Source organism: Marmota monax, unplaced genomic scaffold, assembly GCF_021218885.2.
Source record: "Marmota monax isolate L192 unplaced genomic scaffold, Marmota_monax_Labrador192_F-V1.1 WCK01_AAM20220418_F8-fsc00008, whole genome shotgun sequence".
Classification (NCBI taxonomy): Eukaryota; Metazoa; Chordata; class Mammalia; order Rodentia; family Sciuridae; genus Marmota; species Marmota monax.
In genome coordinates this window covers 4254959-4380000 of record NW_026694432.1, presented here as the reverse complement: position 1 = coordinate 4380000, position 125042 = coordinate 4254959, and the positions used below count along the sequence as shown (strand labels likewise).

At 41.5% G+C, this 125042-nt stretch overlaps 4 protein-coding genes and 1 pseudogene across 7 annotated transcripts; 4 read left to right on the top strand and 1 right to left on the bottom strand.

Annotated features, from left to right (window-relative positions):
• The first annotated feature begins 9292 nt into the window (after window positions 1–9292).
• Window positions 9293–42602, top strand: Rad54l (RAD54 like). The gene is made up of 18 exons (XM_046468429.2): window positions 9293–9913; window positions 9999–10085; window positions 11859–11978; window positions 21045–21105; window positions 21801–21936; window positions 22403–22472; window positions 22588–22876; window positions 23509–23633; window positions 28468–28618; window positions 33051–33177; window positions 34350–34424; window positions 34745–34875; window positions 35438–35548; window positions 35817–35940; window positions 36305–36383; window positions 36894–37073; window positions 41938–42101; window positions 42194–42602. The coding sequence occupies exons 1-18, from the start codon at window positions 9911–9913 to the stop codon at window positions 42402–42404; spliced, it is 2244 nt and encodes a 747-aa protein (XP_046324385.1). The 5' UTR covers window positions 9293–9910; the 3' UTR covers window positions 42405–42602.
• Lrrc41 (leucine rich repeat containing 41) lies at window positions 42521–65217 on the bottom strand. 2 transcript variants are annotated; one of them, XM_046468427.2, is made up of 10 exons: window positions 64973–65217; window positions 60860–60946; window positions 60147–60217; window positions 48808–49945; window positions 45211–45471; window positions 44498–44662; window positions 44305–44403; window positions 43616–43738; window positions 43306–43381; window positions 42521–43212 (listed from the first exon to the last, which is right to left on the bottom strand). In XM_046468427.2, the coding sequence occupies exons 1-10, from the start codon at window positions 65169–65171 to the stop codon at window positions 42993–42995; spliced, it is 2439 nt and encodes an 812-aa protein (XP_046324383.1). In that variant the 5' UTR covers window positions 65172–65217; the 3' UTR covers window positions 42521–42992. The 2 variants fall into 2 exon arrangements, with proteins under 2 accessions (XP_046324383.1, XP_046324384.1); XM_046468428.2 differs by lacking the exon at window positions 64973–65217 and adding an exon at window positions 64600–64873.
• Window positions 65218–65510: 293 nt separating this feature from the next.
• On the top strand, window positions 65511–72742 carry LOC124109740 (cytochrome b-c1 complex subunit 6, mitochondrial). Of its 2 annotated transcripts, XM_046468431.2 has the most exons (5): window positions 65543–65665; window positions 68391–68417; window positions 68807–68954; window positions 69081–69242; window positions 72526–72742. In XM_046468431.2, exons 3-5 carry the CDS (start codon window positions 68892–68894, stop codon window positions 72556–72558), a joined length of 258 nt encoding a protein of 85 aa, XP_046324387.1. In that variant the 5' UTR covers window positions 65543–65665; window positions 68391–68417; window positions 68807–68891; the 3' UTR covers window positions 72559–72742. The 2 variants fall into 2 exon arrangements, with proteins under 2 accessions (XP_046324386.1, XP_046324387.1); XM_046468430.2 differs by lacking the exon at window positions 68807–68954 and having other exon boundaries at window positions 65511–65665.
• Window positions 72743–81400: 8658 nt separating this feature from the next.
• On the top strand, window positions 81401–108668 carry Nsun4 (NOP2/Sun RNA methyltransferase 4). 2 transcript variants are annotated; one of them, XM_046468426.2, is made up of 6 exons: window positions 81401–81558; window positions 85629–85963; window positions 89916–90070; window positions 94320–94480; window positions 106352–106476; window positions 108057–108668. In XM_046468426.2, the coding sequence occupies exons 1-6, from the start codon at window positions 81466–81468 to the stop codon at window positions 108331–108333; spliced, it is 1146 nt and encodes a 381-aa protein (XP_046324382.1). In that variant the 5' UTR covers window positions 81401–81465; the 3' UTR covers window positions 108334–108668. The 2 variants fall into 2 exon arrangements, with proteins under 2 accessions (XP_046324382.1, XP_058426769.1); XM_058570786.1 differs by having other exon boundaries at window positions 81536–81554.
• Window positions 108669–108803: 135 nt separating this feature from the next.
• LOC131423194 (hydroxymethylglutaryl-CoA synthase, cytoplasmic-like) lies at window positions 108804–120035 on the top strand (annotated as a pseudogene).
• The last annotated feature ends 5007 nt before the right edge of the window (window positions 120036–125042 follow it).

Below are 125042 nucleotides of genomic sequence, written 5' to 3'. Positions count from 1 at the left end.
ATCTTTTCCACATTCTTTTATCTCATGCAGCAATTTGGAAGGAGAGAGGTCTCCTGAACTCAAAGGGCACCTCTATAACCAATTCCACATATGTCACCCAGCTACTACAAGCTTCCCAGCTTCCTAAAAAACTTGGAGTTGTCCATTGCAGATCACACCAAAATGACTCCTCCCCCGTCACACAGGGCAATTCAAAAGCAGATCAGGCAGCCAGGTCAGCTGCTCTTTCAGACCCCACCAGATCTCTCATTGCCATGTGCTCTCCATCATTACCCAATAATGGAGACCCACCTACGCATGCCCTCTTTACTTACCTCCACTCCAATTTCCACACCAGTCCGCAGATTCTCAAAGCCTTTTTCCACTCTTTCTTTACTCTGACTCCCCAGGATAAAGAAGTGATAACAGCAAATCACAGCCTCATGCCAGATACGCAAAAGAGTGAATTCCAATACATCTTTAAAACCTGGAACCTTCCCTTTTCATCAGGCTAGGGGCCATATTCCCGGGGCAGATTGGCAAATCGACTTTACCAACATGCCCAGAGTAAAAAACTTCAAATACATACTAGTTTTAATAGACACATTCTTGGGTTGGGTAGAGGCCTTCCCCACCTCAAGTAAGCTGGCTACCACAGTTGCTAACATCTTCTTAACTGAAGTAATCCCTCAGTTTGGGATGCCCGCTTCAATCCAATCTGACAAGGGGCCTGAGTTTGTCTCTCAAGTAACCCAGAATGTGGCAAAGACATTGTCCATCTCATGGCACTTTCATTGTCCCTATCGTCCCCAAGCCTCAGGTAAGGTTGAGTGAGCCAACTGCACATGAAAGACATCATAACGAAACTATCTTTAGAGACTCATTTAGATTGGGTTAAACTCCTCTCTCTTGCCCTACTATGCCTGAGGGCTTTATCAAAAAAGTCATTCCTTGCCTTCCCCTTTGAGATAATGTATGGTCGTCCCCTTCTCCCCTCAGAATCTCACCAGAGCCTTGACTCCTTGACAAATATGCTCTTCCCCTCCTCTTCCTTATATGCTCTGAGCTATGGAAGCAACAAGATATGTTGCTTCCGGATCCAGAGAACTCAGCTGCCTCCTTTCCGCTCAAACCAGGAGAATGGGTCTACTTTTCTTCCCCAGGGGAAAGATCCCCCCTAACCCCAAAATGGGAAGGGCCATTACAGGTAGTCCTGTGTACACCCAATGCTGCAAAACTCCAACAGGAAGGAAAGAAACTAACCCCCTGGATTCATATTTCTAGGTTAAAACCAGCGGCAAGCCCTCCAGAGGACAATCCCACCACAGCTCCCAACCTTGCAGGACCCCCACAATCACCCAGATTTACCTGTGAGATATCCCCAGATAACCCTCTCAAGGTCCATTTTTCATAGTCACTCACTACTCTTCATCCCATTCTGGAGAAGGACGTACATAAGAATGGCCTCCTGATAGGATCTAGGAACCCACAGCAACACAGTATACCCGCACCCTTTATAGAAATCAGCAATTGGCACAACAGTCCTATTGGGACCTCTTCACAAACCCCATCAGCTGCTGAATTCTCCCGATCCTGGGACCTCTAGTTGGTCTTTTTATTCTGTGCCTTCCTTCCTTGCATTTTAAAAATTCCTTCAAGGACAAATTAACAAAATCTCTAACCAAACTTTCAATCAGCTCCTCTTCAGGGATTACCAGCTACTTGCCAATGAGCCAGATGACATGCACATCCAGTCATCCCAAGAAACTTCCACCATGTGCTGAACGATGAAGATACTGAATGACAACTCCACCGTACATAGGGCCATCTCTACCCCACCATGCCAAAAAAAAATAAGCCCTTGGTTTTCAGCTTTATATGTTTTAATCTGCTTTCTCCTGGGCATAGGCTTTTTCTACCAGACCTACAGACTGGACAACATGCCAGAAATTAATGCTGTTTCTTTTCATAGTTGCAGGGCACGTTCATGGACTTCTCCCCGGAGAAAATCCATGCCTTCAGTGCATGGATATGGAGCCTTCTGGCCCTTCTTTCCAACCAACTGACCTCCTTCCCTCTCTCTAAACGATGCCCCTACTCAGCAGGAAGTAGCCAGATGGAATACTACGCCCCCAAACCAAAACAAAAAAGGGAGGAATGTTGGTAAAGATGGCGTCCGGAGCACTTCTCTTCCGGGAGCTCAGGTCCATGACGCACTGAATGGCGCATGAACTGTCACCTCCAATCCCTGTGAATGGCGTGAACTTTGAATGGCGCACCTCCAATCCCTGAAGTGGCGCGAACTCTTGGCCAATGAAGAAGTAACAGCTCACTTGCCTTGCTCCTCCTCATCCTGTGTTAAGCCCATAAATATCAATACCCTGTTTGTGTTCTCTTACTCTTACTCTCTCTTACTCTCTTACTCTCCCTCTCTCTCTTACTCTCCCCTCTCTCTCTCTTCCCCCTCTCCTCTCTCCCCCCCTCTCCCTCTCTCTCTCTCTCTCTCTCCCCCCCTCTCCCTCTCTCCCCCCTTCTCTTCTGCGACTGACCACTATGGTCCTGCTAATAAAATCTCGGACAGGTAAACGGTTGTTTTGGCTTGTTGAGTTTATGGAGCTTTTTCCACCGTGTTCTTTACATTATCAACCACCATAAACTACTTGGAGGTCATCTGGCATTCCAGGTATTTTCCCTGTCTCATGCTGATTGGAGGTTGCTAGGGGGGTTGCTATGGGTCCTCACCTAGCCTAACTGAGTCAGGGACACCTGGCGCCACAGACCTCTCCTGTTATTTACAGACAAATAACTCAGCAGGGTGGGTATGTGCTTAGGAGTGCTCTGTGGGTTTTTCCAAGGACAAGGGTCATGCCCCCTTCCTTAGGACAGGCCTTGAGGTAGAAGCTGCTGTTATTTATTCATTTTTAAAAATGGAGTCACATTAGTTTTTTAAACACAACTGTGTTTCCTGTTTTTTGTTAGTGTGTCCCACTAGCTTGTGTTTTGGGGTTGTGGAGATACCTTGTTGCTGATTTATGCTGCAAATGTTGTCTTTTTATTTTATTTGTTTTGTTTTGGTAGTGGGAATTGAATCCAGGGACATTTAATCATTGAACCATATCTCCAGCCCTTATTTAAATTTTGAGATGGGATCTTCTAAGTTGCTTAGGGCCTCACTAAATTACTGAAGCTGACCTTGAACTTTCAATTCTCCTGCCTCAGCCTAGAATTGCTGGGATTACAGGTGTGCACCACTGTGCCTGGAGTCTTTTTTTTTTTTTTTAATTTACTCTTCAGTTACTCTCCGTTTCTATGTAGGGAGCTGCCACCATAGCCATCATCTTCCCAAAATTACTACCATTATTATTATTATTATTATTATTATTATTATTATTATTTGTTGGTAAAGATGGCACCTGGAGCGCTTCTCTTCTGGGAGCTCAGGTCCATGATGCATTGAATGGCAGCGCGCGAAGGGTCACCTCCAATCCCTGAAGTGGTGCCAACTCTCGGCCAATGAAGAAGTAACAGCTTACTTGCCTTGCTCCTCCTTATCCTGCGTTGAGCCCATAAATATCAACATACTGTTCGTGCACCCTCTCTCACTTTCCCCCTCTCCTCCCTCTCTCCCTCTCTCCCCCCTCTCTCTCCTCCTCTCCTCCTCCTCCTCCTCCCCCTCCTCTTCTTCTTCTTTTTCTTCTCTCTCTCTCTCTCTTCCCCCTTCTCTTCTGCGACTGGCCACCAGGGTCCTGCTAATAAAATCTTGGACAGGTAAATGGTTGTTTTGGCTTGTTGAGTTTACGGAGCTTTTCCGCCCTTCCTTTATTATTATTATTATTTGTGATAGAGTCTGCCTGTCCCCTAGGATTGGCCTCAAACTTGCAATCTTCCTGCCTCAGCCTTACAGAAAGCTGGGATTACAGATGTGCATCCCCATGCTTGGCCCTTCCCTTTCTCCTAGATATCTATAGGATATCAAGTGCTTCTTCATTTTGTCCTTTATCAGTCTTGCTAAGAATTTGTTAATCTTTTTTTTTTTTAACCCCGGGTACCAGGGATTGAACCCAGGGGCGCTCAATCACTGAGCGCCCACATCCCCAGACTTTTTTTTTTAATGGTTTTAGTTATAGATGGACACAATACCTTTATTTTATTTATTTATCCTTTCTTTTATGTGGTGTTGAGGATTGAACCCAGTGCCTCACATATGCTAGACAAGCACTGTACCACTGAGCCACAACCCCAGCCCTTCCCCAGCCCTTTTTAATATTTTATTTAGAGACAGCGTCTCCCTGAGTAGCTTAGGGCCTTGCTAAATTGCTGAGGCTGGCTTTGAACTTTTGATCCTCCTGCCTCAGCCTCCCTAGCTGCTGCTATTACTGGTGTGTACCACCATGGCTAGTTGAATATTTTTAAAAATATTTTCCCCTTGGGCTGGGGATGTGGCTCAAGATGTGGCTCGCCTGGCATGCGCAGGGCGCTGGGTTGGATCCTCAGCACCACATAAAAATAAAATAAAGATGTTGTGTCCACCGAAAACTAAAAAATATTTAAAAAATTCTCAAAAAAAATTTTCCCCAGATTTTATGATCATTACTTATAGGAGGGATTAGTCTGATTAACCTTACTTACCTGCCATTATCTGAAACCAGAACCAAAAAATACTTAATTTCCACGTGGCAACAACATCTACATTTTCCAAGTACCTGAAATCCCTTTCATCTGCTCCCATGGAACCTCTACCCCTTCTGAAGACTTGATTCTAACTTTTGACCCCCTTGAGCTACTGTGGCAGCTCCTTTTTCCTTCCTATTTTTCATTGGGTACATGACCATCTAGAATAAAGACTATTATTTACCAGCTTCTCTTGTAGATACACATAGTTGAATTAATGAAGTGTGGTTGTTTCAAGTTGAATTCTCCGGAGTCAAAAGTGAAGATGGAATTTGGAGTACAAGATATTTATTAGGAATCAATACCTGTGAAAAGAAGGGTGCCTACCTGGGGCAGGAGAAGTGCAACTGTAAGCCCTTGGCCACCCCAGTGGGAGCTTACCATCACCTGTTGCCTGCCAAAATATACTTCATACAGCCAATATGGCTGGGCCTTTATTGCCTCACTGTCTTAGCCAACAGATAACAAACCACTCTGGGCATACATGACTCAGAAAAGTGGCTCTGTGTAACCTGAAGGAGCCAAAAACCAGAAGCGAACCACATTCCCTACAGCTGGGCAGTGTATTTATTAGGATTCTCCAGAAAAACAGAGCCAATAGTAGATAGATGGATTTAAATATAAATATATTTTAAGTATAAAGAATTGGCAGTCAAGTGTGGTGGCTTGTACCTACAATCCCAGCTAATGGGAAGCTGAAGCAGGAGGATTTCAAGTTTGAGGTTAATCTGGGCAACTTGACAAGACCCTGTCCCAAAATTTAAAATTAAAAAAATAAATCTGGGGGGCTGGGGCTGTGGCTCAGTGGTAGGGCACCCGCTGTGCACGTGTGAGGCCCTGGGTTTGCTCTTCAGCACCACATAAAAAAAAATAAAGATAAAAAAAATCTGGGGATGTAGCTAGTGATAGAGTATTTGCTTTGCAGGAAGCAGTACAAGGCCCTGGGTTCAACCTCAAGTGCCAAAAAGAAAAAAAAAAAAAAGCTGGATGTAGTGGTGAATACCTTTAATTCCAGTGATTCTGGAGATTGAGGAAGGAGGGTCAGGAGGATCACAAGTTCCAGGCCAGCCTCTGCAACTTAGTGAGACTCTGCCTCAAAATAAAAAGTAAAAACAAAAAGGGTCTGGGGATGTGGCTCAGTGGTTAAGCACTCCTGGGTACAAAAAAAAAAAAAAAAAGAAAAAAGAAAAAAAATTATCTGGTTTCAGATAATGGCATGCATGGTTATGGAAGCAGACAAACTCAAGATCTGCATCTGCAGGGTGAGTCTACAAGTTGGCTGATCCAGGAGAGCCAATGATGGAGTTGTAATCAGATTCAAAGGTCTAAGAACCAGGAAAACTGATGGTATAGTTTCAGTCTGAAGGCTTGTCCCAGGAAAAATGGATGTTTTGGTTAGAGTGTAAAACAGAAAAAAAAATGTCAAAAAGCAGACAGGAAGAATTCTCTTAATTTAATGAGGGTTTGCTTTAAAAAAATTTTTTTTAATGATACTGGGGCTGGGCATGGTGGTACACAACTGTAATCAGAACAGCTTGGAAGGCTGGGGCAGGAGTATTGCAAGTTCAAAGCCACTTCATAAACTTAGTGAGACCCTGTCTTAAAAAAAAAGGGCTAGGAATGTAGGGATGTGTCTTCATTGTTAAGTGACCCTGGGTTCAATCCTTGGTACCAAAAAAAAAAAAAAAAGATACTGGAGATTGAACTTAGGGCCTGTTGCATACTAGACAATTGCTCTACCTCTGAACTACCTCCCTAGCACCTCCCCTGTTTTCTTTTCTTGTGGTATTAAGGATTGTACTCAGAGGTGCTCTATCACTGACCTACATCCCCAGCCCTTTTTTATTTTATTTTTTGAGATAGTGTCTGGTTGGCCTTGAGCTTATGATCCTCTTGCTTCAGTCTCTTGAGTAGCTGGGATTAGGGTCAGCCTTTTGCTTTATTTAGGTCTTCGACTTATTGCCTGAGACCCAACCACATTAGGGAGTACAATCTGCTTTACTCCAGTCATTCAATTTAGTTCAGACATCTAATTTATTAATTTCATAAACAACCTCTCAGAGAATCATCCAGAATAATGGCTAATATCTGTGCACCCTGTGGTATAGTCAAATTGATACATAAAATTGACATATATCCATTGGGGATGTAACTCAGTGGTAAAGTGCTTACCTAACAAGTTCAATCCTTGGCATCACACGCACGCGCGCGCGCACACACACACACACACACAAAGGGACTAACAGTGGCAGAATCTTGTATCATCCCTGTGTCTACTTTATGGATAATATCCATAATCCATAAAGAGTGGAGTGTGTAGTCCTTTGTCCCTTCACAGAATATCTGGAACTTGAGCAGCTATTTCCGACTGAAAGGTGGAAGTCACATGCTGAATATGCAGGAACAAGAAGTTGCTGGGCTGCTAACTTTGTGAAACCACACTACTGGCCTTGAATTTCCTATTTCTGATTTTGTGCCCAGCTCCAGTTACATTTTGACAACTCAGTTGAACATTCATAAGCAAAACAAAGACTCCAACCTAAACATTACACATTATACAAAAAGTACTTCAAGATGGATCACAGATTTAAATGTAAAAGTATGAAGTTTTTTTTTTTTTTTTGTATGTTTGTTCTGGTGGTACCAGGAGCTCTTTACCACTGAGCTACATCTCAGTCCTTTCTATTTTTAAGACATTGTCTAAGTTGCCAAGACTGGTTTCAAAATTGCAAGATCTTTTGCTTGGGTTTTCAAGTAGCTTGGATTACAGGCCTGGGCCACTCACCACTTTTGGCAAAAAGTTTTTAGGTAAAAAAATGGAGAAAATTTTGGGGATGGAGTGCCAAGCAAAATGTTGAGGGCTAGGGATGTAGGTCAGTGGTAAAACACTTGCCTAGTACGTGGAGGTCCTGGGTTCAATCCTCAAGAGGATGGGGGGCCTTTGATTCGACATCAAAATCCTAATCCATAAAAAGGAAAAATTGATGAATTGTACTTTATCAAAATTATGTGTTGGCCAGGCACCTGTAATCCCAGTGGCTCTAGAAGCTAAAGCAGGAGGATAGCAAATTCAAAGCCAGCCTTAGCAAAGCAAGGCACTAGGCAACTCATGGTACTGGGGCTGGGCATGGTGGTTCAGTGGTCAAGTGCCCTTGAGTTCAACCCCAGTATCCGCCCCCCCCCCAAAAAAAAATGTTTATTCTGTGAAAGAGACTGTTAAGAAAATATTTGCAAACTACATAACTGACTGGTATCGAATATATAAAGAATGAACAAAACAATAAAAAAAGACTACTTCAACTAAAAATTGCAAAAAGAGACATTTTTTTTGAGAATCTACAGATATCAAATAAGCCTATGTAAAGATGTTCGGTGTCATTAGAAATTAGGGAAATGGGGCTAGGATTGTAGCTCAGTGGTAGAGGGCTTGCCTAGCTTGTGTGAGGCCCTGGGTTTGATCCTCAGCACCAACTAAAGGTAAATAAATAAAGGTATTGTATCCATCTAAACTAACTAACTAACTAAATAAATAAAATATATATAAATAAATAAATTAGGGAAATGCAAATTAAATCACAATAACAATTAGATATCACTTTTCATTTACCAGAATAGCTAAAGTAAGAAAGTAACACTAAATCCATGAGGATGCAGAGACACTGGATCGCACAAACATTGTTGACAGGAACGTAGAGTGGTACATTCTGAAATACAATTTGTCCAGTTTCTTAAAAACAAACAAAAAATGGGGCTGGGGTTGTGGCTCAGCGGTAGAGCGCAGTGGCCCACGACCTTATGTCACAGACACTAGACGCTGGGGCAGGAAAGTGGCAAATTTGAGGCTAGCCTCAGCAATTTAGGAAGACACTGTCTCAAACAAGGGCTGGGGATGTTGCTTAGAGGTAAAGCGCCGCTGGGTTCAATGCTCAAGTGCCGCAAAAACAATAATAATAAAAAACCCCAAACAAAACAAAACAAAACAAAACACCCCAAAACCAAAACATGAAACTACCATGCAATCCAGCAATTGCACTACTGGGTTCTATTACTATAATACCATTTCAAATATGAAGAAACTTAAGTTTTGAGAAATTGGGTGATTAAAGACGCTTCCATTCTAGGAGAAGGCAGCTTCTTTCAAGACACTCACACGTGAGATGGTCACATCCCACAGCTCCAGCCCGTCACATAGAGCCCAGGCTGAACACTCCATGCTAGATAAGCCAACAAGACTTCAAACCCAGGCCTCCTTTCGGGTCCGGCAGTTGGAGGTTGCTATCAGTTCCTGAACCCGACCCCAACTCGCCTTTCCTAAACCTTAGGCGTCTACCCTAGGTGGTAATTCCTCCGCGGCCCAGTACATCGCAAATCGTCCTTTAAGTTGTAGCACAGCCAGTTCAATGGTAGAACAAAACGCCAGGGGCCAACGTCGAAGGTCAGCAAGTAGGCTGAGCCGGGGGCGTTCGCTTCACCTAGCCCCACCTCCCAGGTGGTTGGTTGAGCCTCCAGTGCAGCTGAGCTTCTACCACATCACTAGCCCCGCCCCTTCCTTGGGGGGAGAGTGCCGAACACATCGAACGCAGCCAATGAGTGAAGGAGCGGCTGCATGGCGGGAGGTTCGATTGACCCAGCCTGGCGGCTGTTAACGCGCGCTTGGGGAAGAGGAAGGTTAATGGGGAACTGCGTGTCCCGGAATCCATCTCTGCCTCTCTTTTCAGCCCCTTCTGGGATTCCGTTCCCAGTTTGGGTTTTTATTGGGCCTTCTTGGATCCTTGCTCGACCTCCCTCGATCCAGTACGCTATCCGCACTCCAGCCCCGGGAAATCCCCCTCTTCCGGATGCAGGCTCCTCGCCCTTCCTAGGCCTCGAACTTTAACCCCAGCTTCTTTCTTCTGGACCTTGGTTACCGCCCCCACCTCTCATCGATCTCCTCTCTTAACCGAGACCATTATCCTGACTCCACTCTGCCCATTCTGGGACCCCCCTGTATCCTCCCCATCCTAGATTTATACCCTACTCTGCCTTGACACTTCCTCTTTGGTCTACTCTCTGGACTCTGCTAACTGACGATCAACATTCTCGCATTTTGGACTCAAACTCCTACTCCTGGCTGGGTCCCCTCCATCCATGCCCCCTTTTTAATTAGTCCACATTCTGAATAATATAGCAGTTCCACCTACATCAACCCCTCGTCCTGCATTCTCTGCTGCTGAGTGCCTTTCACCTTTGGCTGATGGATACTTGACGTTTGGGCCCCAGGATGGTAAGTGTGAACCTAGGGGAGACAGGAATTCTGTCTAGGTTTAATGGGCTCAGGCTGAGGATCCATTTCCATTCTCCCCTTACAGAGGAGGAGCTTAGCTCCCAGTCAGCTGGCCAGAAGGAAACTGGAAGGCAGATCTGATGATGATGAAGACTGGCAGCCTGAGGCAGTGGTGAGTGCCCAAGGAGATAGGGAAGGTGGGAATTCAGGTTGTTTGGGCAGAAAGGAAGCCTGGACTTGGTTTCTGGGTTTACATAGTCACCTCCCAAAGTCATATGTTCAGTAGTGTAATTGATGCTCCCCCTCTGTGCCAGGCATTGAACAGATTAATAAGATTTTGTAGCTTCACTAGAAGCTAATATAACCTTAGTTTTCCTGTTGGGAGGGGTACACCAAAGCCAAGAAACAGCTCAGGTTGATCCTTTGACTCTTATGGGGGAGAGGGAGGGGATAAAGGCCTTTACAATAGTAACTAGCAGCCTCCTATTTGTCCCTTGCCCCATGTCACAGAATAGTAGAATATTCTGGACCTACCTTAAAATCCTGAGCTTAATTTGGCCTTTCAGTCTTGCTCATACTCAAGTGCAATATGTTCTACTTTGGACTGAGATCTGTGCTTTGCTTCATGCCTTGGAGGCTTGCTGGTTGTGGACAAGACCTATATAAAAGTAAACAGAGTCATGCAATAACTACTTTAAAGGGAAAGAGAGCAATTTAAGAATCAAGGGTTTGGCTAATGGAGCTTTGGAGAAAAGGATCAGCTAAGGAAGGAAGGCACTTTTTTGTAGGACAGTTTGTAAGTAAAGGCATGTAAAGGGTGGAATGAGGCCTGGTGTTTGCTTCAGATGTGTCTTAAGAATCACTGAAGGGCTGGGGATGTGGCTCAAGTAGTAGTGCGCTCGCCTAGCATGCATGAGGCACTGGGTTCGTTTCTCAGCACCACATAAAAATAAAAAAATAAAGATACTGTGTCCACCTAAAACTAAAAAAAAAAAAAAAAAAAAAAAATCATTGGAGCTTCAAATAACTTGACAAGCTGGTACAAGAGGGGTTCATTCCTGATTGCCTATTGGGGCCTTCTCTTTAGTTGCATCGCTGGTGGGGATTTTTCCACCTGCTAAGGGAGGCACATTAACTGTCCCTTGTATGTCTTACACTTGAACTTGTGGCATCATTCTCTGCAGGTGGATCGGGGATGGAGCTGTGTGTTGCTCCTGAAATGCGTAGTGCTAGTGTCTTCACTGCTGTGTGGTGGACTGAATTGGGGGTGATGTGAGAGTTGGGTACAGCTGTACTCTTGTCCACCCTTTGGGAAACTCAGGAAGGGAAACACTTGGTTGGGTCTGCTATGATTCCATACTGCTGGTGGGCTTGCTTTTCCCAGGCTTACTTCATTTACCTCTTCCATTGTTTTTTCTTCATTTGAGGCAAGTTACTTGATCTCATTAAGCTCCAGTTTTTCTAGAATTAAAAAAGGATATCCTACTAAAGAAGGATAATAAACAGGATTGCTGTGATAATACATGTGAAGACGTTAGCACTTCATCTGGCACTTAATATGTACTACTTCTTTTTTTTTTTTTTTTTAAATAAGATGGAGCTATACTGTGTTGCCTAGGCTGGTCTTAAATTCATGGGCTCAAATTGATCCTCCAGCCTTGGCCTCTCAAGTAGCTGGGACTACAGGTGTGTGCTACCACACCTGGCTCTAATAAATCACTTTAAGGGCTGGGGTTGTGGCTCAGTGGTAGAGTGCTTGCCTAACACGTGTGAGGCCCTGGGTTTGATCCTTAGCACACATAAAAATAAATAAATAAAGGTATTATGTGAATTTTCAACTAAAAAAAACAAATAAATAAATATTTTAAAAAATCACTTTAAGTGTTCGTTTCCATTAGGGTGATTTCTGGTCTTTCAGACCTCAGCTTGCCATTTCTTTTCTTAGACACAGAAGAAACAGAAATCCAGTAATGAGACCCAGATCCAAGAGTGTTTCTTGTCCCCTTATCGGAAACCTTTAACTCAGCTAACAAATCGACCCCCCTGTCTGGATAGCAGTCAACATGTAAGTCAAAACTGCAACTTACCTATGTATATGTATGTCCAGTCCTTTTGCCTTAGTAGATTCCTACAGTAGAGACTCTATCTTCGACATTGTAGCCAGCCTGTCTATAGCTGTTGTGGCCTGTTGAGACAAGGGTGCCTGAGTGAGAGTTTATTTTTACTATGTTTACTATGTTTATTATTACTATGTGGGCACCAGATCTCAGGTGGTTCAGATTCCTAAAAAAATGAAAATAGAGGAGAGGGAAGGCTATGATGGGGTGTTAGACCCAGGATCCTTATGGTACCTTGGTCTCTAGCTCTATTTATGGCTTTGTGGACTACAAGAGTCCCATCCATACCTTTTTGTGTTTCCTCTAATAAAGTCAAATCACCATCATGGGTTCTGTGTGTTATCTCCCTGACTCCAAAGCTTCCTGAGAAATGTTTTAAAGGAAAAATAGGAACATGTAATTAAGGTTATTCATTTGTGCGTTTGGCAAGTAATTTTATATAATTATTTTCAATAATTATAAAAAATTGTGTAACATGTCATAAAATAAACACCTCCAAGCCTACTTCCTAGGACTAGAACTTGGCCAAATTTATATTGCCTTTCCACATCCCTAGTGGTACCACTACTCTGAACTGGTTGACTAAATACTTTTTTTTGCAGAGGGTAATACTGGGGATTGAACACAGGAGTTCATGCATGCTAGGCAAGTGCTCTACCACTGTACTATATCCCTAGCCCATTTATTGTATTTTGAGGTAGGGTCTAGCTAATTTGCTCAGGCTGGCCTTGCTTGAACTTCCAATCCTTTTGCCTCAGTACTTAAGATTACAAACATGTACTACCATGCCTGGCTAAATAATTTTTTCTTTTTTTTTTTTTTTAAACTAGGGATTGAACTCAGGGGAACTTTACCACTGAGCTACATTCCCAGCCCCAACCTGCCCCCCAGCCCTGCCCTGGCCTTTTTTAAAATTTGAAATGGGGTTTAGGACCTTGCTAATTTGATAAGACGAGCTTTGAACTTGTGATCCACCTGCCTCAGCCACCTGAGTTGCTGTGAAAATGCATTTAAAAATTTTTAAAAAATATTTATTTTTTAATTGTAGGTGGACACAATAACTTTATTTTATTTTTATGTGGTATGGAGGATCAAACCCAGTGCCTCATGCATGGTAGGTGAGTGTTCTACCACTGAACCACAATCCCAGCCCTAAAAAAATTAAAAAAAAATATTTTTAATTGTAGATGGACACAATATCTTTATTTTTTTATGTAGTTCTGGGAATCAAACCTAGCTAGGTAAGTGCTTTTACCACTGAGCCATAAACCTAGCCCCTTAAATTTTTTTGATGTATATTTTTAGTTGTTGAAGGACCTTTATTTTATTCATTTATTTACATGGGATGCTGAGAATCTAACCTAGTGCCTCACACATGGTTAGGCAAGTGCTCCACCACTGAGCCACAACCCCAGCCCTAAATAATGCATTTATTTTTTTTAAAAAGATATTAAGAACTTTATTTATTTATTATTTTTTTATTGGTGCTGAGGATTGAACCCAGTGCCTTACACATGCTAGGCAAGTGCTGTACATCTGAGCTACAATCACAGCCCCCTAAATAATGCATTTTTAATTGTTATTTTGAGCTTTAAAAAAATAGTTTTAGCAGACCCGGTGGCATGTGCCTGGAATCCCAGCAACTTGGGAGTCTGAGGTAGCCTGGGCACCTTAGTGAGCTCTGTCTCTAAAAAATAAAAGGGGTGAGGGATGTAGCTGTAGCTCCAGTGGTAGTGCCCCTATCTCAAAACACACACATAAAGGTGTTAAAGTGGTCTGTAGCCCTGTGAGATTGTTTTCATTTAGAATTTGTTCAGGTTGTCCCATGGAATTATGTGATATAACTTGTGATATAACTTGCCTGAGGCCCTGGGTTCAATCCCCTAACAGTCTAAAGACTGGGAAGACAAGAATCTGCAGAATAGTCTGATTAAGAGTTGAAGGGAGGGGCTGGGGTTGTAGCTCAGTGGTAGAGTGCTTGTCTAGCATGTGTGAGGTACTGGGTTCAGTCCTCAGCACCACATAGAGATAAATAAAGGTATTTTGTTCGTCCATAACTTTAAAAAAAAAAAAAAAAAGAGTTGAAGGGAATGGATGGTTAGCTAGGTAAAAGGGATAAGAATCCTTTAGAAAGAGCAACAGCCTGTGAAAGGCTGGGAGCTAGAGAGTAAGGGAGGCCCTGAAAAGGATTTAGTAGGGTTGGATCAGTTGTCAGTGTGGGAATTTGGGAAATGGTGCTGAGAGATAAGATTTGAAAAACTGTGCAGAAACCGAGTGGAAGGCCTTTTGTAAGCATGGCTTATTAAACTATTGAAACAGTTTAAAATAGTTTATTTATTTATTTATTTTTTAACATTTTTTGGTACTGGGAATTGATTCCAGGGTGCTTTACTACTAAGCTATATATATCCCCAGTCTTTCTTAATTTTTATATTGAGATAGGGTCTTGCTAAAGTTGCTGAGGCTGGCCTTGAATTTGTGGTCTCCTTTTTCAGCCTTTCAACTTACTTGGATTACGGTTGTGCACCACCCAAAATAGTTTGATATTTTTAATAGCAAACTTATAGGAATTTGACAGAAGACAGACAACATTAAAACCATACAGTTGCTGGGTGCATGGTACATGTCTGAAATTCCTGTAACTTGGTAGGCCATGTCCGGAGAATCACTAGAGCCTACAAGTTTGAGGCCAGCCTGGGCAACAAAGCAAGACACCATCTCAAAAAAATAAACATTAAAAAAACAAACAAAAACAGCAACAAAAAACCCAGAACACAAAATGATGGCCTTGTCCAGAAAAATTTAACTGATTTGTTTATTGTTGTTATAAAGTTGAACTCCTGAAACTTGTTTGCTGAAATGTTTTGACATGCATTAATGCTTTATATTCCTGAATTTGTATTAAAAATTTACCCACCAATAAACATGAAAAACTGCCAATACCTCACTCCTATACCCTGCTTTTCCTTTTATAATTGCATATTTAGGTACCTTTTGACTCCTGAGGGAAAATATCTAGCATTTAGAACTATTAATAACAGAAAGATTTGATTTATTATTTTATATGTTTGAGAAATGTTTCCCATGGTAGTGGAGTCTTTGGCATGTTCTTAACTTATGTGGCCACTGATGTGTTTTGACATCATTGTTACACATTTTCTGGGGATAGTGCAAAGATTGGTGTTTTTTTGGGGAGTGGGTACCAGAGATTGAACTCAGGGGCATTTAACCTCTGACCCACATCCCCAACTGTATTTAGTATTTTATTTAGAGAAAGGGTCTCACTGAGTTGCTTAGTGCCTCACTTTTGATGAGGCTGGCTTTGAACTTATGATCCTCTTGCCTCAGACTCCTGAGCTACTGGGATTACAGGCTTGTGCCACCACACCCGGCTCCAGGTTGGTGTTTTCAACAAGGTCAACTACATAGGCCTTACTTGTCTTCTGCAAAGCACCAGTAGCTGTACTCTGAGGTGCAGTTCTGTTTGGAAATTCTCACACCTGATCACATACTGGAAGGAAAACTTGCTGGACTTTTGATGACATTTAATTTCAAGTGCCACAATACTAGACCTACCATGGTGAAGTTTCTTCACCCCTCCAATATAGGTTGCACTCTTTTGTGTGTTTGGTACTAGAGATTGAACCTGGAGTTGTTTACCCATTGAGATACATCCTCAGCCCTTTTTATTTTTCATTTTGAGACAGGGTCTTGCTAAATTGCTTAGGATTTTGCTACATTGCTGAGACTGACTTTGAACTTGCAATCCTCCTGACTCAACTCCTGAGCTCCTGGGATTACAGGCATGTGCCACCATGCCCAGCTAGGGTGCACTCTTTTTTTTTTTTTTTAACAATTTTTTTTTTTAGAGAGAGAGAGAGAGAGAGAACTTCAATATTTATTCTTCAGTTTTCGGTGGACACAATATCTTTGTATGTGGTGCTGAGGATCGAACCCGGGCCGCACGCATGCCAGGCGAGCGCACTACCGCTTGAGCCACATCCCCAGCCCTAGGGTGCACTCTTATAAGTTGTTTTTGTAGTCATTTTCTTCTTGGCTGCTTTCCTACTAATTTATTTGCAGACAGTCAGACAGTCTTTTTTTTTTTTTTTTTTTTTTTTTTGCACCAGGGATTGAACTCAGAGGTGCTTAACCACTGGATTTTATTTAGAGACAGGGTCTTGTTGAGTTGCTTAGGACCTCTCTGAATTGCTGAAGCTGGCTTTGAACTCATGATCCGCCTCCCCAGCTGCTGGAATTACAGGCATGCACCACCAAGCTAGGCGACTATCTGCTTTGTACTAGCCATGATTTAGAGACCCCCGCTACTTATCTTCCTTAACCAGTAGCATCCTTTAATTCCTTTTAAAATCAGAAGGTGAAAGAGTATAGTAATGAATCTAGCCTGGATTGTATTTGTCTTTATACCAATGCAGTCATAGAATGAAAATATGTGAGATATATATGTGTGTGTGTGTGTGTGTGTGTGTGCGCGCGCGCACGCGCGTGTGTGTATATGTATTTAAGTATATATATTATATAAATCAATGTTATTTTTTATTAAACACTAACACCAGATGTTATTAATTAAAAAATATTAAGCATATATAAATAATATATATATTTTTAATGGTGGAAGAGGCTTTAGAGACAAAGTTCCTAGGGCCCACAAAAGTCATGATGAGCTTAGATAAGAAGTCTTTAACCTTAGACGTGATGAGTTTGAAAGGCCTGTAGGATATCTAAGATTGGAAGCTGTTGTAAATGTGGATGTGGAGCCTAGGAATGAGGTAGGGACTAGAAATAGATTTGAAGGTCAGTAGCATAAAGAAATTTGATACCTTGGAAGCACATTGGAGTGTCATTTGGAGGAGTTGAGGCCTTAAATCCTAAGCCTAAGGGACACCAACTTTTAAGGGGGTTAGGTAGAGGAAGAAGCACCCATTAAGAGACTAAGTATAAAAGTTCCTTCCAGAAAGATGGAAGAGTGGTAAAATTGGTGTCATGAAAATCAAGGGTGAAGTGTATTTAAGAAGGAATGACCAGCTCTATCAAGTAAGATAAGAAGAAATCATGTTCATTGGAATTGGGGTCATGTATGCCATTGGTGACCTTGGGCAGAGGAGTGTAAAGGTGGCAAGACAGGAGTGGGAGGTAAGGAAGGGGGACCAAATAGGGCTTTCTAGAAGTTTGCCTGTGGAAGAGAAGAGATAAGAGATAAAGGAATTTTTGTTTTGTTTTGGTGCTGGGGGATTGAATCCAGGATCTCACCCATGCTTAGTATATGCTTTACTACTGAGCTACGTTCCCTGCCCCAGAATTTTTGTTAAGGTAGGAGAGAGTTAAGCATTCTGGTCAGATACTAGCAGAGAGGGAGATGTTGAAATGTAGGACATAACTGACAGACTAAATCTATGCAGAAGGTGAAGCTTTAGCCTTGGTGGGGAAAGAGGGGGGATGCTCTCCCTCTTTTATCAGAAGGGCAGAATGGCATGAGTTATCAGCAAGTAAGTGAACAAAGAATGAGAGCATGCTGTCCCATCTACCTCTGCCAGATTCTGGTGTTATCACCAGATCCCTGGAAGCTGGCCATTTGAAGTCTTGCAGGGTGTGGCCATCAGGCATTTTTGGCTAGGGTTCTTAACATTTTCCTTACCAATTACTAAACCTGTTGCTTTCCCTGCAGAATTTTTGGCTCCTGGGTTCTATTAAAAGCCTGTTTTTAAATTTGGAGCATAAATTCTTGGCTACTGAGAACTTTAAACCTAGCCTCTATTACTGACAATCTTGAAAATATATCAGTTTTAGAATTAATATCAAATAATAAAGGAAATTTTTCCTCTTGTTTGACTTAAGGGTAACTTTTTGTTAGCATCTGTCACAATGATTATCATTGCTATGAATAATTGTAACATGTTAGTTAGGAATGTCAATAAAAGTTTTATTCAGATTGCAAAGAAATGTGCAAATAAGGGCTGGGTCTGTAGCTCAGTGGCAGCATCCGTGAGGCCCTGGGTTCGATCCTCAGCACCACATAAAAGTAAACGAATTGGGGCTGGGATTATGGCTCAGAGGTAGAGCGCTTGCCTAGCATGATGTGGCAGTGGGTTTGATTCTCAGCACCTCAAAAAATAAAGATATGTGTTCACCTATAACTAAAAAATAAATATTAAAAAAAAAGAAATTTGCAAATAAACAAGATTTGGGGTGACTATTTAAAAAATCACTTGAGCTGGGTGTGGTGGCACACACCTATAATCCTAGTGTCTCCAGAGGCTGAGGCAGAAGGATTGCAGATTCAAAGCCAGCCTCAGCAATTTAGCGAGGCCCCAAGCAACTTAATGAGACCTGTGTCAAAATAAAAAGGACTGGGGATGTGGCTCAGTGGTTAAGCGCCCCTAGGTTCAGTCCCTGGTCCGCCCCCCACACCATAAAAAAAGAAAGAAACAAAAAGCACTCAAAATATTCAGGTTTACATGTTGTCTCTGGGAGTTGCCATACCTCAGGGTTCAAAGTGTATTCTGTAGATTAGTAACATACTGATTACTGATATGTAATTGCAATTATGTAGCAAAAATGATTCAAGAAGAAAACATAGTGCCTATTTACCTTTGTATAAGCAATTGTTACCTTGCTTTCAACATTTGTAACTTATTTTAAATTATTATGTATGTAGGTATGTATAGGAATGTCATAGATGCAGCTAGCGCAGGCACAAAGTATTGATTATTTTGTGAAAGAAAAAAAAAAAAGATTTGGTTGATAGTGACCTAAAATTCTCCATATTTCTTTACTGACCATAAGTAATATTTATTACATTTTTCCCATTTCTTTTTTTTTTAATATTTATTTTTTTTAGTTGTAGTTGGACCTGATATCTTTATTATTTTGTTTATTTTTTATGTGGTGCTGAAGATTGAACTTGGGGCCTTGCACGTGCTAGGCAAGCCCTCTACCTCTGAGCCATGATCCCAGCCCACATTTTTCCCATTTCAAAGACATTGAGCTGGGCTGGGTGTGGTCGTGTATACTGGTAGTCCCAGAGGCTTAGTAGGCTGAGGCAGGAGTATCTCAAGTTCAAGGCCAGCCTCAGCAACTTAATGAGGTCCTGCAATAAAAAGTACAGGGGATGTAGCTCAGCGTATGGTACCCAAGTTCAATCTCTAGTACCAAAACAAAACAAAACAATAAAAAGGAAAATTTCAGGGCAAGAGAGGGTCCTCTCTATTGTTACTTTTGCTAAAAGGGAGGGTTTTTGTTTTTCCATTACTGCTTTTTCTTATAACACATTCCCAGTTTAGCTACCTTTAGGATCTCTGTTGTTAGAGTCTAGGTTCACAGATTATTTTAATTTCCCAAAGGACTTAGGTGCATATGGACCAAACTTCCCTAGGAGTTAGTTGTCAGCTCCATATTAACTTCCCTGCTGCCTCACCACCATAGCCTATGGTTTAGTGCTGATTCCAGGCTGAAGTGCTGGTGCAGAGGCTTCTTGCAGGCTTTTAGATGAAGGCACTAAGGTTTTGTCTCTAGGATCTGCATGTGTCTGTTTCCTCTCACCCATGTCCCACTTGCTTTTTCTTGGCAAGGGCTTGCCCTCCCTCTCACGTGTTCTTTCTCTTGTGTTTTCCATGGCAGGAAGCTGTTGGCTCTTGGCTGTCAGTATGCCTATATGTAATATGTTGGTAGGAGGCCATACTGCCCACTGATTAGGGGCCCAGAATTAGGAAAATCTTGGATCAATCTTGGCTGTGTGACTTGAAAAAGTGATATAATTGCTCTGAGCCTCAGTTTGCTTATTTTTAAATGGAATACCAGTAATACAGTAATCTCATAGGTATTAGGATTAAATATTGACATGAATGTAAGAGGCTTAGTTCCACATCTAGCATACATTGTTAGCCATCATTATTGTTCATTTTTGTTGTTGCTACTATTATTTTACTAATACTTCTGTTCTTATCACTCCTAGTACTCTTTTTTTTTTTTTTTTCTTTTTTTCTGTACTGGCTATTGAATCTTGGACCTAGTACATGTTAGGCAAGTTCTCTATAACTGAACTACATCCCCAGCTCTTTTTAATTTTATTTTGAGGAAGGGTTTTGCTCAGTTTCCCAGGCTGGCCTCAAATTTATAATCCTCCTGCCTCAGTCTCTTTAAGTAGTTGGGATTATAGGTGTGTACCACCATGCCTGACTACTACTACTCTTTGTTGGGCTGTTTAGTTCCTAAGGAGGCTGATGTAGATATTAATGTGAGAATTAGATGCAGTAGGCAAAATGATGTAGCAACAACAACAACAACAACACACAACAACAACAAAAACTTGTAGAGCTGGATGTGATAGTGCATGCTTATAATGCCAGTGGCTTGGGAGGCTGAGGCAGGAGGATCACAAGTTTAAGGCTAGCCTCAGCAACTTAGTGAGGCCTTAAGCAACTTAGTGAGGTCCTATCTCAAAATAAAAATAAAAAAATAAGCAGCCCTGGGTTCAATCCCCAGTACCAAACAAACAAAATTTGTGGGTTGGGGGTCTAATTAAGTGGTAGAACATGTAGTTAATATGTACAATGACCTAAGTTCAATCCCTAGCACCCCCATCCCCCCATTAAAAAGGAAAAAAAAAAAAGGTATTCCGGGAAGATATAGCTCTACAGGACAGAGGTTAAACCCATATATTAGGACTGTCTATTAGTATTGTACAGGTAAGTATAGAATGCTTGCTTCTTAAGGTGCGGCACCCTAGAGAAGAGCCAGGTGTCTTCATTGGCATGGTCTTACATGAACAAGTGAATTCTGAGCCTCATGGTTGATTGAATTATGGCACTTCTGCTGTTCCTAGGTATTGTAAAACCTTACATGAAATCTCAAAGATGGAAGGAAGCTGTTGTACAAAACCTAATGTGGAGCATATCATAATAATATTGTCCCATAACAACTCATTAATAAGTCCTGAATCCCTGATTTTCTCTTTCTCTCTTCCTCCCTCTCTGCACCACCCCCCTCTCTTTTAGGAAGCATTTATTCGAAGCATTTTGTCAAAGCCTTTCAAAGTCCCCATTCCAAATTATCAAGGTAAAATGGAGACTTCAGTTTTTTTAATTAGTCATGTATGAATGTGCCTGAATAGATTAAAAACCTTTGCTTAGATGGGAAATGAAGATGTCAGTCCTGCTTTGACTGTATTTAGGATGACCCTGTGTGAAAGTTGTATTAGCTTCAGCAAGGACTGTCAAGACTGACTGCCCTTCATTTTCTTTGTGGGGATATGCCAATGTTCAGAAAGCTCCTGGTAGGCCAAAGTAGCTAATGGACCTGGGTTTCCTTCAGTCTAAATGTATCCAGTGGCATCTCCTTTATGAGGCTGTGTGGGAATCCTCATTTCTACAAAGTTTCCCCCTGTTCTATTTAGGGCATTGCATTGTGCTAAAACAGGCTGGGGAGGGAGGATGCCAGCCCTCAAGAGCTCTCAGACCTGAAAAGCCTCTTTAAGGTTTCAGACCTTCCCAGGACTGACTCAAGATGAACAAGTTCCAGCCCTCCAGGAGTTTGGAGTTGAATGGGAGAAATAAAATGGGAATAGCTCTGATCTGAGGCTGAGGAAATAATGGTTAGGTAGAGGTGTCCAAACCAGGTTTGGAGGAGTTTGGGGAAAGAATGGATCATATGAAAGCTCAGGAAAGGTTATGTGAAGGATGTGCATTCAAGCTGGACCTGCTGGAGCTCCTGAACATAAAGTCTTAGTTGACAGATGGATTGCTGATTTCTAGGTCCTCTGGGCTCTCGGGCATTGGGTCTGAAAAGGACTGGGGTCCGCCGGGCTCTTCATGATCCCCTGGAAGAAGGTGCCTTGATTCTGTACGAGCCTCCCCCACTGAGTGCCCATGATCAGCTGAAGCTTGACAAGTATGTGCATTGATATTCCTTCAGCAGTTGTAGTCTTCTCTAAGAGTATACCTGGATGGGCAGAGGATTATTTTGGTATGACTTTTCTGTGGGACTGGAATAGATTATCATGGAGCTGTTTTAGTTATTTAATCATCCAGAAACTGGTGGTCAGGGGAGGGGAGACCCTGAGGAAGAGCTTGTGGTCATGTCCAGTTAGTAGGGTTCCTCACTCCTCCTACCATGTTCAATCATGAGAGGACTAATTAAAGTGAAGACATGGGAAATCCATCTTTCTTTCCTAACTTTTAGAGCAGGAACTTGGACTAGGCCAGAAAGGTACTTTCTTAGCTGTGTCTGTGGTTCTGGATTGGCAGAACACAACTTCCTGAGGGCATAACACAACTTCTGAACTTCTGAGGGTGTGCCCCTGCCCCTGTCTGAGCACCATGTTTTTGTTTTTTTTTTTTTTGCTGTGTTTTCTCAGGGAAAAACTTCCTGTCCATGTGGTTGTTGATCCTATTCTTGGTAAGGTTTTGCGGCCTCATCAGAGAGAGGTAAATGAGGGTGAGAAGAATGAGGTATGGGTGGGGAATTGAGCCTGGGAGACTACTTTCTCTGGGGCGTTGGTTTTATAGATGCCAAAGTGGACTGAATGCTGTTATTCCCCAGGGAGTGAAGTTCCTGTGGGAATGTGTCACCAGTAGGCGCATACCTGGCAGCCATGGCTGCATCATGGCTGATGAAATGGGCCTGGGAAAGACACTGCAGTGCATCACGTTGATGTGGACACTTTTGCGCCAAAGTCCAGAGTGCAAGCCAGAAATTGATAAAGCAGTGGTGGTGTCGCCCTCCAGTCTGGTGAAGAACTGGTATAATGAGGTTGGGAAATGGCTTGGAGGAAGGATCCAACCTTTGGCCATCGATGGAGGATCTAAAGATGAGATAGATCAAAAGCTGGGTATGATTTAATCTACCTATCCTCTATTTATTTATTTATTTTGTGGTACTGGGGATTGAACCCATGGGTGCTCTGTGACTGAACTACATCCCCAGTCCTTTTTATTTCTTATTTTGAGGTAATAGTCTGACTTCAAAGTTGTGGTCCTCTTGCCTCACCCTCCCAAAGTGTTGGGATTATAGGTGTGTGCCACCATACCCTGCTCTGCTGCTTGCTTTCTTATGTGTATGCTTACTTGTGGCCAGAGTTGAGGGCAATGCAGGAATAGAATTTTCATTGAAAATAGCTGAAATAATCATTTCTAGGCTACATTAACAGCCATTGCTTGGTGTGGTAGTGTGCACCTGTAATCCTAGCTACTCAAGAGGCCAAGGGAGGAGGATCACCGGTTCAAGGTCAGTCTGTGTTATTTAGTGAGACCCTGTCTTAAAATAAAGAACAAAAAGGGGTTGGGGATGTAGCTCAGTGGTAAAGTGCTTGCCTAGCTTGCCTGAGGCCCTGGGTTCAATCCCCAATAACATGCGTGCACACAAAGGAAGGAAGGAGGGAGGGAGGGAGGGAGGGAGGGAGAAAGAATAATTTTTTTCTTTAATATGTTCTGATTTGGTTCTTTGAAAACTTTTCTGTTGTAGAAGGATTCATGAACCAGCGTGGAGCCAGAGTGCCTTCTCCTATCCTCATCATTTCCTATGAGACTTTCCGCCTTCATGTTGGAGTTCTTCAGAAAGGAAGTGTTGGACTGGTCATATGTGATGAGGTATTTGATGCTCAACAGTCTGGGTATACAAGATCCACGAAAGTCTCCTAACCTGAGTACTGCCACCATCTCAGAGCTTCACTAATCACTTAGAGTGCTGAGGACAGATGAAGCTGTCTTGGAGAAGATAAGGGAGAAGTAGAGCTTGTAACACCAATCTGCCAAAGAGATTAAACAGTGCTCAGAACTCTAAGGGGAGTGAGTTGCTATGGGCCGATTGGTTTTGTTGTTTCTAGACAGTATTCCTAGACCAAAGAAGAACCTTGAACGATGGGGGGTAGGGGAGGGGTTTGGATTGGTAGAGAGACATGGCACAGTGTTTCAGATAATAAGATCTAGAGTCAGAGATATTTATTTATATCCTTGCTTTGCCACTTCTCAGTAGTGTGACTATGGATTTTTTACTTAACTACCTGAGCCTTTGTTTCTGCATCAAGAAAATGGGGTGATAGTACCTGTCTCATAGAATTATTATTATTATTGGTATTGGGGATTGAACCCAGGGATGATGCTTAACCACTGATCCATATCCCCAGGCCTTTTACTTTTTTTTTTTTTTGAGACAGGTTGCTTAAGGCTTTAGCTGGGATCATAGGTGTGCGCCACTGCACCTGGCCTCATAGGATTATTATAGTATGCAGGAATTGTGGTAAAGATGCTAGTATTCAGAAAATAGTGAGGGTGGCTGGGTACTTTTACTTTATTTATTTATTTTTTTAAAGAGAGAGAATTTTAATATTTATTTTTTAGTTTTTCGGTGGACACAACATCTTTGTTTGTATGTGGTGCTGAGAATCGAACCCAGGCCGCACGCATGCCAGGCGAGCGCGCTACCGCTTCAGCCACATCTCCAGCCTGGTACTTTTACTTTAGAGAGCCTTCCTGGACTCTAGTGAACTTGGCTACCCTGAGGCTGCTGCTCTGTTTGTACCTTATGGGGAGCTGCTGCTCTGTTTGTACCTTAAGGACTAGAGTCCTTTTCATATTTCTGGGACACTAGTAGAGAGTTGGTTGAAAGACTTGGCCCCACCTGCTATCTGATTGGCATGCTTGGCTGGGCTCTGGGGCTTCTAGAACAGCCTAGTATCTGAGGAGTGTAGGGATGGGACAGAGGACAAAAACTTACTTTTGGATATTGTGCTTGCAAATTGTGAACTATTTCCTACCTGGGCCTTTGAATTTAGGAAAAGTCAGTCATTGTCTGCAAATTGCTGATACCCTAATGGACTGTTCTCTAGGGAGTGGTAAAGGGTTTAGGAGCTTGAGGGTATGCATGTGACTGCCCTCTGCTTGGGTCCTGGCATCTGTTTCATGATAATGGAGGGGGGTTGCCAGATGCTATGATACATGCCTGTAACCCCAGCAACTTAGGAAGTTGAGGCAGGAGTATTGCAAGTTCAAGACTAGTCTGAGTAATTAGTGAGGCCCTAAGCAACTTAGCCAGACCCTGTCTCAAAAAAAGGGGGCGGGGGCGCTGGGAATGTAGCTTAACAGCAAAGCTCCACCAGAGTTCAATAGCTAGTACCAAAAAAACAATGGAGGGGACTATGCCAGGAACCTGGTCCAGGCCACGGCATTGTGGAAGAGAAGGGTATTGAACTATTGAGTCCTTGAGACTTGGAATCATTTTGATTTTTTTTTTCCCCCCAGTACTGAGAATTGAACTGAGTGGGATCTTCACCACCAAGCTACCTCCCAAGCCCTTTTTAATTTTTTGCTTTTAAGGCAGGTTCCATTAAGTTGCTGAGGCTGGCCTCGAACTTCTGCCTCAGTCTCCTGAGTCACTGGGATTATAGTTGTGTGACACTATACCTGGCTCATCTTAATTTTTTCTATTCTTTTTTTTTTTAGTTGTAGATGGACACAATAACTTTATTTTGTTTATTTAATTTTATGTGGTGCTGAGGATCAAATCTAGTGCTTCACACATGCTAGGCAATCGTTGTAATAACCCCAGCCCATTTTTTTTCCATTCTTTATTGTTCTCTTTCTTCATCACTCTGTCCTGTTTTAAGAGCTGTCTGCAGAGTACAAGAGACCATATTTCCTCTTGCCACACTGCAGTCCTTATTCATTTACCTTTTTGTCCGCTTTTGTCAAATTATCAGATACTTAAGGAAGCCAAAGTCCTAAAAAATGGTCATCTTGTTCCAGGAGACAGTTTTTCCTTTTAGACCCTGGAAAGGGAAGGGTTGATATCCCATGCTTTCATGTTCCCAATGTGCACAGTGGCTTCCTTCTAGCTGACACTTCTCTAGTATACTTGGTTCTTTTTTTGTTAAAAAAAAAAAAAAAAAAAAAAAAAAGAATCCTGATCCTCAGTCAGAAGCCATGGAATCAATCAAAAGCTTGGCTCAGGTATGGATGGGCTGTCCCTTTGTGCCTCATTCAGATCCATTTACTTTACTCACACAGAGCCAGCCAGGTTAAAGATGCTGGGGAAACACATAAAATACATGGATGATACTTAATAGGAGTCATATTTCAAAGAGATAGAAGTGGTAATATTTAATCTAGGTAAATTTTTTGCTTTTAGAAAAGAAGAATCAAACTGGGCATTGTAGTGCCTGCCTATAACCCCAGCAATTTGGGAGGCTGAAGCAGGAGGAACTGCAATCTAGCAAGGCTCTAAGCAACTTAGCAAGGTCCTGTCTCAAGGGGCTAGGGCTGTAGCTGAGTGGCAGAGTGCTTGCCTAGCATGTGTGAGGCACTGGTTTGATCCTCAGCACCATATAAAAAATAAATTAATAAACAAAGATTGTATGTTCATCTACAACTTAAAATATTAAAAAAAAAAAAAGACCCTGTCTCAAAATAAAAAATTAAAAAGGACTGGGAATATAGCTCAGTGGTAAAGTGCCCTTAGGTTCAATTCCCAGTGCCTCCAAAAGAGAAAATATAGGTAAAGTTCTTAAAGACAGTGCCTGGCACATTAAAAGTTTCACTAAATAGTAGCGTCAATGTGTATATAGTTCCATAGGAACACAAAGATGGGAGAAACCAGTAGTCTTGGGTCATTGAAGAAGGCTTTGCATAGGAGTTGACATTTGAGGAATGTGTCTTTTGGGGAAAGCTCTAGGCAGAGAAGTGGCATTGACAAAGATCTAGGGAAATACAGCAAGGGTGTGCTGAGGAGGCAAGTCTTCCTGGACTATGACAAGTTGTGGAGATTGTCAAAGAATTTAGCTGGAGCCTAATTAATAATTAGGGCTTTGAATGTTGAACTAATGAGCCTAAAGATCTTGGACTTGACCCTATAATTGGGAATCAGTGGAGGATGTACATTCAATTGCATTGTCAAAGGATGACCAGAGGTGTTTGTGCATTTTTTCACTAGTCATTGAGTTATGTGTGATTTGCTTAGCATGGAGTGGGAGCTGAACATAGAAAAGGCACAGACCCCGGGCTGGGGATGTGGCTCAAGTGGTAGCGCGCTCGCCTGGCGTGCGTGCGGCCCGGGTTCGATCCTCAGCACCACATGCAAACAAAGATGTTGTGTCCGCCAAATACTAAAAAATAAATATTAAAAAATTCTCTCTCTCTACCTCTATCTCTCGCACTCTCTCTTTAAAAAAAAAAAAAGAAAGAAAAGGCACAGACCTGATCTTGCCCATATGTTTCTTGGAGAAGAAGGGAAGGTAGTCGGTTTCTTTATCATTTTCTAGAAGTGGCTCTTTAGATATACTAGCTATGTAGATTCTGGTAGAAGTCAATGAGGCACAAAGGGACAGCCCATCCATACTTGAGCCTGTATTTATTTCTGTTGGGCAAGTATGCATTTCTTTGGAGTTGTGGCTTAGTGATAGAGCACTTGCCTGGCATGTGTGAGGCCCTGGATCTGATGCTCAGTGCTGCACATAAAGGAATGAATGAATGAATGAGTAAATAAATCCTCAGTGCTACACATAAATAAATAAATAGGGGCTGGGGTTGTGGTTCAGCAGTAGAGTGCTTGCCTAGCGCATGTGAGGCTCTGGGTTCGATCCTCAGCATCACATAAAAATAAACAAATAAAATAAAGGTATTGTGGACTGGGAATATAGCTCAGTGGCAGAGCGCTTGCCTAGCATGCGTGAGGCACTGGGTTCCATCCTCAGCACCACATAAAAATAAACAAATAAAATAAAGGCATTCTATCCATCTACAGCTACCCCCCCAAAAAAAATTAAAAATAAATAAAGGTATTGTCCAACTACAACTAAAAAATAAATATTTAAATAAATAAATAAAATAAAATAAAAGATCCATTGACAACTGAAAAAAAAAAAAGGCCTAAAATAGAAGTTAAGTGTGTGTGTGGCTAGGGTACAGGGAGAATGAGAGCTAGGGAAGAGATGTGAAGGGAGGCTCTTTAGATATACTAGCTATGTAGATTCTGGTAGAAGGAGTCTAGTCAAGTTCCTTTAGCACTGATGGTCCAGTCAAGGCCAGGAGGCTAATACAGAAGATATTTGGCTCAGAAGATTCTGAGTTTGTTGGACTGTTAGGGAATGAGGAATTCCAGAAAGCAAGGATCTATAATGTGGCCACATGATCTCTAAAGTGGGTAGGTGAGCTGCCAAGACTGGAGATTGGGTAGGGAAAGGGTTGGGAGGGAACAGAGGGAATCCTTGTTTTATGGGTGTAGCACTGGTCTGGAAACTAAAGGTCTCTCTCTTGAGTTTGATATTTTTCCCCAAGCAAGTGGTTGAACCAACTCTTGCGCTATTCTCTGCCTAGTTCCCAAGGTCTCAGGACCTGTCATGTTTGTGACTCCTATTTTCCTGTTTACATAAGACTTTTATACCATTTAGGGATGCAACATTATATACCCTGAGTGAAAATTCTCTTTCAGGGACACAGACTCAAGAACTCTGAAAATCAGACTTACCAGGCTCTGAATAGCTTGAACACCAGTCGACGGGTGCTCATCTCTGGGACCCCCATCCAGAATGATCTGCTTGAATATTTCAGCTTGGTACATTTTGTTAATTCGGGCATCCTGGGTAAGAATCCAGCCTTGTGTCATAATGGAGAGGAGCTTTTTCTTGTCCTGGGAGTGTAACTCAAATTAAGGAGAGAATGCTAGTTAGTTAGACTAGGGAATCTTAGAGGAAGTCAGGAAGCAGCAAAGCCACTGGGAGGTCTTGGCTCTGCTAGACAACCCAGCAAGACCCACTTTGGCCATTTCTTTCTCTGTAAAAGCAGCAGGGATGATATATAGGGCATTTTTGCTCCTCACACCCTACCTTCCTTATAATTAGACCTTTGACCTCAGCAAACTACTCTGTCTTGAATAGTTTCTTCTTTTTTTAAAAATCATTTTTAAATGTATAGTTCAGTGTTATTAAGTAAATTTGCATTGTTTTACAACATTCATCACTGTTCTTCTTTAGAATTTGTTCATTTTACAAAACTGACATTCTAGCCTTTAAATAATAACTCTTCAATCATTCCTTCCCCCCAGTCCCTGGCCAATATTATTTGGGCAATTCTTGCATATAGATATTTGTGGAAAGGTTACTGCGTCTCCATCTTGCCAGTCCTCTGGAGAGGCCCTTTATGTGGAGAATTGCTGAGTAGCAAGATTGCCATAATGTGAACATATTTGTGTAACCATTACCTGATCAGTTACTACCATACCAGCCCCCTTATTCTAGTCATTATCTTCTTTCACCTAGAAGTAAATACTTTCTGACACTATGGATTAGATTTGCTCCCCTCCCCCGCCCCCATACTGGGGATTGAATCCAGGGCATTTTACCAGTGAGCTAAATCCCCAGCCCCCTGCCCCATTTTTTGTGGGGGTGGGGAGATGTACTGGGGATTAAACTAAGGGCCACTGAGCCACATCCCCAGCCCTATTTTCTATTTTTTTTTTTTAGATACAGGGTCTCACTGAATTGCTTAGCGCCTCATTTTTGCTGAGGCTGGCTTTGAACTCACAATCCTCCTGCCTCAGTCTCTGAGCCACTGGGATTTTAGGTGTGCGCCATGGTGCCCAGTGGTTTCTAGGTTTTTATTCTTTTAAATAGTGATGCTGTGGACATTCTTGTACATGTCTGTACTTCAGCCTGGTATTTATTTCTGTTGGGCAAGTATGTATTTCTTTGTCCTAAGAGTGGAATCACTAGGTTGTATATTCTGCTCATCTATATACTCCAGTTTTCCTGATTGTAACAGTTGTATATGAAAATTCCATTGTGTCTACATCAGGGGTCAATAAACTTTGTCTTCATTGACTAGATAGAATTTTAGATTCATAAGTCATCTTTCTCTGTCATAGGTACTTAACTCTTTTGTTGTAGTATAGAAGCATCTATAAATAATATGTAAATGAATGGTCATGACTATATTTAATGAAACTTTATAGAAATAGATGGTCAATGGCTAGCTGTGGTTATAGTTTGCTAATCTTTTTTTTTTTTTTTTAATATTGTTTAGTTGTCAATGGATCTTTATTTATTTATATGTGGTGCTGAGACTCAAACCCAGTGCCTCACACATACTAGGCAAGTGCTCTACCACTGTGCCACAACCCCAGCCCACCAGTTTGCCAATCTTATATCACCAATATTACCAATATTTATTACTTTAAAATTTTAGTTACTCTGATGGGTCCTAGCTCATTGCATTTGTCTAATCAAGAAAGTCACTTCTTTCAATATGTTCATTGATCATTTAGAGACCATTCTCTCTTTTTTTTAAAAAAACATTACTGAGCCTTGAACCTCAGACGTACTCTACCAATGAGCTACAATTCTGCCTCTTTTAAAAATTTAGTATTTTGAGGCAGTATCTCATTAAGTTGCCAAGGTTGGCCTTGAATTTAGGATCCTCCTGCCTTAGCCTCCTTAGTCACTGGGATTATAGGCCTGTATCACTGCCCCTGAGATCATCCCTGTTTTGTGAAGTAAACACTTTTTATAAAAAAAAGTTTTGTGACTTTTTTTTTAATGTTTTTTTTTTTTTTTTTTTAGTTGTTGATGGACCTCTATTTTATTTATTTATATGTGGTGTGCTGATAATTGAACCCAATGCCTCACACATGCTAGGCAAATGCTCTACTACTGAGCCACAACCCTAACCCATGGCTGATTCCCCCCCCCCCCCTATTTTTAAACATTTTGTTTATTTGATCATCAGTTGATAGACATTTGTGTTGTTTCTACCTTTCCACCTTTTGGCTGTTGTAAACAATGCTACTATAGACATTCATTTACAAATTTCTACTTGGATATATTTTCACTTCTTTAAGTGTTTACCTAGGAGTGAAATTGCTATATCCCAAGATTTACTCTGTTTTAATGAAGATGTCTATTATTAGATTGAGGAAGTTAGCTTCTATTCCTAGTTTGTTGAATATTTTTTATGAAAAGGTGTTGGAAGATGTTTTATTATTTTACCTTACATTAAAGTCTATAATTTATCTTAAATTAGTTTATTAATTTTTTTTAGTCATCAATAGACTTTATTGATTTATATGTGGTGCTGAGAATCGAACCCACATATGCTAGGCAAGTGCTCTATCACTGAGCCACAACCCAGCCCCTTAAATTAGTTTTTATATGTAATATAATGTGAGAATTAAGATTAATCTTTTTCCATAAGGATATTTAGTTAGCCCAGCACCATTGAAAAGACTGTTCTTTATGCATTGCATTACAGTACTACCTTCTTCATAAATCAGATGTCCATCTGTGTTAATCTATTTGTGAACTTTATTTTGTTACATTAGTCTGCTTCTGTTAGTATTTTTCTGCTTTAATTACTATTGCTTAATATGTCTGGATTAATGTGAGTTTTAATGTATGTTTTCCAGCTATATTGGGGATTGAACCCAGGGCTACTTTTACTTCTAATTATATCCCCATACCTTTTTGTGTTCAATTTTGAGAAAGAATCTCACTGAGTTGTGCAGGCTGGCCTTAAACTTGTAATCTTCTAGCCTCATCCTCCCAAGAAGTTGGGATTATAGGTGTGCTCCCACACCTGGCCCAGCATAATTTTTTTTGGATTTCTCTACATACAAAATCATGTCATCTGCAAATAATAATTTATGTCTTTTATCCTAATTCTTTGGCTTTTCATTTCCGTTTTATGCATTAATTACAGCTTTTATTCTTTCTTTTTTTTTAATGCGGTGCTAAGAATTAAACCCAGTACCCAACACATATTTGGCAAGTGTTTTACCACTGAGCCACAACCCCAGCCCTTCACATGTACAATGCTGGATAGAAGTACTGTTAGAAAATCTCATTCCTGATCTAGGGGGAAAAAGAAAGCCTGTCTGCTAGCCTGTGTCTTTCCTCTTTCTCTTCCTTGCTCCCTCCATCCTCTCCCTCCCTTCCTTGCTGCCTTCTGATTAAGGACTTTTTTTCCCTATTATTAATTTCCTAGGAGTTTTTTGTTTTGTTTTGTTTTGTTTTTTTAATCACAAATGAGTGTTGAATTCTATAAATTTTTTGAGGTGAAATTCAAATAATAAAAAATTAGCCATGGTGAATTGTATAGTTCAGTGGCATTTAGTACATTCACATCGTTGTGCCACCACCACCCTTATCTAGTTCCATAAATTTTCATCACCAAAAGGGAAATTTTAAACTCATTAAACAGTTCCTATTTGCCCTCCTCCAAATCTTGGCAACCACCAATCTGCTTTCTGTTTCTGAATTTGCCTTTCTGTGTATTTCATGTAAATGTATTCATATGTGACCTTTTGTGTTTGGCTTCTTTTCTATTAAATATTTTTAGGTGTAGATGGACACAATACCTTTATTTTATCTATCTATCTATCTATCTATCTATCTATCTATCTATCTATCTATTTGTGGTGCTAAAGATCGAACCTAGTGCTTTACTTGTGCTAGGCAAATGCTCTACCACTGAGCTACAGCCCCAGCCTTGTGTTTGGCTTATTTCTATTAGCATAATGTTTTCAAGTTTCCTCCATTTCGTAGCATATATCAGTACTTCATTAAGTCTATATGCTACTTCATTCTACTGAAAACAACATTTAGTTATGCTTTTAAAGAGAGTTGGGCCTAATCTTTTAATTGGACAAAGCTTAGTCTATTTATACTTACTTTAATTAATTATATATTTGGGCTTTACTATTTCACTGTTTGGCCTTTCAAATCTTTACTGCTTTGGGATCTCTTATTCATTAAATAGAAATTGCCTATATTTTGTTCAGCTTTGGCTGGTCTGTGATAATGTGGTTTGTTGCTGCTGGCAGTGGGAAAATCATTTTATCACATGTACTTTTTAAAAAATATTTTTAGTTGTCAATGGATATTTATTTATTTATTTATTTATTTATATGTGGTGCTAAGAATCAAACCCAGTACCCCACACATATTCGGCAAGCGCTTTACCACTGAGCCACAACCCCAGCCCTTCACATGTACTTTAATTTTCTCTTTTCTCATGTGTTAGGGACTGCCCATGAATTCAAGAAACATTTTGAGATGCCAATTTTGAAGAGTCGAGATGCAGCTGCAAGTGAAGCAGACAAGCAGCTAGGGGAGGAGCGACTGAGAGAGCTTATCAGCATTGTGAATAGGTAACAACCCCAAGCGAGGTCATCCGAATTGCTTCTCATGCCATCTGAGGCCAACCCTTTTGGGGACCTGGTCTGATTAGAGCCCTCAAAGGCTGTGATTCTAGGGAAGGGGTGGGATCTGTGCCATGACTATGACTACTGAATAAATGATGGAGTTTTGCAGTTCAAGTTTCTATTTTCTCTTTAGCCCAGAATCTATAGTATCTATAGTCTGGTTTTAGTCTGTTTACTAATCCACTGATGAAAATCTTCTCTGATGTAGCTGGACTTCCTGAACGAAATATCCCCTGGTATATTATTAGTATATCAGAAGCTTTCTCTTCCCAGGCTCCGTAGTTGTTCTTTGATATTTAGGAGTAGATCTGAAGGTTACCTATTCCTCAAAGGCAGCTCCCAAGCTAAGAGGTCGTCTTATTCCATGTGTCCACATTCTGTGCAGGCAGGTGCATTCTGGCTCCTCTGTTGTAGGTATGCACAATTGATGGGGTTAAATAGTCTTTCTGCTTTTCCTAATGCCCTGGTTACATCTGCTTACTAATTTTAGATAGTAGGGAGGAGAATCAGAGTGTTCTTAGGTGCCTCCCTATCCTCCATGGTCTACCCTGAGCTATCATAAGCTTGGCAGACATGTAGGCAAATTCGGACAGAAACCCCCCTAAAGACTTGGTTTGAAGTTTGCTTTCCCTGAGAGAGCCCTAGGCTCAATGGAAGACCTCAGCCTTTTCTTGAGAGAAGCCAACCTGTTAATGGGAAGAGAGAGTTGTTACTGTAAGGTTGGCTATTTGGAAGGTCTCTGTTCCCATGACTGAGACCCTGATAGAGATATCTTTACCAAAGGGCCGATGGGTCCTTGGCATTGTATACTACTTTAAAAGAGTCAGTCTTGGGGCTGGGGATGTGGCTCAAGCGGTAGCGTGCTCACCTGGCATGCGTGTGGCCCGGGTTCGATCCTCAGCACCACATACAAACAAAGATGTTGTGTCCGCCGAGAACTAAAAAATAAATATTAAAAAATTTTCTCTCTCTCTCTCTCTCTCTCTCTCTCTCTCTCTCTCACTCTTTAAAAAAAAGAAAAAAAAAAAAAGAGTCAGTCTTGGTCCTCTGGATGGTAGCTTTTATTCCAGCATGGTTGTTTTTACAAGCCTTTTGTCTTTTTTTACTGTTTTTACTAGGTGCCTGATACGGAGGACCTCTGATATCCTTTCTAAATATCTGCCTGTAAAGATTGAGCAAGTGGTTTGTTGCAGGTACTGAAATCAACTGAAGGTTGTAGCGTGAGTGAAAATGAAAGTTTAGCTTCTGAAGCAGGGCTGGGTCTGAAGATATCCTTAGGGGACAGAAATGTAGAATCAAACCCTGAGGCACTTCACCACTGAGCTACATTCTCAGCCCTTTTTATGTTTTATTTTAAGACAGATTGTTGCTTAGTGCCTTGCTAAGTTGCTGAGACTGGCCTTGAACTTGAGATCCTCCTGTCTCAGTCTCCCAAGCCTCTGATTATAGGAGTGTATCAATGCTCCTGGCTGGTCCACTTTTTTGCTACTGACCCAGTTGCCTTTTTATTTAGGCTGACACCCCTTCAGACTGAGTTATACAAGAGGTTTCTGAGACAGGCCAAGCCAGCAGAAGAGTTGCGTGGGGGCAAGATGAGTGTGTCTTCCCTTTCTTCTATCACCACTCTGAAGAAGCTTTGTAATCGTGAGTTGAGCCCTTGCCCTGATCTTCTGTATAGTGAGCAATGGAGAGAGGCTCCCATAGATAGTCCAGTAACTTTTCTGTAAAATTGTCTAGAGACCCCATAGCAGCCTATAGCACTTGTGATTCCAAACCTCCCCAAGGCATGAACCCTCATTGTGGACTCTAATAAGCTAGACCCATTGCTTTGGAAAATATAGCTTATTCTGTGCCCAGCTAATGCTTGATTCTTGTTGTACAAGACTGTGTGAGCACTTGCACACACATGTTCATATAAAATGTTAGGCATTCGGAAAAATGATAAAGCTCCATGTCTTAGAGAGCTCTGGTATAGCTCCCTTCTTGTTGGGAGAACACACTAGGGAGCGAAATTATTCATCCATGGTCCCAGATTTTACTGGCTGCACCCTGTTGGAACTGGGAGGTGGAGACTGAGTGAGTGCTGCTGAAAAAGGCCTCCTAGGTTGGGCATTTAAAGGGCATTCTAGTGAGCTCTTAAGTAGAAACTTCAGAAAGCAAAGTAGCTGTATTGTGGTGTGGAGTTTTTTTTTTGTTGGTTTTTCAGATCCAGCTCTCATATATGATAAGTGTGTGGAAGAGGAGGATGGTTTTGAGGGTGCCTTGGACATCTTCCCCCCTGGTTATAGCTCCAAGGCTCTAGAGCCACAGCTGTCAGGTAAGCTTTTCTGCCAGTATATGTACCTTTCCAGGAAGAGCAGTGGAAGGAGAGTGGGAAATTATCTTTGCTGGAGCCATCCTGTCTCAAGGCAGGATAAAGAATATGGGCTGGGAATGTAGCTCAGTGGTAGAGTGCTTGCCTAGCATGCACAAGTCCCTGGGTTTGATCCCTAGCACCATAAAAAATTAAAAAAAAAAAAAAAAAGCAAGAATCTTGGTCCATTGGGATGGCCAGTGGGGGGACTGATGGTTGCTGTTTATTCCAGGTAAGATGCTGGTCCTCGATTATATTCTGGCAGTGACACGAAGCCGCAGCAGTGACAAAGTAGTGCTGGTATCCAATTATACCCAGACATTGGATCTCTTTGAGAAGCTCTGTCGGGTTCGAAGGTAAGGAGGATCCTAAACAGGCTGGCAAGGGATGTGCTTCCTCACCACCTTCTAGAAAAATTAGGTATTCTGATTGGTGGGTATGGTTCAAGATGTTGGTACATGAAGGACTTCCATGAATATATCTCTTTTCTTATTGTTGTAATGGCTCTAGCTCCATGTCTAAGCAGAATCCCCCCACTGGTCCTTCAGGTATTCCCACAGGTCAGAGTCCTGACCCTTAGCTCCCTGCCCTTCTCTTTGGGAATACCAAAAAGCTATGACATGAGCAGCCTCACGCATGGTTTGGTGGACCCTTCAAGGGCCATGGCTCCAAAGGGGGCCCTCCTTTCCTCTTGGTTTTGATCTTTGGATCTCTCTTCAGGTACTTGTATGTCCGCCTGGATGGCACAATGTCCATTAAGAAGCGAGCCAAGGTTGTGGAGCGCTTCAACTGTCCATCGGTAAATGCATAGCCCCTGCCCCCACACCACCAGTGCAGTAACATCAGAATTAACACTTGATAGAGAAGATGTAAATGGGCTCTTTTTTCTTTTTTGGTACTGGGTATTGAACCCAAGATTGCTAAATCACCGAGCCATATCTCCAGCCTTTTTTTAAAATTTTGCAACAGGGTATCTCTAAATTGCTGAGGCTGTCTTTGGATTTGTGATCCTCCTGCCTCAGACTCCTGAGTTGCTGGAACTACAGGTGTGTGCCACCATGCCTGACTACATCAAGTTTTTATGTTTTGGGTTTTGTTTGGGGGCGGGATATGGGGGTGAGGGTTAGGCTTGTTGGTCATTTCTGCGCTGGAAACTGGTTTTGTAGACTGGGAAATTGGCTAGTTGGCAGGCAAAGTATGGGTTATCACAACTGAGTATGAGTAGAAGTAGCATGAGAGTGGCTGGGATGAGGAGGATCCCAGTTTAGGCTATAAGAGATTCTTGCTCCCCTGCTTTCTTTTTTTCCAGAGCCCTGATTTTGTCTTCATGCTGAGCAGCAAAGCTGGAGGCTGTGGCCTCAATCTCATTGGGGCTAACCGGCTGATCATGTTTGACCCTGACTGGAATCCAGCCAATGATGAACAAGCCATGGCCAGGGTCTGGCGTGATGGTCAAAAGAAGACCTGCTATATTTATCGCCTGCTGTCTGTAAGAATGGTGATGGTGGTCACTGTGGGGGTGGATCATGGAACAAAATCTTCAAAACCCATTTTAAATTGTTTCTTATTGTCCCTCTTTGAAATAGACACTTCTATCAGTGCTATTCTATAGGCCTAGCCTTGAGCCCTGTATTCCTGTTCTCCTTTCCCCTCTCTCTATCCAACCCCCCCCCCCCCACCCCCTCGCCTTTTTTTTTTCTTTTGGTGTTGGGGATTGAACCCAGGGGTGCTTTACTACTGAGCCACATCCCTAACCCTTTTTTAAACTTTTTTGAGACAGGATCTAAGTTGCTTAGGGTCTTGCTAAGTTGCTCAGAGTGTCTTCAAACTTGTGATCCTCCTGCCTCAGCCTCCCTAGTCATGAGGATTACAGATGTGTGCCACCATACCTGGCTTCTAAGTGGTTCTTATTACGCTTTTTGGATGCTTGTTCAGAACATCCTTTGTGCAGGGCATCTATTTTCTTTCATAGCCAATTCCTATTGTGTTGTTTGCCTTCTAAGTCTTCTCATTCCCTCATGTCCCTTGGGTTAAGAAGCTGTTATGGCATTTTCAGTTACCACCTTGAGTCTGTCCCATAGTTCCTCTTTTGCAGCTCATGTTGTCTGATTTGACAAAGGGTAGTCTTTTCTTCCTTGCTACAGTCATCTAACCTTTGCTATGTTCCTAATTTAGCAATGATTTTGAATATTAGTTGTCTTTGTTTCTTTCCCAAATCTAGCAATCATCCTGTCCAACTTTGAGGACTATGCAGTTTTCCAGCATTCTGGCATTCATGTTTCTTTGACTTCATCTCTAATGACTCAACTCCCCCTCATCTAATTTCTCCTAAGGCCTTAATTACTCTCATCCTACTTTCACCTCCTGACCTTCCAGCTTTTCCTTCCTTATAATACAGTAAGAGAACCTCTCATGTCCACTCCCAGTCAGTTTGGCTTGGCTTCCCTTTTTTTATTCAGCCTATTCCTGTGTGTCCTATCAGCTACCCTTCCCAATATTCATTTCACTTGGATCATTTTAGCTATTCTCAGCTTCCACCTCAACTATATTTTGCATTTACAGGTTGGTACTATCATAAATTCATGTTATCTTGGGCTGAGGATGTGGCTCAAGCGGTAGCACGCTCGCCTGGCATGCATGCAGCCCGGGTTCGATCCTCAGCACCACATACAAACAAAGATGTTGTGTCCACCGAAAACTAAAAAATAAATATTAAAAAAATTCATGTTATCCTTTTTGGCTGAGCCATTTTATTTCTTTCAATGACCATTTCAAGCCTTTACCACTTCCCTACCTGTCTCTTTCTGTAGAGAGGGCTATCTTTACAGAGAGAACGTAAACTACTAGGCATGAATTCGTTTACCTCTTTTCTATAAATCTCTATACCTGGTATTTCCCTTCCTATGCCAGAGAAAGATTCCCTTCTTCTTTGGAATTCACCCTTCTAGCTCTGCTGCTGTTAAACCCTTCTTCTCATCCTTTCCTTCCTTCTTTCCTTTTTTTTTTTTTTTTGGTTGGTGTTGGGGATTGAACCCAGGGGTGCTTTTTATTATTATTATTATTTTTTATTTTGAAACAAGGTCTTACTAAGTTATCCAGGCTGGCCTCTAATTTGGAATCCTCCTGAGTCACTGGGATTATAGGCCTGTGCCATCATGCTCAGTTCTTAGTTGTTCAATTTTTTTCCCCCCAAAGCCTATAAACATGCTCAAATAGTTGCCATTTTTGGGGGAATTGCACCCAGTGGTGCTTTACCATGGAGCTACACCCCGTCCTTTTTAATTTTTATTTTGACACAGGGTTTCTTTTTTTTTATTTTTTTAAAATTTTTTTGTAGTTGTAGATGGGCAGCATGCCTTTATTTTTGTATGTGGTGCTAAGGATTGAACCCAGTGCCTTACACAAGTGCTCTGCCACTGAGCCACAGCCTCAGCCCCTTGACACAGGGTTTCACTAAGTTGCTTTGGGCCTTGTTAAGTTGCTGGGGCTGACCTCAAACTTGGAACCTCCTGCCTCTTACAGGTATGTGCCACTGAGTCCAGCTAGCTCCCTCATTTTTTTTTTTTTTTTTTTTAACCCTTTTGGTACTGGGGATTGAGCTCAGGGGCACTTGGCCACTGAGCCACATCCCCAGCCCTGTTTTGTATTTTATTTAGAGACAGGTCTCACTGAGTTGCTTGGCACCTCACCATTGCTGAGGCTGGCTTTGAACTCATTATTATCTTCCTGCCTCAGCCTCCCTAGCCACTGGGATTATAGGCAAGCACCACCACTAGGATTACAGGCAGGCTCTCTCCAGAAAGCTCCCACTTTTTTTTAAATGGCTTATTTTTAATATTTTTTTTAGTTGTAGTTGGACATAATATCTTTTTTATTTATTTATTTTTATGTAGTACTGAGGACCCAACCCAGGGCCTCGCATATATATGCTAGGCAAGCGCTCTACTGCTGAGCTACAACCCCAGCCCAGCTCCTACCTTTTTTAAAAACAAATTTTCAATTTTTTTTTTTTTTTTGATACTGGGAATTGAATACCTGGACGCATAACCACTGAATCATATCCCCACTATCCTCAGCCCCTTTTTGAGATAGTATCTTGCTACATTGCTTACGGCCTCACGAAGTTGCTAAGTCTGGCCTTAAACTTGTGATCCTCCTGACTCAGCCTCCCAAACCATTGGGATTACAGGTGTGCATGTGTCACCATGCCTGGCTCCCTCTGTCTTATTTTAACCACAATTCTGGAGTGCTTTCCATTTGTTTACTTCAAACATTTCCAAAGCATTAAATGAACTTCTTCACCTCTCATCATCTTGGTCATCAGACTTCTTATACCTGCCTTCAAATGTACTACAAGCTTCCTAATTGCCAAAATAGGGGACTCTTTATTTTTTTCCCCTGGTGGTAGGGATTGAACCCAGAGATTGCACATGCAAGGTAAGCACCAAGCCACATCCCCAGCCCTACATAGGGCACTCTTTTGAGTTTTTTTCCTTGTGATTCTTGTCACTAAGCCTTTCTAAAATTCCCTCGAGAGGTGCTGTGAAGTAGCTCAGTTGATCACTTGCCTAGCACATGGAATGTCCTGGGTTCTACCTCACCCCATTTTCTTTTCTTGTCTTGGAAACTCCACTCTGATTCTCTTATCCTCTCCAGTTATATACTCATTAGATTGGTAAACCTTAACCCAGATCTCTTACCTGAGCTTCAGACCCATATTTCTATTATTAAATCTACATTTCCACTTGAATCCCCCCACCCCACTTTTTTTTTGGTAGTGCTGGGAATTGAATCCAGGCCTTCTGTATACTAGGCAAGTGCTGTACCATTGAGCTACACCCCACAACTGTCCACTTATGAGTACTTTATGACTAAACTCATTACTCTTCTGAATTTAGAAAATTGTTTTTTTAGTTGTAGATGGATACAATACCTTTATTTTGTTTTGTTTTTATGTGGTGCTGAGGATCGAACCCAGTGCCTCACACGTGCAAGGCAAGTGCTCCACAACCCCAGTCCTACTTTTCTGAATTTTATCATTTAATATTCTCATTATTCAAGCCTGGAAATCATCTTATGGAACTATTTTTCTGTCTTAAAGGCAGCTGGGCTCCTACCAGTTATTGACTTCTCAATTTCCTCTTTGTCTTCTGCTAAGGTCATAGTCACCTTTTGTCCCATCCTGACCCATTCTTCACATACTGCTTCTAGAATAAATTTTTTAAAAATTATAAATTTGTTTTTCATTTAAGACAATGCCAAGGTGGTTGCGGTGGTGCATGCTAGCAACTTGGGAAGCTAAAGCAAGAGGATTGCAAATTTGAGCCCAGCCTCAGCAACTTAGTAAGACCCTGTCTCAAAAAGTACTGGGGATGTGGCTTAGTGGTAAAGCACCTCTGGGTTCAATCAAAAAAAAAAAAAAAGCCAATCCCTTCATTTTAGTATCCAAGGTTTTCTAATATGGCTTCTGCTGAATTTCCCAGCCCGTTATTATTACTCTTCACAATCTTCTAGTCAGCCCAAATTAAATTTTTGTTTTGAGACAGGACCTCACTATGTTGTCAAAGCTGTCCTCAAACTCCTTGGCCCAAATGATCTTCCCACCTCAGTCTCTTAAGTAACTGAACCCTTCATAATCTTACACTAGGCCTGGTTTATGCCTTTGTTCCTATGGTACAAATAAATGCTTTTGCTTCTCTCTACACTTGCAAACTGTCTATTCATTTTCAAGATTTAGCTCATATGTCTCTCTTTTCCACTAGTCCTAATTCAAGGATAGGGATCATATTTGATTCTTTGTGTCTTGTTAATGCAAAGCCTGACATGAAATAGATACTCAAACCATAATTATTGAATAAATGAGTCTGGCTTGGTGTAAAGATCTAAAGCTGCTGTCAACCTAAAGGGATTTAGCCAGGCCCTGAGATCCTGTACTGGTAGAGAAAGTAACCTGGGTGAATAAATGTACACAAGTCAGGTTTCTAGGAGATAGCCTAGAGCTGGGTGCATGGTGCACACCTATAACCCCAGTGACCTGAGAGTCTGGGGGCAGGAAGCTTGGGCTGCTTAGTGAGAGCCTCTGTTAAAATAACAAGTAATAGAGCTAGGGATGTAGCTCAGTGGTAGAGTGCCCCTGGGTTCAATTCCGAGTACCACCAAAAAAAAAAAAAAAAAAAAAAAGGGTAAGACTGGGAAAGTGGGACCCAGCTAAGCAAAGAGGCTACTCCAGGATTTGTACTTTTCATTCCCCTCTCCTTCTTTTGAGTGGCCCTAGTTTCAACTCTTTTGAGTTTCCCTGCTCCCTCTGTATGGCGATGACTGAGCCCTATATCCCTTGCACTCTGTTCTCCCAGGCAGGAACCATTGAGGAGAAGATCTTCCAGCGGCAGAGCCACAAGAAGGCACTGAGCAGCTGTGTAGTGGATGAAGAACAGGATGTAGAGCGGCACTTCTCTCTGGGCGAGTTGAAGGAGCTCTTTACCCTGGATGAGGCTAGCCTCAGTGATACACATGACAGGTGGGTTGACTGCCCTCACTATTATCTCTCAGCTACCTGCTCAGCATAGAAATGGGGTCTGTAGTGACCACAGCTCTGTCCTCTGACTCTAGGCTGCACTGCCGCCGTTGTGTCAACAGACGCCAGGTCTGGCCACCCCCTGATGGTTCTGACTGCACTTCAGACCTGGCCCAGTGGAACCATAGCACTGATAAGCGGGGGCTCCAGGATGAGGTACTCCAGGCTGCCTGGGATGCTGCCTCCACTGCCATCACCTTCGTCTTCCACCAGCGTTCTCATGAGGAGCAGCGGGGGCTCTGCTGATAACCAGCTGGTCTGAGTGTAGCTGTTAGCAGAAGGGTACAGGGAAAAGGGGCTACCTGCCCCAAGGGTCCTGCTAAATTTTGTTCTCTGGGAGAAAATCATCAAGAAGGGCTGCATGATGTTTGCCCAAAATTTATTTTATAAGAAAAACTTTTCTGGTTAAAAAAAAGAAAGGAATAAAGGTATGAATGGGACTGAGGCCTGGGAACAGTGTGGTAAGCCCATAGGGAAAAGGCCTGGTAGTAGGCATTCCTATACTTTTCTAAAGCCTCGGTACTTGCTTGAGGTGGGAAGGCAGGACCCCAGGAGGGGGCCATCCTCAGAGATAGTGATGACCACTATAACCTCTCGGCCAGGGTTCTCTGGTTTTGAGTAAGGGCCCCAAAGGCTCTAAACCCAGCTGTGAGAATGCCTTTGCTGGGCCCTGTCAAGGCCTCCAGAACCTCAGTGCCAGGGAAGATGGAAAAGAGAGGGAAAGGGTGGCAGAAAGAGAAAGACAGAACTAGTGATTGGGGATTCTGGGCAGCCCATGCCTCAGCCCCTGCAAGCTGATGGTACTGAGCATGGATCTGTGAGGTATGGGCCCCATCACATGGTGCTGACATAATCCGCGAAAGCCTGGGATGAGTCCCACGAGTCGCTGACCACGTGGCAGGTGGCCCGGAGCCGCCGGATAGCTTCCCTGGCTGTGACTGCATCCTGGTCCAGCCAGTTCTGGAAGAGACGCAGGTGACCAAAGGCTCCACGGCCCCAGCGCTCCAGCCGCTTGGCAAACTCCAGAAGCCCATCTGGCTTGATGCAGTTGGAACTGGTAGGGATAAGATAGATTAGATATCCAGGAAGCAATTCATCCCTGTTAGATATCCTGTGGTCCCATCCCTCCCTGCCCACTACCATGTACCTGATGTCCAGCTGACAGAGAGAAGAGGAAGAATCCTCTGAGAAAACATCTGCCAGGGCCAGCAGGCCAGCATTCCCTAGATAAAAGGGGAGAAGTGCCCATTACCTCTACCAAGAACAGGAATGTGGGTATTCCAACCTGACTCTGACCAGGAGAAGCCTAGCCTACCAGTTCCTAAAGCCCCAGCACATAAATGTTTATACTCCAACCTTCCTATTCCCAGTGAAGAGGTTTGTGTCTATACCTAGTGAGTTTCTAGGTCAAAGGCCTGGCTCCTTTCCCCTCTCCCTCCCTAGGGTCTGGTCCCCACCCAGGCGGTTCCCTGGCAGCCGAAGGCCCTTCAGTGTCGAGTTGCCCTTCATAGCAGTCACCATCTCAGGCAGAAATTGGGCTGGGCGCTTCTCAAACAGACGGCAGAAGGAGAAGGTAATTTCTGTCAAGAGAAATTAGAGTAAATTCTAATGGTTATATTAGGACTGGTGTTGCCCCTCCTGCCCCAGGTGGCCCTAGCAAAGTATGCAAACATTTTATAGGAAACCCAGAAAGGGGAAGGAATTGTCCAAATCTGCAAGCAAGGCTGAAACTACATAATGATTTAAATGAGAGAGTAAGCCTAAATGTTACTGCATGTACACTTCCCCATTCACTTTCTTCTTTCCTTCTGTATGCACTGACCACCCTCTTTGCAGGTGTGAAAATTAGAGACAAGGTTATGAGAGACTGGCATAGCACCTTTATTTATCCCCACCACCACTATTTCTGCCAAGCTCTGAAAAGTAAGAAATACTTTTGGGTGAGATACTCTAAAAGAGTAATTTCTCAGTGTTTGCAGAGGAGGAGTTGAGTTTGGGACTTTCAGAAGGAGGTTCATACAGGTTCTATGTTCTTTATAGTTGAGGATACAAGGTGAAGAAAAGAACACCGGTTTGCTCACTTAGTGAGACAGTAGCAGAACCACAATAAGAACAAAGATGTCTAGGTTCTGGAATAGGAACTCACCTTGAAGAGTGAGATTCTGTAGCAAAAAGAGCACCTCGCTCTGACAGTCAGCCAGATTCATGTCATGGAAGCTCAGCCTCTTCAGGGCTAGGTTGTACTCTGGATAGGAGACAAAGACCATGGGCCAACCTTAATGTTTCCAGAAAGCAATGCAAGATTCCTGCCTATACCTCTTCCACTGGCTGGATCCTACCTTTGAGTGTCTGCAACACAAGCCCAAAATCCTGGGGAGAGGCAAAGGTGGCACTATCCAGGGACAGCTGCTGCAGAGAACCTGAGGCCTTCAGAACAGAGCAAAGCAGTGGAGCTGGCTGGGCGCCTCGTGGAAATCCCATCTCCAGCTGCTCCAGACAGTTTTCTAGATGTGATAGGGAGAGAAGATTCTTACTGGTCATGTCTACATTTCTCCCGTAGCAGGGCCCATTCCATCTTTAAAATATTTACTAAGAAAATCATTTATCTACTTGGCCTTGAGTTTCAGAAACTCTGCTAGGTTTTGGGAATAAAGCACTCAATAGGAGATTTGGCCCTTGCCCTCATAGAGCTTTTAGTCTAGGTAGACTAAACCACTAGGACACATGCAGATATAATAGGGTATGTACTGTTGGGGGATAAAAGTCGTAGAACTAAGGGAATGTGTAGCAGGGGGACCTAAACTGACCTGAAGGTCAGTTTGGTTCTTGGCTCAACTATGGCCAAGGTCACTCTTCTGGATTTATGGTGGTCTGGGCTCTGTCTAGCCCAAGGTTATCTTACAGAACTGTAGCCTCCAAAGAGGAAACAGATTACAGCTCAGCCAGGAGTGAGTGGAAGCTGATCTGGAGTGGAGGTCCTCCTCTCCTCCCCACACAAATGCACATGCATATTTGTGGAGATATGTGTGTGCATACACATGCAGTACTTCACCTGGTATCTCCTCATCTCCAACTATGTGGTTAGGGGGCCCTGCATTCCCTGGCACTGCAGGGTTGTCCCGTTGGCTTGGGTGATCAACACGAATAGAGAGGACCCGCAGCAAGGGCAGGGCTCGCACAATGGCACGTGTCAGCTCCAGGATGGGCAGTGGTGAGAACAGGTCACTGAGATGCAGGGCACGGAGGCGACATCCAGCCTGGCCTGACAGGGCCCGCAGGCTGTCCAGCAGGCGGAAGATGTTAGAACCCAAGCCTACAACAGGAAAAAGTCATGGGGGAGTGTCAATAGAGTTAACATTTAGAGACATTTAAATATTTCCATTACTACCAAATCCAATTTTTAAAAACAACTTGTCTCTCAATTATTTATCTGTCTTGCCTTTTTCCTCAGGGAACCAGCAAACTGATGCCTTCTGGGCTATGCCCTCAAATATCAGGGCAAGTCACAAAACGGAAGAAAAAAATATGGCAGGTGTCATGTACTAGCAGCAGAATGCCAGGTTCAGAGAGCAGTAAAGGTTTTCAGATTTCTGGGTTCCAAGTAGTTTTTTGAAGAAGCCTAGCCTTGGATAAAATTTTAGACAAAGAAGGTATAGCCAAGGGTTACAGCTAGAAGGCAAGGAATGACTTTGAAGGCTTCTCTGGCTAGATGGGGGCTCAAGAAACTGAGATCTAAAGGGTGGGAGAGTAGAGTCCATGTGAGAAGTCCTGAAAGCTAGGCTGAAGAGGTGGTTTGCTCTCCTATAGGCCATTGGGAACAGGTATAAACTGAGTAGCAGAGTAATGGTGACCCAATAGAGAATACATTAGAGACTCATTGAGTGGGATTGGGGTGGAGAAAGATAATCACATCTACGTTGGAATGTAGCTCAGTGGTAGAGTTCTTGTCTAACAGGTTCAAAGCTCTGGATTCTATCCTTAGCACAGGAAGAAACTAAAATGAAATCCATGTTCCACAGAGTAAATAGGACCAGAAGGATCCTTGGAATCTGTTCCCTTCCGGACTGTGCTGATTACTGTTGATTTGTTTATTTATCTAAGTTTTATCCAGTAACTAAGTATGCAATGAGGTTTGTTTTTTTTTTTTTTTTTTTGCGGGGGGTGGGGTGTTAGACACTAGTAAGCAGCACATGTGATGGAACTGGGAAAGTAGAGTATGATGAAAGTACAAAGGTTTGGATACCTAACACCTAGTCTGCCTTATTATCAGTAAGGGCTTTCTAGTTGAGTCCTAAAGAATAAAGGAGACAGGTTAAGAAAAGAGAGAAGAGTGGTTGTGGCACAGAAAGGACATACAGAAGGTTAAGGAGTAACAGGTTCTAAGAACTAAAAAATACTTGTCACAGAGCTAGGGTTGTGGCTCAGTGGTAGAGTACTTGCCTAGCACGTGTGAGGCACTGGGTTTGATTCTCAGCACTGCAAATAAATAAATGAGCAAAATACCCATCAATATAAAAAAATTTAAAAATATTTTTATAGCTGGGTATGTAAAATATAAGGGAAGCATTCAAGATACAACTATAGAGGTAAGCAGGAGCGAAGACATGAATGACTCTTGAAGTAAAGTATGGGGATGTTCCATGGAAAGGTTTTTAGATAACTGACAAGTCATTCAAATCTGCAAGTTTAGAAGAATCCTTGTGCTGCTGTGCACAAGGGACTATAGAGAGGAGAACTGTTGAAATGAAACCAAAGTAAGGAATAATGGTAGCCTGAATGAAGGATGTAGGGGTAGAGAAATAAATGGATTTGAGAGAAAAATGGGACCTGATGACCAAATATATATGTAGTGGAGGCAGAATTCTGGTTTCATTGTACAATTAAGCCAACTCTGATATCACTGAGAACATAAGATTAATATATAGAAGGTACATCCAAGGTTAGACATGAATAAGGTGTTGTCAGTTTGATACATGGGTCTAGAAGCTGAGGAGGAAGATCTGGGTTAATTCATAGAATGAGGAATCATTGATAGTTGGCCACTGAAGCCACAGGAATGGATGAAATTGTCCTGGAAGGGTGTGTAAAGTGGGAGAACTGTGAGGAACTCAGAACATTAGTAGCATTTGGAGAGGGAAAACATTTGGATTGCTGAGGTAGTGGAAATACTTCACAAAGAAGATTATTAATAGCAATTGCTGCCAAGATACATGTAAGATGGAGATTGAAAAGTATACATTGCATCTAGTAACAAGGAACTTGGTGATCCAGGTCCTTTACAACATACGTGGAGATAGTACAAAGTGACTAAATTTGTGTTGAGCAGGAGAGAATAGGGGGTAGTTAAGAGGATATAGATGAAGAGAGATACAGTGGTAGTTTTTGGTGGGGAGACAGTGAAAAGAAGGGAGGCAGCATAGAATGGTTAAAAGCATAGGAATTTTTGGGGAGTGTACTGGGGATTAAACCCAGGGGTACTCAACCCCTGAGCCACATCCCCAACCCTGTTTATAATGATCCTTCTGCCTTAGGCTCTTGAGCTGCTGGGATTACAGGCATGCGCCACCACACCCATCTTACCCATAGGATGGTTATTAGGATTAAATTGTTATATTGAGGATACTTGAAATATGTCAAACATATACTAAATAGTATATAAAGGTTATTACTAAGGCATTTAGAAGCAAGTTTCTCTAAGAAGTTGGGAGAAATGGGTCCAGAGCGCTAATGGAAGAATTATTCTTAGTGTTCTTCACCTCTTCCCTTATGGTGAAGGAGAAAAGGATGAGAGTTTATGGACTGGTTAAAACTAAGCTGAAGGAGTTCAGGTGTGATGGCATCTATTTTCTTTTTGTGAAGTAGGAGGGAAAAGAGGAAGAAGGGCTTGGAAATGGCAGAGTAGGAGTGGGAGCTGCTATTACTAACTGGGTTCTTAAGAAGGTAATGCCCATGAATGTAGGCACCATGTGCACAGGTGTGTGACTATTCTCCAGGAGTGGGTAGCAGCATAGGCTGACTGCTTTTTTTAGCCAAAGTTGGAGTTTTACTAGCTGAGCACAGCAGGAGGGAAAGGACTGAGGACTGCCTTGCAATTTGCTGGTCTTATTTAAAAAAAAAAAAGTGTCCCACACCACGTCTAGACAGATGCTTCAGTGTGACTAGTGGGATCCAAACCCTGGCTGGTTCTGCATACATTTTATTTTCCCACTTGCCTTTGGAATGCTTCCGGATCTAACTGACTTGTCTCACATTCCTCAGAATCCCTGCTTTCAACAATGAATCAAGCCTACAGACCTCATGTTCCTCTCTTAACAATGACAATCTGCTACCGTTTTGTTTTTATTGGGGGTTAAACCCAGACACATTCTACTACTATATCCCCAGCACCCCCTGCTCCTTTATAAAGTTTTGAGACAAGGCCTTAAACTTGGAATCCTCTGCCTCAGCCTTCCAAGTTGCTGGAATTACAGGTATGTGTCAACATGCCCAGCTTGCTACTGTTTTTGCGTTTGCCTTTTGCCCTCTGTGAAGCATACTGAACTACATTTCCAGCTTCCTGATCATATTCCCAGTTTCCCCCTAAGGATTAGGCACACAGCTAGTGCTGCTGGGAGATCCTAGCCCAAACCTGCCCCTCCAGAGTGCTCACCATTGTAGGAGAGTGTGAGGCTCTCCAGAGACACCCAGGAACTCAGCAGGTGGCATAGTGTCAGAGCTGCCTCCGTGGAGAGAGGAACTGTGAATAACTCCAAGGTGGAGATGCTGCGGAATCGTTGGGAGGCCTCCAGTGCTGGAAGCCCTATGCAGCTGGGATCTGATCCATCCAAAGCTCCACAAGCTACTTCCCCAATCTCCATTTCTTCACCATCCTCTTTCTCACCAGCCACAATAAAAACAAAGTCATACAGGTCTTCAGACTCTGCACCAGACCCCTGACGGGTGCGAGCACCCTTCTTTCCTGCAGCTCTCTTGAAACGCTTTAAGGGCTTAGGTTGTGGGGCTGAACTAGCTGGACCCCGTTTGGATGAGGATGTGGAAGAGGTGGCAGAGGAGGTGGTAGCTGGAGCAGAGGGTGGCCGCTTGGTACCAGGGGCCTCATGGGAGGTGGCTGGAGGGTGCAGCTCCCTCTTAGGGTCTGTCCCACCTGCTGTGAGGCTCTCCTGTGTGCTCCTGCGTGTTACCCGAGTGGCAGTTGCAGCTCTAGGCATCTGCTTGGCTTCACTCTTACGCCGGGTGGCCATGAGGGCTGCAGCACATCGCTCAGCAGCATCCCGGCGAGGCCTGCGTGAACCGAGCAATAGGGACCCTTCATCGCGGGATGGGGCCCTGCCTCGGGAGGCCTCTCCACAGAGGCGGCAGGGTGGGCCACCAGGGCCTGGCTGCCAGAAACCAGCACTCATGGTGAGGATAAGGATGAAAAGGGCCGACTCAGGCACAGGCCAGGAGTACAGCGACACTTGGCTGACAGCCCCATGGTGAATAAGCTGATGTAACAGCTGCCGAAGTGACTGCTGAGCAGCCACATCAGAGAAGAGCAGGTGGCGGAATTTGAGTGTGTGCAGGGAACTGGCCAGGGTCTCCAGAACCCTGCGGTTGGGCTCAGCCACTAGCTCAGTTGCACCCTGCAGCATGTTACAGATGGTGAGCTGTCGGACGTGACGGGAGCTGTGCAGAAGAGGTGAGAAGCGTTGGTCACAAAGACGCCTATCAGAAGACACATCAATGGTTCCACGTAGAACATGGGAAAAAAAGGCCTCCATAAACTTGGCTCGCCAACAGGTAACACTCTGAAAACAGAAAACATGCCAGACAGCCATGATACTAAGAGTACAATCCATGAAATTTATCCTAATTTCCTTCCAATAGCAAACTACTGAGCACTTACTGAGCCAGGCAATGTTCTACATGATACAAATTAATTAAATCACATCTTCAAAGTGTGTAGTATTACTATTAACCTCATTTTATAGATAAGAAAACCAAGACATTACAAAATAAATGAAAGGAGCACTTTAGTCAGGCACAGTGGTGTACACCTGTAATCTCAGCTACTCAGGAGACTGAGGCAGGAGGATCAGGAGCTTGGGGCCAGCCCGTGTAACTTAACACCCTGTCTCAAAAGGGGCTGAGGATGTAGCTGAGTGGTAGAGTGCACCTGGGTTCTATTCCCTGTATGGGGGTGGGGGGTGGGAATTAGCTTTCCTGTAGAATAAAGTATGTTGTGCTTGCCCGAGGAACAGAATAATTTTATTTTACTGTAGGCAAATCAAGTTGAAACTATTTTTGATGGTTTCCTAAAACTTTTGATGCAGGAATGCGTGTATGTGTGCTGGGGACTGAACTATGGGCCTCAGACATGCTAGGCAAGTGCTCTACCACTGAACTATATCCCCAGCCTAGAGTCATTTTCTTTTCATCAATTGAACTAAAAATCTAAACTGGGGGGGGGGGCACCAGGCACAAAGGGATTATCACTGGTAAGTAGAAATCAAGATCTGAGCCCTAGCGGGGGATGGTGACACATGCCTGTAATCTCAGCAACTTTGGAGGCTGAGGCAGGAGAGTCTTGCAAGTTCAAGGGCAGCCTGGGCAACTTGGCACGACCCTGTCGCAAAGTAAAAAAGGGCTGAGGGTGTAGCTCAGTAGTAGAATTCCCCTGGATTAAATCCTTAGGACTATATACACAAAAATTTGAGCCCAGGAAATCTGATTTCAGAGACCATTCTTTCTTTCTTCTTTTTTTTTTTTTAAGACAGGGTCTAAGTTGCTGAGGCTGGCTTCAAATTTGTGATCCTCCTGCCTCAGCTCATGAGTAGCTGGGCTAACAGGGGTATGCCACCACTCCTAACCAGACACCATTTTTTTTTTTTTTTTTTGCTGTATTGTCTCACAACTCACTCCTAATTGTATCTAGAACCTGACTGCATCTTTCCGATCTTATCACCACTAGTTTTGGTTAGCTCCTTATGATTATACACTTGACCACTTTATTAGCTTCCTGATTACTCTTTGTTCCCTTAATCCCTTCCCAAACTATTTTGCATGAGCCCACTGAAGTCCTCTTCATGAAATACTACTTCAAATGTATTATTCTGCTTTAAAATCCCAGTAGTTCCTTACAATCTAAAATTGCTTATGGCCTAAGCTGAAGCTGGCTTTGAACTTGCGAGCCTCAGCCTCCAGAGTTGCTTAGATTACAGATGTGCACAACCATGCTGGAGTTAACATGTCATTCTTTTTTTTTTTTTTTTTTGGTCCCAGAGGTGCTTAGTCACTAAGCCACATCCCTACCCTTTTTTATTTTTTGAGACAGGGTCTCACAAAGGTGCTTTGAACTTTAAGCTTCTATAAGGCTGTTTAGTTTTGGGATTTCTCTACTTAAGTTTAAACTGTTGTACACTATTCCATGGTGTTTGATTTCTTAGCCTTGTAGATGTCTTAACTAGACGAGAAATTCCTGGTGAGAAGAATCAAATCTTAGATTTGTTTTCTCCAAGACAAGTTATTTACTTTGATGGATATGGAACTTCATCATTCTATTCTTTTTTTAAAAAAAATATTTTTTTAGTTGTAATTGGACACAATACCTTTATTTTTATGTGGTGCTGAGGATTGAATCCAGGGCCTTGCACGTGCTAGGTGAGCGTTCTACCATTGAGCCACAACCCTAGCCCCCATCATTCTATTCTGATATGGGATTTTCAACCTTTGGCATATATAAGAATTTCCTACAGAACTTTTTTTTTTTAACCCGCCCCCGCCCCAAACTCAAAATTCATATGGCAGGTATCCAAACTTGGTGATTCTATATGGAATATCTGAGGTAAGGTTCAGGCATCTTTAAAAAAAAAACTTGCCCCAGATGATTGAAGTGTGTCAGAGATTAGGAAGGACTTCTGCCTAATTCAAAAGGGCACTCTGAGACAAAGATGGATACCTATCCCCAGAATTTCTAACTAAAGACCATCACTAAGTCCTCATCTAATCTTAATGCAGGGGGAAGCCTGCCAAATTCAACATGGATCCCAGCTGTGACTATAGTGTTGACCCCTTTCCATCTATTTGATGTGGATACCGTCACCTACTACATAAAAACTGTAAAATACAAAGTAAATGTTACTGCTGCTGTAGCTAAAGCAGCTAATTGCCCAGATGGACTTGCTTAACAGCAGGGTCCTTATTCAGCCCAAAGCAAAGGCAGTAAGGGCCAAAGGTTCCCAAGACCAAAAGTCAAAACACTTCTATTTGGTTCTTACTCTACATCCATATACTCCTCCATATCAGAGTAACCGCCCAATTAATGAGGTTTTCAGCAGGATGTAGGCCTCTACTCTCCTCTGGCAAGTGTCATTACTTTTGCCCTTGCCTCTGCCTGTTGTGATACTAATTAGGAATAACTTCCTCATGCTTGAGATACCTGTGGCAGTAACAGAGAAGGTCCTTGTTCACCAGCAGCATGGTATTAGGAGCAGGAAAATATAGCTGGAAACCAGATCTCTGCTCAGCATCTTTTCGTCTTTTGATGGTACTGGGGCCTTATTGTATGCCAGTCAAGTGCTCCACCACTGGGATACATCTCTAGCCCCCCTGCTCGGTTTTGAGTGGAGGTATAAGAGTATTCCTAAGTTTTTCAGGTCCTATCTTTCCCACGGATTTGCTGGTCCACATGCACAGTCTTGAAAGACAGTGGCAGGTAACTATCAAGGCTTCAACTTCACATGAGATAGATATAAAATCTGGACCTTTACAAGATACTATGGTGGTTTCTGCATAAAGTGCATGGGGAAATGTAGGTTAGGTAACTACTAAATATTTACTGACATGTTAATGACTAATGAAGACAATGGTAAAGAATATTTGCAGGCTGGGGCTGTAGCTCAGTGGTAGAGCACTTGCCTAGCACGTGAGGCACTGGCTTTGATCTTCAACACTACATTAAAAAAATTAAAATACTTGCAACTGGAATGCCTCAAACATAACTGCAGTGAGAAGCATGACAGTGATAGGGAACGTGCTCTCTAGAGCCAGAGTCCTTCAACTTGAATTCTGGGTCTGCCATTCACTTCAGGCATTATAGGTATACATAATGGTAGGATTCATTGTCACATATTCTTATATGCCCAAGTAGTAAGCTATTTCACTGAGGTCTTTTTACCTTTGTTATCTGTAAAGTGAAGGAGATAAATATAACAATGTCATAGGGCTGTTGTGAGGGTTAAATATGTAAAGTTAGCTATCTCAGTGGCTTCTTTGTCATGAATGAATCCACAAGCAAAGAACAGTTCATGGCATTTTATTCCACCACCATTTTTTAAATATTTTATTTTAGTTGTAGTTGGACACAATACCTTTATTTAATTTTTATGTGGTGCTGAGGATGGAATCCAGGGCCTCGCACATGCTGATCTACAATTCCAGCCCCTCCACCACCACTTTTTGGAAGAATCTATGTTAAAATGTCAAAGCTGAAAAATACATGACTTAGACCAAGTTATTCATTTTGTGAACTATAGCTCAGATAATGCAAAGTGACTTAAACACTTTGTTTTGTGGGAGGGTAAGGGAAATGAGGCACTGCCAATGAGAAATGAGAAGTGACACCTGCTCACCAACACAATAATGGTCAATTCTCAATGGGCTGGCAGCTCAGGCACTGGTGGGGAAGGAGGTAGCATGTGTACAAACTAGGGAGGGCTAATTTTTCTGTTTTTTGGTACCAGGGATTGAACCCATGGGCACTTAACCACTGAGCCACATCCCCAGCCCTATTTTGTATTTATTTAGAGACAGAGTCTCACTGAGTTGTTTAGTGCCTTGCTTTTGCTGAGGCTGGCTTTGAATTCATGATCCTCCTGCCTCAGTCTCCTGAGCCACTGGGATTATAGGCATGTGCCACTGTAGCTGACTTTTTTTTTTTTTTTTAAAGACAAGGTCTCAACTATGTTGCTCTGGCTGGTCTTAAACACATGGACTCACAATTCTGCTTCAGCCTCCCAAGTAGCTGGGATTATTTATAGGTGTGTGCCACTTCACCCAGCTACATAGTTTTTTTAAATGGATTTTTTTGTGTGTGAGGGGGTGTTGGTACTGGGGATTGAACTCAGGGGGCCATTTACCATTGAGCTATATCCCCAGTCCTTATTAAGTTGCAGAGGCTGGTCTTGACATCTTCCTGCTTATCCTCCTGAGTTGCTGGGGTTAAAGGCATAAATCACTGCATTAAATATTTTCTTCTGCTAAATTTTTAGAGCCACCAAATGTTCATAAGCTTGTAAAGACAAGTTTTGTTTTTGGAAAGATAAAGAAGCAGACCAAAAAGTCATGTGTAAACCAACTCTAGAGTATATATGTACATGTGAATAGTTACATTTTTTTTTTTACAACATTGAGACAATTTTGAAGTTTCAAATGCTGGATTTTTTTTGACCACTACACCACCATATACATATGTATATACGTGAGGTACTGGGGTTTAACCCACAGGTACTCTACCCCTGAGCTATACCCCCAGCCTTTTTATTTTTTATTAAATTTTTTTTTGGGGGGGGTACTAGGTATTGAACTCAGGGGCACTTAACCACTGAGCCACATTCTCAGCCCTTTTTATTTTTCATTTTGAGACAGGCCCTCAGCCTCCTGAGTTGATGGAGATTACAGGCATGTATCACAGTGCCCAGCTATACCACCATGTATTTAAATATTTATTTATTTATTTATTTTTAGTTGTAGATAGGACACAATATCTTTATTTATTTTTATGTGGTGCTGAGGATTGAACCCAGTACCTCACTCATGCGAGGCAAGTGCTCTACCACTGAGCAATAACCCCACCCCAGTATTTAAATATTTTTAAAATTATTATTATTATTTTTTTTTTTTTCCCTTGGAAACTGGATCTCTTTGGAAACTATGTGCTCAGGCTGGTCTCAAATTTTTGGGCTCACATTCTGCTTCAGCCTTCCAAGTAGCTGGGACAACAGGTGTGTGCCACCATGCCCAGTTAAACATTTTTAGAATGTGATTTTAATTTGAAAATATAGATGTACCTTATTAATAATTCACCTAATATTGTTTTTAACTATACTGGGGATTGAACCCCAGGGACACTTTACCACTGAACATGATTCTCCTGCTTTAACATCCCAAGTAGCTAGGACTCCAGGTGTGCACTATCATGTCCATGTTTGAACTTGCAATCCTCCTGCCGCAGCCTCCTGAGTCTCTGTGATTATAGACATGCACTACCACACCCTGTTTTACTTTCCTTTTTTGTTTTTTTAAACATCAATGGGACTAAATGTTCACTTTATTGGAGATTTTTGTGTATTTTATGATTTGTCCAGATCTTTTCTATTTATTTGTTTATTTTTTTGGGTATTGGAGATTGAACTCAGGGACACTCAATCACTGAGCCACATATCCAGCCCTGTTTTATATTTTTTAGAGACAGGGTCTTACTGAGTTGCTTAGTGCCTCACCATTGCTGAGGCTTGCTTTGAACTCACGATCCTCCTGCCTTAACCTATTGAGCTGCTGGGATTATAGGCATGTGCCACGTGCCTGGCAATTTTTAAATTTATTTTTGCTGTACTGGGGATTGAAGTCAAGGACTTGCACATGCTAGACAAGCATTCTACCATGAGCTATATCCATTTTTCTTTTTGTGGTACCAGGGTTGAACCCAGCGGCACTTAATCACTGAGCCACATCCCCAGCCCCCCTCCTTTAAAAATATTTTTTTAGTTATAGATGGACACAATACCTTTATTGTGTTTATTTTTTCACGTGGTGCTAGGGATTGAACCCAGTACCTCGTGCATGCTAGGTAAGCACTCTACCACTGAGCCACAACCCTGGCCCCCAGCCCCTTTTTTAAAATATTTAGAGACAGGGTCTCCCTGAATCTCTTAGTGCCTAAGATGCTGAGGCTGGCTTTGAACTTGTGATCCTCCTGCTTCAGCCTCCCAAGTGTGGGAGGGTTTACAAGTGTGCGCCATTGTGCCCGGCTGCTTTTTTTTTTTTTTTTTTTTTTTTTTTTAGTTAAGGTTTTACTAAATTGCTCTAGTTGTCCTCAAACTTGTGATTCTCCTGCTTTAACATCCCAAGTAGCTAGGACTCCAGGTGTGCACCACCATGTCCAGCTTCTAAAACTTTACTTTTTAAATTCTATTTGGATGTTTTCTTTTTCTCTGCATCCTTTTGTCTTGACAATATTGTTTATTTGCTTTTTAAATTTTGTTTATGGTGTTGGCCTTTTATGTGGTTAAATTAGTCCATATATTCTTTCCTGGGGCTTCAAACATGTTAGACAAACGCTTTATCACCTGAGCTACTCCTCCAGCCCCATATTATTTTTCTTTTGCCCATTTAATAATTAGCACTCTGCATTTTGAGATTAGAAACTGAGTCACCTTTATTATTTTTTAGTTGTTTTGTGCTTTTACTTATTACAATTTAATCTTTAATCAAATAGAAATTATTTGAGCACGTTGAAAATGAGGCACTAAATTTTTTCTGAATGGTTAACCAATTGCTAAAGAACCATTTATTGAATCACCCTTCATTTCCCCACTGCTTTATTACCAGTGTATCTACTGTATCATATAGATCTCTCTATGCACACTAGTACTCCATAGTTTGAAATACTACTTTTTAAAAAAGTTTTTTAGTTGCAGATGGACACAATACCTTTTTTTATTCATTCATTTTTATGTGGTACTGAGGATCAAACCCAGTACCTCACACGTGCTAGGCAAGTGCTCTACCACTGAGTCACAATCCCAGCCCCATAGTTTGAAATATTCCTTTTTTTAAAATAAATTTTTTTAGTTGTAGATAAACATAATACCTTTTTTTTTAATTTTTTTAAAAATATTTATTTTTCAGTTTTTGGTGGACACAACATCTTTATTTTATTTTTATGTGGTGCTGAGGATCGAACCCAGCGCCCTGTGCATGCCAGGTGAGCATGCTACGGCTTGAGCCACATCCCCAGCCCCATACCTTTATTTTTATGTGGTGCTGAGGATCAAACCCAGGACCTCACACATGCTAGGCAAGTGCCCTACCACTGAGCCACAATCTCAGCCCCATAGTTTGAAATAGTCTTGCTTTTAAATGATATATTGGACCTAGCATAGGTTCTCAATAAGTGGTGATTTTTGTGTGTGGTTCTGGGGATCAAACTTAGGACGTTGCACACACTAGGCAAACACTCTACCACTGAGCCACACCCCCAGTCCTTGATAAGTGTTTCTGAGTCATGAATAAGTAAGATGAAAGTTTCTGTCATGCAGAAGTGGGAAGCAGAAGACATCTGGAATAGATCTGCTCCAAGCCAGGACCTCTGCCTAAGTAACTTTTATGTCACTAAGCTCGGGCACCCTAAATGTTCTGAAATGCTTTGAGCCAAGAAAACAGGATAACAAAAAATTTTTCAGGCATCTTGAGATAATGTTGAATAAAGAAAGCCTTCACCCAGTTATCCTACTCCTCAGCATATACCCAAAGGACTTAAAATCAGTATACTATAGTGACCCAGCCACATGAATGTTCACAGCAGCTGTATTCACAACAGCTAAGCTATGGAACTAACCTAGGTGTCCCTCAGTTGATGAATGGATAAAGAAAATGTGGTACATATACCCAATGGAACATTACTCAGCTGTAAAGAATAAAAGTATGGCATCTGCTGATAAATGGATGGAACTGGAGACTCTTGTGCTAAGTAGTGCTAAGTAAAATAAGCCAATCCTAAAAAAATCTAAGGCCTAATATTCTGATATGTGGATGCTGACTCACAATGTCTGTGTGTGGGGGGAGTTCCACTGGATTGGACAAGGGAGAATGGGAATGGTAAAGACAGTAGAATGAATTGGATACAGCTTTCCTATGTTCATATGAATACATGGCCACTGATAACTCCACACAAGAATAGGAAGTTATACTCCATGTATGTATAATATGTCAAAATACATTCTACTCTCATGTTTAAGTAAAAATTTTTTTAAAAAGCCTTCTCTAAGAGAAAGATATTACAATATTCATCACCTGCTGGTTAACCATACTACTTGTGAAATACAGGGACAAAGGGAATCTGATGTTACTGAAAGATGGCAGAAAGCCATTACTGTTTTCTACTATTCTTACATACACTTCTTTTCTTCATAAGGCCTAGTATCTGAGGATTTTGATGGGCCTCAGTGTCATTACGCTGAATACCAATGGTTTCAGTCCAGATCTGGAAGTGAAAAAACTGAAGGATATAGGACTGAATGTTACTGAATCCAGTGCAGCACCAGAAATTTAAAATTAAATTTCCAATTTAAATCTCTTTGTCATTTGGCCTCGTTAATCAAATAAATTTCAGCTGCAATACTATTTTCTAAGAAAGACTTTTTTCCTTTACCTTCTTCTTCCTGCTTCCTTGTTTCATAGCAGTATCCTATCATCCGTGATCTATTTGTAGATTTCCCCACAGTTCAAGATGAGGAACTATGTCTGCACTTATGACAGCTAGGTAAGATCTGGTATGTGTGGGGGGCTGGGGTTGTGGCTCAGTGGTAGAGTGCTTGACTAGGACAGGTGAGGTTCTGGATTTGATCCTCAGCACCACATAAAAACAAATAAATAAAGGTTAAATTCTTAAAAAAAAAAGAAAACATCTGATATGTGGTTAAGTTTTAATAAATATTCATTTAAGCTAGATCATTTCTGTCACTTAATCATGGAGCAGCAAAAGATAGTCTGCTTAAATAAAAACTCCAATGATTTATATCTGAATCAGCAAATAACAGAATCTCAATGTTAAAAGGAGTGCTAAAATTCATCCTGTCCAACCCCTTTTATAATGCTGAATTCCCTATAAAACACCCTTATCTAGTAGTTATCCACATACTCTTTGAATACTTAGTGATGGGAAGCTTATTATCTCTGTAATTTGCTTGTTTCATCACCAATTTTACCTTTAATTTGGTAAAAGTGTGTTGTTCTCTAGCATTCATCCAGAACCAGTCTATTAACCCCTTTCAGGTGATAGCATTCATGTATTTCAAGATGGTGCATGTTTCCCAAGTTGTCTCTTTTTCAGGAATAACATCTTCCAAATGTGCCTCACACAAAGTGCTTGATTTCTTTCTCTATACTCCAGGAATAGATACCCTGACCATTACAGAGCCAGGCAGGACTATGGTCCCCCTTGTGTTTCAGCCTATATTATATTTACATTAGTTCACACAGCTCAGGGTATAGTCATTATGAATGGCTTCAGCACACTGCTGGCTAAAGCCCCTTTATTTATATATATATATATATATATATATATATTTTTTTTTTTTTTTTTTTTTTTTTTGGTACTGAGGATTGAACTTGGGGGCACTCAACCACTCAGTCACATCCCCAGCCCTGTTTTGTATTTTATTTAGAGACAGGGTCTCACTGAATTGCTTAGCACATTGCTTTTACTGAGACTGGCTTTGAACTTGAAATCCTCCTGTCTCGCACTCCTGAGCTGCTGGGATCACAGGCGTGTGCCACTGCACCCAGCAATATTTTTTATATAAACTGCTTCTAGCCCAGACTATTTTATCCTCTACCCTTGAGGCCACACAATTAGAAATTTTTTGATTCATTCAAGAATTGGTTTGTTTTGTTAATTACATTTAATTATTTGACCACTATACCAACTCTGTCCAGAACTCTAGGAATTCTGGCTCCGTTGTCTGTTGTGGTCATATCCTTCCCAGTTTTGTGTCCTTTGGTAACATGGTGGGCAAACAATTTAGTGGCAAATGCCAAATGAGCCAAAACTTGTGACAAACCATCTGAGCCCTCATCCCAAATCCATTTCATCCCTTTCCCTGAACTCTACCAGTTCCCGACTTGTGTTTACATGCTGTTCCTGTTTACATGCTTGTTTACACGCTCTGTAATTTGCTTATTCTTCCTGTGGAAGATTAGGCTAGAGTTCTACCTGGTACCTTAACTTACTTCCAAACTGGAAGGCCTTGTCTTCATCAGCTCATCCCACAGACGACGCCAGATAGCCTGAGTGGAGAGACCTGTAGACAGAAATAGCACACTTACTTGGCTGCTTGCTGGCCACCATAAGTGAAGTACATCAGCTTTTCATGTTGTCCTCCGGCTTCACGAGTAATATGACAGAGTGGTTAAGAGCATTGGCCCTAAAGACAGGCTGCCAAGGTTTAAATATCAGCAAACTATACTGTAGCTGTATGATGTTGGGCAAGTTGATTTCTCTATACCTCAGTTTCCTCATCTGTAAAATGTAATTAGTAATTTCACAGCATTGTTGAAAGGAGTAAATTAATTAATGAATTTCTCTAGAATAATACTTGGCACATCAGAGTTAGATAAATATTAATCCGTTAACAGATGTGTCCCAATGAGGAGAGGCAGCTTGGTAAAACAGACCATAAAAGATTCAGAAGATCTAGGGTATAGTCCTAGCTTTGGTATTAATTATGGTGTGCCTGTATTTCATTTTTATCAGAATAACAGAGATCATATACTTGTTCTATGTTTCACAGGACACTGCAGGGAATCATAAGAAAGTAAGAATGAGGGAACTTTTTGAAAAGCATAAAGTTCTATGCAGCCATCAATGTATAATATTTACCTGAAGAACATCAGGGTACCATGTTCACAATCACTTATTGAGAAAGAGACAGAAAGATACTCACCTTTCTTAAGGGCAGTTTCCTCAATCCTCTCCAAGTAATATATATTGAGCAGAGGTAAGATGCTTTGAAGTATTGGGCCTGGGAGGGCTACAAAAACCAAAACACAGAAAGTTTACTTTTCCCTCCCCCAGGGTTCCAAGAATTATATATTCTATTGGAAAGGAAAACAGAAGAGTAGACTTCTCATATGATACATGGAACCTGGAAAAGCTAACTTAAGTCTCGTCTAAACTCTGGTCCACGTGTCTTCAGTCACTCAGTTGACAGCTGGAATTTCAGGGGTAAGAGTGCGATAATCTCACAAAACAAGCTGGAGCTGGTCAGTTCACTTGTACACAAGCATAACAAAAACATTCTGCATTCAAAAGATCCTATTGAGGCTAGCATGCATGAAGTCCTGGGTTCATTTCCACTTCACAAAAAATATCCTACTGAATATGTGTGATAAAAGCTTCTTCACAATCTTCCCTACTAACTTGAGCTCCCTGCTTTGCCACCTATATTTCAGTCACATTAAATTACTTTTTTACCTATGCATATTTTGCTGCTTTCTGCCTCTGTGCCTTTGTCACACTGTTCTCTCCAACAGGAATGTCCTTGCCACTTTCAGGGAATCAACCAATCATCTTTCCACTGTCACAAGTCCTTTATTAACTTTTCTGAATTCCCTTCCCATGGACCACAATTCCCTTACAGACTGACCACTTCCATCCTTTGGGTCACTGCTATAACCTGAACTAGTACTTTTCTATGAAGAATAAAGACAATCTCTTTACTCTAAATTTACTGCGCCGGGTCTGGTGGTGCATGCCAGGAATCTCAATAACTCACAAGGCTGAGGCAGGAGACTGCAAGTTCAAGGCTAACCTGGGCAGCTTAGTGAGACCCTGTCTCAATAAGGGCTGGGGATGTAACTCTGTGGTAGAGCAGCATAGAACAACAACAAAACAACCAAACTGGCCTTGTCAGCTCTCTCTTTCTGGGAGGGATTGTAGTATAGTGCCTAAAGACTTTAGTCTCTAGACTTGGAAATCTGGGTGAAATCCTGACTGATTACTTAGTTAACTGTGAATTCTTAGACTATGTAACCTGTTTAAGCATCAGCTTCTGCAATTTTATTTTACTTATTCTCTGTGGTTCTGGGAATCAAACCCAGGGCCTCATACTTGATAGGCAAATGCTCTACTACTGAGCCACATACCCACCCAGCTTCCTCAATTTTAAAATGAAGATCATAATGACTACTTCATGATATTATAAGATTAAATGCCTGGCCATAATAAACTCACTAAATACTGGCTATTAATATGTCAATATCATCTCTGTACTAGCAAGAATGAGTCTAAAATCTTGGAGTACAATGGCTCGCCATTCCATGATCTACTTTTTTTTTTTTTTTTTTGGTACCGAGAGTTGAAGTCAGGGGCACTCAACCACTGAGTCACGTCCCCAGCCCTATTTTGTATTTTATTTAGAGACAGGGTCTCACTGAGTTGCTTAGCACCTTGTTGTTGGTGAGGCTGGCTTTGAACCTGAAATCCTCCCGTCAGCCTTCCTAGCTGCTGAGATTACAGGTGTGCACCACCCTGCCTGGCCCATGATCCACTTTTAATTTTACTTGTAAATAACTGAATCTTGAAATTCAAGAGTCTGAAAGTATTAATTCCCTATATTATTGCACTAATAGAGGCCATATCAACTATCATCTGGATTAACTGCCCTTCTTGACTTCAGTCTCTCTCATGTCTCTCTGCATCCTAATCTTGGTGGTGACATTCCCCTCTTCAAAACCCTCAAAGGCTCTCTAATGCACTCAAGATTCAAAGTTTAAATTTCGTATACTGACATTCAAGGTATATGCCTTACTGTACTTAAGTTTCTTCATACTACCTTTTTCCCATTGCCTCTACTCATGCCTCCTTTCACAAATCAGTGTTAAGTCTGCTACCTCCAGGAAGGCTTTTCTGGCTGTATCTTAGCTCACACTGGGGACTCAATCAGTAATAATGGTGAAGGCATGAACAGCAGAAGTGGGAGAAGGAAAAAGAGGAAAAAGGAGATTCAGGAAACTGTCATCTGTTTGGGGAGAAAAAAGCAACATAGAAGTTCCTCCAGAGCCTTATACCTTTTTCCTCAAATCTGCTCCCCTCTGTCTACCCACTCCTTCTCAAAGCCACAGAAATGTTCATTCTCTTATTACCCATAAACTCTGCTCCTCCCTTCCCCATTCTTCTTAAGCTAGGTTCTTCCTTGCTTCCTTCCAGGCTATACCTTTCTTTAATGCTTCCTCCTCCCAACTTAAAGCCTTCATACTCAGTCTTCTTGCCTTCTAGCCAGAATTAGCATCCCAGAAGTTCTGGGCTGATGCAGATAGATCTTTCACATTCCCAGGACTTTTCTGAGTTCTTGCTCAGCTCCACTGACACTTTTCTTCCATTCCCTTGGGTCAGCCTGACCTTTCTCAGCTGCTGGCACAGGGCCTCCACAATCCCCTCCCCACAAGGGACCTGAGGACTCCTTTACAGGAGGGAACTTGGGTCTCTTTAGTATTGGTGGCCCACTCCCACCACCAAGCGCCTCCCTGGCCACTCTCCAAATTCCAGGGCCTTTTCCAGAGGCCACCTCTTCATGGTGTAACCCAAACCCCTACCCTGGGGCTCCAAGCCTCCACACCTGACCTGACCAGCGTCTTTCTCCTGGCAAAGATGCTGCCACCACCCCAGAGGCCTCCTGGTAAACCCCTCCCCCACACGCTCCAAGGCCCAGGGCCTCTTCTTCTCAGCACCCCCCCTTGACGCCTGCCCTGTCCAGGCTCCCTGTCCTGGCCTGAGACCTCCTCATCGACTTCAGCCTGCCTCTGAACCCCACCCCGTCACACCACCAGTCTGTCAGGCCCAAGGCCTCTGTCCGGGTGCAGCCAGGCCTGCTTCGCAAGGCCCTCACTTTCCCCTCTCACTCTCTACTACCAGTCCTCACTGCTTCCCTCCTCAGAGGCCAAGCAGCAGCTAGCGGTACCCATCCCACAGCACGGTCTCTGCGTGCCCATCTGGTAGCACGCCTCCTCTCCGCCCCTACCAGCCCAACTAGTCGGTTCTTCCTTCCCAGACGCTCACCCTGGCGCCCCAGGCCGCCGGCCCACCCTCCTCCGAGGCTCGGCCCTGCACCACCTCAGACCTGGAGCCTCTGTTCACTCGCGTTCGGACCAAGGCCTCTTAGCCGCGACGCGCCCCCTCCTATTCCAGCCCATCAGTCGGGGCTCCCCAGGCCATCGCCCTGCCTGGGGCCTCCTCGGCCCTTCCGCCGGCAAACCCGCGAGCCTTCCTCGCTGGCTGAACCGCTCTGGGCCCCCTCCACCCGCTCTCCACCCTACCTAGCCGCTGAGGCCCATCCCTGTGGCCTCCGGTGCTCTCAGTTCTGCGGGTCACTCGATCGCTCGGTCAGTTTAGCAGAGGCCCCGGTCGTCGGTGCGCTCTGGACAGCCCTGGGCGGCCAGACAGGCCGCGGGCGCAGAGCCTTTCGGCCTCTCCCCAGCCCCTAACCCTTGCTCTTCAACCCGCTGTTCCACTCACTCCCATCGGCTTAGCCTCCAAGTCTCGGCACCCGGCACCCGTGATGTGCCCAGCAGACACCAGAGGCCACAGGCAGTGAATCAGTTCAGGTGGCCCGGGGCCTGGCCTTCTTGCCTCGGGCCAGGCCTGCCATCCTCGGTCCCCTGCCCCTGCCCTGGTCGGCCAAAACACCTCTGCCCGTTGGTTCGACATCCGAGATTCTTCAGCGGTCTAGCCGGGTGTCAGTTCGGTGCTTGCGGCTCTGGCCCGTCACTCCCGCCTCTGTAGCCCAAGTCCTGCCGGCTTTGCCCTAATCTGGGCCTCCTGGCCTTGCCCCCGGCGCCCCCCGGCCAGGCCACCGTGAGGGTCCACTTGCTCATTTGGTCTCGGTCTTTACTCTGTCCAACCCTGTCAGTCACAGAATTCAAGTTCCGACCCAACAATCTAGCTTCTAGTGCCCGGGGCTGGGCCTTGCCCGGGGCCTCCCGGCCTCGCCCCCTTCGCCCCCTGGCCGCTGGGCCGCCCCCGCTCGGTGCCAGAGGTAGCCCCTCACCCCGCGACTTACCCCACACCCCGCTCTCCAGAACCCCCATATGGGCGCTCACCGCCCGCCCGCACAGCTCGAACAGGGCGGGGGGAGCGCTGGGGCCCGAGGCCGAGCTCTTCGCTGGCGCCGCCTCCCGGGACGTGGCCTCCATGGTCGTTGCCGCCGCTACCTCACAGAACCAGCAACTCCGGGCGCGCCAGGCCTCGGGCGCCGCCATCTTGGGGAGGTGCGCGAGCCCGAGGGTGGCACCCTCGGGCCGCCATCTTGAAAAGGTCAGCAGTTAGGACAGCTCCACAAGCGATATGGGTAAGAAAGGGAAATACGCTAGAGGAATGTCGAATAAACTAGCACAGTTTCCAAGTCTCTTAGAAGCTAATCTTTTAAATAAACTCTTGTATCAGTAAACTTGGATCTGGAGTAACTAAGGGGATGTTTCTTAGCAAAGCCGCTTTAGGTGTAAATATTAGTTCCCCCTACCTCCTGCCTTTAACGGGTAGTACAAGCCAATTCGAGCGTGTGTTCACGTCTACGAATAGTATGCCGCACTTCCGGCCAGATTGCCGGATATCCGCTGAGTGACCCTTACGAGTCCTTCTTGATCCTGAAGTGGAGTGGGTGCCGCTGTTGCTGCTGCTGGTGTTGAATCCGTAGCCGGACATGGGCCTGGAGGACGAGCGAAAGATGCTGACTGGATCCGGAGATCCCAAAGAGGTCAGGCAAGGCGATCGACTCGACCTTTTTCACTGCCCTGAGGCCAAGGACCTAGCCCGCTAAAACGCAAAAAAGCCCTGGCCCTTTTAATCAGAGTTAGCCCCCTGTGGTTTGTAGGGCCTGGAGAGCTGATTCCAAATACCCTTTCTCCGTATATTTGTCGAGTGACTTTTGGAGAGGTGGCGGACTGGTCCCTCTGGGTCTCGGCTTCCCGGTTGTGTGAATGTGGTGAAGGATTAACAAGAGCGACTAAACTTTCGTAGTTCCGTATTTTCAGCTAGTCGAGTATTTTAAAGGTTTGTGGACCAAACAGACCGACGCTAGTCTTTACCCCATCTCTGATCAGGAGTCCCTACACCACATCTGTGGAGGTTCCGGGAATATGGCCTTGCATTAGTTTCTGTGAAACAGTGATTCTTTTCTTTGGGGCGAGGGAGTTGTATTTTTGGGGGACAGTGTAGGAACTTGCAGTATAATTCTGTGGTGGAAGAGGGAGCTCTTTTCCAGACTGAGTGGTGACGACATCATTAATATCAATATTTGACTGCTTACTATTCCAGTGCTTTGTGTGTACTAATACATTCAATCAATATAATATTCTTATGAGGTATTAAGTACTATTATTATTGCTATTTTTACAGAAGAGATAAAAAGCATGGAGAAAGGGGGGCTGGGGTTGTGGCTCAGTGGTAGAGCGCTCGCCTAGCGTGCTCTAGGCACTGGGTTCATCCTCAGCGCCACATAAAAATAAAGATATTGTATCTGCCTAAAACTAAAAAGTAAATGTTAAAAAAAAAAAAAAGCATAGTGAAGTAACATCTTGCCCAAGGACACACACATAACAAAATGTGGTGGCACACACTTGTAATCCCAGCAGTTTGGGAGTCTGAAGCAGGAGAATCCTAAATTCCAGGCCAGCCTCAGCAACTTAGCTAGACTCTGTCTCAAAATAAACTAAAAGAGATAATAGGAAGGGAGCTGGGGGCATGCCTGAGTGGTAGAGCACCCCTAGGTTCAATCTCTCAGTATTGCATAATAATATTTATTTAAAATAAATATTTATTTATTTTAAAACAGGGTCTCATTAAGTTGCTTAGGGCCTTGGTGAGTCTCAGCATTGCATATAAATAGATAAAATAAAGGTCCACTGACAGCGTTTATTAAAACATAAAATTAGGGCTGGGGATGTGGCTCAAGCGGTAGCGCGCTGGCCTGGCATGCATGGGGCCCGGGTTCGATCCTCAGCACCACATACAAACAAAGATGTTGTGTCTGCCTATAACTAAAAAATAAATATTAAAATTCTCTCTCTCTCTCTCTCTCTGTCTCTCTCTCTCTCTCAAAAATAAAAAAATAAAAATAAAATAAGACATAAAATTAAAAACAATCTTAAAAAAAATAACAACATACAAAATAGGGGTGGGGTGTGCTCAGTTGTTGAGTGGCCCTGAGTTCAATCCATGGTACCCCGCCCCCATCCCCCCAAAAAAAAGAAGAAAAGAGAGAGAAAGAAACAATGTTTAATGAAAAAGCAGAATTTGGGGGCTGGAATTGTTGCTCAGTGGTAGAGCACTTGCCTAGTTCATGTGAGGCACTGGGTTTGATCCTCAGCACCACATAAAAATAAAGGTATTGCATCCATCTATAACTAAAAATATTTGTTAAAAAAATAAATAAAATTAATCAAATCATAACAGACATGAAGGTGCTTTATAAACTGTAGACTGTCATGCACACTTAGGTTTTTGGTAATGAAAGTAAGACTGTGTCTTGAAATATTCTTGAGATTTGTTTTAATCAGGTATAGTAAGGTGACAGACATGAAGACAACTGCCTTTTTTATGTGGGAGTGTATATTAGTATTAAACCCTGGAGCATTCTTGGTCTGAGTTACATTTCCAGTGCTCCACCTCCCCCCATCTTTTGTGTGTGTGTATGTGTGTGTGTGTGTGTGTGTTTTCTTGGCAGGCCCCAAATTTGGGATTCTCTCTCAGCCTCCTAAGTAGCAGGGACTACAGGTTTGTGATTCAACATTCTTTGCTCACTGCCAGACATCATAGTGCCTGACACATATAATAATAATGATCACATCTTGCATTTTCTATTTTATCTGTCATTGTTCATTGCCACCACAGCCTGCAAAACAACTGCCTTTGAAAGAGTTTATTATAGTTCCTGAGAATCGGGCATGCCGCACACAGTGTGTGTGTGGGGGGGTGTTACATAGGGAAGTAAGCAGAAGAAGGAATCAGAGGAAAAGTATGGCTCAGAGCCTTGTATTGTGGAAGGAATGGGTGAGGCAGTGGAGGCAAGCTTGATCAAGTTTGGGATTGGATAGTTTGAATAATTTTGGAGAGCTCTGGCCTAGGGGGCTGACCCTGTGTTTGGCCTTAAGGTGATCTAAGAAAGGGGAACTTTGTGTATGAGATTTACATAAAGGAAGATGTTTGCTATATAGGCTTTGGATTGATTAGGTTGCATATGAATGAAAGATGTGTTTCTAGGCAAGTTGTATGCTCCTCTAATTAACTATTAGCCTTGGGAAGGCAGGATTAGCTCTCAGATTAGCAGCAAGATTCCTAAAAAGTCAAAATTTTGTAAAATACAGAAAATTAAAAAAAAACATGATTAATATGTCTATTCTCAGTAATTATAACATCAATATGATTGGGAAAATGTATGTCATAAAATTGCGGCTGACATCAATTTTGTTTTCCTTTTGTAGGAAGAAGAGGAAGAGGAGGAATTAGTGGTAAGAGCTGTCTCAGGTTTGGACCCATCTCATAAAAGCATGAAAAACTGAGGACATTTTTGAATAACAGGGTGGAATAAAGCTTTAACACTACTTTGTAATGGAGTGTTTGGGAGTGTGTCTGGAAATTTGGTCTTGGGGCTTCTTTGGTCATACTAGGAAGCTGTGTGTGGTTTAATAAAGAACTCTGGAAGGAACTTTTCTGAAGGGTTCTCTGTGTTAGCATGGTCTTTCTAGCTGGGTAGCTGGGATGGAATAGGCCTGGTTCTCAGGCAAGGGAAATTGAAATTTTAGACATGACTTACACTAAAATGCTGTGTTAATGAGTAAAGCCTCCAATAGAGCTACTTCAAGTTTGGCCAGGTTTCCTTTACCACCTTGTTTTTCAGATAGGACTGAGGCTTTCAGTGCATACTGACAACCTTGGAAGGCAGGAATGTGAAACTTTTCCCTACTACTTAGCATCAGAATTGAATGGGAGACCCTATTTTGCCCTTTCTGGCAGCAGTGTGGCTCTGCCTGCTGGCCTTCTGCACGGTAATTCAGAGGCAGCACCTTGGTTTGGTGGTTATATTAGCAAAGCATGTGTGTTTGGTGTATCTCTCCTGTATCCTCCATTTTGTTCTCTCTCTCTCTCTCTCTCTCTCTCTCTCTGTCTTTCAGGATCCCCTAACAACAGTGAGAGAGCAATGCGAGCAGCTGGAGAAATGTATAAAGGCCCGGGAGCGCCTAGAGCTCTGTGATGAGCGTGTATCCTCCCGATCACAGACAGAAGAGGATTGCACAGAGGAGCTCTTTGACTTCTTGCATGCAAGGGACCACTGTGTAAGTCAGTTTGAAGTCAGGAAGTAGAAAGCTTACAATGGTCAGGGACACTTGGTGCTGACAGTCTTCCCAGATAGCAGTATGACAAGTACAATGCCAAGCATTTTATATAATCTTACCTAAATCATTACCACTTATACTGGAGATAGTTATCATTATGCCATTTTACAATAGAAGCTGAGACTCAAAAAAAAAAAAAAAATGATGGGGCTGGAGTTGTGGCTTAGAGGTAGAGCACTTGCCTGGCATATGTGAGGCCTTGGGTTCGATCTTCAGCACCACATATATGTTAACTAATTAATTAATTAATTAAAAATTGATATATTAATGTGTACTGCTACATAGTAAGAAAGCTGTTTTTTTTTTTTTTTGTTGTTGTTGTTGTAGTATTGGGGATCAAACCGAGGGCCTTTGCCTGCTTAGGCAAGTGTTCTACTACTGAATTATACCTGCAGTTCTGATTTTGTGCCCCCCCCCCATTACTGGGGACTGAATCTAAGGGTGCTTTACCACTGAACTATAACTGTAGCCCTTTTTATTTTTTAAGATAGGATCTCACTAAGTTGCCTAGGTTGGCCTTGAACTTGGGTCCTCCTGCCTTAACCTTCCAAGTAGCTAAGCTTACAGGCGTGCACCACCATGCCCATTGATTTTTGAACCCTTTTCCCTTTTTGGTAGGTGGGATTGAACCTGGGGCAATCAAAATTAACCACATCCTTAGTCCTTTATTTTTATTTGTATTTTTTGATACTGGGAATTGAATGCAGGGGCACTACACGACTGAACTACATCCCCAGTGCTTGCTTTCTTTCTTTTTTTTTTTTTTTTTAATATTTTTTAGTTGTTGATGGACCTTTATTTTATTCATTTATTCATATGTGGGCTGAGAATCAAACCTGGTGCCTCACACATGTAAGCCACAACCCCAGCCCTCTTTCTTTTTTTTTTAATATTTATTTTTTAGTTGTAGTTGGACACAATACCTTTATTTTATTTATTTTTGAGTGGTACTGAGGATGGAAGCCAGGGCCTTGCATGGAACCCAGGGCCCGTGCTAGGCAAGCACTCTACTGCTGAGCTACAACCCCAGCCCCCCAGTTCTTCCCCCCCCCCCACCCACCCTTTTTGAGTCAGCGTCTCACTAAGTTACTAGGGCTGGCCACAAACTTTGAATCCTCCTACCTCAGCCTCCTGAGTCACTGGGATTACAGGGTGTGCCATTGCAACTGGCTGTTTTGTACCCTAAAGTAACAGTCTGTTATTTATATCCTTCAATGTGTCTTGTACATAACAGTACATAGTAGTTGGTCATTTATTTATTTATTTTAAAAGCAGATTTGGGCTTGACTCTTTCTTATACAGAAAGGTATTTTAAGTAAATTGCAGGTAGGCAGTTTGATATGGTTGCTTCTATTAAAACTGACTGGGCCGGGCACGGTGGTGCCTGCCTAACTCCAGTGGCTCGGAAGGCTGAGATAGGAGGATCATGAGTTCAAAGCCAGCCTTAGCAAAAACGAGGCACTAAGCAACTCAGTGAGACCCTGTCTCTAAATAAAATACAAAATAGGGCTCATGTTGAGTGCCCCTGAGTTCAATCCACAGTACCCCGCCCTCCCCTCGACACACAAAAACTGACTGGGTGGTCAGTAGGTATATGAAAAGATGTTCGACATGGCCTGTGGTGCAGCTCAGAGGTATATTGCTTAGCATGTTAGATGCCCTGGGTTAAATCCCTAGCAGCAAAAAAAAAAAAAAAATGATGATTAACATCATTAGCCTTTAGGGAAATGCAAATCAGAGGGCTAGGGGTATATAGCTCAATGGTAGAGCACTCATTTAGCATGTACAAAGCCCTGGGTTTAATCCTTACCACTGCAAAACTAGAACAAAACAAAAAAATGAACATACAAAGTAACAAGCATTGGAGTGGATGTGGAGAAATTAGAAACCTAATACACTGCTGGTGGCAATGTAAATTTTGTAGCCAGTCTGGCAATTCCTCTTAAAAAAAGAAAACTGACACATGCTACAATATGCCTGAACTTTGAAGACATTATGACAAATGAAATAATTGTATCATAAAAGACAAATATTTTTGCCAGGTGCAGTGGTGCATGCCTGTAATCCCAGCAACTTCAGATGCTGAGGCAGGAAGAGTTTGAGTTCAAACCCAGCCTTTGGGGGCTGGGGTTGTGGCTCAGTGGTAGATTTTTCATCTAGAATGCATGAGGCACTAAGTTCAATCCTCTGCACCACATAAATATAAATAATATTGTGTCCCCATAAAACTAAAAAAAAAAAAAAAAAAAAAAACAACCCAGTCTCAGCAACTTAGCAAGGCCCTAAGCAACTGAGCGAGACCCTGTCTCAAAATATTTTCAAAAAGGGGATGTGGCTTGGGTGGTTAAGTGCCCCTGGGTTCAATGCCTAGTACCAAAAAAAAAAAAAAGATTTTATCATTCCACTGTGGTAACTAAGGTATCACATTCACAGAGACAGAAAATAAAGGGTGGTAGACAAGATCTGTGAGGAGGGAAAATATAGAGTTATGTTTAATGAGTAGAATTCCAGTTTGGGAAAATTTAAAGGTTATGGAGCTCATTGGTTGCAGAACAGTGTACCTGTACTTAATGCCAGAGGAATGCATTTTTACCACAGTTTTTTTAAAAAATGAAGTACTGAACATGCTACAACATAGATAAATCTAGGAAAGATTATAACCTCAGAATGGTATTCACTGACGACATCCCCCCCCCCACTTTCAAACTGTCTCACCTCACACCCTTTCCCCATTTTATTTTCCTTGTAACATTTACCACTATCAGAAGCTGCCTTATTTATGTGCTCATTATATTCCCTCATTACTCTATGTTCTGTAAACAACAGAGACATGGTGTTTTGTTAAGTTAGAACTTAGAACAATACCTATCATAGAGTAGGTGTTCTATAAATCTTTGTTGAATTATAAGTAAATATTATCATTGGGATAGGAAGTATGAGTTTCTGTGAGGAAGGCAGGAGGGGCAGATTTGTGTGGTGTTAGGGGCTTTATTTAGGTCCTTGCAGGAAATGACATGCCAGTTCTAAAGAATAAAGATGAAAAAAAGTGGGAGGATTCCAGATAGAAGGGATCAACTGAGGCAACTGAAGGGAGTTCATTATCTCAGTTATATAAAGGGAATGATGAGAAAGGAGTCAGTATTATTCCAGGTCATGAAGGACCTTCCTTGCAAGCCATGACATTAAAACTGCCAACTGATAACTTTCTGTTCTTTCCATCTAGGTGGCCCACAAACTGTTTAATAGCTTGAAATAAATGTGCATTCTCAATCACTGCAGCCTTCATCACGGGGCATCAGGATATTTCCTTGTGGTTTTGAACATGCATTTGTTTTCTAATTTGTATAACCGTAAGTTCATGTGAATCTCATGGATTTTGGCTTTAGGCAAGTAGCATCTGTATAACTGATTTCGTTTTAATAAAAATCCTATGATCTGCAGACCTGCCTCATGTCCTTTTTTCAAAATTTAGTGTTTATTTTTTCCCCAGTGCAGAAATACTTACTTTTTTTTTTCTTTTTCTTGCAGTGCTAGGCTTTTAAACTCAGTGCTTTTTACATGCTAGGCAAGTGCTCTGCTAGCAAGCTACCTCCCTAATTTAGATTTTTTTTTTTTTTTTGAGATTGAACCCAGGGGCAGTTAACCACTAAGCCACATCACCAACCCTTTTATATATTTTATTTATTTATTATTTTTTTATATTTATTTTTTTGGTGTAGATGGACACAACACATGCCTTTATTTTATTTTTTTATGTGGTGCTGAGGATCCAACCCGGGTCCTGTCCGTGCTAGGCGAGCGCTCTACCGCTGAGCCACAATCCCAGCCTCTATATATTTTATTTAGAAACAGGTCTTGCTGAGTTGCTTAGAGCCTTGCTAAGTTGCTAAGGCTGGCTTTGAACTTGTAATCCTCCTGCCTCAGCCTCCCATGCTGCTGAGAGTACAGGTGTGCACCACCACACCTGCAGAATTTTTTTTTTTTTTTAATTTTTAACTACATTAAAAGAGAATAATCAACCCTCATGTACCCATCACCTACCATGTATCTCCTTAGTGATACTTTGTCACAAATAGTAATTGCTCAATATTAAAATTCTTGTTCATACAAAAGTTTCTCTTATCTCAAATCTTTTGAGAGCTTTTTGTTTTGTTTTTTTGGTACTGGGGACAGAACTGAGGGGTGCTCAGCCATGAGCCACATCCCTAGCCCTTTTCTTTTTCATTTTAAAACAGGGTCTCATTAAGTTGCTTAGGGCCTTGGTGAGTTGCTGAGGCTAGCTTTGAACTTGTAATCCTCTTCCCTCAGCCTCCTGAGTTGTGGGCGTCACTGCCACCTGGATTTTGATAGCATTTTGGTTTTAGTGTCTAACGAGGCTACTTTTTTTTTTAAGAGAGAATTTTTTAATATTTATTTTTCTGTTTTTGGCGGACACAACATCTTTGTATGTGGTGCTGAGGATCGAACCCGGGCCGCATGCATGCCAGGCGAGCACGCTACTGCTTGAGCCACATCCCCAGCCCTAACAAGGCTACTTTTTAAAAAAATTTTTTAGTTGTCAATGGACCTTTATTTTATTTATTTATATGTGGTGCTGAGAATTAAACCCAGTGCTCACACATGCTAGGCAATTGATCTACCACTGAGCCACAACCCCAGCCCCACAAGGTTACTTTTAAAAAAAAATCTTTTTCAGTTGGCTGTAGTACCACATTCCCATAATCCAGCTATTTGGAAAGCTGAAATAGGATTGCAAGTTCAAGGCTAGCCTGGGCAACTTAGTAAGACCCTGTTTCAAAAAAATAAAAAGGGCTGGAGATGTAGCTCAGTGGTAGAACACCCTTGGGTTCATTCCCTAGCACTTAACAAGGAGAGTAAAGAGGTTATGGGAGGAGGGTTACTGGCATCCAATCGGATGAGAAAAGGCACCTGGGTTAATTGGAAAAGGACAAAACCCTGTGGTATTGATAGGAAGTAAAAATAATAGATTTATTTAGTGAATAAATACAGATGCAAGTATGTGTATATGTAGGGAATATATAGATTCCTTATCTCTGTCCACAAAAAGGGCTTCATTCTCCAATAAAAGGAACCAAGGCTTTTTGGAAGAATGGGTGAACCGGTGATTCCAGGGCTGAGACAAGGAAAGTACAAATGAATATTTTGTTCCAGGAAGAACAAAATAGAATAGGGAAGGGTCTGTCAAAGGTACACAGAAACCATTAGCCAAATCTAGACAGTATGAGCATCAAATATACAAAGATTACTGGATTATAACCTGTTGAAGAAAAGTCCATTAATCCATAAATATGCAAATAATTAAATTGGTTGTAAGTTTTGGTGTGGAAGGGGATACTAATGAATTATAAAAGGAGAAAGTAAACTGGAGAAACCTGGCAAATAGCTTACATGAAAGCTGACAAAGGTCATTCTACAAAATTGGGCATTTTACAAAATAATCCTTAACTTTTGTCAAGGTTTTGAAGGTCAAGAAAAAACTGAAGAACTATTAGATTCAAAGAGATAAAATGATAATGCAAGTGAATCTGAACTGAATCCTTTTGTTTTTAAGGACAGTTTTGGGACAACTGAATATTGGATGGCAGTGAGTATGTTAAAGTTTTAATTATTACAAATTAAAAAACCCTCAGGCACAGTGGTGTACACCTGTAATCCCAATATCTCAGGAAGCTGAAGCAGGAAGATCACAAGCTTGAGGCCAGCCTAGACAAATTAGTGAGCTCCTACCTCAAAATAAAAATTAAAAAGGGCTAGGGAGGCCAGGTGTGGTGGTGTACACCTGTAATCCCAGCAGCTCAGGAGGCAGAGGCAGGAGGATGGCAATGCAAGTTCGAAGCCAGCCTCAGTAATTTAGTGATACCCAACTCAAAATAGAAAATAAAAAGGGGTGGGGATGTAGCTCAGTGGTGGTGTCGCTCTGGGAGTAACCCCCAGTACTGAGCAAAAAGAAAAAATGTTAAAAAGAAGTTTTGCAGGGGCTGGGGTTGTAGCTCAGTGGTGGAGCGCTTGCCTAGAATTTGTGAGGCACTGGGTTCAATTCTCAGCACCACATATAAATAACTAAAATAAAGGTACATTGACAAAAAATATAAAAAATATTTTTTTTTAAAAAAATGAAGTTTTGTGCTGGGGATGTGGCTCAAGTGGTAGCGCGCTCGCCTGGCATGCGTGCGGCCCGGGTTCGATCCTCAGCACTACATACAAACAAAACAAAACAAAGATGTTGTGTCCGCCGATAACTAAAAAATAAAATATTAAAATAAAAAAAATAAATAAATAAAAATAAAATAAAAAATGAAGTTTTGCAGAAAAAAGAAACTTAAGATACCAAATGGAAACTTATTTATACGAAGGAATATACGGTCTCAGAAATAGCAAATATATGGGTAAACATAATAGATATTAGATCTTATTATTTATTTTTGGTACCAGGGATTGAACCCAGGGGTGTTTAACCACTAAGCCATATCCCCAGCCCTTTTTATTTTTTATTTTGAGACAGGGTCTTGCTAAGTTGCATAAGGGCACTGCTAAATTGCTGAGGCTAGCTTTGAATCTGAGATCCTCTCTCAGCCTCCTGGGTTGCTGGGATTACAGGTATGTGCCACCATACCCAGCTGGATCTTATTTTGTTGGGGTTGTAACTCAGTGGTAGAGTACTTGCCTGGCACATGTAAGGCACTTGGGTTTGATCCTCAGCACCACATAAAAATAAACAAACAAAAAGATTCGTTTAAAAGATACATTATTTAAAAAAAAAAGAAGAAAAGAAATAAAAATGACTGAAGACGTGGCTCAGTGACTCAGTGCCCCTGGGTTCAATCCCTGGTAGCAAAAAAAAAGGGGGGAGAATAATACACTAGTTATCAATATCAGTAATGATATCCTATAAACTTAGAAGTCAGTGATATTTTTCTCCAGAAAGCAAATACGTTTGGCTTTGTGGGCCATACAGTCTCTGGAAATAAGTACAGTAGTTCTCCCTAATCCACCGTTTTGCTTTCTATAATTTCAGGTAACCACAGTCAACCATGGTCTGTAGATCTTAAATGGAAAATTCCAGAAATAAATTCATAAGTTTTACTTTTTTATTTTTATTATTTTGTGACACTGGAGATTGAACCTAGGGGTGTGATATACATCACTATCCCTTTTTTTGGCGGGGGCAGTATAGAGCTTGAACTCAGGCACTCAACCACTGAGCCACATCCCCAGTCCTATTTTGTTTTATTTAAAGACGGTATGAGTTGCTTAGCACCTCACTTAATGCTGAGGCTGGCTTCATACTCGTGATCCTCCTGTCTCAGCCTCCTGAGCTGCTGGGATTACAGGCCTGTACACTACTCTTGGCCATCACTAGGCCCTTTTAAAATATTTTTTAAATTTTGAGACATGATCTCAGTAAATTGCCAAGGCTGACCTTGAATTTGGGGTCCTTCTGCCTTATCCTGGGATTACAAGCATGTGCCACTGCACCTGCCATGTTTTAAATTGCAGGTCATGGGCTGGAGGTATAGCCTACTGGTAGAGCACTTGTCTGGAATGTGCAAGGCTCTGAGTTTGATCTCCAGCAGCACACACACTCAATTCAAAATGTCAAAACTGGTGCAAGAATAATAAGAATATTTTGCTGGGTTGTGGAGAGCCATTCTCACACGTGACTGGGCGACTCCCAGTTTGGGTCTGAGGCGCTCTGACTAATCTGTGTCGGAGCTTTCCCGGCCCTCTCCTGATGAGAGAACCCGTCCGTGTGGGGGTGTGACTGACCACTGACCCCGGGGGCCAATCACTGACCCTGAGCTTGGAGTGCGGCCCCCCTCAACCTTCATTGGATGGAATTCTCCCCTGAATTTCTTGTTCCCCAATAAAAGGTTACTCCCTGGCGTGCTCGCTCTCTCTCTCTCCTGCTAGCCCTGAGTAATCCTTGCTGCCCTATGGTGGTTCGAGGTTGGAGCCAGAGAGGGGAGCTGTCTTGGACCTGGTCATAGAAAAAGGTAACTGAGTCTGTGTGTTTTATTTCGATCTCGCTAGTTAACTTTTATGCCAAGAACCTCATTAATGAAACCAATGCGCTGGCCGAATGGTGGACTGGGTGTGGTATTGCCTACCTGTAATCCCAGTGGTTTGGGAAACTGAAGATAGCAAGTTCAAGGTCGGATTCAGCAATTTAGCAAGCCCCCAAGTAATGAGACCCTGGTGTTTAAAAAAAAAAAAAAGGGTTAGGGATGTAGCTCAATAGTAAAGAGCCCCTGGGTTCAATCCCTTCTACCTGCCCACACCCTACACTGCCCTCACCCTGTCCCCCCTCCCCACAAAGAGTTGTTTATTTATTTTGGTATCAGGGACTGAACCCAGGAGTGCTTAACCACTGGGCCACATCTCTGGGCCTTTTAATGTTTTATTTTGAGACAGGGTCTCTTAAGTTACTTAGGGCCTTGTTAAGTTGCTGAGGCTGGCTTTGAACTTTCAATCCTCCTACCTCACCCTCCTGAGCTGCTGGGATTATAGGCATGTACCACCCTGCCCAGCAAGAATCAAAACTTTAAAAAGCACTATTCTCAACCTAAGCACACTTGACAATGTGGGTTGGATTATTCTTTGTTGTGGGCAGGGCTGTCTGGTGTGTTGTAGAGTGTTTAGCAGTGTTGTTAGATGCCAGATGCCAGAAGCACCAGTTTTAACAACCCAAAATGTCATCAGGTGTGATCATATGTTCTCTGAGGGAAAGTCAAAATCACTTCAGTTTGAGAACCACTGCCCTGTATCAACTGAAGAAACTGAATAATTAAAAAAATTTCCATTTCTTCATATCTCATCGTCCCCCTAAAGAAAAACAACAAAAACAATAACAAAAAAGCAAACTTCTAACTTCAGGCCCAGATGGCTCTACTATTGAATTCTATCCATCTTTTAAGGATGAAATAATGCCAATCATATGCAAATTCTTTCTGAAGTTGGGACACTTCCTAAATTCATTTTATGAAGCTGACATTACTGTGATGACAAAATCAAAGATATTACTAGGAGAAAAAACTGCAGACAAATATCCTTCATAAACTCAGATGTGAGAATTTAATATATGAAAATAATATGTCCTGAACTAATTTCAAAACTACACTAAGATTTCATCTCACTCCAGTCAGAATGGCAATCATCAAGAATACAGGCAACAATAAATGTTGGTGAGGATGTGGGGGAAAAGGTACACTCATACATTGCTGGTAGCACTGCAAATTGGTACAACCACTATAAAAAGCACTATGGAGATTCCTCAGAAAACTTGGAATGGAATCACCATTTGACCCAGTTATCCCACTCCTCAGTTTATACCCAAAGGACTTAAAGTCAGCATACTACAGTAAAGCAGTCACATCAATGTTTATGGCAGCTCAATTCACAATAGCTAAACTATGGAACCAACCTAGGTGCCCTTCAACTGTAGATGAATGGAAAAAGAAAATGTGGTATATATATTCAATGGAATTACTCAGCTTTAAATAAGAATGAAATTATGGCATTTACCAGTAAATGGAGTTGGAGAATATCATGCTAATCGAAATAAGCCAATCCCAAAAAACCAAAGGCTGAATGTTTGCTCTAATATGCCACTGCTAATTCACAATAAGGGTGGTGGGGCATTAGAAAAGAATAGAGTTACCTTAGATGAGGTAGAGGGAAGTAAAGGGAGGGGAGGGGATGTGGGGATAGGAAGGATAGTAGAAAGAAATAGACATTATTACTTTATGTATATAGGTGACTGCATGACCAATGTGATTCTACAAACTGCACACTCAGAAAAATAATAAGTTATATCCCATCTATGTATGATATATCAAAGTGTATAAATGCATTCTACTGTCATGTATAACTAATTAAAATGAATTAAGTTTTTTAAAAAGCAGCCAATATGATGCCAGACAAGGTGGGACACATCTATAATCCCAGTGACTTGGGAGGTTGAGGCATGAGGAGAGGAAGGTAAAGACCAGCCTGGTCAACTTTCTTTTTTTATATTTATTTTTAAATTGTAGTTGGACAAATATCTTTATTTTATTTATTTATTTTTATGTGGTGCTGAGGATCGAACCTAGGGCCTCACACTTGCTAGGTGAGCACTCTACCACTGAGCCACAAACCCAGCCCAGCCTGGTGAACTTGATAAGACCCTGTCCCAAAATTAAAAAGACAAGAGATCTAGTTTAGAGGTAACACTTGAAGAAAATCAACAATCATTCATGATTTTTTTTTCATTTATGATTTTTAAAAATCTCAGTAGACTAGGAATAAAAGGGAACTCCTCAACCTAGTAAAGGATACACACACACACACAACTATAGCTAACATTTAATGGTGAAATACTTGAAGGCATAATGGCTAAGAATGGGAACAACACAGGAATATTTCCACCACCATTTTTATTCAGCAGTGTACTGGAAATCCTAATCAGTGGAATAAAGCAAAGAAAAGAGAGAGAGAGAGAGAGAGAGAGAGAGAGAGAGAGAGAGAGAGAGAGAGACATAGACATATGGAAAATAAATGTTCTTATTTACAAAAGACATTTAAAAAAGCCTGAAGCAGGGGCCAGGGTTGTGGCTCAGTGGTAGAGCACTTGCTTAGCACATGTGAGGCACTGGGTTCAATCCCCTGCATCACATAAAAATAAACATATAAAATAAAGGTATTGTGTCCAAAATCTAAAGAGATTTCCAAAAAAGTTAGTACCAAGTTAATTTCCAAAAGTAATGATCGAATTTTGCATCAGGATACAAGATCAATACACAAAATCAAATCAATTAAACTTTAATATGCTAGAATTTCTTGGCAAATGAACAAAGTGAGCCTGTCACTTCAAGCAAAATAATTCACTGTATTTGTTCCCAGTAATAAAACAAATTTTCAAACAAAAATTAGGATTTTTGAAAAATTTGTATCCACTGTTGTAAGCTTAAAAGTTTCCTAACATTTGGAGCTGGGGTTGTGGCTCAGCGGTAGAGTGCTTGCCTAGCATGTGCGATGTCCTGGGTTTGATCCTCAGCACTACATAAAAATAAATAAATAAAACAAAGGTATTGAGTCCAACTACAATTAAAAAATAAATATCTTAAATTTCCTTGGGCTGGGGATGTGGCTCAAGTGGTAGCGCGCTCGCCTGGCATGCGCGGGGTGGGGGTGGGGGGCTGGGTTCGATCCCCAATACCACATAAAAACAAAAAATAAAGATATTGTATCCACCTAAATACTAAAAAAATAAAAAATTTTTAAAAATTTCCTAACATTTAATCATTTTTGTGATACATTAGTGATATTAACATATATGTTTTTTTTTTTTTAAAGATGAATCTGGTCTAGAAATTGTATGGGTTTAAGTGATCTTCTGGCCTCAGCCTCTCAAGTTGCTGGGACTACAGATGTGTGCCACGGTACCCCATCAAATATTATTTTGGCTGTATTAGAGATCAACCTAGTCAGTGTCTCACGAACGCTAGGCAAGCTCTCTACCACTAAGTTACATCCCCAGTCTTTTTTTCTTCTGCTACTGGGAATATGAACTCAGGGCTTCCCTCATCCTAGGCAAACTAATACAGAGCCACAACCATAGCCCTTTATTTATTGGTACCGCGGATTGAACTCAGGAGCACTTAATCGCTGAGCTATATGCCCAATCCTTTATTTTATTTTGAGACAGGTCGCGCTGAATTGCGTAGGGCCTTGATAAATTGCTGGGCTTGCCTCAAATTTGCGCTCCTCCCGTCTCAGGCTCCCAAGTCGCTGCGATTACTTGCGTCGCCACAGCGCCCAATTCCTTCCTGCGCCTTTTTTTCCTCCTAACTTCAAAACTCAATCACCAACTCCCGGTTCTCTCTAATCCTCTAAATGGGTTAAGAGCCTTTTCGGAGTCTTTAGCACTGCTCCAAGGATCTAGGCCGAGCCAACATTACGAGGGCCAAGTTGCTCTTTTCTAGTACGCCTCTGGCCTAGCGCGATTTGACTTGGCATTTAGAGGTGGGCGGAACCCTGGGAGAGAGTCAATTCCCTTCCCCTTTCCTTCTCCTACCCTTCAAAGTAGCGCACATCATTTCCCCGGAACCCAAGGAACGGTAGCTGCAGTTCCGGTCGGATTTACCAGGCGACGCACGCTGATATGGCTGCGCCAATACTGAGGGGCGTCCGGGAGCTGCTGAAGCATGCGAACTTCGCGCCGGTCCCGAGAAGACATCGACATAAGAAGAAGTGGGTAAGGTCTGGGCGGGGTCTCAGCGGGGAAGCTTTTCAGCTTCTGCATTTCTTAGACGCCTCAGGTGAATTCGATATGCCAGTCCCATTAGAACCCCTGGGCCGCTTTCTCTCCGCCCTTCAGGGAGCGTCAACGCCTCACGTCTGTTACGTCACTCCCCCTGTCTGCCTTTTATTCGTCACAAATCTTGGACTCTTTTTCGTGTTAACGTAGTAGTGTCCCGACTCCGCCTCTCTAAGTTACGTCATCATCTCCGCCCTCATTCTTTCCGTTATGTCACCATCTTTTCTCTCCTGTGCTTACCTTTCCCTGGGCCCTCATTACCCCCTCCTCTTCCCTTCCTCTTCCCTTCCTCTCCCCTTCCTCTCCCCCATCCCTCACCCTTTCCTCCCTTTTTTTCCCCCCTCCCTCCATGACTTCTAATCCTCCTTTCCTTCTTGAACTTTCAACTGGGTTGACCTCACCCTTCGAAAAACGTACTAACGATTTCCCTCCCCCTCCTGGGTGTCCGTTGCCCTGCGGGAAAAGATTGAGCCCCCTCCTCACCCTCGAGCTGCCTCAGGCGTCCAAAACAGGTTACAGCGACCACCATAACCAAACTGTGGGTCCTTCCCCAAATGCAGGCAAAAGGTGCAAAAACCCCCCTCCCCCCAAAGACCCTTGCTCTTGCTTCACCGGCATGTCCCCCAGCTTACCTCCTCGGATCTCTTCCCCGCCCCCACCACCTCCCTCCCCACCCCCACAGGAGAGATGTTCTTTTGAACCCTGTTCTTCCCCACACGTTGGAAGGCCGTACTGCCACGGGCCCAGACACTCTAGTTCATCTCCTACAAACCCACGTTTTGACCGGTTCGGCTTTCCGGAGTCACCCTCTGTCCGTCAGCGGAGCACGGTTTGCAGCTGGATCAATTCCCCAAGAAAGCAGCATCCTTGTCCTCCAAGTCCTTACTTTGAGCAGCAACCTTACCACTGTTGCTGCGGTCAGGTGACCTCTCCTGTCACTCATCAGGCCCCAGGAACCAGCCCGGTGACCTCTCCTCAACTCACTCATGTTTGCTTAGAAACTGGCCCCTTGATTTCACCTCCCTTTATTCAGGGTTCCCAGGGAACTTGTCCCATAATTTCACCTCCTCTTACTCATAGGCCCCCAGGAACTAGCCTCATAATTTCATCTCCCCTTGTTCACCGGCCCATGAAAACTAGACCTATATTTTCTCCAATCATTTCTCATAAGGTTTTGGAAATTGGGACCATGACTTCCCCTCTCCTTTCTCACTGGTCCTCAGGGAGAAGTTATAATGACCCTCCTCTTTCCCCAGCATCTTCCCCAGCTACTGGCAGCCTTTATCAGGGCCACCTTAAGCTTCCAGATTCTTGTGAACCCAAACCACAGCTTGACCAGTCCATTGGGAAAAATTGTGGCTGCCAACTTTCTTCTCAGGCAGGCATGTCTGGCTCTCCTAACTCACCTGAGGAGGGCTCTTTTCATCTTCCCCCAGAGGCCCACATATCTGCCCCTGGGACCGCTTACTGTGCCATACACCTATCTCCTGAGAGTAAGGGTTCTCCTTGTTCACCTCAGTCTCAGGTTTCCGGGAAGCCTTGCTTTGATCCCCTTCTCTCCTGGGAGACTGACCAGAGCTCTTACCTCTTTGTAACCCCAGGCACTGTGATTTCTGGTCCTCCCTGTCCTCCAGAATCGTCTCTTCCCCAGTGTCCCTATTCTGGCCTGTGCTATTCTTCACACTTGGGCAACCAGTTTATAGCTCCACCCCAGTCAGCCCCCCGCAGAAGCTATAATGAACCTCCTCTCCCTACCCCAGTTTCCCCACAAATGAAGTCCCCCAAATTCTCAGATTTAAGACAGCAGCATATTCTCCACAAATGTCACTCCCTAGTTAACACTCCCCAGCACACTTCTGGCCATCCCAAGCCCTCTGAGGCTGGCACCTCTCCTCTGCCTCCCTCCTGCTTCTCTGGTCCTCGTGTGGAGCCATCTGTCACAACTCCTTTAAATTCTTGCCCAAAAGAACTTCCCCCAGGAACTGCCTTACCTGCTATGTGCCCTGGAATCGTCAAAACTATTGTCCCTACTTCCCTTCCCCTTTGCCTTCCTTGTGATCCTGTCATACCCAATAGTTATCCTAAGAGCAATGCTCATCGACCTCCCTTAGTTCCCCCCTGCAATACCCACCTATACTCTATGGTTCCCACCACCTCCCATCCCTGCCAACTTCCTGGTTCCCTCAATCGCTCTACAGTTCCTCCCTGTGGCACCTATGGCACTCCCAGGGGTCCACCTGTACTCCACTGCAAGCCTGTGGCGCCTCCTTGTTCTACCCATATCTATTCTTTTATCCCTCTGAGAACACCCTTTGACCCCCAGTCTTTACCCATTATTCCCCGAGCTCGGCCCTATCCTGATACTATCCCCTGTGGCCTTCATAACTATTCTGTGGCCTCTCAAGGCCCCTCCAGAATGCCACTCCAGATCCCCTACAGCTGTCCTTTGCCTTCACCCAAGAACTCTATCTGTAGCAATGATCCCAGCTGTAGTTCATCCATTGTTACCAGTGAAAGTCATGTTAATGAGAGCAACAACAGGACTGTCTCCAAAAAAAAAAAGTAATATCAAGAGTCCAAAGCATAGTGAAAGTGGGAGCCAGAGCTCGAGTCTGTACCATAGCAGAAGTCGGAGCCAGAGTCCACAAGATAACAGAAATCAGAGCCGGGGTCAAAGTAAAGTAGAGGACGAGACTGAGAGTCCCCAGGTTGACAGCAGTCAGGACCAGAGCAAGAGTTCCGACCATGGTCGAAGTCGGAAAAAGAGCAAGAGTCCCCGTAATGGTAAAAGTCAGGGCAGGAGCAAGAGTCCCCAAAACAAGAAGAAAGGTCAGGGTCGGAACAAGAGTCCCCGCACTAACAAAACCTAAGGGCCAAGTCAGAAGACTGGTAACAAGACAGACTACCAGCGATAACAAGTATTCCATCTGCAGCAACCAGGACCAACTTGTGGACTCCTCATCTGAAGTCTTCATTTGCCTTTTAATCTACCTTTATTTTCTTCAAACCTGACTTATGTCCCTCACTGCTGTCCCCATAGCAGTCATCCTAGAAGTCTCTATCTTGATTCATATCTCAAGGTTCTGTGAACTCTCCTTATCCTACCCTTCTTAGAGTCTGGGAACTCTCCCCAAATTACCCTCAACACTTTGGTTCAGAGCATTATGATTCCAGACACTGCATAATCTTTGGTAAGTTACTATCATCTCTTCATCAGTTGTGGAAAGTTATTATTATTATTTTTTTTTGTATTTTCCGTAGGGCTACTATTGTTGTATTCAGGTAAGCTAGTAGACATAACAGACTTTAGAAAGTAGAAGGGCTGTTTAGAGGAAAAGTGTCTTGATTTTAAACCCAAAGCCTTCCCAGGACCACCATAGTTTATTTCAGAAATAAATACTGTAGTGCCCTTAATCCATGGTTTTGCTTTCCATAATTTCAGGTAACCACAGGCAACCATGGTCTGAAGATCTTAAGTGGAAAATTCCAAAAATAACTTCATAAGTTTTATTTTTTAGTTTTTATTATTTTGTGGCACTGGAGCTTGAACCCAGGGGGGTCTTAGGCTGGGGTGAAGCTCAACATTAGAGTACTTGCATAGCATGCTCAATGCCCTGAGTTCAATCCCCACCACTGCAGGTGGAGATGGGGGCCAGTCTGGAGTTAAGAGGAATTTAAGAGAATGGTCATTCAAGAGAGGACTCTTGAACAGAGCCAGTAGAAGTTTGGATCAGTGGTTAAGGACCCTTGGGTTCAATCCCCAGAAACAAAAAGACCGACATATGGTGAGAGCTAGAGATTCCTTTGCTTCCTTTCATAGACCTAAGATAGGAAGGCCAATTCCTTACCATTTTTCTCTCTTATACTTCTTTGTTAGGTAGAGGCAGATGCAAAGGTGGGAGTGGATACTAACTGGATCAAAGTTTGCCCCTGAGCTCTGAGATACTGGTGGGGTCAGACAGTAGGGAATAGAGGCAAGACTGGGAAGACTGCCCTTTCTCTTTTAGGCAGCAACAGAGCCCAAATTCCCTGCCAGCCAGCTTGCTCTGCAGAATTTTGACATGACCTACAGTGTGCAGTTTGGGGATCTTTGGCCATCGATTCGTGTCAGTCTTCTCTCAGAACAGAAGTATGGTGCACTTGTCAATAATTTTGCTGCTTGGGACCATGTGAGTGCTAAGCTGGAGCAGCTGAGTGCCAGGGACTTTGTGAGTGATGCCATCTCCTGCTGGGAATTGGAGCCTGAGAATGGCCACTCTGCAACCCTGTCCCCAGCCTGCAGTCCAAATCTTCGATGCTTTACTTTTGCCAGAGGAGATGTCAGCCGCTTCCCTTCTGCCAGGTAGGATCTGGAGCCATGACTGGGATTGCCCTACCAGAGGTAGAATGAAGGTTCCCAACTTCTGCCCTCTGTGATACGGATCATAATATTGCTAATTTTCTGGTGTGCTAATTGCTATTCATAATGTTATTCCGTTTTGTTCTGTCAACAGCTTGATGAAATAGGTAAATTATTACTCCTCTTTTACATTTGAGGAAACTGAGGTGCAGAGAAGTTAAATTACTTACTTCGTTTAGCTTCTTTGATAAGGTTAGTATGTAGACCCAGGTAACCTGCTCCACTGCCTTCTATAGGAAACAACCACCTCTTACATGAGCATTCACTGCACCCTGTCCAGTTAAAAAGCTTGTTATTCACAGCTGATTTTGCCCTCACAGCCACCCTTCAAAGTAAGTAGGACAAATAATCTTAGATACCAAAGAGGAAGTGGATTTTCCTAAGAAATGGACTCTGCCTAAGGGCACAAGTTAGTGATAGACCTGGAAAAAGAAAAAAATTTACAGTCTCTTGATCCATTACTCATATATATGAAGTTGAATGAGAAAAGACTCCAGAATCAAGTGCTGATTGTGTGTTGAGAAAAGGAGAAAAGGAGAGCTCAGTGTTATAGGATGTGGAAATTGATCTTTGAATGATTGATTGATTCATTCAATAAATATTTATTTTCTACCAAATACCAGGCATATAAGTGCCTTGGTTACTAGTACACAAACCATCAGGGAGCTTCCGGTATGGCAAGGAAGACAACTATTAAAAATTTCTTTATGGGCTGGGGATGTGGCTCAAGCGGTAGCATGCTTTCCTGGCATGCGTGCGGCCCGGGTTCAATCCTCAGCACCACATACAAAGATGTTGTGGACGCCAAAAACTAAAAAAATAAATATTAAAAAAATTCTCTCTCTCTCTCTCTTTAAAAAAAATGAATATTAAAATCTTTTTTAAAAAAATCTCTATGCCAAGTGTGGTGGGACATGCCTATAATCCCAGTGACTTGAGAGGCTGAGGCAGGAAGATTGCAAGTTCAAGATCAACCTCAGCAGTTTAGTGAGGCCCTAAACAACTTAGTAAGATCCTGTCTCAAAAAATAAAAAATGGGCTGGGCATGTAACTAGTGGTAAAGTGCCTCTAGGTTTAATCCCCAGTATCAAAAACAAATAGTTTGTGCTGGGCACTGTGGCACATGCCTGTGATCCTAGTTACTTGGAAGCCTGAGGCAGAAGGATTTCAAGTTTGAGGCCAGTCTGGTTAACTTAGTCTGTTTTTCAAAATAAAACAACTGGTAGAGCACCATTGGGTTAAATTCTTAGTCTTGCCCCACTGCCCTCCAAAATCCTGTTAGGTCCTATGATGAGAAGATCTAACCAAATGTTTTCTAAGGAAGTAAAATTTAAGCTAAGACCTGAACATTGGGGTGAGAGGTGAAATAAGAGGCTATAGAAGCAGGCAGGAGGCAGATTATAAAGATTTTAAAGGCCATGTGAAATTCTGGACTTTTTCTCTAAGAGGAAACTCTGAAAGAGTTTAACCTGGGGAATGACATGACCAGATTTGAAATTTTAAAATATTACTCTGGTTGTAGCATTGAAAGATTGAAGGTGGTCAAGGGTAGAAATAGAGATATAAATTAGCAATTGTCCTTGTTACGGCTTGAGAGAAGGCTGAATGCTTGAGAAAAGTGAACAGTGAGACTGGAAAAGTATATCTGGAGGGGTGTGTGGGAGAACCTCTACTGTCTACAGCTTACATTATAAGGAAAAGGGATTTATCTGATAGCTCAGGGTTGCTGGCCAATAGTTGGGATTGCCAGAGCTGAACTGGATTTGATTCTGACTTCACCACTTATTAGACCTGTGACCTTGGATAACTGAGCCTTGGCTTCCTGTATTACTAGATAACACTATAGCTCATTAGGTGCTAGCCACTGTTCTAAATTTTTTTTTTTTTCAAAGTTGCCGAGATCCTCCTGCCTTAGCCTCTTGAGTTGCTGGGATTACAGGCATGTGCCACTGTACCCAGTTCTAAGTTCTTAATTTATATTACTTCCTTTAATTCTCATAATAACCCTATCTGACAGGTACTTTATTGTAGATAGGAATAACTAAGGTACAGAGAAGTTGAGTAATTTGCCGAAAGTCACACAACTAATGAGCAACTTGGCCGAGTTTGAAATCCAGACAGTCTGACTTTGGAATCAAGCTTTACCTGTGTTACCGGGTCGTGGTGAGGATTAAATGAAATTATGCATATTAAGCATCTAGCATAGTGTCCTATGATATAGCATTCATAAATGATACCTCACTATTAATGGTATTCTCATCAAAATTATGCCCAGGAACATTTTAGTGATTGTGTAAGGGAGGATAGGTTGAACCAGGAATTGAGATCAGTTCTGAGCTTTGGCTTTAAGCACTATGTGGTCTCTTAAGTTTCATGAGGTCCTTGGCACCCATTCCAGAGGCTTCTATTCATAAAGGATACTTTGGGAGAAGTGAGGTAATAGAGCTATTACAGTGAACAAAGCAGACAAAATCCCTTGCCTTCATGGAGATCACATTCTATCTACCAGGGTGAGATAGAGAAAGGAAATACACACATATAAAGTAAATAAGTACTTTAAAGAAAAAAATGCAGGGCTGGTAGAACACTTGCCTAGCATGTATGAGGCACTGGGTTCAATCCTTTTTTTTTTTAAATTCAAACTCTTTTTTTTTTTAACTTTTTTTTTATTTTTATTTTTTTTTTTTAGAGAGAGAGAGAGAGAGAGAGAATTTCAATATTTATTCTTCAGTTTTTGGCGTACACAACATCTTTGTTTGTATGTGGTGCTGAGGATCGAACCCGGGTCACACACATGCCAGGTGAGCGCGCTACCGCTTGAGCCACATCCCCAGCCCTGGGTTCAATCCTTAACACTATGTAAAAATAAATAAATAAAATAAAGGTATTAAAAAAGAAAAAGAATGCAGACTAAAGACACAGAAGATGATGGGAGGGGCTGGGGTCGTGGCTCAGTGGTAGAGCACTTGCATAGCATTTGTAAGGCACTAGGTTCGATTCTCAGCGGCACATAAAAATAAGTAAAGGTCCACCAATAACTAATAAAATATTTTTTAAAAAGATGATGATGGGAATAAAATACTGTTATTTTAGATAGAATATTAAAGGAATGCCAGTGTCTCTAATGAGGTAACTGTGTGTGTGTGTGTGTGTATATATAGAAGGATACTGGACATTGAAACCAGGGCCTTCTGTGTGCTAGGCAAGCACTCTACCACATCATCATTATGTTTTATTTTGGGACAGGACTTTACTGAGTTGCCAAGGTTGACCTTGAACTTGGAATCATCCTGCCTCAGCCTCTTGAGTATTACCTGGGTCTACCAGTATGCACCACAGTGCCTGGATTGATGAGTATCTTTTGAGGACAGACCTGAAAGAAGTGAGGAAGCACATCAGGGATATTTAAAGGAAAAGTTTTATAGTCAGAAAGCACAATAATTCCAAAAGCCTGAGATGGGCTTGATACAGTGGCGTACGCTTGTAATCCCAGAGGCTGAGGCAGGTGGATCACAAGTTCAAAGCCAGCCTCATCAAAAGCAAGGCACTAAGCAACTCAGTGAGACCCTGTCTCTAAATAAAATACAAAATAGGGCTGGAAGTGTGGCTCAGTGTTCCAATGCCCCTGAGTTCAATCCCTGTTATGTCCAAAACAAACAAGCCTGAGATGGGAGCACGCATGGCTTTTTTAAGGAATACCAGGGTGGCTCTCATGGCTATATTAGAGTGAATTGATCTGTTTTAAAAGAATTGCTTTGGATGTAGATGAATGAGTGAGTATAGGTTTGAAAAATTAGTTTTTTGCTGAATGGAGCTCAATGGCCCCTGAGGGCATGGATTAGGATCAGTAGGTGTCCTAATTTGGAATTTGACAATCAGGTGGTCTCTCTTCCAGGCTTGGCAGTCTGGGTGTCATGGACTACTACCTGATGGATGCTGCCTCCTTGCTGCCTATCCTGGCTCTTGGTCTACAGCCTGGGGACATTGTTCTTGACTTATGTGCAGCTCCTGGAGGAAAGACACTGGCATTGCTTCAGACTGGCTGTTGCCGTAAGTGAGGGAGCTGGTGTGTTGGGCAGGGAGGGCACCCCACCTTACTTGATTAGGGCACATTGCATTGAATGGTAAGCTTTCTTGTCCCAGTGTCAGAACAGGGACAGTACTAAGTACGTGTAGTTTTTTGTTTGCAATTATTTCCTCCCTTTCTCTGTCAGTGGGTCAGGTAAGATTGCTGAGCCAGGCCTCCTAAGGCAGATTAATGCAATGCTCTGATAAATTGATCACATGACACTTTTACCCCTCTGTATCTGTTTATTTTCTCTCTAAGATTAAGCCTCATTTCTTTGGCCAGCATGCTAAAACAATAAGACTGGCCACAGCTCCATTTATAGTTTTATATCTTACTCTTCCGCAGGCTTTTTTTAAAAAATATTTTTAGTTGTAAGTGAACATAATACCTTTTTAAAATTTGTTTATGTGGTGCTAAGGATTGAACCCAGTGCCTCACACATGTGAGGCAAGCGCTCTATCACTGATCTATAACCCCACCCCTACCCCAGGCTTTATCATCTCTCTAGAATTATCAACCCCACCTTAGCTCAGCACCAGCTCCTCACCCACATATAAATAAATAAAATAAAGGTCCATCAATAACTTAAAAAAAATTAAAAGAAAATAGTTTCATGAAAACTTTTTTTTTTCCTTTGTGCCCTGAGAAATAGCCACAAGAGGCTATGATTTTCACATCCAACCTGAATCTTAGCTGGGCTTCTCTTATCAATTCCTGAACTTTTCTGGGTCTGAACCTTTCTGTTCTGGTTTATGTCAGCCCACTTGCACAGTTTTGATTAACCTCCAATTTCATGAGTAATTCAGAGAGGTATCACATTTGGTCTTAGTCTTCTGCAGTTCCAGAAGAGAAAGGATGTTGATATGGGTCTAAAGAGTCCAATGCAGGAGAGCCCAACCTGTGTAGGTTTAGGCCGTGCTAATCTAAGTGCTATGGGAATCCATCAGAGAGAAGATAAGTGAAGGTAAGATTACTTAGAAAAAGAACCTAAACTAAGAGGAGGGAAAAGGACAAACCTTGCTGTTCTAAGGTATGCTGAATTACCGGCACCTCTTCCAGCTTCTCACCCAAGTGACTGAAGAGAAAGAGGCATCATTTCTCAGCTGACCAGCAGCAATTATGAAGGAAGACCTTCTGGAGTTGGCACACTTGAGCTCCTTATCAAGTTTTTTTTAACTAGGGATTGAACTAAAAGGTACTTTATCACCAAGCTATATCCCTAGCCATTTTTATTTTTAATTTTGATACAGGGTCTTGCTAAGTTGCTTAGGACTTTGCTAAGTTGCTGATGCTGGCCTTAAACTTGTGATCCTCCTGCCTCAGTCTCTTGAGTCCCTGGGATTGCAGGCATGCACTACCACACCTAGCTCAGCTGACTTCCTAATACCAGGAAGATAGGATCACAGACTTTCAGTGCAGGAAGGGAACAGAGTTGACCTTTTCCAGCTTTCCTATTTTATGGAAGTGGAAACTGAGCTCTGGGGAGATTACATAGAACCACAATTAGAACCCATCTTTCCTTTTTCTCAGTTTATATCTTCCTGAAAAATTCTTCTAGACCAGAGAATCTGATTTTTACTTCTTTGAGTGCCCTCAAAAATTGGAATATTTCTTTTCAGAAACACTAAGCTGTTCATAGTAGTGACCATTCTTGTTAAATAAGATATATACTCTCCATTTTTTTCACTACAGTTCCTACCCTGGCTTGTCACTCCTTGACTTTGAGGCTAGGTATCGACTGTCATTTATCATCAAGCTTGTAGTAATATTTTTCTTATAGTAGAACTGAGATCAAAATGAGTTATTTCCTGAACCCATGTTTGTCAAAGAAAGAGAAAAAAATGAAATGTAGATAGTAAATCTGAATTAAGTAAACTAAGTGGCTTAAAGAAGAAATGTTTGGGGACTGGGGTTGTGGCTCAGTGGTAGAATACTTGTCTATCATGCATGAGGCACTTGGTTTGATCCTCAGCACCACATAAAAATAAAATAAAGATATTGTATCCATCTAAAACTAGGGAATAAAATATAAAAAAAAAGAAGAAGAAGAAATATTTGGGGGGCTGGGGTTGTGGCTCAGGGGTAGAGTGTTCACCTAGCATGTGCAAGGCCCTGGGTTCGATACACAGCACCACATATAAATAAATAAAATAAAGGCATTGTGTCCAACTACAACTAAAAAATAAATATTTTTTTAAAAAGAAGTTTTTTGGCCAGGTGTGGTGGCGCATACCTGTAATCCCAGCATGTCGGGAGACTGAGGCAGGAGGATTGTGAATTCAAAGCCCGCAATAGTGAGGTGCTAAGCAACTCAGTGAGACCCTGTCCCTAAATAAAATACAAAATAGGACTGGGGATGGCTCAGTGATCAAGTACCCCTGAGTTCAATCTCTGGTACACACACACACACACAAATATACACACAAAAAAAAATAGAAGAAGAAGAAGAAATTTTTGTGATCTTTTAGTGATAGAAGGTTATACACTAAGTTTTCTATACAGGAAATTCAGGGCTAGTATGAAGGCTATAAAATCCTCAGGGACTTGAGCCCCATTTTTCTTTTTTCAAAATATTTTCCTATTGGCATCATCCTCAGGATTGCCATTATGGTTCAGGTTGGCTATAGAACTCAAGCAAGCTCATTCAAATTTGAGGCAAGAAGAAAGGATTAGATAAGAGAGACTCTTCTCATCTAATGTGTCAGCTTTTAAAACACAACTTCCTAGAAGTCCTACACAGTACTTCTGTCTATAGTACATTAACCAAACAGTCATTTATTCATACTTAGTTGTAAAAGAAGGCAAGAAATATATTATTTGGGGCACAGTGCCTCCTACCAATAAAATTGGGGTTCCACTACAAAGGAATAAGAGGAGGTTTTTTAAATTTTTTTATTTTTGTACTGGGGATTGTACCCGGGGCGCCTACCACTGAGTGACATCCCCAGCCCCCCCTTTTTTTAGTTGTTGATGTACCTTTATTTTTTTATTTATTTATATGTGGTGCTGAGAATCAAACCTAGTGCTCACACGTGCTAGACAAGCGCTCTGCCACTGAGCCACAATCCCAGATCCTTTATTTTTTATTTGAGACAGGGTCTTGCTAAGTTGCTTAGGGCCTTGCTAAATTGCTGAGGCTGGTTTTGAACTTGCAATCCTCCTGCCTCAGCCTCACACGCTGCTGGGATTATAGGCATTCACCATCACCTCCTGCTAGAGGAGAATAAATTTTGAATAACCTGTAGCATCTACCAAAGATGGAGAGAGCTATATATGTTTCAAGAATAATGAAATGTGATGGTGTATGCCTGTAGTACCAGCTACTCAGAAGGCTAAGGCAAGAGGATCATTTGAATGCATGAATTTGAGACCAGCTGAGTGAGACCCTCATCTAAAAAAAAAAATTAATAATAATAGAATAGTGGGAGAGAGCAAGGTTCTTTAGAAATATTTGACCCCTAAGCAATCTGTCCATCCCTCTTTATCTCCAAGGTATGTTTTTCTTGCTCTTGCCTTGTCCTTGCCTTATAATAAACCTGCCTTAAATGCTTTTTAAAAAAAAAGTGAGAAAGAAAGAGGAAGGAAGGAGGATTGCTCGATTCTCACTTGGTCTGCTTTATTTATTCACTCATTTACTCAGCCTTTCTGGCCCATGTAGGTGTTTGCCCTTGTGTCCTCTACTCCAGAATGACTAATTTGGTGCTGTATACATAACAGATGTCCTTGTTTCTAGGGTCTACATTGATTGACTGCCTGAGAATTGGTCTGACTGTATATCAGCACCACCATTAGTAGAATGTTTTATTGGGCCATGGCCTCTGAGGTTTCTTTTTTTCTTTTTGGTGGCACTGGGGATTGAACCCATGGTACTTTACCACTGAGCTACGTCACCAGTCCTTTTTACTTTTTATTATTATTTTTTTTGTTTTTTGATTTCAAGGATTGAACTCAGGGGCACTTAACCACTGAGCCACATCCCTAGTCCTTTTTTTTTTTTTGTGGTGCTAGGCATTGAACCCAGGGTCTTATGATTCTGAGGCAAGTACTCTACCAACTGAGCTATATCCCCAGCTCCCCTAGCCCTTTTTATATTTTATTTTGCTAAGTTGCTGAGGGCCTTGCTAAATTGCTGAGGCTGGCCTTGAGCTGGTGAGTCTCTTGCCTCAGTCTTTTGAGTTGCTGGAATTACAGGCATGAGCCACTGCATCCAACTGAAGTTTATTTTCACAGGCAACCTCGCTGCCAATGATCTCTCTACTGCCCGAACGAGCAGACTACAGAAGGTCCTTCATAGCTATGTGCCTCAAGATATCAGGGAAGGAAACCGAGTTCGAGTCACTTCATGGGATGGCAGGAAGTGGGGAGAACTGGAGGGGGACACCTATGACCGAGTGAGTAATTCCTGATTTAGGATATCTATTGAGCTAAATCTGACCTCAGACCCTGAAGGGATAGGATCTAACCCCTCTATTTAAGCATGTAGGGCTGTCTCTAGACTTGGTCAATTTCCCATGGGTATTTGGACAAAAAAAATCATCTACACTAATGTGTTCAGCTTAAATGATAAGCTTCTATCTTCATTAGAGTTGGCATCAAAAATAATTTGAACCTAATCAAATAGGGAAAAAAGTTATTAGACTTATTTCTCAAGTCACTTGGTTACTCAGAAACCTCATGAAGGTAAGTATGCATAAGTTTATTATATTTATTTCTTAATTGTAATACAGCACATGGTGTAAAATTCAGAAACCACAAGAGGGTATCCAGTAAAAAGTAAGTTTCCTTCATACTCTTGTACTCAGCCATCTACTTCCCTAAAGATAACCATTATTTCTATTTTTTTTCTACAACCTTTAAAATATATTGTTTGTAGCATGAAGGCATGTGCCTATAATCCCAGCTACTTGGGAGGCTGATTGCAAATTCAAGGCCAGTTTGGTAAACTTAAAAATAGAAAAAGGGCTGGGAAGCCAGGTACAGTGGCACATACCTATAATCCCAGTGACTCAGGAGGCTGAGGCAGGAGGATTGTGAGTTCCAAACCAGCTTCAGCAACTTACTGAGGCCCTGAGCAACTCTGTAAGACCCTGTCTCTAAATAAAATACAAAAAAGGGCTGGGATTGTGGCTCAGTGGTTAAGCATCCCTAGGTTCAATCTCCAATACAAAAAAAAACAAAAGATTATTCAGTAGTTGAGTGCTAAATCAATTTCCTGTATCTATCCATCTCTCTCTCTCTCTCTCTCTCTCTCTCTCTCTCTCTCACACACACACACACACACACACACACACACACACACACAGTGTGTATTTTTAAAAAAATAGGATGTGGTGCTAAGGATCAATAGTACTGATTACTCATTATTCTGACCTTTATTTTTTTGTATGTAATATTATATCTTGGGGTTCAATCCTATTTAATTTAGTTTTTATTTGTTTTGTGGCGGTGGAGATCAAACCTGGGGTCTTATGCATTCTAGGCAAGAGCTCTACCATTAAGCTACATCTCTGGCCCATTTTTTATTTATATTTTTGAAGTAAATTACTCTTTGGAGGTTAAAACAATTTCATTCATACTGGTAATGAATGACTACCATTTTCCTACAACCTGCCAACATTGGTGCTCTCAAATTTTGTTTTTTGCCATACAGATAGTATCTAATTTACATTCTCCTAAAAATGAAAGTATTTTTATATTTTTAAGTTATTCTTTTTCTTTCAATTGGTATACTCTAAAATATTTATTTAAAATATATACTTCTAGGACTGGGGATATAGCTTAGTTGGTAGAGTGCCTGCCTTGAATACACAAGGCCCTGGGTTCAATCCCCAACACCCCCCAACACACACACACACACAAATATATATATATATACATTTTTTTTTTTTTTAAAGATTAAAAATATATAACTATTGTCTCTGTGTTGTCATCTGATAAATCTGTCTAGTTTTTTTCTATCCAGTCTCAACCATTCTTAAGAAATTGAAAGAAAGACCAAGGCGCTTATAGAATCTTGGGTAGGTTTGAGAGACATGCTTCCTGCCTGTTAGGAATCCCTTATTCAGTATTTTTGGCCTGGAGGCAGAAGAACAGTAGAAGAGTTCTGTTTCAGCCTAACCAGTTTCTGTATTATAGGGTCATCACTTACTGATCTTGAGCAAACTGATCTCCCTGAGCTTCAGCCTAACTTCATTTTCCCCGACAGTGTTGAGGATGGAACCCAGGGCCTTGCACACGTGCTCTACTGCTGAGCTACATTCTCAGCCTTTATCTCTTCATTTGTGAAAGTGGGTAATCATACCACATAGGAGTATTATAAAGATTCAGTGAGAATATCTAGGGAAAGCATTTAGTACAGTCAGTACCTGGTCATGAAGATTAGGCAGGTGGTAGATCTCATCAGTATTCAGCGTATGCTTGCATAGTTTCAAGAGTTTACTCAGGTTCTGTTTTTGAATACCTTTAATGTTAGAAGTTCTTCCTTTTATGGAATTAAAATCTGTAGAAGGCAAGGATTTTGGATCTAGACTTCTTAGTTTGGAATCCTGACTCTATCACTTACCAATCTGAGGATTTTGTGTGTGTGTGTGTGTGTTTATTAACCCTTCATTTAAGCTTTAGCTTCTTCATCTGTAAAATGAGGTGAATAGTAGTACCTGTCCCATTGGTGGAGATTAAATAAGAATGCATTTGAGCTGAGCATGAGTGCATGCCCATGATCCCAGCTACTAGTGAGGCTAAGGCAGGGGAATTCATTGAGCCCAAGAGTTTCAAATAAGCCTGGGTAATTTAGTTAGATCTCATCTCAAAATTTAATAAATTTTTTAAAAAGGAGCCAGACACACACCTGTAATCCTAGTGACTTGGAGGCTGAGGGAGGAGAATCACAACTGAGGCCAGTCCAGACAACTTAGCAAGACCCTGTCTCAAAAATAAAAACTAAAAATGTCTAGGGATTCAGCTCAGTGGTAGGGCACCCCTGGGTTAAAAAAGCATTTAGTACAGAACCTGAAATATTGAAAACATTCTATATTATTATCATCACAATCTTTTTTTATTAGTTCTTTTTAATTATATATGACAATAGAATCCATTTTGATATAATTTTAAAAATTGTTTTGTAGTTGTGGGTGGACAGAATTCCTTTATTTGTTTATTTTTATGTGGTGCTAAGGATTGAACCCAGTGCCTCACACATGCTGTGTAAGCACTTTGCCACTGAGCTAAAGCCCCAGCTCCCATTTTGGTATAATTATGAAAGCATGAAATATATCTTGTTCTAATTCAGACAGATGCCAATTCCTCTCCTTTTCCTTCCTTCTCTCCACCCCCTGCTCCATTCCTTTTATTCCTTTTATTGGGAGAAACATTTACCTATAGTTATTTTTTTTTAATTATTTATTTATTATTTGTTCTCCTTAATTGTACATGACAGCAGAATGCATTTCAATTCATCGCACACAAATGGAGTGCAACTGGTGGTTCTGGGGATTGATCCCAGCGCCTTGTGCATGTGAGGCCAGCACTCTACTGACTGAGCTATCTCCCCAGCCCCATATAGTTATTTTTTTAAATTAATTTCTTGTGGATGTACCTGATGTGAGATTCACTGTGGTGTATTCATATGTACATAGGAAAGTTATGTTAGATTCATTCCATTGAATTTCCTTTTCTCATCCCCTCTTCCTTCATTCTGTCTTGTCTACTCTATTGAACTTCTTTCTCTCCCCGTCTCTTATTGTTGGTTAGCTTCCACATATGAAAGAAAATATTGAACCTTTGGTTTTTTGGAATTGGATTATTTCACTTAGCAATGATAGTCTCCAGATCCATCTGTTTACTGGCAAATGTCATAAAGTCATTCTTCTTTATGACAATGGACTAATACTCCATTGTATATATGTACCACATTTTCTTTATCCATTCATCTGTTGAAAGGCACCTAGGTTGGCTCTATAGCTTAACTATTGTGAATTGAGCAAGTGTAAACATTGATGTGGCTACATTACTGAAGAATGCTGATTTTAAATTGTTTGAATAAAGGATTTATACATGACCAGTATAACTCCACATCATGTACAACCACAGGGCCTCTTATTTTTCCTTATTTTCATGAGGAGTGGGGTAACTGGGTCAAATGGTGGTTTCATTCCTAGTTTTTTGAGGAATCTCCATATTGCTTTCCATAGTGGTTGCATCAATTTTCAATTGTACTAACAATGTATGAGTGTACTCTTTTCCCCACATCTTTGCCAACATTTTCTGTTATTTGTGTTCTTGATAATTGTCATTCTGACTGGAGTGAAATGAAATTTCAGTGTAATCTTAATTTGCATTTATCTAATTGCTAGAGATGTTTTTTCATGTATTTGTTGACCATTTGTATTTCTTCTTTTGTGAAGTGTCTATTTAAGTTCTTGTTTAGTAACCCATTTATTGAGTGGGTTATTTGTTTTTTTGGTGTTAAGTTTTTTTAAGTTCTTTGTATATCTTGGATATTAACATTCTGTCTGAGGTCCAGGTGGCAAAGATTTACTCCCATTCTGTATGCTGTCTCTTCATGCTCTTGATTGTTTTCTTTGCTGTGAAGAAGCTTTTTAATTTGATGCCATCTCATTTATTGATTTTTAAATTTTATATCTTGCACTTTAGGATTCTTGTTAAGGAAGTCTTCCTTAACAGATATGTTGAAGTGTTGGTCCTATATTTTCTTCAAGGAGGTTCAGGGATTCTGGTCTAATTCCTAGATCTTTGATCCACTTTGTGTTGAGTTTTGTGCAGGGTGAGAGATAGGGATTAGGTTTCATTCTACTACATATGGTTTTCCAGTGTCCCCAACACCATTTGTTAAAGAGGCTATCTTTTCTCCAATGTATGTTTTTAATACCCTTGTCAAGTAAGAGATAACTGTATGTATGTGGGTTTGTCTCTGTGTCTTTACTCTGTTTCGATGATCTCCATTATCTGTTTTGGTGACAATACCATGCCATTTTTGTTACTATAGCTGTGTAATATAATATAAAGTCTAGTATTGTGATGCCTCCTGCTTTGCTTTTCTTTCTTGCTAAGGATTCCTTTGGTTATTCTGGGCCTCTTATTTTTCCAAATGAATTTCATAACTGCTTTTTCTACTTTTTTAAAATTCTTTTTAGATATACATGACAGTAGAGTATATTTTGACATATTATACATACATGGAGTATAACTTCCCATTCTTGTGGTTGTACATGATGTGGAGTTATACTGGTCATGTATTTATATGAACATAGGAAAGTCATGTCCGATTTATTCTACTGTCTTTCCTATTCCCATACCCTCTCCCTTCCCTTCATTCCTCTTTGTCTAATCCAATGAACTTCTGTTCTTTCCCCTCCCTGGCTTCTTGTGAGTTAGAATCTGTGTATCAGAGAGAACATTCAGCCTTTGGTTTTGTGATTCTTTTTCTATTTCTATGAAGAATGTGATTGGAATCTGATGGGAATTGCATTGACTCTTTGTAGGCTTTTGGTAGTATGGCAAATTTGACAATATTAGTTCTGCCTATCCAAGAATATAGGAGGTCTTTCTATCAGCTAAGGTCCTCTTCAATTTCTTTCTTTAATGTTCTGTAGTTTTCATTATAGAGGTTCTTCATCTCTTTTGTTAAGACTGATTCCCAAGTTTTTTTTTTTTTAAGGCTATTGTGAATGAGATAGTTTTCCTAATTTCTTTTTCAGCAGATTGAACATTGGAATATAGGAATAGGATTTATGGGTGTTGATTTTGTAGCTTGCTACTTTGCTGAATTCATTTATGAGTTCTAGAAGTTCTCTGGTGGAGGTTTTTTGTTTGTTTGTTTTTTGAGGGGGTCTTCTAAATATAGGATCATGTTGTCAGCCTGAAAGATAGTTTGAACTCTCTTTTCCTATTCATATTCCTTTAATTTCCTTCCCTTGTCTAATTGCTGTGGCTAGGGTTTTGAGGACTATATTGAATAGAAGTGGTAAAAGTGGGCATCCTGTCTTGTTCCTGTTTGTAGAGGGAATGCTTTCAGTTTTTCTCCATTCAGAATGATATTGGCCTTGTGTTTATCATATACAGCCTTTACAATGTTGAGTTATGTTTCTTCTATCCCTTGTTTTTCTACTGTTTTGAACACGATGCTATATTTTGTCAAATGCTTTTTCTGTATCTATTGAGATAATCACGTGATTCTTGTCTTTAAGTCTGTTTATGTGGCAAATTACCTCTATTGATTTCCATCTGGTGAGCCAACCTTGTATCCCTGGGATGAAATCTACTTGATCATGGTGCATTCTTTTAAATGTGTTTTTGTATGCGATTTGCCAGTATTTTATTAAGAATAGTCACATCTATGTTCATCAAGGATATTGGTCTGAAGTTTTCTTTCCTTAATGTGTCTTTGTCTGGTAATGGTATCAGGGTGATAATGGCTTCATAGAATGAGTTTGGAAGAGTTCCTTCATTTTCTATTTCATGGAATAATTTGAAGAAGATTGGTATTAGTTCTTCAAAAGTCTGGCAGAACTGGACTGAGAATCCATCTCAGGGCTTTTCTTTGTTGGTAGTTTTTTATTTTAATATTATTTTAGTTATAGGTGGACACAATATCTTTACTTATTTATTTTTATGTGGTGCTGAGAATCGAACCCAGTGCCTCACACATGCAAAGCAAGTGTTCTACCACTGAGCTACAACCCCTGCCCATTTAGTAGGTTTTTTATTTCTTCTTCTTTTTTTTAATTTTAATATTTATTTTTTAGTTTTCGGTGGACACAACATCTTTGTATGTGATTCTGAGGATCGAACCCGGGCCGCACGCATTCCAGGCGAGCGCGCTACCACTTGAGCCACATCCCCAGCCCCTGATGTCTTCTTTAATTGCATTACTTGAAGTTGATCTTTTTAATTTTTCTATATCCTCCTGGTTCAATTTGGGTAGGTCATATGTCTCTAGGAATTTGTCAGTATCTTCAAGATTTTTTAGCTTATTGTATAAATTTTCAAAATAGTTTCTGATAATCCTCTGAATTTCATTAGTGTCTGTGATGATATTTCCTTTTTCATCACAGATTTTTATAACTGAGTTTTTTCCTTCTTTTTGTAGTTAGCTTGGCTAAAGTTTATCAATTTCGTTTATTCTTTTAAAAACCCAATTTTTGGTTTTATTGATCTTTTGAATTGTTTCCCTTTTTAAAAAAATATTTTTTAGTTGTCAATGTATTGTTTGTTTGTTTGTTTGTTTGTTTATTTATATGTGGTGCTGAGGATTGAACCCAGGGCCTCACATGTGCCAGGCAAATGCTCTACCACTGAGCCATGACTCCAACCCTTGAATTGTTTCTTTAATCTCAATTTCATTGATTTCAATTCTGATTTTTAATTATTTCCTGTCTTCTACTGATTTTGGTGTTGGTTTGTTCTTCTTTTTCTAGGGCCTCAAGATGTAATGTTAGATTTTTTGTTTGGTGTCTTTCTGTTTAATTGTTTGAGCTCAATGCTATGAACTTTCCTCTTAGAATTGCCTTCATAGTATCCCAGCTTGATATGTTGTATTACTATTCTCATCTACCTCTAAGTATTTTTCTATTTCTTTCCTGATTTCTTCTGTTATCCATTCATCATTCAAAAGTGTTTTGTTTAGTCTCTAGGTGTTAGAGTGGTTCTTTTTTTTATTATTTTAATTTTTTTTTTAGTTGTTGACAGACATTTATTTTATTCATTTATTTATATGCAGTGCTGAGAATCGAACCCAGTGCCTCACATATGCAAGGCAAGTGCTCTACCACTGAGCTACAACCTCAGCCCCATAGAGTGGTTCTATTCTTTATCTTCAATATCTAATTTTATTCTATTATGATATAGAATGCAGGGTATTTTCTCTATTTTTTTTTTGTATTTGTTAAGATTTTGTTTGTGGCCTAAAATATGGTCTGTTTTAGAAAATGTTCCATGTGCTGCTAAGAAGAAGTGTATTCAGTCATTGATAGATGAAATATTCTATATATGTCTGTTAAGTCTAAATGATATTTTTTAGTTCTGTAGCATCTTTACTTAATTTTTGTTTGGTATCATCACAATCTTTTTTGTGTATGTGTGTGTGTGTACCAGGGATTGAACTCAAGAACACTCAACCACTGAGCCACATCCCCAGCCCTATTTTGTATTTTATTTAGAGACAGGGTCTCACTGAGTTGCTTAGCACCTCAACATTGCTGACGCTGGCTTTAAACTTGTGATTCTCCTGTTTCAGTCCCCCAAGCCATTGGGATTACAGGCATGTACCACCATGCCCAGCCTATCACAATCTTTATCATTATTTTATTGCCATTTATTGATTCTAGCTATGCCTTTTGAAACAATATAGAATGAATGTCCTCCCATTTCACTTAATAGTGCTTTTAGACATTTGAAAACAGCATTGATGTCTTAAAGATCTCTTCATTGATTTATTTATTGAAGAAATAGTTGTGTGCAATCTACTATTTGGTAGGGATGTGTTAAGCACTTTAGATGCAAAGAAAGCTCAGGGTTCCACACATTCTGGTATCTCCATCTTTTCCCCACCTGCACTTGTCCATCAACTAGAGAGAGGACAGGACCTCAGAACTTTCAGTGTTCATGACAAGACACCCACCCTTACCCTCCCCTCAGAACTTGCCTACATCTCTCCCTCCTTCTACCTCCCGCTTCTTTCCTGTGTTAAATTTCAAATAAAGTGTTTAGCTGGGCACAGTGTTGCACACTTGGGGTCTCAGTGACTTGGGAGGCTGAGTCAGGAGGATCTTAAGCTCTAAGCCAGCCTTAACTATTAACTACTTATGAGTCCCTATCAGAATTTTTTTTTTTTTTTAAGAAAGGGGGACTAGAGATGTATTTCAGTGGTAAAGTGCCCCTGGGTTCAATCCCCAGTACAAGGAAAAAAATTTTTTTAAATAGACTTCTATCTCCCCATAAAAGAAATTATGTATTTGCAAGACACATATTTGGGGCTTAGATTCAACTGGAGCATCATCCTGACATTTGGCTAATAATGATGTACATTGGGCAGGACCAACAGAGATGCCTTAGCCATATTACTAAGTTTCTTAAAGGCCTCGCTATTGCTAAAAAGGCTGGCCTTTAACTTGAGATCCTTCTGCCTTAGTCCCCCTAGATGTTTGCCCTTTCTAAATATTTCCTCAGTGCAAGGTACAACTTGCTTTTCTTTCGCCTTTTGACTAAATGAGGTCAACATTTTTCACAGTTGACACTACTGAAGCAATTTCAGTAATATATTAGAACCAAAATATTCAGATATGTTATCACTGATTTATAGTCCTTTTGAAATCACACAACTCAGCTGTTTCTATGCACCAGGGCTTGGAAATCCAGCATCCTTAGGTGTACACTGCAGCCATTTTCACCCCAGAGTACGGCTACCTCCTCAGGACACTGAGAAGAAGTAGAGAAAGAATCTGTAGACCTTATTTCTTTTATGGGTTATGGAAATTCCCACAGCTTTCTTTTTATATGCATTTCAGTTGCCCATTTGTTCATCTCTTTATATTTACTACTGTTGAATCAATTCCTTTTATTTGTATATCTTCTATACTGCATAGACTTAGGTTTTGTATTGGGACACAATCTATAAACTTCATTCTTTTAATTGCTGACTTAATCAATTAATGTCACTGATAATATTTGGTCTCAGCTCTCTTTATTTTGTACTAGGGACTGAACCCAGGGGCACTTAACCACTGAGCCACATCTCCAACCCTTTTTTTTTAAATATAATTTTGTAAATTTGTTTTAATTAGTTATATATGACAGTAGAATGCACTTTGATACATCATATAAAATGGAGTATAATTTCTCATTCTTCTGATTTTACATGATGTAGAATTCCACTGATTGTATAGTTATATATGTACATAGAGTAATAATGTCTGATTCATTCTACTATCCTTTCTACCACCATATCCCCTCCCCTCCATTTACTCCCCTCTACCTAATCTAAAGTAACTCTGTTCTTTCCTAACCCCGCCCCCTCCATTTTAATTAGCATTTGCACATCATAGAAAACATTCGGCTTTTGGTTTTTTGGGATTGGCTTATTTTCTGTAGCATGATATTCTCCAGCTCTATCCATTTACCTGCAAATGCCATAATTTCATTCTCTTTTAAGGCTGAGTCATATTTCATTATACACACACACACACACATAGGCACCCCACATATATATGGAACCAACAATACCTAGGTTGGTTCCATAGTTTAGCTATTGTGAATTGAGCGCTACAAACATTCATGTGGCTGCATCACTATAATATGCTTCCCAGACCTTTTTTATTTTTTGAGACAGGGTCTCGCTAAGTTGCTTAGGTCCTTATAAGTTGCTGAGGCTGGCTTTGAACTCACAACACTCCTGCCTTAGCCTCTAGAGCTGCTGTGATTACAGGTATGCACCACCACACCCTGCTACTCTTTATTTTATTTACTGTGTTTCTTTCACTAAGTTGTCTCTGTTCTTTGCTCTTTGTTTTTTCTTTTAATTTCTTTTTTTATTTAGAAATGTTTATTTTTGTTTATTTAGCAGTGCTGGGGATTGAGTCCTGGTACCTTGTGTATGCTACTACTGAGATACATTCCCAGCCCAGATTTATATTTTAATTTTACATTGGATAATTCTAATATTAAAAGCATTTGAGATTCAATCCTTAGCACCACATAGAAATAAATAAAATAAAGGTACTCTGTCCATCTACAACCAAAAAAGTGTTTAAAAAAAAGCATTTGGGATTTAATTCTATTGGTTTTTGTTTCTGCCGACTTACTCTAAGAGGCTTATTTCCTTTTGTTTTTGTGGTTATTTTTGTTACATGTCATCCATTTTCTTTTCTTTTTCTTATTTTGGCACCAGGGATTGAACCCAGGGGTTCTTAACCAAGGAGTCACATCTCCAGCCCTTTTTATTTTTCAAAAAATTTTTAAAAATATTTTTTAGTTGTAGGCAGACACAATACCTTTATTTATTTATTTTTATGTGGTGTGAGGATCAAACTCAGTGCCTCACACATGCCAGGCAAGTGCTCTACCACTGAGCCACAATCCCAGCTCTATTTTTTTAAATTTTGAGATAAGGTCTTGCTAAGTTGCTCAGGGCCTTGCTAAGTTTATGAGGCTGAATTTGAACTTTTGATCCTCCTGCCTCCTAAGCTGCTGGGATTACAGGTGTATACACCATGCCTGGCTGGCTATAGGGTTTTGAAAAGATTTTATTGATTTTTTTAAGATTTTACTAATATATTGGTTGCACAGATTAATGGAATTTAGTGTGCTATTTCAGTATGCATACAGTATGCATTGATCAAATCTAACCTCTCTTTATCCATCATCCTTTGCCAACACTATACCCTTCTTTCCAATCTCTAGTTATCACTATACTACATTTAGCTCAACTTTTTTGTGGTATTGGGGATTGAACCTATGGCCTTTGGTATGCTAGGCAAGCACTATATCCCTAAACTACATCCCCAACCCCTTTATTTTTTTTATGTGCTGGAAATTGAACCCAGGGCCTTATGCATGCAAGGCAAACACTGTACCAACTGAGTTATGTCCCCAGCCCCCCAACCTTTTTTATTTTTTATTTTGAGGCATGGTCTGCCTCACTAAGTTGCTGAAGCTGGCCTTGAACTCAAGATACTCTTGCCTCAGCCTCTTTGCTATTGTTGTTTTGGGTACGAAGGATTGACCCCGGGGACATTTTACCACTGAGCCACATCCCCAGACCCTTTTTATTTTGAGGCAGGTTTTTTTTTTTTGAGAGAGAATTTTTTAATATTTATTTTTAGTTTTCGGTGAACACAGCATCTTTGTTTGTATGTGGTGCTGAGGATCGAACCCGGGCCGCATGCATGCCAGGCAAGTGCGCTACCGCTTGAGCCATATCCCCAGCCCTTGAGGCAGGTTCTTGATAAATTGCTTAGGGCCTTGCTATGTTGCTGAAGCTGGCCTTGAACTTGTTGATCCTCCTGCCTCAGCCTCCTTAGTCACTGGGATTACAGATGTGCACTACATACTTGGCATCCCAATTATTATTTCACAAATGTCTACCAGGTTAAAATGAAAAGTATTGGTTAGGTACTCGGATGGATGGATGAGCAGAGGGAACATTCCATGAAACCTTTTAGGCCAGGAGCCTAAAACAAATCTGGTCCCAAGTAGGAACAAACACCCTGTAAGGAGATTCTATACTTCACCTTTAACATGTTTGGCAGGTGCTGGTGGATGTACCCTGTACCACAGACCGCCACTCCCTTCATGAAGAAGAGAACAACATTTTCCAACGGTCAAGGAAGAAGGAGCGACAGATGTTGCCTATGCTGCAGGTGCAGCTTCTTGCGTGAGTGAAAAATTTATAAAAACTCAGAGGAGGGCTGGGTTGTGGCTCAGAGGTAGAGTGCTCACCTACCATGCTTGAGGAACTGGGTTTGATCCTCAGCACCACATAAAAATAAAATAAAGATATTGTATCCACCTATAACTAAAAAATAAATTAAAAAAAAAAACTCAGAGGAGTCTGCTCACTTGGGAGATTGGGGTTCTGGAAGCTGTTTCTAAGATTATCACCCATAGAAAGGTCTTATGTCTGGAGATCTGCTGGGAGGAGTCAGACATCATGCGATGGTCCTTTTCTGGAACATTAAAACCCTCTCTATCTGGTAAGGACATACATGCCAGGGTGGGTTGCAGATTTATTCATGTTGTTTTACCCTCAGTATCAGTGACTTGCATCTGTTTGAAAAATAGTTACTGCAGGGCATGATGGATCACTTCTGTAGACCTATCTACTTGGGAATAAAGTAGAGTGATACAGGAGAATCATTAGGAATTTGAGGCCAGCCTGGCCTCTAGCCTGGGCAGCACTGTGAGACTCCATCTCTTTATTTTTATTTGTTTTTTATTTATTTAGTGGCACTGAAGATTGAAACTGGTGATGCTCTACCACTGAGATAAATCACCAGCCCTTTAAAAAGATAAATCTTTTTTAAAATTTTGAGACAGGGTCTCACTGAGTTGCTGAGACTGGGCTCAGGCTTGTGATCCTTCTGCCCCAGCCTCTGAGTAGCTGGAACTATAGGCATGTGCCACTACTCCCAGCTGAGCCCATGTCTCTTTAAGATAAAGAAAAATAGCTATTAAGGTCAGTGCTCTATAGGGTTGACTCAATCTATAGCCAATATCAGGATTCAGTCCACAACCAGAGTCAGGATTCAAGGGATCATTTAAAGAGCCTTCTTAGAAGAGATCCTATGGAGTAAGGCTGTATTGCTCTATGCCTTAAGAATGACTTTTCAGCTGGGGTCATAGCTCAGTGGTAGAGCATTTGCCTCAGATGTGTGAGGCCCTGGGTTCAATCCTCAGCACCACATATAAATAAAAAAAAGATATTGTGTTCATCTATAACTAAAAAAATATTTTTAAAAAAATGAGTTTTCAGGCCAGGTGTGGTGGTGCACATCTATAATCCCAGCAACTCGAGAGGCTGAGGCAGGAGGATTGCAAGTTTGAGGCCAACCTCAACAACTAAGCAGGGCCATAGCAATTTAGTAAGACCCTATCTCAAAATAAAAAGGGCTGAGGATGTGACTCAATACCCCTGGGTTAAATCCCTGGTACAAAAAAAAAAAAAAAAAAAAAAAGACTTTGCTGGCAAACACTTTCTAGTCCCTTTTTACCCTGGTTTCTTTTCTTCTCATTTGAATAAATCCTACTCCTTAACACCCCCCCCCACCAAAATAAATAAATAAATAAAAGGATGATTTTTCAGAAAGAGTCATCATGAAAGGGACTTCAGAGTCTCTCCAATCCAGCTATCTATCACTTATTAGAACTCCCCTACATGTGTTTCCAGCTGTTTATGTTGCTCTTCCATTGCTGGGAAACTCAATAGAAATTGCTTCTTTCTCTTTCTGGTTTCAGGGCTGGACTCCTTGCCACCAAACCGGGAGGCCATGTTGTCTATTCTACCTGCTCCCTCTCACAGTTACAGAATGAATATGTGGTGCAAGGTACCATCGAACTTCTGGCCAATCAATATAGCATCAAAGTTCAGGTGGAAGACCTCTCTCACTTCCGAAAACTTTTCATGGACACATTCTGTTTCTTCCCATCCTGCCAGGTTGGGGAGCTGGTAATACCAAACCTCATGGCCAATTTTGGGCCTATGTACTTCTGCAAAATGCGTAGGCTGACCTAGCATCACTTGTCCCTGCAGTAGGAAGACAAAGGATGTACTCTATTGGAGGCACTGGAAACTGAGACCAGTGACAGAGATGCACTCTAGATCCCGTCTCCATCCTGAGTTTTTTCTGCAGTTTTAAGTAGTAGGAAGTAGGAGTTTGTCCTACTGCTCAATTGTGAAGTATCAACAGTTTTCTAACTCACTTATTACCCTTCCCCTTTTGCCAAGCTTATGCTAATGGTGCCTGTCCCATTTGGAGGTTAGAAGGAAAAAAACCAATGAGAAACCTACACTGTAAGCTGTATACTTGTGAAGAAGCATTTAGCAAATAAAATTGTTGAAGTTCCATAGAGCTGGGGATATGTCAGGGGCTTTATGTCAGTGCAAGTACTGTTATAGTTGCATTTGTACCAACTGCAGCTGCTGAACACTAACTCCTTGGTGGCCAAGCTCAGGATCTCAGACTGGTGTTTGAGACTGGCCTCTGATTATAGAGTTCCTCTCACACTTGAGGTGAGTTCTGCTTAATTAGTTGATAGTTCAGCAAGCCCCCCTAGTTTCTCCATATGGCCTGTGATCTAATTTAAGGAATAAGTAACTAAAAATGTTAAGCCAGTGCACAATAATTTGCTTACTTACTCATTGAGAAAGCTGTCCTTAGCTGAGTAATTCTGACCATTCCTTCTGCTGTCAAATGTAGATAGAGAAGCTTCTTCTGCCATAGGGATATCATACTTTTGTGTGTTTCTTAATAGTAAGTATTCTGTGGACTTCTGTATGTCAGGAAGCTAGGGAGCTCTGAAAACTATAGAACTGGGAGATATATAGAACTGGGAGATAATCAGACCTCTACAGCCTTCAGAATGACAACTCACCTCCTTTTGCTTTCTGAGTGCCTAGGAATATCCTAATGTTTTGTTTTCTTTTGTACCAGATTTTTTTTGTTCTTGTTTCTCATCTGTAACCAAATTCTAGAACCTGCTCTTTGGCCTATTTCAAAATCCCTCTGAACTCTTCCCCCAGCATCATAGGTTTTCACCTCATATAATGTGTATTTGGGGGCAACACTATATAATTTACTGACTGCATGCTATTTACATCTTTGTAATATTAGCCAAAAAATGGTAACCTTTAGTGGCAGGGAGATTAAAAATTGCTTGTGGTTACCTGAAAATTTTTTTCATAAAATTTTGTAGTCATTGTTATTCTGAAAAACTGACCCTTGTGCAAAAAAGGGTGCATGACTTTAGAATACCTGAAGGTTTCTTGACTCTTCCTGTTGTCCCTATTCCTCTTCTACCTCTTGCTGCCATTCCTTTTGCCCTTTATGCTTTTCTTGTTAATCCTTATTTGACTGTTAAAGATGTCAGATGAGAAAGACTTTAGTGAGCTTAAGCCTTTTTCATTCTTAGGATTTGCATTGTCACTAGGCTCTGAAAGATCTTTTAGACTCCAAATCAAGTGAAGCTAAGAAGGTAGAGCTCCAGGAGCTTGGCTGGTACTCTGAGTAGGACCTCAACCAGCTTTTATGCATATGGTTCATACTTGCTGTTTTGGTCCTTGGCCTCTTGGACCAGTCTGGTGCTATGTGAATATTAAGTAATAATAGTTCAAAAGGAGAGGCTTTCCTGTCCCTGTAATCTCATTCTAATTGGGGGCACCACCTCATGTAAGAAAAGTAGAGAACTACTTTGGAAAACAGTTTGATTCTCTCTTATAATTGATTTGTGGTATTGAGGATCCCAAGGGCACTTTACCACTGAGCAACATCCCCAGCACTTTTTTTTTAGGGAGAGGTACTGGGGTTTGAACTCAGGGGCACTTGACCATTGAGCCACATCCCCAGCCCAATTTTGTATTTTATTTAGAGACAGGGTCTCACTGAGTTGCTTAGCACCTCACTTTTGCTAAGGCTGGCTTTGAACTCACAATCCTCCTGCCTCAGCCTCCCAAGCCCCTGGGATTACAGGAGAGCACCACCATGCCCGGCCCAGCACTTTTTTATTTTTGGAACAGGTTCTCCCTAAATTGTGCAGGCTGGCCATGAACTTGTGACCCTCTCACCTCAGCCTTCTAAATTTCTGGGATTACAGTGAGTGCCACAAAGCTACTATCTCCTGTAATTGAATATTCACTTACCCTGTACCCAGTTTTTTCCATACTAAGGATAAATCCCAGAGAAACTCATACGTGTACACCAGGGCACACGTGAAGGATGTTCAAAGCAGCCTGTTCACAAAAGCAAAAGCCAGGAAATAATCCAAATGTCCATGAAATAAAAGAGTGGGTGAATTAACTGAAATAGCCACACAATGAAATGTTATGTAGTTGTAGCCAGGCACAGTGGCGCATGCCTGTAATCCCAGTGGCTTGGGAGGCTGAGGCAGGGGGATCATGAATTCAAAGCCAGCCTCAGCAACTTAGCGAGACCCTGTCTCAAAATCAAATTTAAAAAAAGGGCCAGTGATATGGCTCAGTTCTTAAGCGCCCCTGGTTTCAATCCCTAGTGCCAAACAAAGAAAAGAAAAATATAGTTGTCAAAATAAAAACAAATGAACTATAGCAGTACTATTATGGTTTGGATATGAGGTGTTCCCCCATAAGCACATGTGATAGACAATGCAAGAATATTCAGAGGTGAAATGGTTAGATTGTGAGAGTGGATTAATGAATTAATTAGTCAGTGGATTAATTCATTTAATAGATGAATACTTTGAAAGAACTACTGTTGGCAAATGGAGCATGACTGGAGGAGGTGGGTCCTGGGGGTGTGCCCGTGGGATTGTATTTTATCCCCCTTGTTCCTCCTCTTTTCTGTTCTCCAACTGTCCTGAGGTCCTCTACCACACCCCTCTGCCATGATTCTTCACCTCACCTTAGGCCCAGATCAATGGCGTTCATGGCTGGTCATGAACTGAACCTCTGAAACCATGAGCCAAATTAACTTTGCCTCCTCTAAGTTGTTCTTTTTTTTTTTTTTTTTAATATTTTCTTAATTGTCAATGTACTTTGTTTATTTATATGCAGTGCTGAGAATTGAATCCAGTGCCTCATACATGCTAGGCAAGTAGTCTACCACTGAGCCACAGCTCCAGCCCCTAAGTTGTTCTTTTTTTTTTTTAAGAGAGAGATAATTTTTTAATATTTATTTTTTAGTTTTCGGTGGACACAACATCTTTATTTTATTTTTATGTGGTACTGAGGATCGAACCCAGCGCCCCACGCATGCCAGGCAAGAGTGCTACCGCTTGAGCCACATCCCCAGCCCCCTAAGTTGTTCTTTTCTCGCATTTTGGTCACAGCAATGAAGAGTTGACTAATACAGAAATATAATAATATGGATGAATTTTAGAAATAAAACATGAAGCATTGTCCCGCCTCCCACCGACTCCCGGCTGTGCCGGAGTCGGGTGGGTCGGCGGCTATAAAGCTGGTAGCGGAGGGGAGGCGCCGTGTACGGTCTTTCGCGGCTTGGCCTTTTCCTGTGGTCACTACCGGTCACATCTGGCTCTTTCACCATGCCTGGGTCACTTCCTTTGAATGCAGAAGCTTGTTGGGCCAAAAGATGTGGGAATTGTTGCCCTTGAGATCTATTTTCCTTCTCAATATGTTGATCAAGCAGAGTTGGAAAAATATGATGGTGTAGATGCTGGAAAGTATACCATTGGCTTGGGCCAGGCCAGGATAGGCTTCTGCACAGATGTAGAAGATATCAACTCTCTTTGCCTAATTGTGGTTCAGAATCTAATGGAGAGAAATAACCTTTCTTATGATTGCATTGGACGGTTAGAAGTTGGAACAGAGACAATCATTGACAAATCAAAGTCAGTGAAGACTAATTTGATGCAGCTATTTGAGGAGTCTGGAAATACAGATATAGAAGGAATAGATACAACTAATGCGTGCTATGGAGGCACAGCTGCTGTCTTCAATGCTGTTAACTGGATTGAGTTCAGCTCTTGGGATGGACTGTATGCCCTGGTAGTTGCAGGAGATATTGCTATATATGCCACAGGAAATGCCAGACCTACAGGTGGAGTTGGAGCTGTGGCTTTGCTGATTGGGCCAAATGCTCCTTTAATTTTTGACCGAGGGCTTCGTGGAATACATATGTAACATGCCTATGATTTTTACAAGTCCGATATGGTCTCCGAATATCCTATAGTCGATGGAAAACTCTCCATACAATGCTACCTCAGTGCATTAGACCGCTGCTATTCTGTCTACCGCAAAAAGATCCATGCCCAGTGGCAGAAAGAGGGAAATGATAAAGATTTTACCTTAAATGATTTTGGCTTCATGATCTTTCACTCACCATATTGTAAACTGGTTCAGAAATCTCTAGCTCGGATGATGCTGAATGACTTCCTTAATGACCAGAACAGAGATAAAAATGCTATCTACAGTGGCCTGGAAGCTTTTGGGGATGTTAAATTAGAAGATATTTACTTTGACAGAGATGTGGAAAAGGCATTTATGAAGGCTAGTTCTGAACTCTTTAATCAGAAAACAAAGGCATCTTTGCTGGTATCAAATCAAAATGGAAATATGTATACATCCTCAGTATATGGTTCCCTTGCTTCTGTTCTAGCCCAGTACTCTCCTCAGCAGTTGGCAGGGAAGAGGATAGGAGTGTTCTCTTATGGTTCTGGTTTGGCTGCCACCTTGAACTCTCTTAAAGTTACACAAGATGCCACACCAGGGTCTGCTCTTGATAAAATAACAGCAAGTTTATGTGATCTTAAATCAAGGCTTGACTCAAGAACTTGTGTAGCACCAGATGTCTTTGCTGAAAACATGAAGCTCAGAGAGGACACTCATCACTTGGCCAACTATATACCCCAGTGTTCAATAGATTCACTCTTTGAAGGAACATGGTACCTAGTTAGAGTGAATGAAAGGCATAGAAGAACGTAAGCTCGTCGCCCCTCTCCAAATGATGACACTTTGGGTGAAGGAGGAGGACTTGTGCATTCAAATACAGCAACTGAGCATATTCCAAGCCCTGCTAAGAAAGTGCCAAGGCTCCCTGCATCAGCAGCAGAACCCGAAGTAGCTGTCATTAGTAATGGGGAACATTAAGATACTCCGTGAACTGCGAGACTTCACAGTGTGTTTGGGTTGGGGTGGGGATAGGGGAATGGTTGGAGGAAGGGAATGTCTAGGGACAATTTTAAAGAATTACACATTGCTTAAATTTTTATGTGACTGACTTAAATTTTTATGTGACTGTTGTGCTCTTGGATAAGTCTATCTGCCCAATTTGCTAACATGCTTCCTGTTGTGGTCTAGCCAATTCTAAATGTACTTGAATGATGTTAAGGGCTCTGTAAACTTTATACCTCTCTGGCCATTTATATGCATGAAATTTAGTTTTTAAATGTAGTATGAATCCTGTGCTTCTGTTAGAGGAAAGCAGAGGTACTAGTCTCCAATTTAATTTTTTTTTAATGTGTAAGAATTTTATACTTTGAACAACAAGATTGTTGAAAGTACCTGTGGTTTTTGAAAATTTTTTCTAGCTTGGGGAATGTGGTCTTAAAATGTGATATGCACAAATACTCTTTGAAAATGGCAAGACAAACATTCTTTTTCTCAGATTTATAAATCCTAGAGAGGCAGAAAAGAGTTAGGACAGTAACACTGGTTCTGGAATATTATCCAGACCAACAGTGACATGTTGTCTGGAATATTATCCAGACCAACAGTGACATTATTTTGATGATCTCTGAACAGAGAGACACTAGCATTGAGCAGGCTTCTGGCATAAAAAGCATGGTCTGTTTGGGAGCTGTCACGATAGCTGCAGGAGCTGAGTGCTCCTGATCAGTTCATGGTGGACTGTGCTCAGCAACATCAAGATGTTATTGGAGGTGTGTATGAGGAAGCTTTTTGTTGCAATCCTTCTTTGCACCTTATTTTAAAGGATACATAAAGCATTTCTTTGATGCCTTTTTAAAATTTTAAACTGGAAAGGAAGGTTGGAGCAGGGCATTATTAGGCTACTTATGTTTCAGTGTTACAAATTCAATTTCTAGACTGACAGATTTGTGGATGAGTTCTTTTTGTTTTATGTGTGTGTTTGTGTGGGTCTTTGTTTTTGTATCTGTTCGATGAAAATAAGAAGGTACAACCTAAGTTTTTACATAGTCTGACTAGCCAAAAAGAGTATTCCACTTCAAGGTCTGGAAGTAAGGTTTATAAAGCCTTTTCTTGGACATTCACCTTTAAAAAACAAAAAACTATCACATGGAATGAAAGAGATTGGTTAGAAAGTTTTATAGATGTTTTTGGTGCTGAACTATGACATGAGCCTTATAGATTGTAAAATAGAGATAATTGGAACTAATGTACAGAACTAAATTTTTAAAACTTTTTTTTTCTTTTTTAAAGAGACAGAGAGAATTTTTTTTTTTAATATTTATTTTTTAGTTTTCGGCAGACACAACATCTTTCTTTGTATGTGGTGCTGAGGATCGAACCCGGGCCGCACGCATGCCAGGCGAGCGCGCTACCGCTTGAGCCACATCCCCAGCCCTAAAACTTTATTTACCATTAAATTCTGTGAAGTTTCAGTTATCGAAAATAAACAAAATGTAATGTTTCAGGTTGCAAGCTAATATGTAATGTAGTGTTTGTAAGATACTCTTGTCTAATATTAACTAGTGGTATTTTGATTTGTACAGTCATAATTTGTTAAAATGACTTCATTTTAACATCCACTGATGTAGATTAATAATGTAAGCCCAGATTTAAAAGAATGGTGGGAAAATGGTGCATGTAATACTTTTCCAAGTTTTGGGAGTTCAGTATGTCGAAAAGAGTAATTTAATGTTTGATTGCCAAGAAATGGGTTTTCTCAAAGTCCGTTGCCGGCAATGGGCAAACCTGGTAATACTGGCACAGAGCATTAACCATAAACCTTATTGATGGTAAGGTGAATAACTTTGAAATAAAGTTTTAGATAAACAAACAAACAACAACAACAACAAAAATACATGAAGCAAGAAAATTTAATCCCAAAAGAGTAAGTATAGTATGATGCCTTTTTTGAAAGAAAAGTTTTTTTCTTTTTGTTATTATTTATATACTGTGTAATCCATTAGTTTAAAATGTGCTGTTTAGTGAATTTTGATAATTGTATATAATAGTATAGCCATGATCACCAACAAGATGTAGACAGTAATTTCATCTGCTAAAAAGATTCCTTGTGCTCCTTTGTACTTAATCCCCATTCCCTGTTCCTGTTCCCAGATAACCCTTGATCTGCTTTCTGTCACTATAGTTTTGTCTCTTCCAAAATTTCATGTTGTAGAAGACAGAGTTGATTTATAATTAGACTGTAAAAGCTTCATCTTCTTTGGGGACTTTTTTTTTTTATTTTTTGGTACCAGGGATTGAACCCCAGAGTTGCTAAACCATTGAGCCACATCCCCAGTCCTTTTTATTTTTTATTTTGACACAAGTTCTTGCTAGTTGCTTAGAGCCTCGCTAAGTTGCTGAGGCTGGCTTTGAACTTTTGATCCTCCTGCCTCAGCCTCCTGAGTCACTAGGATTACAGCTGTGTGCCACTGTGCCCAGGTTGGGGACATCTTTTTTTTGTTTGCTTTTTTGTTTTATTTTTCAATTTTATTTCTCTCAGGACATCTGGATCTCTAGTTTTTCACTCTTGGTCAAGAGAAGGGCATTATAATGTTTTACTTGAAGTCCGAAGATCATCTGCCCCACCCCCACCCCGGCTGCCAGAATCACTTTCTTTACTGAGCGTTTGTAACTAATTTGACTAGTTACATGTATCTGGGTAGGTTCTGTGGTCAGAGTAACACAAAAACCTTCCTGGGCACTTCTGATTTGAGCTTTCCCAAAGCCAAAATTTCTCACATACATCAGGGTTCAAGGTGATTTAACCAAAAACCCTCTCAGTGCAGTTCATGTGTAAATAAAGAACCTGTACATACAGGGATGTTTCTCAAATTTCTTTTTTTTTTGTTACCAGGGATTGAACCCAGGGGCCACTTAGGTGCTTAACACTGAGACACATCCCCTGCCGGGTTTCTGTTCACGACTAAAAGGCTCAGGGGTCACTCCAATTGAACTGGGCTAACTGGGCTGCACAAAATAACCACACAAGAGACACAAATACCTTTTTCTTTGGGGTCGCTGTAACGGCTCCTCTGACCTTAAAGGTCTGCAGAAAGAGGGAGTGAGAGCATACACTGACCCCTTTTATTGAGAAGCTATTCAAATGAGGCAAGGGGTCAGGTTTCAGGGGGCTGAGTCTATCTTCATGATGTCCACTGTCAGCAGGTTGACTGACACCTGGGTAGGCCACACCCTAGAGCACAGTAAGAGAAGGGAACACACACATCTTCCATGGAAGATTCTATCCTAAATAGGGCAAGGGATTATATTACAAAGGAACAGGTGAGCATAGCTTCACCCATGGGGCTGTAGCAAGATACACCCATGCATGAGACACCGACCCTCAAACCCAAAAAGGGTGGGGAAAGCTCTGCCACATTTCTGTGACTGAGCGCCTCAGCACCCAGCCGGGGCGTGTGACTCAGTCACATGCAAGGTTGGTCTCCCACAATCCCCAGCTATTTTCATTTTTTATTTTGAGACAGGTCTCTCTAAGTTGTTTAGGGCTCCACTAAGTTGCTGAGGCTGGCTTTCAATTTGCCATCCCCTTGCCTCAGCCTCCAGAGCTGCTGGGATTATAGGCGTGTCTCTCAGATTTACCTGCCCAGTCTTTCTCTTACTGCCCTATGTCTTTTGCCTTTAAATTAAAATCTTAGGTGGTTGAGTTCTATGAGGATTGGTGAATCCTTTCAAATTCCTGTCATTGGGAAATTTTTGTATATATAAATGGAATCATGGCTCGGGATATGGCTTGGTAGAATGCTTGCCTCTCATGTACAAGGTCCTGGGTTCAATCCCCAGCACCACAAACACACACACAAAAAAATGGAATCATATAATATATAGTTGCATTAGTCAAGTTTCCTTCACTGTGACAAAAATACCTGGGAAAGCCAACTTAAAGGAGAAAAGATTTATTTTGGCTCATGGATTCAGAAGTCAGTACAAGGTCAGCTGGCTTCATTGCTTTCAGCCTAAAGTAAAGCAGAGAATCATAGTGGGAAGAATATGGTGGAGTAAAGCTGCTACCTCATGGCAGCTAGGAAGCAGGGACAGATAGAGGGGAAGGGACTGGGGACAAAATACAGTTCCCCAGTGTCACACCCTTAAGGACCTACTCCTTTCAACTAGGTCTACTTCCTACAGTTTCTGCCATCTCCCAGTGGTCCTTTTCAGCTATGAATCTATCAATAGTTATTCTATCCATGAAGTTATGAGTATATATATTATGGTGAAAAGGAAAGAATAATTATCACTAGGATTGAGGATAATGGTTCCTATGGGTAGGGTGATAGGATGAGGCTGGAGGGAACATAAAATGAGGTCACTTTCAAGGTTCTAGTTTTCATGTGTGGTGCTTATTACATTATTAAAAACGCTATACATAAAAGTAAGTTTTGTGTGATAAAAGTGGTAAAAACACATTGTGAGGATTATGATTTGTCCAACATTGTATACCTGAGTCCCTCCAAAAAGAAAGAAGTGGGTTGAAAACCAAGGCCGCAGTGTATAATATTTCAAATATGGCTTAATGTGGGCTGTGGGACCAGCCATATCAAGAACCTGGGCAATGTTGCTACAGTCTTGTTCATGAGTTTCTTTCCCAGTGACATACAACAGCTCAACTATAGTGGGGGACCAGGTGTTTTGGCAGCCATGTTTAATACTGGAGAGAGAGTTTGGATCTGTGGTTTTCATCTTTTTGGGTCACAAATCTTCATGAGAAACTGAAAGCTTTGGCCCTTCTAGGGAAAAAAATAAAGATCACTACAGCATTTTACATGTAATTTCAAGTGTTTGGCACTCCCTAAATCTCATCTATAAACCCCTAGTTAAAAATTTAGGGGGCCTGGGGATGTGGTTCAAGCGGTAGCTCACTCGCCTGGCATGCGTGCAGCCTGGGTTCGATCCTCAGTACCACATACAAATAAAGATGTTGTGTCCGCCGAAAACTAAAAAATAAATATTAAAAAAAAAATCTCTCTCTCTCTCTCTTAAAAAAAAAAAATTAGGCCGGGGATGTGGCTCAAGCAGTAGCGTGCTCACCTGGCATACCTGGTGAGCATTTTTTTACCTGGCATTTTTTTTAGTATGGCGCTGGGTTCGATCCTCAGCACCATATTAAAAAAATGAAATAAAAATGTTGTCCACCAAAAGCTAAAAAAAAATAAATATTAAAAAATCTCTCTCTCTCTCTCTCTCTCTCTCTCTCTCTCTCTCTCTCTGTCAAAAAAAAAAAATAGGGATTAGAAGATCTCAGGATTTCATGGCCTTTAGTGGAAGAATAGGGGACAAGAAGAGCCAGACAGAAAGAGTGGCACATACTTTTAATCCAGAGACCTGGGAGGCTCAAGCAGAATGATTGCAACTTAGAGGCCAACTTTGGTAACTTAATGAGATCCTGTCTCAAACTAAAAAAAAAAAAAAAAAGAGGGGGGTGTACCTCAGTGGTAAAGCACTCCTGAGTTCAATCCCCAGTACTGTGTGAGGGGAACAAGCAGAGTGCCCCTCCACCCCACCACCATCCACCTCAATTCAAATCATCACTTTCTCCCCTGCTAGTCTGCCCTTCCCATCTGCATTCTTTATCTCCACCATCTATGTTGCTACCCAATTTAACTAGAAATTGTAGTTACCCATGATGACTTCTCATTAGTAATAATAGCAGTGGTGATAAATTATTGGGTACTGAACATTTTTCTTAGCCATGCCCACATTAAGAGAGCATTAGTTTACATACTTAATTTGTTTCTTATCTTCACAGATATATATATATATATATATATATATATATTCTTTTATTTTTTGGTACTAGGAATTTAACCCAGGGTTTTTGTTTGTTTGTTTGTTTATTTGTTTTTTAACCAATGAGCTACACTCTTTTTATTTTTTATTTTGAGACAGGGTCTCACTAAATTGCTTAGGGCCTTGCTAAATTGCTGAGTTGGGTATTGAGATTGGGGTCCTCCTGCCTTAACCTCCCAAATCGCTGGGATTTTAGGCATATACCATCACACCTGGCTGAAATTTCTTTCTTGAAATATCTTTATTTCTCCCTTTCCTTTCTATGTTCATGTGTTGGGTGAGGTCTTTTCATTTCTCACTGAACAGTGGCAATACTTCAAAATTGGTTTCTGTGACTCTAATCGTAATTCTCCCTTATGGTCCCTGTAACACCCTTTGTTGTATGGTTGCTTATGTCAGTAATTTCTCCCATCCTGTCCCAATACTTTGCTGCTTTTCTCATCAAGAAATAGAATTTTTTTCTACCTTTTGAATCTGGGTTGATATAATGATTTGTTTTGTCCAGTAAAATCTGGTGGAACACATACCATACAGCTTTTTGAGCCTTGGCACCAAAAGGTCTTGCAGCTTCCACTATCATCTTAGAACTCTTCAGCTGCATGTGAAAAAGCCTGGTCATCCTCCTGGAAACCTGTGACAGAAGCAGTCTTAGACCTTTCAACCTCAGAACAGCAGTCAGATGGCCTCAACTGTGTGTATGACCCCAGTCAAGACCAGCCTAAATTGACTTCAGAAACATAAGCAAATAAAATGATGATTGTTTTAAGCTACTAATTTTGCGGGGTAAATAAGTTTAAGTCAAAATTTAACCTTTATGGGGCTGGGGTTGTGCCTCAGTGGTAGAGTGCTTGTCTTGTATGTGTGAGGCTCTTGGTTTGATCCTCAGCACCACATAAAAATAAATTTAAAAAATAAAGGTATTGTGTTGACATACAACTAAAAAAAATTCTTTTTTAAAATTTAACATTTATGCTCGGTATAATGGTGCTTGCCTGTAATCCCAGCAGCTCAGGAGCCTGAGGCAGGAGGATTTCAATTTAAAAGCCATTCTTAGCAATTCAGTGAGGCCCTAAGCAACTTAACAAGACTCTGTCTCAAAATAAAAAATAAAAACGGGCTGAGGATGTGGCTCGATGGTTAAGCATCCCTGGGTTTAATTTCTGGTACCAAAAAAAAATTTTTTTTTTTTAAAAGGGCTGGGGATGTAGTTTAGTGGTAAAGTGACTGTGGGTTAAATCCCTAGTAACCCACCCCCCACAAATTAACACTTACATTTGATAAATTACTTATTATTTATTAACTGGCATGATAAAATCCCAAAACAGGGGACTAGGGGTATAGTTCAGTGATAGAATGCAGGCTGAGCATATGTGAGATCCTGGATTCAATCCCCTGTACTGCAAAAACAGAAACAAACAAAAACAAAAACCCAAACCTGACAGTGTGATTAATCTGTTTACAATTCTTTGTTCTCTGTGTTTGTAGGATCAAGTCCAAACTCTGCGATGACCCCTGGTTGTTGATTGTTTCATTCTCCTATCCCCTAATCCTTTTTTTCAGAGATTGTATCCATCCCAAGTAAAACTTGCCTCGGTGATGCCTCTGAGTCATGTCACATTGTCTTCTCTGTCAGGTGCCCTATTCCCTCTGCTCTTCTTGCTCAAAGAGCAAATTTGCACCTGCTCTAAGAAGCCCTCTAAAGCAATCTGATTGATCCTGCTTCTGTGTATACTATGGATACAGTACTTCCTTGTGTTTTCTTTTTCGCCTTTACCCCATTTCCAGGCTAAGAAATATTGAGGGAAGGAAGGTAATATTTGTCTTTGCATCTCCAAACTCCAACATGCTAGGTATGTATTATAGGTAGTCAATACATATTTGAGTACCTCTTATGCTGTAGGCCTAATCATAAATATTAAATAGAATGTGAACAGAATGGACAAGATCCTTTTTGTTGGGGCAAAATAGACAAGTAATTACAGATTAATTACAGTTAATTTCAAGCAAATTACAAAGTCCTGAGAGAAGTATAAAGAGCATATATGCCTGGGAGACCTAACCTAATCTGGAGGAAGATATATATATATATATCATATATTTTTTTAATTGTCGATTGACTTTTATTTTATTTATTTAGATGTGGTGCTGAGAAATGAACCCAGTGCCTTGCACATGCTAGGCAAGCACTCTACCACTGAGCTACAACCCCAGCCTGGAAGAGATAATTTTTAACACATCTGAGGATGAGGGCTAAGGTTGTGGCTCAGTGGTAGAGTGCTTGCCTAGCATGCATGAGGCACTGGGTTCGATCCTCAGCACCACATAAATGTAAAATAAAGATATTGTGTCCACCTAAAACTTAAGAATAAATACTTTAAAAAAAACACATCTGAGGATGAAGAGGAATCAATTTAGTGAGGCAGAGGAGGGTATGTGGAATGCTCTAACAGGAAGAATGGGTCCTAAGAATGTGAAGCTCCAAGCTGGATATGGTGGCACACATGCAGGTAATCTCAGCAAGGAGGATTCCAAATTCCGGGCTAACCTTAGCAATTTAGCCAAATCCTATGTCAAATAAAACATAAAAAGAACCAGGGAAGTAACTCAGTGGTAAAGTGCCCCTGGGTTCCATTCCAGTACTGGCGCCCCTACTAGGTAGGAGTTCAGGGACACCAGGGTGGTGGAGAACAGGGTGTAAGAAAGAAGCCACTGGAGAACAAGACAAGAACAGTCATGACCGTGACAATTCCCAAGGGGAGTGGAGAATGAAGAATAATCTAATCAGGAATCATAAAGTAACCAATGGGAACAAATGGGGTAAGATCTTCAATCAGGTCCATTTAGGGAAGAGAACGCCTCAGCTCAGCATTATAAGACCCTATTTTCAGCCACTGAGGCCATGAGCCTTTTTCTCTCTTGGCCCACTCTGCTCTACCTAACAGAATGCTACTTTCATCTTCAATTATTCTGTACTGCCACAGTCTGGCTGGGCACAAATGCCGCAGTCTGGCTGGGCACACAATCACGAGCCACCACACAGCTTGTAGATTCAAACAGCAACTCTTTATTCCCGAACTCACACCAGCCGTCTACAATCACGTTCTGGGGAAATCCACGTTCTCTGCCCAAATCCACGTTCTCTGCCCAAATCCCCTCCACTGGGCTTCTCTCTCCAAAAATATACTGTCTGAATCCCGTGAGAACTCAAGGGGAACTCAGGCAGCAGGATACGCCCTATTCCCAGCAGGAATAATCTTAAACCTTAAACCTGGAACCTAAACTGGGAACGCCCTAAACACGATTATCTTAAAACCGGGAACACCCTAATCTGCCTTGGTCCTTGAGCAAGGTTAAGTACATTCAATGTCACTGCAACATGGGGTACGCTGGCAAGGAAATTGTCATACTTACTTGGCTAATGGCTCCCAGCATCTCCCCCCTTCTGATTAATTAAACAACAAGCAATGTGGCTTAAGGACCGTGCCTGGTAGGTTGTCCAATTCAACATATGGTTCTTACCCGTCATCGGAAAACTGACCTTTAGGCGTCAGCCTCCTGTCTTAGGTTGATACCACTGCAATTGAATCATACCCGTCACTGACTACCGGTCCAGCATACAGCCATACTTGTGGATAGGTCTATGCACCAGTGGGGGGGTGAGGTTCTTTGCCTCACCTCTGTTGGCCCCCAAATTTGGCCTTGGTGCCAGTGGGGGAGTGAGGTTAATGTGGCTTATGGACCGTGCCTGGTAGGTTGTCCAATTCAACATATGGTTCTTACCCGTCATCGGAAAACTGACCTTTAGGCGTCAGCCTCCTGTCTTAGGTTGATACCACTGCAATTGGATCATACCCGTCACTGACTACCGGTCCAGCATAAGCCATTGGCCCCCAAATTTTAGACCATCACTAGCAGAAGGGAGGAGGATACAGAAATGCCACGACACCAAGCCAATTGACGGCTCCTTGGGAAAAATTGCATCACTGGTGACACCATCAGCAAAGATATGTCAGCACTACCACAATTAACATGGGGTGCGCTGGCAAGGAAATAAAAATTATATCACTGGTTAATCACTGTCGCAGATGTAAGAATGGCCAAGCTGGAGTTCTGGATATCAGCTGTTATGGATTTGAGTCAAATCATCTTCTTTTCGATCTGTAGAAATTGTTTTAGTTAATGTCTCTGGAATCCAAATGGGCTGCTGTTCTCCCTGTGGAAAAACACAAACAAACCCCCGACTCCAGACAATCACTGGGTCAGGACCTTTCCATTGTCCTGTTAGAATATCTTTCCAAAGTACTTTAGGCTTATGTACATTTTTTGGATACATATGCCTTTCCGCAGCACTAAGTCCTGATGAATCCAAATTTAAAAGTTTAGAGTAAAAAGCGTTATTTTAAGTTTATCTTTGGGGGATATATACCCCCTTCCAATTCCCTCTTTTTGCTTTAATAAGTATATGTCTGTATCTAATAGTGTCTTAGCTTTATGCATTTTCTATCTGTGTAATACCTTACTTGACATTTTCAACCATTTTCTATCTTATTTCTATCTTCTAGTTTTTTTTTTTTTCCTAAGGTTTGTATTTTTACCCTTAGTTGCTTATTTTCCTCCTAGTTTTTTTTTTTTCTATTTTGTGGGTTTATTATTGTCTTCCTACATTTTTTATCTTTCTACATCTTTTCTATCTTTTTTGTTTTTAACTTTCTATACTTCTGTCTTTAAAGTTTTTCACTTTAAATTTTTAATCTTCTTTATCTAAATATCTTTTATCCTATTATATTCCCATTTTTTTTTAAAGTAATGCCTTTAAGATTAACTAGGCTTCGAATGATGCAATAAAGCAATCTTTTTTCCGCCATGAAGGTATCTCGACCACCTTCAATTTAACCTTTTAATTATCATCTATACTGTACTTTTAAATGTACTTTTTCACCACCTACAACTTCACTCTTTTAAACGAGGCTTAGATTCTGTTTAAATCGCTTTAATGTTAGTTTACATGGCTGCCTTTCAACCAAAGGCTTTTTTTTTTAAACTCCATTGAGAAGCTTTGTCTCAATCTGCCATGTACAAATATCTTTTTCTTCTTTCTTCCTTTCTCAAGCTTTTAAAGTAAGTCTAGTTTCCTCAAAATCTTTTTAAATGGCATTTTACACCTTTTTACTTTACCACACACAGATTATCTCATCTAGAAACATTTCTTTTTCCTTTAACCTTTTATATTAAAATATATTTCCACATCTTGAATTTTTTTCTATCTCTTTTTTAGCCATTAACCCTTTTTATAAATTCACATTTTGAAACAACCCTTATAAAATTTCTGATTTAGACAAATTACTCCACTTTAATAAGATGAAAGACTTTCATGTTTTTTATGATACTATAATACTATAATTGAAACCCAACTGAAAATTTTTCTACTCTTTGTATATAAATTACACATGATAGAATCTTAACACTTAGTAACCTTGTTTTAGCAAAGACACAGACACAAAGCAATATTAAACATTTTTCCATTTACCAATTTATGAAAACACACATAATGTTTAAATATATTACCTTATGGAACTTAATAAGTAAAGAGTACTTGATTTCATATTTAGTGGTTGATATTTTAACACTTTAGCTTTGTAAATTAATCAGATGTCTGTAAAAACCAAGATCTTAGACAAATGTAGTAAACAGAACTAGCCATCTCTTTCTTGTTGAGGAAAAATTCTTCTACAGGATACCATGATGGTCCCATTGATATACTTAATAATTTGTCTTTA

Coding starts and splice junctions, on each gene's coding strand:
- Rad54l (XM_046468429.2), top strand. Junction 21,937..22,402: donor GATCAGCTGAAGCTTGACAA/GTATGTGCATTG, acceptor GTGTTTTCTCAG/GGAAAAACTTCCTGTCCATG. Junction 22,877..23,508: donor TGAGATAGATCAAAAGCTGG/GTATGATTTAAT, acceptor TTTCTGTTGTAG/AAGGATTCATGAACCAGCGT.
- Lrrc41 (XM_046468427.2), bottom strand. CDS start 65,171: ATGGCGGCGCCCGAGGCCTGGCGCGCCCGGAGTTGCTGGTTCTGTGAG. Junction 60,947..64,972: donor TCTGGAGAGCGGGGTGTGGG/GTAAGTCGCGGG, acceptor TGGTTTTTGTAG/CCCTCCCAGGCCCAATACTT. Junction 43,213..43,305: donor CTCTGTCAGCTGGACATCAG/GTACATGGTAGT, acceptor TATCCCTACCAG/TTCCAACTGCATCAAGCCAG.
- LOC124109740 (XM_046468430.2), top strand. CDS start 65,612: ATGGGCCTGGAGGACGAGCGAAAGATGCTGACTGGATCCGGAGATCCC. Junction 68,418..69,080: donor AGGAAGAGGAGGAATTAGTG/GTAAGAGCTGTC, acceptor TCTGTCTTTCAG/GATCCCCTAACAACAGTGAG. Junction 69,243..72,525: donor TGCATGCAAGGGACCACTGT/GTAAGTCAGTTT, acceptor CTTTCCATCTAG/GTGGCCCACAAACTGTTTAA.
- Nsun4 (XM_046468426.2), top strand. CDS start 81,466: ATGGCTGCGCCAATACTGAGGGGCGTCCGGGAGCTGCTGAAGCATGCG. Junction 90,071..94,319: donor GCTTCAGACTGGCTGTTGCC/GTAAGTGAGGGA, acceptor TTATTTTCACAG/GCAACCTCGCTGCCAATGAT. Junction 94,481..106,351: donor AGGGGGACACCTATGACCGA/GTGAGTAATTCC, acceptor CATGTTTGGCAG/GTGCTGGTGGATGTACCCTG.